At 34.1% G+C, this 131,811-nt stretch overlaps 2 protein-coding genes across 3 annotated transcripts in view; one reads left to right on the top strand and one right to left on the bottom strand.

The window, feature by feature from the left end:
- Positions 1 to 29,853: 29,853 nt before the first annotated feature.
- LOC133325651 (TBC1 domain family member 1) lies at positions 29,854 to 108,697 on the top strand. Its single transcript, XM_061534373.1, has 11 exons — positions 29,854 to 29,973; positions 67,491 to 67,961; positions 96,882 to 97,166; positions 98,330 to 98,752; positions 98,870 to 98,949; positions 101,336 to 102,244; positions 102,311 to 102,459; positions 104,619 to 105,211; positions 105,280 to 105,702; positions 107,363 to 107,509; positions 107,582 to 108,697. Exons 1-11 carry the CDS (start codon positions 29,854 to 29,856, stop codon positions 108,695 to 108,697), a joined length of 4,716 nt encoding a protein of 1,571 aa, XP_061390357.1.
- A 20,136-nt stretch (positions 108,698 to 128,833) lies between these two features.
- The window catches only part of LOC133325652 (transmembrane and coiled-coil domains protein 2), a 9,435-nt gene continuing 6,457 nt past the window's right edge, over positions 128,834 to 131,811 (bottom strand). For both annotated transcript variants that reach the window (XM_061534374.1, XM_061534375.1), the window contains 6 exons: positions 131,571 to 131,772; positions 131,388 to 131,508; positions 131,225 to 131,329; positions 131,036 to 131,149; positions 130,794 to 130,969; positions 128,834 to 128,975 (listed from right to left, as the gene is read on the bottom strand). In XM_061534374.1, coding sequence (XP_061390358.1) covers positions 128,849 to 128,975; positions 130,794 to 130,969; positions 131,036 to 131,149; positions 131,225 to 131,329; positions 131,388 to 131,508; positions 131,571 to 131,772 — 845 coding nt within the window. In that variant the 3' untranslated portion in view covers positions 128,834 to 128,848. The remainder of the gene's footprint in view (positions 128,976 to 130,793; positions 130,970 to 131,035; positions 131,150 to 131,224; positions 131,330 to 131,387; positions 131,509 to 131,570; positions 131,773 to 131,811) is intronic.

The following is a 131,811-nucleotide window of genomic DNA, read 5'->3' as shown; positions in this document are numbered from 1 at the left end:
AATTCGGCGATACTGTTAAATGGGAGCTATACAAAAATATAGTCCGATATAACCCATTTCTTGCATATTTTCACACAAAAGTACATTGATCACAAGTTGTAATGGATAACTGATGAACCGTACACACATACTTGGATCGATTCAGCTAGTTGAGATAAGGTGATCGCTATATTTAGAGGTGAGTAGATCAAATAATAATATTTCTAAGTGTTACATACTCTTGGGGTCACTAAAATTTTAATACAATCACAACATAGTTGTGTTGGACGTAAAATCTGTGGAAGGCATCCTAAGCCCTGCTATGGGCTATAAAATATTTCTACTCGCCACATAAGTTTTTCGAATGTTTTTAGTAGGCCTTTGAAGACCCTTCTTGCACTATTGATTTCTGCGGGAATTTCTCTTAAGCACAGACGTCCGCAAAAGTCACCCAATGGAGTCAGGAGGTCTCCAAGGTTTTTTTTTTCGAACATTCATAGTTTCTTATGATATTCGCCACAAAAATCCTCTGAAGGTTTTCTTTTGGATATCATTCCCCTCTGAAGGCTATTGCAAATCTTCTTTTGATTTACAAGCGCTCTTTGGAAGTCTTTTATCTTTTATTGGCCGAGAGGGATTCCGAAGTTTATATATTTACTATGAAAGACCTCTGAACGTTTTCGATTGCTTTTAGATAACCTCCAAATCTTTGTTATTGTCTGTAGATAATCTCTGGGCTATTTTATTAATTTAAGATCTTTTTTTATCATCGGAGTCCTGTAAAGGTTTTCTAGTAACTGTAGAATACTTCTGACCATCAGAATCTTGTAGAGGTCTTCTAGTAACAGTTTAATTATGTTTCCTATATTGGATATAGAAGACTTCTTGAGGCCCTCTTCTATTGAGCTAAAAGACCTCCGAAGGTTTGCTTTCTACTTTTGAAGGTCTTCTTATAAGCTCTGAGGTTATTCTAATGGCTGGAGACCTTTTTTATTGGCCTATTAAGGTTTTTTAATAGTTGTAGAAGCCATCTGAAGGACCTCTATTAATTGTAAAAAAATTGTATTCTATATACTATATGAGGACTTGGGAAGGCTTCTATTTTTGTTAGAAACCTCTTAAGGTCTAGAAGAAAAACTTTTTAAAATCGATTGAAGATATCACATATGATATTCTGCTGACTATAGAAGACCCTTTGCGATCTTCTATCTACTTTCTTCTGGAGGTTCTCTATTGATTATAGAAGACCTTAGAAGGTTTTCTATTGAACATAACAGACATCTGAAGGACTTGCATTGATCATAAAAGACCTCTATAGATATTATATTAATTATCGAAGGCATCGGAAGACGCTCTATATCCGTATATATACGATTAAGGGGATCTATATACGATTAAAGGTCTCTGAAAAAGGTCTTCTATTTTTTACAGAACTATTTAAAGCTGTTCTGTGAAAAATGGAAGACCTTCGTTATTTAAACAGAGATGAGGGCATAGAGGGTATTCAGAGAGCCAACGTTTGACTAAATAAAATTTTGAGTGGCTTTTCGTTCTTATAGTCTTCTATAAGTGGGGCTTATTTTTTCTTTAGATAACCTGTTGGCCATTTAATAGAAGTCCTTATTACTGAATTTCTTATAAAAGTCCACGAAGTCTCCTCTAAAAAAGCTTCTTATTCGGATCCCAATACCTAATGAACCTCACAGTCATCTGTGAAGCTGATCTTTACCCATACTGACCTTAATAGAACACATTCGAACCTCTATAGGGGTGCTCCTTACCCATACAGAGCTCAATGGAGTTCCTACCAAAATATATGTATCTACGTACCTACGTACCCCTATAGAGCTCCTTCTAACCGCGATGAAGCGTTTTCCCACATATTCGGATCTCAATAGAGCTCTTCATTACCTAATGGACCTTTAAACAGCTCCTCCGCACCCATACAAACTCAAATATTCTAGCTTCAATTGAGCTCTTCTTAAACCATACGGACCTCAATAGAACTCTCCTTGCCAAAACAGAGCTTCTGCTTACGATCATATTCTTATGTGAATCTCTGCCTACCCTTGTAGACATCTATGAAGCTTATCTTTACCCATACAGACCTCAATAGAGCTCCTACTAACATCGGTCCTCTATAGAGGTCGTTCTTACCCCTCGTACCTCTATAGAGCACCTTCTTACCTCAATACAGTTTCTTGTCACATATTCAGATCTCAGTAGTGCTCTTCGGTCCTCTATATGGATCGTTCTTACCCCTCGTACCTCTATAAAGCTTCTTCTTACCTCTATACAGCTTTTTCCCACATATTTGGACCTCAATAGAGCTCTTCATTTCCTAATGGACCTCTAAAGAGCCTCTCTGCATCCATACGAACCACAATAGTGCTCTTTCTCACATAACATACCTCTACTGAGCTCCTTATAAAATATTTCGACTCCAATAGAGCTCCTCCTCAAACATACGGTCCTCTATAGGTCACCTCCTCACCCAATACGGACCTCTACAGAGCTCTTCCTTGTCCATTCGGACCTCTGCAGAGCTCCTTATTACCTCTATAAAGCTTCTTCTCACATATTCGGATCTCAATAGAGCTCTTCATTACATAACCGACCTCTAAAGAGCCTCTCTGCATCCATACGAACCTCTATAGAGCGTCTTCTCACACATACATACCTCTACTGAGCTCATTAAAAAATATTTCGACTCCAATAGAGCTCCTCCTCAAACATACGGACCTCTATAGATCACCTCCTTACCAATACGGACCTCTTCAGAGCTCTTCCTTCTCGTCTTCTCCTATAATATTTTGGTCTTATATAAGAATACCTTCTGTTTTTACCTATAAGAACATTCTTATCTTCTATTGGATGAACTTCTGGTCTTCTAGAAGAATTCCTTGTGCTGTTCTATAAAACGGTTTTTCTTAAATTTTATGAGAATATCCTTCAGGTTCCCTGGTCGCCTACACAAAGCCCGTCTAGGTTTTCGGTTATCTGGTTTTGGCAAAAATATTTTCTGGTCGCTTGGGAGAAGATCTGCTCTCCAATGAGAAGTTCTTCTGGGGTCTCAAAAAGAAAAAATACCTTCAGGTTCGCAGAAACCGTTCTGGCCATCTATAGGAGGACCCTTCCCTACGAACGTTCTTCAAATCCATTAAAAGACTATACTCGTAAAGGTCTTCTATAAGAATACACTTCTGGCCGTTTATTTGAATACCTTAATGGTCTTCTACGAGGGCAGTTCGAAAAGTTCTTAGCCTAGTACAAAAAGCGCGGTATAAACAGAAAAAAGTTAAGTGTTTTGGAAACTTTCATCATTTTGTTTCGACCTGGCAACTCCTTCATAAAGAAACAGGTGTTCAAAAAAGACGAATCCGCAACTTTTAACAATGAAAGCGTATAAGAAAAATCTCTGAATATTCTTTATGTTCTATTTTAAGCCTCTATAAAAATTAGGAATCTTTTTTTTGATCTTTTAAAAGAAGGGATTCTAATCTTCAACAGAAAGCCATTTCTGAATATCACTTAAATGATCCTGCTATTCTACTCGAAGAAGAACACACTCAGCAGATCCTTCTGAGGCTCTAGGAAGACTCTTATGGTCATCTATAAAAATTCATTTCTGACTCTCTATTTGAAGATTCTTTTGGTCTTTGATAATAAGCCTTTCATATCTAGTACAGTAAGTCCTTCTAAAATTCTATTGGAAGACCTAATAATAGCCTCTCCCACAGCAAAAAATTCTTCTTCTCTTCCATGAGAACAAAAATACTAAACATTCTACAAAAACAATAATTCCTCAATAAGTTTCCCATAATATCTCAGCAAAGAGAAAAAAGAAAGGCACCTGCAATAACAGGATATTCGACATTGTTCGAATTTTTTCACACAAAAATTCCTTTTTGGAGTAGCAAAACAAAAAAAAAAATATGTCATCCGTATTTTTTCTGCTTTGGAATGTAGCTGATAATTGTTGGTCGTCCTCCTTTTTTTGATACAACGAGAAAAAATCCACCCTGAGTGCAGTGACGGTACTGCAACAGCTCAAGTGTAACGGTATTGAATTATGCCTCCTTCTACACCCCTCAATAATGCTTCTACTTTAACAGCAACAACAAACAAAAGTGCTCCTGTTACAAGCGGAACACGTCGAGACAAGAATAAATCCTTGTCACAACAAAAGCAAAAAACAGACAACAACAACTTGGCTACTCATATTCATAATTCCCCCTTGTATGAGTTTTAGTAAACGTGCAACAGGCCGGAGTAGCTCTCGACGCACACACACACACCACTACCACCATGCACCATTGAAAGTGAAAACTATTTTTACCACAACTTTGCCATTTGCCTGCCGCGCAGAGTAGGAAATCAAAGTTCTTCGGCAGGGTGCACTTCCTTTGCGAACGAACGGTGATAAATATGAGACCTGCCGATGACAAACATGGCACAGCTTTTGCTACAATCGGAATTCGATTCCGCCACACATTGTCGTTGGCTGACATTTGTAACCGAACCGAACGAGTATGTTGAATGAATTATGTCAAAATGCAAAAACAAAATAGGGGGAACGGGATTTTTGACAGTGGAGGATCTTTGGAAGATGATCATTTTTTTTTTGTATGATAAATATTGTTCGGAAGAATAAATGTGGTTGATTGAGGGTGTAGGAGAGGTGAGGGAAGAGAAAGGGGCATGCATTGCTCCTAAAGTTGTCTGGCAGTACGACTTGGCAAATTTCCAATATTTATTTATATTCAAAGGCAAGATGATTTGGAATTGCTAATGGCTGCAAGGAGATTTGGTGCACAGTGTTTTAAAACTGATTAGTGAATGAAATGCTCTCTGATTCTTTATTCGAAAACCTTCTGGTCTTCTGGTTTTGATGATAAGTTATTCTAATCTTGCATAAAAATTATTCCTGGTCTTCGAAGAAAATACCTTCCGTTCTCCTATAAGAAGCCATACTGGCTTCCTTTAAAAATACCTCTCTAATATTGTACAAGAAACCCCTTCCGGTCTTCAAAAAACAGATCCATTTGGTATTTTAAATGAAAAAAGCCTCTGATGTTCTATAAGGATCCCCAATAAGAAGAAACATCGAATGTTCTATAAAAAAAAAAAAAAAACTGAATAGGGCAAACCTTATGGTCCTCCATCAGAAGACCTTTGTAATTTGCTACAAGGAGACCCCACGAACTTCTACTCTTCTATAAAAAGACTCTCCTGTACTTTTATAAGTAGTGAAAACTTCTATAAGAAGTACAGGAGGACTAGTTGGTCGCCAATACGAAGTCCGTCTAGTTCTCTAGGATTTCGCTTATCTGGTTTTGGCAAAAATATTTTTTGGTCCCTTTGGTGGAATTCTTCTGCTCTTCCCTGAGAAGTCCTTCTGGTCTCTCTCAAAAAAAAAAAATCCTTTCGGTTTTCTAATAAGAATTTATTCCGGTTTTTTGTAAGTAGTGATACTCCTATTTATAGCCTCCTATAAAAATCAGATCCTTTTAGTCTTCTAATAGAAAGTATGTATTATTCTATATTGGCCCCAGTAAGAAGACACCTCTGATCTTCTATAAAAATGTCGATAATAAGACTCATCTATTCTTGCAAAAGACAAACCGCCATAAAAAGCCCTCTTTAATCTTCTCAAGAAAAAAATAACTTATGCTCTTCTTTAAGAATAATCTTCTGTACTTCTATAAGAAAATCTTTCAGGCTCTCTGGCCGCCTACACAAAGTCCGTCTAGTTCTCTAGGATTTCGGTTATCTGGTTTTGGCAAAAATATTTTCTGGTCCCTTAAGAGAAGTTCTTCCGCTCTTCCATGAAAAGTACTTCTGGTCTTCCAAGAAAAATACCTTCCGGTTTTCTAAAAAAATTCATACTAATCTCCTATAAGAATTTATTGCGGTTTTCTATAAGAAGCGATACTAGTGTCCTATAAAAATCAGATCCTTTTAGTCTTCTAATAGAAAAAAAACTATGGTTCTATAAGAGGCCCTAATAAGAAGACACCTCTGATCTTCTATAAAAAAAAAACCTTTAATGTTCGATAATATGTCTCCTCTATTCTTGGATAAGACAAACCACCATAAAAAGGCCCCTTTAATCTACTACAAGAAAACCTCTCGATAAAAATCACTTCTGCTCTTCGATAAGAATACTTTCCTGCACATCTATAAGATAATTCTTCAGGCTCTCTGGTCGCCTACACAAAGTCCGTCTAGTTCTCTAGGTTTTCGGGTATCTGGTTTGGAAAAAATATTTGGGAGAAGTTCTTCTGCTCTTCCATGTGAAGACCTTCTGGTCTCCCAAGAAAGATTCCGTCCGGCTTTCTCTAAGAAGTCATACTAATCTATAAGCATTTATTCCGGTTTTCTATAAGAAGCGATAGTAGGCTCCTATAAAAATCAGATCCTTTTAGTCGTCTAAAAGAAAAAAAATCTATGGTTCTATCTTCTAAATCCCTTTAGTGTTCGATAATAAGACTCCTCTATTCTTGGATAAGACAAACCACCATATAAAAAGCCCCCTTTAATCTTCTACAAGAAAACCTCTCCTGTACATCTATAAGAAAATCCTTCAGGCTCTCTTGCCAACTACACAAAGTCCGTATAGTTCTCTATGTTTTCGGTTATCTTCTTCTGCGACAAAGATCTGGTCCCTTGGGAGAAGGGGTCTTTCTGGCATCTCAAAAAAATACCTTTCTGGTTTATATAAGAAGTCATACTGACCTCCTATAAGAATTTATTCTGATTTTCTATAAGAAGTCATACTAATCTCCTATAAGCATTTATCCTAGTTTCCTATTACAAGCGATACTAGTCTCCTATAAAAATACCCTTCTAGTCTTCAATAAGAAGATCTTTTTTGTCTTTCCAAAGGAAAATCCTTTGATTTTCTTTATGAATATCCTTCTGAACTTTAATTAGAATACACCTCTGATATTTTATATGAAGGTCCTTTAGCCTTCGATAAGACAAACCTTATGGTCCTCCATATGAAGACCCTTTCATCTTCTATAACTCTTCGATAAGAAGAAGTTTGGGTCTTCTATAAAAATAATATCTTTCTGGTCTGTCATAAGAAGATCCTATAAGAAGATCATTCAGGTATTCTGAAAGAAGATGATTCTGGTCTTATACCAAGTTCTTAATCAAGACAATCTATTCTTTTATAAGAAGATCCTACCGGCCATTTATAAGAAGGCGTATTTGATCCTCTATAAACAAGTACCTTCTTATAAATAAAAATAGTGATATAAAAGAAATATCTTCTGATCTTAGAGAAGAAGACCTGCCTGATCTTTTTGGACTTCTTAAAAAGTCCATTCTGATCTTTCCAGTCTTCTGAAAGAAGGGTCTTTTGGTATTTTATAATAAAAATCATCTGCTCGGATCCTTCAGGTCCTCTGTGGTGGGTCATCTGTTTTGGTTTCCTATAAGAAGATCTTCTATAAGAACACCCTTCTAGCCTTGTTTAAAATATCCTTCAGGAATTCTATATGGGGACCTTTTTGGCCTTACATACGAATATCCTGCAGGCATTTTATAAGAACAGCTGTAGACCTCCTAGTCTTCTATAACAAGACCCTTCCAGTCTTTTACAAAAAGGTCCTCCTAGTTTGTTTAGGAGACCCTACTGACCTTCTAGTCTTCCATAAAAAGAATCTTTTGTATCCTATGTAAGGATATCCTTCTTGTTTCCTATAAGCAAATCCTTCTATTCTCCTTTAAAAGGCCCTTCTAGCCTTCTTTAAAATATCCTTTAAGAATTCTGCATGGGGACCTTTTTGGCCTTGCAGAAAAATAACCTTCAGATATTTTATAAGAACGGCTATTTGACCCTTCTGCTTTTCCCGAAGAAAAACCTTCTGGTCGTTGGTATGAAGACCCTTCTTGTTTTCAATATTAAGGCACTTCAGTTCCTATTTAAGTAGACCCTCCTAGTCTTCTATAAGAAGACCCTTTCGTCATTTAGAGGAATACCTTCTGACCTTCTTTAGGAATACTGATATTTTATAAAGAACACCCTACTCATCATAAAAAGGAAATATATTCTAGTCATACAGAGGAAAACCAGTCAGATATTTTTGAGGGAATCCTCCAGGTTTGCTTAGGAAGACCCTTCTGACCTTCTTTGGGAAGAAGGCTCTATAAGAAGGCTCCTCTGTTTTTTTTTTAAATAAAAATTATATGCTCCACTATAAGAATGGTCTTCAGGTCCTCTGCAAGATTAATCTGTAAGAAGTCTCTTCTAATGTTCTAAAAAATACCCCTCTGGCCTTCTTTAAAATATACTATATATAATACCCTGCGCGTCTTTTATAAGAACAGCATTTTGGCCCTTTTGGTTTTTCCAGAAGAATAACCCTCTAGTCGTCGATATGAAGACCCTTCTTGCCTTCTATATTAAAGCACTTCATGTCCTGTTTAAGTATGTTCTCCTAGTCTTCCATAAGAAGACCCTTCTGGTCATTTAGAAGAAGACCAATTTGGTCCTTCTGATATTCTATAAAGAATACCCTTCTCATCATATAAACGAAATATCTTCTGGTCCTACAGAAAAAGACTCGTCTGATCTTTAAGGGAATACTCCTGGTATGTTTAAGATGACCCTTCTGACCTTCTTTAGGAAGACCCTTCCAGTCTTCTATTAGAAGGCTCTTTTAGTATTTCAGAATAAAAATTCTCCCTTCTGGTGATCTAAAGGATCTTTATGGTCCTCTGTAAGGAGACCCTTGTGGCTTCCCATAAGAATGTTTTATTAAAAAGTCCCTTCTGACCTTCTCTAAATAGCATTCAGGAATATGATGACATATTTAGCCTTACAGAAAAATGCCCTGCAGTTTTTTTAAAAGAAACCCAATTCGGCCCATTTGTTTTCCAGATGAATAGCTTTTAGCCATCGAAATTAAGACTTTTCGGGCCTACTATACGAAGGCGCTTCAGGTCATCTTTATGTAGACCCTCCTAATCATCGATAAGAAGACTTGGTTCTATAAGAAGGACCTTTCAATGTTGTGTAAAAAAAGTCTTGTTGTGTATTTTCTAGAAAAAGAACCTATAGCATGGTCCTACATAATATAGGTTTCTGGCTCTACAGAAGGAGATTTTCGGGTCTTAACGCAGAAGACATTCTGATATTCTATGAGAGCACATGTTGGTATTTTATAAGAAAATCAATTAGGCCCTTCTGGTTTAGCAGAAGAATAGCTTTTAATCGTCGAAATTAAGATATTTCGTCCCTTCTATATGAATGTGCTTCAGATCCTCTTTAAGTAGATCATCCTAGTCTTCGAAAGAAAGCCTGGTTTTCTTTAAGAATATTGGTTTGAGGTTCCATAAGATGAATCATCAATTTTTTGTCAAAAAACTTCATGTATATTTTTTAGAACAATAACCTATGGCATGGTCCTCTATAATATAATTGCTGGCCCTAAAGAAGGAGATTTTCGGGTCTTAACGCAGAAGACCTTCTGATATTCAATGACCGGATATTTTGGTATTTTTTGAGAATTTCTTATGAGTTAGCTATACATTTTTCTGATTTTCAGGTACTCTTTAGGAAGACTTATCTTCTATAAGAAGTACCTCCGGCCTTCTATTGGTACCATTTGCTATTCGTATAGGAGAGAACCATTTGTTCTTCTAATAGAAGACTTTCTGGTCTCTGGCAGAGGCTTTCTGGGGAAGATTTTCTAGGATAAGACCTGAGGGTCTATCTTCTCCTATTGTGTCATAAAAGTTTGCTCCTTTGTAAAAATATGTTCTGGTCTTTTTTTGTTCGTTAGGACGTTTTTGTCCCTTAGGAAAACGAAGTCTCCTCTGGAGAAAAACGGGCCTTCCACAAAATGTTATTGTGGTCTTTTTGCTGGATCTATTAAAAGTACCCCGTGGCCTTTTTCGCGATTTTATTGAACAACATTTTTTTCTCTTTGATTAGAATGAAGATTTTCAGGACTTGTAAAATATCGCAGATGGTCGGATATTAATAACTGAAACCCTTTCAGAATCCATTTCTTTCTCTTAAAGTTTTTTTTCGGTACGGAAAAAATCCATGCAGTCACTTTGACATTTATTTGCAAGCTATATGGTTATGTACGTCTCACCATCCATCTCCTCCTCCTCTCCTATCCACACAAAAAAAAAAACTTCTCTATAATTATGAATTTAAAAATTTATATTTTTTTGTCGATATGCATCCTGATTTGGTTATGTTGACGTTTTCTGTTTCATTTGCAATGCATGGCACATTTGCCAATGGCACTGAGGTACCGGGGACCGGTACAGGCGTACACACAGGGCGACTCAAGACGTCAACATCCAATAACAAAAAAAAAAAATAAAACTCATGCCGACACACGTCTTGCCAACCATCCATCCATCCGTCCTGCTCCATAGTGCAATTCGAGTGGGCATCAATGATTTCAAAATGGGAGAGTTCAGTGTACGGCATACGGCCATAGCCATAGTCAAAGCCATCTCCGCAATCATGGCCATACTGGGGAACTCCATACACCTTCATAGCCATAATCAACGAAAAATGCTGGCGATGACGACGTCAACAGTTTTTGGAGTTCGGATTGTCTGTTTTGTGTTTTGTCTTGCTTTAAATGTCAACGGCGAGTTTTAGAGGTGCTGTGCGGAGGGGTAGGGGGAAGTGCAGTCTTAAAATGCATTTCGAAAAAAAAAATGATTAAAGAAAACGAAAAACCTAAATCTGGTTTGATCGGTTTCCAACCACGCATTTCGGAATGCCAGTTTTTGGTTTCGTTTTCTTTGTTTTGAGTTTTTTTGATTGTTTTCTATTTTCGGAGGGACAGACAATTGTGGTGAAAAAATTCATACCAAGAAACGGGTTATAATTACCAGACATAGCGATACAAATCAATATCATAACAGCAAGAGGTTATATCAGACAACTAGGGGATAGAAATTTTTCTATTGAAAACGTATTCAGCCAGGCTGAATTGTAAATTTTCTAAAGGAGTCCTAATTCAGCCAGGCTGGATTGAAGATTTCCTAAAGGAAAACTAATTGAAGATTTCCTAAAGGAAACCTAATTCAGCCAGGCTGAATTGAAGATTTCCTAAAGGAAACCTAATTCAGCCAGGCTGAATTGAAGATTTCCTAAAGGAAACCTAATTCAGCCAGGCTGAATTGAAGATTTCCTAAAGTAAACCTAATTCAGCCAGGCTGAATTGAAGATTTCCTAAAGGAAACCTAATTCAGCCAGGCTGAATTGAAGATTTCCTAAAGGAAACCTAATTCAGCCAGGCTGAATTGAAGATTTCCTAAAGGAAACCTAATTCAGCCAGGCTGAATTGAAGATTTCCTAAAGGAAACCTAATTCAGCCAGGCTGAATTGAAGATTTCCTAAAGGAAACCTAATTCAGCCAGGCTGAATTGAAGATTTCCTAAAGGAAACCTAATTCAGCCATGCTGAATTGAAGATTTCCTAAAGGAAACCTAATTCAGCCAGGCTGAATTGAAAATTTCTTAAAGGAAACCGAATTCAGCCAGGCTGAATTGAAGATTTCTTAAAGGAAACTTAATTCAGCCAGACTGAATTGAAGATTTCCTCAAGAAACCCAATTCAGATTTGAACAAAATCACAGTTTATTCTTCTTTATATGACCCTTCTCATCTTGAAGAAGTGTTCCTTATGGCCTTCTATAGGAAAAACTTTTTGCCTTGTATACGAAAACTTCTGGTCTTTCACAAGAATTCCTTCAACCCATCTTTAGGTAGACCATCTGAAGATCCTCATCATATGCATGTTATTTTCAAACAATACCTGAACGGAAATCTCTTTTCCTCTCTATTTAATTACTTTCCCCAATCTATCACATCGAACAAATCCCCCATCTTTGACCACCTCTGCCACAGACAAATTACTGCGGTCAGTGTCAGCTACTAATTAAGTTACAATGATAAATTGAGGAAGCAACCGAACAGGGAATATACTAAAAGAATTGGTGGGGAGCCTAATCATCAAAAGTGTAGTGGCGGCAGCAACAACAACAAGAATAACAAACTGACCTTGATTCTGTTAACACACCCATCAAAAGCAACAACAACAAACAAATCCAACCACGAAAAAATTCACGATCAAAGTCAATGCAAAACCGAATGATTTGTTTTTAGTCTAGTCTAGAGTTCATTAAATTTGTTTGATTAGAAGGGCAAAGAGAAAGAAACAGAGATAGAGAGAGTACATTTATGAGGGAGAGAGTGGGCAATACAATTTCAATTGTTTACCTCTGATTGAGTGAAAAGAAACGGTATTACAGGTAGCAGCATAATTTGTTGTGTGTATGTTCTCTATTAGAATTTGATTGATCAATTAATTAGTTCTCTCTCTCATTCTCTATCCATATCATTCTCTCTCAGTACCTAGCTTTGAATGGTAATGTGCCGTTGTTGTTGCTTGTGTGGGGTACATCGAATGGGGGAGCATTAGAATTTCTTTGTATTTAATGAGAGAATATACAGTGTTATTGTTTCTTTTAATTCTATTGAACATTTGTTGGCTGTGATGACGTCATAATGAGAAGGAGCCACATATTAATAAATTCTTACCTGTTTATGTGTGTTGTTGGTTTTGTGCTTGTTGTTGTTTCTGCCACTATTATTGTTTATGATTTCAACTTCATTGATAGTTGTGGTGGCGCTGTTTATGTCCAATTGTTCTTTATGCTAATTTATGTTGTTGTTTTGGGGGTGGGGGTGTTAGTTTTGGTTTGTTTGTTTCGATATTTCTATGGTCATAGGAAAGAGAATTTAAAATCGCCATAATTGCTAGCAGCACAAGCCGGTGTTAGGCAAAAACACTTTTATATCAGCAAAAAAATAAGCGACGATTATAGGCAATTATTAACGGTTCGGTAAGACTGACATAAAATGTGTGCTAAAGTATCTGAATTTGGTTGTTGGGTTGATTGAACACCAAAGTGTTGGTCATGTTGTAAGTGGGTCATAGGGGTAATTATTGTGACAATGAAAGGGTATAATATATAGAGAATAAAGAGATGGGAAGAAAGGCAAGCACCTAAAAGTCTGTGATGTAAAGAACTCTTCTAAGCAAAAACATATGAAAGAAAAAAAAAACGCATTCAAAAGGAGTTCTTATGCAGAATAATATTTAGTGAGACCTCCGACGAAATGCCTTCTGGCAGATAAGTATCGTAGTCCTTCTTTAGATATTCAAAAGGTTCTATTCACAGTCCCAGACTTTATGGAGACGTTCTATAGATTTTATTTTCCAGAGGGTTTCTATAGAAGAAGAGCCTCTAAGCATTTTATATAAACATAATCCTATCAGAGGATTCTTTTTTAATTATGTGACCCTCTGCTGGTATTTTTAGTCTTAGAAGATCTTTCTAAAAGGGGTTATAGAAAAAAATGTACTGCCTTTATATAAATATAAGACTTTCTCGAGGTTTTATGTCAGATGGCAAAAGTCTACCATATCATATAATTATCTTCAGAAATATTTTATACCCATATAATCAATAATTCGAAAATCTTCTAAAGATCTCTTTAGTCATTCTGCAGATTTGCTACAGTGGTTCCAAGACTGTCTAGAGAGCCTCTGTAAATTATAAAGGGTCATTAAATAATGGATTCCAGGGGACTAGTATAATTAGCACACCCTCTGGAGGCTTTCTATGTTTTATATAAATAAAAAAGCTATCCGTTTTTGGTATTTGGAAGGTCTTCTTCAGGTTAATTGAAATCTTCCCTAAAAATGATCGCCTCTAAAAGTCCTCTATAAATATAAGATATTTTAGAGGAACTACATAAAAAGACGAATATTTAGAGAATTTTTTAATGTAGGAAAGCATCCTGTGGTAGGAGAACATCCAAAGGTACACCAAAGGACTATCACACATAGAACTTTCTATATGAAATATCTTCTATAGTTTAAAGACCTTCTAAAGCAGTGTTGAACAGAACTAAATTAAGAGTAGGTGCGCGAGAGCGTAACTGAGAGATCATCAACAAAAATGACCGACGCAAAGAGAGACAAAGAGAAAACGTGTTTGGCAATCACCGCTATCGTACTATTTTGTGCATTAGTGTTCTAAAGTCTTCGGACAAAAGGTCATTCATGCAAGGGAGGAGACTTTCTTGGGATCTACTTTTAATATGAGATATTTTCGCAGGACCTGATGGACTTGTATATTTCGTAGAATAGTAGACATGGATCCTTCAGACGTTTCTGGTCTTCTATAATATTACATGTTTGCTTTTCTTTAAGAAGTGTTGTTTTCTATAAGGAACCTGTTGGCATTTTGGTCTATGTAGGATTTTTAAAATAGACCATATAGGTTATCTCTTAAAGACCATCGTGATCTTCTAGAGAAGACTTCAGGTCATATAGGAGAGTGCCTTCTGGTTTTCTGAAAGAAAATTTCCGATCTTTCACAAAAATTTGTTCAACGATTCAATAGTAATACCCTTTTGTTCCTAAGACAACATCTTTGTTCTTCAATAAAATGAACCTTTGGTCTTACACTATAAGAAGATCTGGTGATCTTCTACAAGACGAACCTCTGGTCTTAACCTATAAGAAGAAAAACCTCTCGATATTTCTTGAAGAAGGACATTTCGTCTTCAATAAAAGGAACAAACGAATTTCAATTAGAAGCTAATTATCGGTTCTTCTATGAGTATAATATTACATATTCAATATCACGAAGATCTTCTATTTATCTGCAGAATTATACCCTTCGGTCTTCAATATGAAGAATACACTCAGCTATTGTTATTCAGAACGTCTGTTGGTCTTCTAAAAAAGAAGACTCCTCGATCTTCTAAAAAAATAAGTCCTTCCGGTCTTCTATTACGAAGGAGAACATGTAGTATCCTAGAAAAAGATTTCAGGTCTTCTATAAGAAGGCAGTTTGGTATAGAAGGTGACAATTTGAATTTTCTACATCAACATGAATACCTGTCTGATTTTCTGAAAGATGACCCTTTGGGTTTCTATAAAAACAGAACTTGCGTTTCTATCAGAAAAGCCTCTAGTATAAGATCCTTCGATCTTCTATTAGAAACTCCTCCAGAATAATAAGATTTGGCATGCTTAAGGAGGAATAACTTTTGGTCTATGTCCTCTCTAAGAAACCCCTTTGATCTTCAGAAAGAAATTCTTTTGTTATTCTACAAAACAAACCCTCTGAAGTGAAGACTGCCTGGTCATTTATAAGAATAACTTCTGTGCTTCTATAAGTAGAACTTGTTCCGGTCTTCTATAACAAGACCATTTTATTCTCTATAATTAATCTCTTTGGTTATGACCAAAAGATCCATCAGAAGAATAACCATTGGCGACCAATAAAAAAAAACTCCAGGTAAGAGGCACTGATCGTCAGTTAATAAATCACTCTAGGGTCTTCTTCAAACTGAAGACCATATTGCCTTATGTATAGAGGAGAACCTCTTATCTTCTGTATGATGGACTTTGGCATTTTTAAGACGATATCCGGTCTTAAAAATTAAAAAGTTTTTCCTTAAAACAAGACCTTCGGATCATTAATGTTTGAGAATCTTTTAATCAGGGTGCGGAGAATAATTAAAATACACTCTTTCTCACTAATGCTCACGGCGAGAATTCGAATGTTTTTAAATTTATCGCGAATGATAAAGTTACAATGAATGAACAAACATATGCATTCTCTCGCGAATGTTCGAAAAATTCACGAACGATAAAACTTCGCTGCAAGCGTCGTCGATTCATTCATTCGCGAGCATTTCTTTTGAAGAAGTCAAAAAAACAAATATTCGCGAATGTTCGCGAGCACTGTTAAAAACAACCACAAATAAACATATCATGAAAAAAGTAAACACACACAACGAATGAATGTGTGTGTAGCAGAAAGTGTGTGTGTGTTCTGAGCATTCGCGAGAATTCGGGAATGTTTGTTTTCATTCGTGAATGTCAGAAAGAATTTCAACCACCAAACGAAGCGAACGAACGTTGTTGTGTGCTCTCACTCGTTTGTTATGTGTGTGTGTGAACATTCTTTGGCGAATGCTCGTTTGCTAAAGAATTTATCACCATAAATTCATTCGAAAAATGAGCACAAAACGAAAATAATGTATTTTAATTCATTCGCGAGCGAATTTTTGCGCACCCTGCTTTTAATCCTTTATATGAAGAAGACTTCTTCTAAAAGTCTCTTTAAGCATTCCATAACAAAATCCATCTGATAGTCCATAATGCTTTCTATAAGAAAATCGCTGGACTTCCACAAGAACTTATTCAATTCTACTGTAGGAGACCTTCTTTTTCCGACGAAAATATAATTGTTGATACATGACAACCGCTGGTTGTCAATAAAAATAATCATTCTAGGGTCTTGTACAAACGGGATACCTTCTTGCCTTCCAGGTGATGACTTTTAAACAACAGAAGAAGAAAATACTGACTTCTATTACTTTGAAAGAAGTAGATTTTCTGATTTTAATAAGAAGAAGGTCTTCGGATCTTTTCAAAATTTGCCAACTGTCATTCGAGTCTAATATTAGTAGAGGACCTGATTGTCCATTACAAATCCTTCTGATCTTTCATAAGAAGGGATGTAGTCTAGGTACACCCACTTCCCTTGTCATCTAGGTCGCTTTCGGCTCTTCCCTTGCAAAATATTTTAGTCTTCCATTAGAAGCCAGGCCTCCCACAGTGCCATGTAGTGGCATCCATCTCCACATCATGTCACACAACAACACATTAGATCATTCGTATGTTGTTGTTGTTGTTCTTACTGCTGTACATTTGGGTTATTTGAAATTCTTGACCCTATTAATTATAGTTGATATTTTTTTCTTCAAATGTTGTTGTGATATTGTTGTTACTTCTTCGTGTGCCATGAAACAAAGTTTGAAAAATTCATTCTAAACTAAAATTTATGTTTGTCATAATTTCAAAAAAAAAAAAAAAAAACAAACATAAATTAATGTTGACTGAGTGGTCAAATAATCAACTAAATGAAAGTAGATGAAGCATTACAACAATTAATTATTATAAGCGACAATTTTTTTGGATGTAATTTTTTATTTAATGTAAAAGATTGAGGTTGAAATTGAAGAATTTATTAGTTAAAAAATAAAAAAAATTGACATTTTCTATTAAGTTCCTTCAAGTGATCACAGGGGTCAGTTACTGCCATACCCCTTTCAGGCCCTCAATTGCATGTTAACTTTCCTCTCAATTGCATAATTCAATTAACAAAAACAACAACAACTACAAGAAATTCATAATCATCATCGCCATCAACTTCGTCATCATTAATTATTAACGACGAACATAATTGCCTTTAATGTTGTTGTCGATGTCGTTTTAAAAAAAGGGGGGTTGGGGAGTGGGACAGCTTCGAAACTTAAGCTTAATATGTTATTCTACAAATGTTCAAATTAATAATTCATTGGCTATCTTAATGAAAAAAAAACAGAAAAGAACATGCCACAAAATTACATGGGGTTCAGCAGGGTCAATGCATTAAAAAAGAAAAAAAAAACATAATGTCATTGGGTTTTCTTCTCTTTATATAATTTATAACCTCACTTATTAAAAGTGGTATTTAAAATCAATTAAGAAAACCCAAATGAAGAGAGGAAAATTCAAATGAAAATCATGGCAATGATGGAAATCTTTTTCTACCATTTGAAATTTATGGGGAGGGGGTGTAATGTAGGAAGTCTTAATTACCTAGAAGGCAGATTTTCTGGAAGCCCACCAGCTATGCGGCCTTCTATATACCAAATGACCCCTGACGAGTCCTTCAGTAGGTCTCTAGATGATTACCAGAAATCTAAAATAATTTGGTGACTATCAATTTCAGAGTTGAACAGAACTAAATTAAGAGTAAGTGTGTGAGAGCGTAACTGAGAGATCATCAACAAAAATGACTGACGCAAAGAGAGACAAAGAGAAAACGTGTTTGGCAATCACCGCTATCGTACTATTTTGTGCATTAGTGATCAATTTGTTTGCTTATAAAAATTCTCTCAAAGGTTTTCATACTCTAAAAGATCGCCCGGCTCTAGAAGACCTTAACAAATCATTATAATCTTCCCCTCATATGCAGTGGTGAGTGAGAATTACCACCATGGTTTATAATAATAACGAAACACCCTGTAGTTGAAATACACACAGCGAAGACAAAAACAATATCAAAGGCATATACCATAGACAACAATCACATTATCATTCACAATAGGTATGCTATGAAAAAATGCTTGGTACGGAAAAAAAATTTATGTTTATTAAAAAATCTGATTTTTTTCTTTTTACAAAATTTTTTTTCTATATAAAAATTTTTTTTCTCTGAAAAAAAAAGATAATAATTCCGAATTTTTTTCTATGCGAAAAAAAATATTACCGAATTTTTTTCTATGCGAAAAAAATTGCAACCGAATGTTTTTCTATGCGAAAAAAATTGCAACCGAATTTTTTTCTATGCGGAAAAAAATTGCAACCGATTTTTTTTCTATGCGAAAAAAATTGCAACCGATTTTTTTTCTATGCGAAAAAAATTGCAACCGATTTTTATTCTATGCGAAAAAAATTGCAACCGAATTTTTTTCTATGCGAAAAAAATTGCAACCGAATTTTTTTCTATGCGAAAAAAATTGCAACCGAATTTTTTTCTATGCGAAAAAAATTGCAACCGAATTTTTTTCTATGCGAAAAAAATTGCAACCGAATTTTTTTCTATGCGAAAAATATTACAACCGAATTTTTTTCTATGCGAAAAAAATTGCTACCGAATTTTTTTCTATGCGAAAAAAATTGCTACCGAATTTTTTTCTATGCGAAAAAAATTGCTACCGAATTTTTTTCTATGCGAAAAAAATTGCTACCGAATTTTTTTCTATGCGAAAAAAATTGCAACCGAATTTTTTTCTATGCGACAAAAAGCCACGAAATTTTTTTATGCGAAAAAAACTACCAGATTTTTTTGCTAGGCGATAAAAAATAGCTAACAATTTTTTTTCTATGCGAACAACAATTGATGCTTTATCCTGTGCCAAAAAATTTTTTCCCGATTTTTTACATACTTACTTAGCTGGCTTGTGACAGAACTTTCGTTACATAAGCCGAACTTAGAAAAGATTTCTAGGCGCGTCGGTCTTTTGCGAAGTGTTTCCTATTTGAAAGACCATTTTCGGCGATGTTGTCTTCGACTTGATCTTTCCAACGTATTCTTGACCTTCCCTTCTGCGTGAACCATCAGCTGGTTCGCTTTTATATGCCTTCTGGGCTGGGGCATCTTCATCCATTCTCACAATATGACCTAGCTAACGTAGTCGCTGCAGCTCAATACGTCTACAATGTCGACGTCCCAGAATAGCTGGTACAACTCATGGTTCATTCGACGGCGATATTCAACGTCAACGCAGATCGGCCCAATAGATCTTTCGGAGGATTTTTCTCTCAAACACTCCAAGAGCTGCCTCATCTGCTTGCGTAAGTACCCATGCTTCAGATCCCTATAACAGCACGGGTAATACTAGCGTATTGTAGAGTGTGAGTTTGGTCTGGCGGGGGTGGCCTTGCTTTTGAGTTGTTTGCTCAGACCATAGTAGCATCGGTTGACCATCACTATCCCTCTCCGAATTTCAAAACTGATGCCATTCGTTTTATTTATGGGGGTACCAAGGTATATCAAATCTTTAACTACCTCGAAGCTGTAGTTCTCAAGTTCCACAATTGGTCCGAGTCTACTGGACGTCTTGCGGGTTGATACCAATGATGTTGGTCTTCTCGCCGTTTACTGCCAGACCCACTTTGGCAGACTCCTTCTCAATTTATTCAAAGGTGGCTGTTACTGCTCTCAATGTTCGACCCATTTTGTCGATGTCATCGGCGTAGGCGAGTAACTGGTGTTGTTTGGTGTACAGAGTGTCATTTCTGTTCACTTTTGCCTCTCGTATGACCTGTTCCAGCAGGATGTTAAAAAAGTCACACGACAAACTATCACCTTGTCTGAATCCTCGTTCGGTATTAAAGGGCTCCGAGAGGTCCTTTCCGACTTTATCTTCTGATCTTGTGCCTGTTAAAGTTATCCTGCATAGCCGAATTAATTTTGCACGAATGCCAAACGCAGACATGGCTTTATACACCTCTTAACGGATAGGGCTGTCGAATGCGGTTTTATAGTCGACGAATAGGTGGAATGTGTCGATGTGTTTTTCATGGGGTTTTTTTTCAGGATTTGGCGCAGATTGAAAATCTGGTCAATGGTGGATATGCCAGGTCTGAAGCCACATTGGTATGGTCCAATAATGTCATTGACCATTGGCTTCAGTCGTTCACACAGTACGCTGGATAGCACTTTATATGCGATGGGAAGGAGACTTATTCCTTTATAGTTTGCGCACATATCAGCTTGTGTCCTTGTTTTTGCACGGGACACAGGATGCTGAGATTCCAATCATTGGGCATGCATTCCTCTAGCCAAATTGCATTAATCTGGCTGGTGCATGCTCCTTACCAGCATCTGACCACCAGTCTTGAATAGTTCGGCTTGTAAGCCATCGGCTCCGATTAATTACTTTTATGCCGATTAATTGCTTTTATGACCTCATCTTGGCCAGGTGGTATACATTCTATACCGTCATCTATTATTGGTTCTGGGGTATCCTCTTCGCCGATACTATTTGATATCAGAAGTTCTTCGAAATGCTCCTTCCAGATCCTCAACACGCTGTCTGTATCTGTCACCAGGTTTCCTTCTTCATCTCTACAGGAGGATGTGCCTGCACCAAAGCCTTCGGATTGGTGTTTTACCCGTTGGTAAAATTTCCGGACTTCATCCTGTACATCTCGTTTGGCTGACGCTCACGTTTTTCTTGTTCTTTCTTCTGTTTTTTCTGAAAATACGTTTTTCCTCTCTCCTTTTCTCCCGATAGTTCTCCATCACATTACGTGTTGCCATGTCCGCAGGGTTGCCCTATACGCTGCTTTTTTCATATCAGTAGCATTACTACACTCGTGATCGTACCACCGATTTCTTGATGGTGGCCTTTGGTACCCAAGTGATGCTTTTGCTGCAGTTTGTAGGGAGTGGGCAGTTCTCTGCCATTGTGCTTCTATATTATTATCGGGACAAGGGGTGATTTCGTCAAGCAGTTGGGTAAGTTGAGCGGAGTAGGCTTCTGCTATCTGTTGTGTTTGCAGCTTTTCGACATCAAATTTCCGTGTTACATTAGATTGCATCTTTGCTGCTACATTAAGACGGTGCGTACCTTGGGTGCCACTAGGTAATGGTCCGAATTGATATTCGCTCCCCGGTCTAAAACACTGGATGAATTCCTTCCGTGTATCGCAACATAATCAATTTGATTTCTCGTGTTTCGATCGGGAGAAATCCGGGTGGCCTTGTGTATATCGAGATGCTTGAGTTTGGTACTGCTAACTACCAAGCCTTATGTAGTACATGAAAAATATTAGTTAAAAAATCCACGCGCAATGTAGTACTTGAAAAACATATTTTTAACACACGTCCATTATGATTTATTTTTTTTAAATCCTCACCCTTTGTGATTGAAAAATATTTCCACGTCTTCTGTGCTACATAAAAATATTCTTTTAAAAAATCCACGCCATGGTAAAAAAAATTATTTAAATTTTAAATATTTTATATTCAAAATTCACACTTATAAATTGCTATAAGACACACCTAATATACCACTGTAACGTTGATGATTGTAAATCTCTGGGGATATGGAACGATTGGAAATGAAACAGTAACATAAAATAATATTCAAGGCAAGTTTTATTAAACAATTCCAACAACATTAATTTATATCGTTTTAATTTTTTTTTTAACAATTTAAACAAATTTAAATCATTCAAGCTATCACATTCAGTGAATGACTGCTGTTGCTGCTGCTTCTTCTTCTTATTTTTGAATTATGTGCTCCCCTTTCATTTGTTTTGTTGTTGAGTATGCGCGCAACTTCTCCCACATAACAGTGGTGTTGTTGTTGTTGTTAGTGCAAGTGTGACAAGTGACAAGTGCTCCCCGCAACAAAAAGGAAAATATACAAATTTATTAAAGAAATTAAAGGAAAATAACAAAAAAATTTATAAAAAGTGTTCGAAAAATAATAATTAAATATTAATTTATAGAAAAATCATTAATTTGTTGTAACAAAAGTCCGGTTTTTGCAAACCTTTGCAAAACTAAATTGTCTGCCGAATGCATTTGCCGTCTGTGTGTCTATGTGAGAGTGTATGTGTCGGTTTGTTATTGCTTTGCTTTCCCCACACATTGTGTTGAGTAGGGGGAGCATCAATATTGTGAGAGAGAGAGAGAGAAAGAGTGAAGTTATTTTTTGTGGAGAGAGAGCGAGAGCCCCCACACTCCAAAGAGCAAGAGAATCCTTATTAAAGCAATGTGAGTTGAACAAACAAGCTTTGTTTTGTATCCTTTCTGTGGTGTTGTTATTGTTGTTGCTGCTGCTGCCACGGCTGAGTTTTGCAGCCTATCAGAGTATTTAAAATTCCAATGAAAGTTTAGTGTTTTTGCAATATTCTCCGGAGGCGGTCGTCGTCTGTTAGAACAGAAGAATTAAAGTGTTCGTTTTTTGGTCATGGCAAAGAAATAGAAAAATCAAAAAAGTAACTACTGTGAATTAATGAGACAAAATTAAGAAAAAAATAAATAAAATGGAATAAATAAAAAGAGTATTAAATAAAATTTAAGAAAACGTGAAGTGAGTTGCAAAGAAGAAGAAAAATAAATTTAAAAAGAAAACCAAGAAGAAAATTAAAATTGAAAGTTATTTTCATTGCAAAGTCTATTACATAGTCCATTTTTATGAGCTTTGATGAAAAAAAAAACTTTTTTTTTGTTGAAATTCCTTTAATCGGCAAAGAGGGTTTGAGTTCCCCAGTGTGTATGTGTGTGTGTACATGTGTGAGTGAGTGTTGCCAACAAGAGTGGTAGAAGAATTTTGTTGGCCCTTTTGTTGAAAACATAAAAAGAAATTAGGGGTTGTTTTTTGTCGATTGTGAATTGTTGGAAAACGGAAAGCTGTGTTGTCAACTATAAAGAAATAGAAAAACGCGCTAATATTTAAATTAAAAAACGCTAAATAGGAAAAAATAAAATAAAAAAAAATTGTTAACAAAAAAATAAATAAAAAAAAATTAATTTTAATACGTTATATTATAATACCCAAATGCTTCTGGAAATTTTTAGTGTACATGAGGGTGAGAAATTCATATCAAAATATTTATAGAAAAATTACCAAGGATTTCGAAAACAATGTTAATTTAGAGATCGACTGATAAGATTATTAGTATTTTTTATTATACGACAAAAATTGTTCCAAAGTGTTCCAAATTTCTTCTGTGCGAAATGGGTTTCACAAAAAGTGTTCTATAGAAAATATCTGAATTAGTTTGGTACAGACAAAAATGTTTTTCAAAAAATTGATTTAATTTTTTTGTATAGAAAAAATCGGAATTAATTTTTTTTGCATAGAACAAAAATAGGATTTAATTTTGTTTTCGTATAGAATAAAATTTGAAATGCTTTTTTCCTATAGAAAAAATCGGAATTATTATATTTCGTATAAAAAAACAAAATTGGAATTATTTTTTTTATCGCAATTAATGTCTTTCGTATATATAATTTGTATAAAATTCTGACTTGTTCGAATATGAAAAAATTCTAAAGACTCTTTGATTAATTTTTTCTATAGAAAAACAATTGTTGAGACCCTTGGGTCGACGTTTTCTATAGAAAAAAATTGTTGAGACCCTTAGAAAAAGTTATTGAGACCCTTGGGACTGAAAAAAAAAAAATGTTGAGAACCTTGAGTCCATTTTTTCTATAGAAAAAAAATTGTTATGACAATTGGGTGGATTTTTTTTCTATAGAAAAAAAAATTGATGAGACCTCAGGGTCGACAAAAATTGTTGAGATTTTTTTCAATAGCAAAACTTTAGCTGAGACCTTTGGGTCGATTTTTTTCTATAGAAAAAAATTGTTGAGACCCTTGGGTCAATTTTGTATAGGAAAAAATTCTAAAATTTTTTCGTTTAAAAAATCGGAATTGGTTTATTTTTGGTATATAAATAAAATTCAGAAATATTTTTATTCGTATTGAAAAATATTCGGAATTAATTTTTTTAGTGTAGAAAAAAATTCGGAAATATTTTTTTTCGGATTCGGAATTAGCTTTTTTCGTATAGAAAAAAATTCGGAATTATTTTTTTCGTGTAGAAAAAATTCGGAATTAATTTTTTTCGTGTAGAAAAAATTCGGAATTTATTTTTTTTTCGTATTGAAAAAAATTCGGAATTCATTTTTTTTCGCATAGAAAAAAATTCGGAATTAATTTTTTTTCGTATAGAAACAAATTCGGAATTAATTTTTTTCGTATAGAAACAAATTCGGAATTATTTTTTTTCGTATAGAAAAAAATTCGGATTTAATTTTTTTCGTATAGAAACAAATTCGGAATTAATTTTTTTCGTATTCGGAATTAATTTTTTTTCGTATAGAAAAAAATTCGGATTTAATTTTTTTCGTATTCGGAATTAATTTTTTTTCGTATAGAAAAAAATTCGGAATTAATTTTTTTCATATAGGAAAAAAATTCGGAATTAATTTTTTTCATATAGGAAACAAATTCGGGATTAATTTTTTTCATATAGGAAAAAAATCGGAATTAATTTTTTTCGTATAGGAAAAAAATTCGGAAATAATTTTTTTCGTATAGGAAAAAAATTCGGAAATAATTTTTTTCGTATAGGAAAAAATTCGGAATTAATTTTTCTCGTATAGGAAAAAATATTCGGAATTAATTTTTTCGTATAGAACCAATATTCGGAAATAATTTTTGTCGTATAGAAAAAAACTTGAAACTAATTTTTTTCGTATAGAAAAAAATTCGGAATTAATTTTTTTCGTATAGAAAAAAAATCGGAATTAATTTTTTTCGTAAAAAACGCCACATTGGCATCACTGTTCTTTTGTGTGTTTGTGTGATGTAATGTGTCTTGCGCTCTAAATTTTTGCCATGGAACGTTTCACCTCACTCGTCGTCACGTCTGGTGTCATTAATTCGTCCTGTGGACTATGTTGTTGCCGACTCTGTTGTTGTTAGGAGAAAATTTAATAGATTTTTTGAAAAAAACCAACAACAAAAACCTGAAAATGTTATTAACTCCCAAATAAGAAAATAAATAAAAGCGAAAATTGCAAAGAAAGAAATAAAAAACGCGCTCCTTTACATACCAAAACAGAACTGCCAGAATGTGTCAGCAAGTCAGCTAGCCACCCACCCAGCCAACACCACCCACCACCATTCCTTCATTGGCAATTTCCCTCTCTCTTTTTCTCTGGCGGAATTTTCTAACTAGCCTCCCTTCCACACTAAGTGTGGAAGAAAATCAATACATTTTTATCCGACTTTGGATAAAAATAGCTTAAAGCAATCAAATCAACAACAACAACAAACGTCACTTTGTAAAGCAACAACAGCAACAAAAAACTGAACTTTGTTCGAAAAATAAAATGAAATCACAGTTGTTGTAAATGAAGAACAATCTAAACACGAAAACCATCCCGCCCCTCCCTGCTGAACTAGTAAGAAATTATGACATATTCTAATGCCCCCTTCTCATCCGCCGGCCCCCATATTGCAAACCTTATTTATACGAAAAAGGGGGCTGGTGGCATATCCTTTGCGTGCCAAACCAATGTCGCCAAAACTGAAATTTTATAGAAATGATGAATGAAATGAAAAACGAGTGACCTAACCACGACGTCAATGAAGTTGGGGGGTGTGGGAGGAGGAAGAAAATGAAATTCAAATTTATATTTGGTGCCAACATTAATTAATAATTCATTCATTAAAATAATTGGCTACAAAATACACAGTTGACGTTATAAAGGGACCGCAGGACAAAATTTGTAGGTAAATTTCGATTTCTATAAAAAAAGAGGTGGGTCAATTTTTCTATAGTAACAATTTGGTGAGAACTTTTTGATACCCTTTGGTCGATTTTTGACTATAGAAAAAAAATTGTTGAGACCCTTGGGTAAATTTTTCTTATGAAAACAAATTGTTGATATCCTTTTTTCTATAGAAAAAATGGGCCCTTGGGTAAATTTTTTGTATATAGAAAAAATTTGTTGAGACTCTTGGATTGATTTTTCTGTAGAAAAAAATTTTTGAGACCCTTAGAAAAAGTTGTTGAGACCCTTGAGTCCATTTTTTCTATAGAAAAAATAATTGTTGAGACCCTTGGGTCGATATTTTCTATAGAAAAAAATTTGATGAGACCTCAGGGTCGACAAAAATTCTTGAGACCATTGTGTGGATTTTTTTTTCTATAGCAAAACTTTAGCTGAGGCCCTTGGGTCGATTTTTCTATAGAAAAAATTTATTATATCCTTGGGTCGATTTTTTTTATAGAAAACAAATTGTTGAGACCCTTGGGTCGATTTTTTTTTGTAGAAAAAAATTGTTGAGACCCTTGGCTCCATGTTTTCTGTAGAAAAAAATTGTTGAGACCCTTAGAAAACGTTGTTGAGACCCTTGGGCCGAAAAAAATTCTTGAGACCCTTGGGTCGATTTTTTTCTATAGATAAAAATTTGATGAGACCTCAGTGTCGATTTTTTTTCTATAGCAAAACTTTAGCTGAGACCCTTGGCTCGATTTGTTCTATAGAAAATAATGCTTATATCCTTGGGTCGATTTTTTCTATAGAAAAATATTGTTGAGACCCAGTTTTGGGTAAATTTTTTTTCAATAGAAAATAAAATTCGCTGAGACCCAGTTTTGGGTCAATTTTTTTTTAATAGAAAAAAAATTCGCTGGAGCCCAGTTTTGGGTCAATCTTATTTTTCAATAGAAAAAAATTCGCTGAGACCCAGTTTTGGGTCGATTTTTTCTATAGAAAAAAAGTCGCTGAGACCCAGTTTTGGGTCGATTTTTTTCTATAGAAAAAAAGTCGATGAGACCCAGTTTTGGGTCGATTTTTTTCTATAGAAAAAAAGTCGATGAGACCCAGTTTTGGGTCGATTTTTTTCTATAGAAAAAAAGTCGATGAGACCCAGTTTTGGGTCGATTTTTTTCTATAGAAAAAAAGTCGCTGAGACCCAGTTTTGGGTCGATTTTTTTCTATAGAAAAAAAGTCGCTGAGACCCAGTTTTGGGTCGATTTTTTTCTATAGAAAAAAAGTCGCTGAGACCCAGTTTTGGGTCGATTTTTTTTATAGAAAAAAAGTCGCTGAGACCCAATTTTGGGTCGATTTTTTTCAATAGAAAAAATTCGATGAGACCCAGTTTTGGGTCGATTTTTTTTTCTATAGAAAAAAATTCGATGAGACCCAGTTTTTGGTCGATTTTTTTCTATAGAAAAAAATTCGATGAGACCCAGTTTTGTGTCGATTTTTTTCTATAGAAAAAAATTCGATGAGACCCAGTTTTGGGTCAATCTTATTTTTCAATAGAAAACAATTCGCTGAGACCCAGTTTTGGGTCGATTTTTTTCTATAGAAAAAAATTCGCTGAGACCAGTTTTGGGTCGATTTTTTTCTATAGAAAAAAATTCGCTGAGACCAGTTTTGGGTCGATTTTTTTTTTCTTAAAAAAAAAATCGATTTATGCATGTCCGTCTGTAGATGTTAAATTGAAAACAAAGTACAGGTCGCATTTATGATCCGATTTGGATGAAATTTGGCACAAGTCACTTATTTGGCCCAATGGCGAACTCTATTGAAATTGAAGAAAATCGATTAAGATTTAGATATAGCTGCCGTATATAGTTTCGTCCGGTTTGGGGCACCAAAGTCCCTATATATCTTTCAATTTCCACGAAATTTAGCATAGAATCGGCTCAGATTTAGATATAGCTCCCATATATAGTTTTGTCCGATTTAAGATAAACGGGTCACCAAAGCCCCTGTGTATCTTTCAATTTGCACGAAATTTGGCATAGGGTACTTACTTAGGTCCAGAATGATGTGTGCTAAGTTTCGTGAAAATCGGTTCAGATTTAGATATAGCTCCCATATATAGTTTTGTCCGATTTTATGTAAATGGTGCACCAAAGTCCCTATATATCTTCCGATTTGCACAAAATTTTGCATAGGGTACTTACATAGGTCCAGAATAATGTGTGCTAAGTTTCGAGAAAATCGGCTCAGATTTAGATGTAGCTCCCATATATAGTTTTGTCCGATTTTATGTAAATGGTACACCAAAGTCCCTATATATCTTCCGATTTGCACGAAATTTAGCATAGTGTACTGAATTGAATATAGAATGATGTGTGTCAAGTTTCGAGAAAATCGGCTCAGATTTAGATATAGCTCCCATATATATTTTCATCCGATTTAGGGTAAATGCTGCACCAAAGTCTCTATATATCTTTTGATTTGCACGAAATTTGGCATAGGGTACTTACTTAGGTCCAGAATAATGTGTGCTAAGTTTAGATATAGGTCCTATATATAGTTCTGTACGATTTTATGTAAATGGTGCACCAAAGTCCCTATATATCTTCCGATTTGCACGAAATTTTGCATAGTGTACTAAATTGTCTCCACAATGGCGTGTGCTAAGTTTCGTGAAAACCGGTTCAGATTTAGATATAGCTCCCATATATAATTTCATCCGATTTAGGGTAAATGGGCACCAAAGTCCCTATATATCTTCCGATTTGCACGAAATTTGGCATAGGATACTGCATTGAGTCTAGAATGATGTGTGTCAAGTTTCGGAGAAAATCGGCTCTGATTTAGGTACAGCTCCGATATATATTTTCATCCGATTTAGGGTAAATGGTGCACCGAAGTCCCTATATATATTTCGATTTGCACGAAATTTTGGCATAGGATACTGCATTGAGTCTATAGCCAAAGTGGTGAAGGGTATCATAGAGTCGGCCCAGTCCGACTTTACTGCTTTCCTTACTGGTTTAAATTTGAATTTGTTTTTTTTAGAGCCCCAGTTTTGGGTCGATTTTTATAGAAACATTTTTTGTTCCATTTTCCATTTTTTCGGTGTGACCCTTCAGGGTGGATGGATTTTTTTGTATAAAAAATTTGCTGAGACCCTTGGATGGATTTTTTTCTATTTAACAAAATTTGGTAGGACCCTTCAGGATCGACTTTTTTCGAAACCTATTTTTTCTGCAGAAAAACCTCGATGAGGTTCTGTTGGTTCGCTACAGAATGACCCTTGTTTTATTTAAGTATGACATGTCGATTATTAAATAAAACACACACTGCGTACTCTTCTCTCTAGCCCTCTCTTTGCCTAAAGGACCTTAAAAGCCAGCCATCCACAGCCGAACAATCTGATATAAATCTTTTTTTTTTTGTAATCCATGTGACGTCTGCTGTTGTGACGGTCGCATAGACGATGCCTGTTAATATCGATTTAAATATTAAAAACAACTTAACTCCTCAACGTTTATATGTTATCCCCTCTCTCTCTCTCTTTCTGCTTCTCCCTCCCTCACAGTGCCACAATGTTTAAGTGAATGAAAGTGTGTTCGTGTGTGTATCAATAAATTGAAAAAATTTTAAAAAAGTATGTCGTTGATGACGATAAACGAAAATCGAAATTAAAAGTGAAAACATCCTCCACTCCTTGTCTAACAAAAAAAGTTTGAAAAGGAAACAACAAATATTTTGAAATAAAAAATAAGTTCTCAAATTACACAAGGCAACCAAGAGCAGATCAAACATCAACTAAATGTTCTGATTGCATATTCAAATAACAGCAACAACAACAACAACATTGCAGATTTATCATTTTTTTGTGCTGGAACAAAAATTACAATAACAACAACAAAATTATCATCAAACAAATAACAACAACAGCAAAATGAAAACCCGTCTGGTTTCTCTAACATATCGCGGTTCGGCTTCGGTCGATCCGCGCTACTCAGCCGCAATGCTGCCGTGGACTATAAACGATATTCGCTCAACGGAAAGTTATTCGAAGGTAAGTGGGCCTGGTTTTTTTTTTTTTGCTTGCATATTTTCCAATTGAACTATTCGCAATTTTTATTTGAACTTTGGAAAAAAATCCAATTGGGAATTGAGAAGGGGCTATGAAATTGCATTTTGTAGAAGAATGTGTTTTTATTTATTTTATAAAAATATCTTTTACTAGCAAAGTACCCGCTACTTCGTATCCGGAAAGAGAATACAAAAATATATATTTCATATGGAAATCGTGAATACCGTATAATATTTTGTACTATTGTTCCGAATTCCATCTCTATTCCTACACCTAATATCAAGTTTATTACCACTTAGGATTCTTCATACACATAAGCAATATTTTCCGAAATCTCTCTCTTATTTCCATTACACAGATTAATACCAGTAAGGAAAGTAGTAAAATCGGACGGGGCCGACTATATGATACCCTTCACCACTAGGTATTCAATTGATGAATCCTAACAGACGTCGCATTTTTAAAGGACCAGTAAAATTAAATTGGATCAATAAACATGTCATTCTGCAACCGATACTAACTTTTTCATTTGGTCAGATATAGAAGCTATATCCAAATCTGAACCTCTTTTCAGAAAATTTAACACACATCATTCTACACCTAATTCATTACGCTGTGCCAAATTTCGTGCAAATCGATAGATATATACGGACTTTGGTGCACCATTTACCCTTAATCGGACGAAAATATATATGGGAGCTATATCTAAATCTGAATCGATTTTCACGAAACTGAACACACATAATTCTAGACCTAATTCATTACGCTGAGCCAAATTTCGTGCAAATCGATAGATATATACGAACTTTGGTGCACCATTTACATAAAATCGGACGAAAATATCTATGGGACCTATATCTAAATCTGAACCGATTTTCAGGAAACTTAACCCACATTATTCTAAACCTAATATAGAACGCTGTGCCAAATTTCGTGCAAATCGAGAGATATATAGGGACATTGGTGCACCATTTACATTAAATCGGACGAAAATATATATGGGAGCTATATCTAAATCCTAACCGATTTTGCCCAATTTCAGTAGGGTTCGTCCTTGGGCCAAATAATTGACCTATGCCAAATTTCATCCAAATCGGATCATAAATGCGACCTGTACTTTGTTCACAAAAATACATGGACGGACGGACACGCGTAAATCGACTCAGAAAGTGATTGTATGCATATTCTCAAAAGGAACCCTGTGTCTATCTCGTTTCCTTTTGCCTGTTACAAATAACAGTAATCTTAATTCCACCAATGTCCAAATTGTACCAAATTTAGTATTTTTTTTTACAAAGTTCGAAATATACCTCAATCCTGCTTTCAAATAGTAATCGTAAGTCCAAATGTAAGAATTGCAGCTCTGTCTGTTCACTAAATTGTACCAGATTTGGTACCATTCGGTACTTTTGCTACACTGCCCTAAGTAACCTAAGTTGCAACTTTCAGGATTCATCAAAGTCATAATTGTACTAAACATTGTGCTGTTCGTACCCTTAAGTACGAATTTCCAAAACTACCTCAGTCATGTACTCCAATAATAACCTTAAATTCACATTTAAAGATTCCAGCTCCATCTGTTCTCCAACATCCAAATCCAATTTCACACTGCAACAGTAATTCCAATCATATATTTCAGAATCCCAGCCCTATCTGTTCGCATAGATCCAAATCATATCATATTTAGTACTTTTCGTACTTATGAGTTCGAATTTCCAACACTGTCTCAATCCTGTGCATTTTCAAAATTATCTCCATGTCTCATCCTACATTCCAACCTTAGTTTTAATTCCAAATTTTAGAATTCCCGCTCACACAAAACGAATATGGTATATTTAGTACCATTTAGTACTTCTCGTATCTATAAGTATAAAAATTCCAATAATACCTAAATTCTGTAATTTTCATTCCAAATTTAAGTTTTCCATCTCTATACGTTCACTGAAATCTAAATTGTACCAAATTTTGTACCATTTAGTACACATAATGGCAAATTTTCAAAACAACCGACATATCTTAATCCTGCACTCCAAATTTCAGAATCTCAGCCCTATCCGTTCACGCAAAACCATTTTTGTAAACTATTTGGTACCATTTAGTACTTTTTGTTTCTATAATTAAGACGTTCCTAAACTATGTCAATCCTACACTCCAACATTAATTTTAATTCCAAAATTCTGGATTCCAGTTCTATCCGTTCAAACATAATCAAGTTGTACCAAATATAGTACCATTTAGTACACATAAATACTATGCTTCCATATCTCAATTCGATATTCCAACAGCAACGATTATTCCAAATTTTAGGTTTCCAGCTCTCTCCGTTCACCCAAATCAAAATTGTACGAAATCTAGTGCCGTTTAGTACTTTTTGTACACATAAATACGAATTGCCAAAGATGTCTCTATAGCTCAATCCTCAACAGTAATCTTTATTCCAAATTTCAAGTTTTCAGCTCTATCCATTCAAGCAAAATTCAAATTGTACTAAATTTAGTATCATTTTGTACTTTTCATACCAATAAGTACGAATTTCCTAAACTACCTCAATGCTACACTCCAACAGACATTTTAATTGCCAATTTCAAGGCTCCTGTTCTACCTGTTCCACTAAATCCAACTTGCAACAAATTTAGTACCATTTAGTACTTTTCGTACACATAAGTACGATATATATACAAAGCTACATCAATCCTGTACTCTAAATAGTAATCCTAATTGCTATTTTCTGGATTCCATCACTATACGCTCAACGCTAAATGCAAATAGTACCAAATTTAGTACAATTTTGTACTTTTTATACACTTAAGTACGAACTTCTTAAACCATTTCCATACATCAACATCCAATTCCCAGCCTAGCTCTATATATGTTCAAAAAATATACAATTAGAACTAAATTTAGTAAAGTTCAGTACTTTTCGTACACTTATGGGTCGAATTTCCGAAAAACCCATTTGTACATCTTTCGAACTTTCCGTCAGTGACCCATTATCAAAACAAATATTTTTTCGAAGAAATCACAATTCGTTGATTAAAAACAATATCGTCTTTTTTCTCTCTGGATCCTTCGATAACTATATCCCCTCCCACATTTCAAACTTATTATGTACTTCCCACCATCTCCATGCATACTCATAAGGTTTGCATGTGTGTTGGTGAAATGCAAAGCGAAAGAAAACCAGGGTGCGCAAAAATTCGCTCGCGAATAATTCAAATACATTCGAATAATTCAAAATACATTCTTTTCGTTGTGTGCTCATTTTACGAATGAATTTATGGCGATAAACCATCTTTACCAAACGCGCATTCGTCAAAGAATGTTCGCACACACAAATAACAAACGAGTGAGAGCACCCAACAACGATCGTTCGTTTCGTTTGGTGGTTGAAATTATTTCTGACATTCTCTCACGAATGAAAACAAACATTTCTGAATTCTCGCGAATGTTCAAAACACAGCAACAATAATAACCAGTAAGGAAAGCAGTAAAGTCGGACGGGGCCGACTATATGATACCCTTCACCACTTTGGGTATATTCAACAGATGAATCATAACAGACGTCGAATTTTTGAAGGACCATTAACATGAAAATGGATCCATAAACATGCCATTCTGTAACCTACACTAAAGTTTTCATTTGGTCAGATATAGGGTTGCTTCTTACAATGGGACAAAATTATATAAAGCAATGTAAAGGAAATGTATTATAGTAACTACAGTTCATTGTACCAATTGTGTGGAAATCAGACAAACTTTGGGTCTTTAGTGCACAATTTACACACACTCGGAAGAAAAAATATATAGGAGCTATATCTAAATCTGAACCGATTTTCACGAAACTTAACACACATAATTCTAGACCTTATTCATTACGCAATACCAAATTTCGTGCAAATCGAAATATATATAGGGACTTTGGTGCAACATTTACATTAAATCGGACAAAATTATATATGGGAGCTATATCAACATCTGGGCCGATTTTCAGTAAACTTAACACACATCATTCTAGACGTAATTCATTACGATATGCCAAATTTCGTGCAAATCGAAGGATATATAGGGACTTTGGCGCACCATTTACATAAAATCGGACGAAACTATATATGGGAGCTATATCTAAATCTGGACCGATTTTCTCAAAACTTGGCTGACATCACTCTAGGCTCAACTCAGTACGTTATGCCGAATTTCGTGCAAATCGAAATATATATAGGGATTTTGGTGCACCATTTACATGAAATCGGACGAAACTATATATGGGAGCTATATCTAAATCTGGACCGATTTTCACGAAACTTGGCAGACATCATTCTAGACCTAAATGATTAGGCTGTACCAAATTTCGTGCAAATCGAAAGATATATAGCGACTTTGGTGCACCATTTACATGAAATCGGACGAAACTATATATGGGAGCTATATCTAAATCTGGACCGATATTCTCGAAACTTGGCAGACACCACTCGAGGCTTAATTCAGTACGTTATGCAAAATTTCGTGCAAATCGAAAGATATATAGGGACTTTGGGGCACTATTTACATGAAATCGGACGAAACTATATATGGGAGCTATACTAAATCTTGACCGATTTTCACGAAACTTGGCAGACATCATTCTAGACCTAATTCATTATGCTGTACCAAATTTCGTGCAAATCGAAAGATATATAGGGACCGTTTACATTAAATCGGTTAAATATATATATGAGAGCTATATCTAAATCTGAACCGATTTTTCCCAATTTCAATAGGGTTCGTCCTTGGGCCAAACAAATGAGCTGTGCCAAATTTCATCCAATTCGGATCATAAATGCGACCTGTACTTTGCTCACAAAAATACATGGACAGACAGACAGACAGACGGACGGACATGCATAAATCGACTTAGAAAGTGATTCCATGTATATTCTCAAAAGGAACCATGTGTCTATCTCGTTTCCTTTTGCCTGTTACAAACATATGCACAAAGACATAATACCCTGTACCACAGTGTGGTGAAGGGTATAACAACAAATGTTCCTGAACTCAATAGCAGGGTGCAGAGAATGATTAAAATACCTTCTTTCTCACGAATGCTAACGGGAGAGAATTCGAATGTTTTCAATTTATCGCGAATGATAAAGTTACAATGAATGAACAAGCATTGGCAATCTCTCGCGAATGTTCGCATTGTACGAAAAATTCACGAACGATAAAATTTCGCTGCAAGCGTCGTCGATTCGTTCTTTTGTTGTTGTTTATAACAATGTAAGAATGTTCTTCAGCAACAAATGCTCGCGAAAGAATGATTCGACGACGCTTGCAGCGAGATTTTATCGTTCGGGAATTTTTCGTACAATGCGAACATTCGCGAGAGATTGCAAATGCTTGTGCATTCATTCTAACTTTATCATTCGCGATAAATTGAAAACATTCGAAATCACGCCCGTGAGCATTCATGAGAAAGAGCGTATTTTAATTATTCTCCGCACCCTGAAGAAAACTCAAAAAAAAAACAATTGCAGTTAAAACGTGTTTACTTTGTCCCCCATTTGCCTCCTTATCCGTTCTCCATGCCACACGACATATCCGCTGTATATAAATTCATGTTTAAGTCAGTGCAAATTATTTCCCAAGTAAATACCATCGGCGGATAGGATAAGGGTGGTGGGTGTTAAGAAGAAGAAGAACAAAAAAATCATAAGGAAAAAAAAAGAATTTCATTTTACGAGCATTTTGCCTCAAATCGAATAGGACTCTGGCTTTAAAGACACAGTGGCAGCTACCTCTAACTTATGTGGGGATGGGGATATTGTTGGCATTTTGAGTCATGTTGAATTTACGACGTCATGTCAAATCGTCGTAGGGGAGCAAGAGAACGAATTGGGGAAGAGAGCAAACATAAAAATCAATTTTTGTAGTGGCTGCTTTTGTTTTTTTTTCAGTCGTGTTGAAACTTTTATGAGGATGTAATCCTTCGTTCAGTTCTTCTGTTCGAACATAAATACGAATTCATGCAAGTTTCAGTTTGTTTTAGTATTGCTGTTGCTGTCGTTGTTGTTGTAGCTGATCCACTAATATGACATTCCATTGACCCAGAAAAAGTTCAGTTCATAGCAAGTCAATATTGATTTTGATATTAAGTGGTGGGGCGTCTAGTTGTAGGATGACAGGAATTTCCCATAATGAAAAAAAATAAATTAAATTATTTCCGGATTTCAAAGAGAAGAACATTTTGAAACTTGAGAACTACAGATTCGAGGTAGTTAAAGATTTTATATACCTTGTTACCGCCACAAATAAAACGAATGACATCAGTTTTGAAATTCGGAGAAGGATAGTGATGGCCAACCGATGCTACTATGGTCTGAGCAAACAACTCAAAAGCAAGGCCACATCCCGCCAGACCAAAGTCACACTCTACAAGACCCTGATACTACCCGTGCTGTTATATGGATCTGAAGCATGGGTACTTACGCAAGCAGATGAGGCAGCTCTTGGAGTGTTTGAGAGAAAAATTTCTCCGAAAGATTTATGGGCCGATCTGCGTTGACGGTGAATATCGCCGTCGAATGAACCATGAGTTGTACCAGCTATTCTCGGACATGTATGAAGATGCCCCAGCCCAGAAGGCATATAAAAGCGAACTAGCTGATGGTTCACGCAGAAGGGATGGCCAAGAATACGATGTAAAAATCAAGTCGAAGACAACATTGCCGAAATAGTCTTTTAAAATGGAAAAACTGCGCAAAAGACCGACGCGCCTGGAAATCTTTTCTAAGCTCGGCTTATGGAGCGAAAGTTCTGTCACAAGCCAGCTAAGTATGTAAGTCATTCTATGAAAATAAGATTTAAAAAAATATATTTTTTAAATCAACATTGCGTGGATTTTTAATTTTTTTTTGAAGAATTAGCAGGGCGTGGATTATAAAAATATTTTTTTTTGAAAAGTCAACTAGGCCAGCTTCAATGTTTTTTCTATAGGAAAAATGCGAAGAGACACTTCAGTGTCGATTTTTTTCTATAGAAACCAGTAAGGAAAGTAGTAAAGTCGGACGGGGCCGACTATATGATACCCTTCACCACTTTGGGTATATTTAACAGAGGTCGCATTTTTAAAGGACCAGTAAAATGAAATTAGATCCGTAAACATGTCATTCGGCAACCGATACTAAATTTTTCATTTGGTCAGATATAGAAGCTATATCTAAATCTGAAACGATTTCAGGAAACCTAACACACATCATTCTAGCCAACTTTCGAGCAAATCGAAAGATATATATGGACTTTGGTGCACCATATACATTAAATCGGACGATAATATATATGGGAGCTATATCTAAATCTGAATCGATTTTCAGGAAACTTAACACATATCATTGTAGACTTAATTTAGTACGCTGTGCCAAATTTCTTGCAAATCGAAAGATATATAGGGACTTTGGTGCACCATTTACCTTAAATCGGGCAAAATGATATATGGGAGCTATGTCTAAATCTCGACCGATTTTCAGGAAACTTCACACACATCATTCTAGACCTAATTCATTACGCTGTGCCAAATTTCGTGCAAATCGATTGATATATAGGGACTTTGGTGCAGTATTTACATTAAATCGGACGAAAATATATATGGGAGCTATATCTAAATTTGAACCGATTTTCAGGAAACTTAACACACATCATTCTAGACCCAATTCATTACGCTCTGCCAAATTTCGTGCAAATCGAAGGTTATATAGGGACTTTGGTGCACTATTTATCTAAAATCGGACGAAAATATATATGGGAGCTATATCTAAATCTGAACCGATTTTCACGAAACTTAACAAACAACTCTCCAGACTTAATTTAGTACGCTATGGCAAATTTAGTGCAAATCAAAGGATATATAGGGACTTTGGTACACCATTTACATTAAATCGGACAAAAATATATATGGGACCGATATCTAAATCTCGACCGATTTTCAGGAAACTTAACACACATCATTCTAGACCCAATTCATTACGCTCTGCCAAATTTCGTGCAAATCGAAAGATATATAGGGACTTTGGTACACCATTTACCTAAAATCGGATGAAAATATATATGGGAGCTATATATAAATCTGAACCGATTTTCACGAAATTTAACACATTTCAGTCTAAACCTTATTTAGTACGCTGTGCCAAATTTCGTGCAAATCGAAAGAAAAATAGGTACTTTGGTACATAATTTACCTAAAATCGGATGAAAATATATATGGAAGCTATATATAAATCTGAACCGATTTTCACGAAACTTAACACACATCACTATAGACTTAACTTAGTACGCTATGCCAAATTTCGTGCAAATCGAAAGATATATAGGTACTTTGGTGCACCATTTATAATAAATCGGACGAAAATTTTTTTGAAATTTATTTATAAAAAATATTTTATAAATATATAAAGCGTGGATTTTATACAAAATATTTTTTGAAGAATTTATAAGGCGTGGATTTTATAAAAAAATATTTTTATAAAGTGTGGATTTTTTAAAAAAAAAATATGTTTATAAGGTGTGGATTTTTTAGAAAAAATATAAATTTTTTCGATTTTATAAAAATTTCATAAAAATATTTTTTTTGATTTTCATAAAAACATTTTTCTCGATTTTCATGAAAATATTTTTTTTTTTCAATTTTATTTCGATTTTTAATCGAGGCTTGTATTTTTATTTTTTTCTTGAATTTAAAAAGTTTCTTTGGAAGTTATGTCCGTTTAGCCTCTTATGGGAATAGACGAACCCTGATAATGAGTCTCTTACTTCTCGAGACAAAAAAAGCTATTATGAATTATCCCATCATTTTTATATATATGAGTCACATCTTTGGGAGGACATGACGCCTTATTTTGTGGGACATTTACTTTTTGAAATATATTGGCAGCTAATACCCCCTTTCAAAAATATTTCAAATCTATTAAGGCTAGTATTTTATAACTTCTTAACAAATTTCATCCCCAGCACCGCAAAAGCAATAAATTTATCACACTTAAAGTAATTACTTCATAAAAGAGAGATTTTTTGATGGTCCTCCTTTCAAGGATATTTTGTGGTGATACAAATATCGATTTATTTATTTATTTTCCCCGCATAAAAATTCAACATCTTATTTGTTGGCCCGGCTACGTGCTTCGACCACCAATCACAAATGACGTCAGCAACAAAGGATATTTCTTTGTATTGTCCACTTTGTGTTTCTGTTTTCTTCTTCTTGTGTCCGGTCTTTTTTCTTTTCATGTTTTATTTCTTATTCGTTTCATTCTTGAATGGGCTTCATTATTTCTTCTTTGGCTTATTGTCATCTGATGGTCAACAAAGAAAAGGCTCATAAATTCCACTGCATAATGTCAGGGGCTATATTTCCGCATATTCTAAACAACGGAAATACGGAAAATACAATACAAATTTCAAATCTCTAGAAACAATTTCGAACCACAGGACTCGTTAAAAAATCAAATTTTCTGTGAAAAACTTTTTAAATCAGACGTGGAATATTTTTATATGTCTTTGTGCATATGTTTGTAAAAGGCAAAAGGAATCGAGATAAGCCCATGGTCTCTTTTGAGAATATGCATTGAAGCACTGCCTGAGTCGATTTACGCATGTCTGTCTGTCCGTCCAAGTTTTTGTGTACAAAGTACAGGTCGCATTTATGATCCGATTTGAATGAAATTCGGCACAGTTCACTTATTTGGCCCAAGGAGGGAACCTATTGAAATTGAGAAAAAATCGGTTCAGATTTAGATATAGCTCCCATATATATTTTCGTCCGATGGTGCACCAAAGTCTCTATATATCTCTCGATTTGCACGAAATTTGGCACAGCGTAATGAATTAGATCTAGAATGATGTGTGTTAAGTTTCTTGAAAATTGGTTCAGATTTAGATATAGCTCCCATAGATATTTTCGTCCGATTTTTTGTAAATGGTGCACCAAAGACCCTATATATAATTCGATTTGCACGAAATTTGGCAAAACGAACTGAATTGAGCCTAGAGTGATGTCTGCCAAGTTTCGTGAAAATCGGTTCAGCTTTAGATATAGCTCCCGTATATATTTTCGTCCGATTTAAGGTAAATGGGGCACTAAAGTCCCTATATATCTTTCGATTTGCATAAAATTTGGCATAGAGTTCGGATTTAGGTCCAGAATGGTGTGTGCTAAGTTTCGCGAAAATCGGTTCAGATTTAGATATAGCTCCCATAGATATTTTCGTCCGATTTAATGTAAATGGTGCACCAAAGTTCCTATATATCTTTCAGTTTGCACGAAATTTGGCACAGCATAATGAATTAGGTCTACAATGATGTGTGTAAAGTTTCCTTAAAATCGGTTCAGATTTAGATATAGCTCCCATATATATTTTCGTTCGATTTAATGTAAATGGTGTACCAAAGTCCCTATATATCTTTCGATTTGCACGAAATTTGCCATAGCGTACTGAATTGAGTGTAGAATAATGTGTGCTGAGTTTCGTGAAAATCAGTTCAGATTTAGGTATAGCTCCCATAAATATTTTCGTCCGATGTAAGCTAAATGGTGTACTAAAGTCTCTTAATAACTATCAATTTGCACGAAATTTGGCACAGCGTAATGAATTAGGTCTAGAATGATGTGTGTTGAGTTTCGCGAAAATCGGTTCAGATTTCGATATAACTCCCAAATATATTTTCGTCCGATTTTATGTAAATGGTGCAGCAAAGTCTCTATATATCTTTCGATTTGCACGAAATTTTGCACAGTGTTATAAATTAGGTCTAGAATGATGTGTGTTAAGTTTCCTGAAAATCAGTTCAGATTTAGATATAGTTCCCATATATATTTTCGTCCGATTTAAGGTAAATGATACACCAAACTCCCAATATTTGTCCGATTGGGACAAAATTTTTATGTCTACGAAGTTTTGTTAAAATCGCTTCAGATTTATGTATAGCTCCCATATATAGTTTCGTCCGATTTTTGGTGAATGATACACCAAACTCCCAATATTTGTCACAAAGTACTGAATTAGGTCCAGACGGATGTTTGCAAAGTTTTGTTAAAATCGGTTCAGATTTAGATATAGCTCCCATATATAGATTTGTCCGATTTTTGGTGAATGATACACCAATCTCCCAATATTTGTTCGATTGGCACAAAATTCTGCACAGAGTTCTGAATTAGATCCAGAAAGATGTCAGCGATTTTCTTTTTTAATCGGTTCAGATTTAGATGTAGGTCCCATATATACTTTCGCCCGATTTTTTGTAAATGATACCCCAAACTCCCAATATTTGTCCGATTGGCACAAAACTTTGCCCAGAGTACTGAATCAGGTCCATACTTATGTGTTCGGAGTTTTGTTGAAATCGGTTCAGATTTAGATATAGCTCCCATGTATAGTTTCGTCCGAGCGACCAGAAAAAACGAGAAAAATTAAGTATTAGGTACATTTCATCCCCAAAACATCAATCGATCATTACCAAATACAATAGGGGTCTTTATTGGGGAGAACCCATTCTACATGCAAAACATGTTAAGATTGGTCCATAACTATGGCCTGAATCGTGTTTATAAATTATAATGGACAGTCGGACGGACGGTCACACATGTCTAGATCGACTTAGCTAGTCGAGATATGACGATCGGTATACTTAAAGGTTGGTGTAAGATATTTCGCATTACAAACTCTTGGGGCTGCACATAGTCTGACAGGGCCGACCATACGATACCCTACACAACTACCACGGGTCTATGTCCTTCAGGAGTAAATATATATGCTATAGAATACAAATTTTGTCGTTTCTCACACAAAAGTCAGGGTCCATTTGACCCGCTAAATATTGACCGATCTTTATCAAAACTAACATGCTATTCTTTGGCCCGATCCACTTCTCCATGCAAAAATTCGCGATGTTTGGGTCATAATTGTGGCCTCTGGAACGACCAGAAAAACCGACAAAAATTAAGTATTTGGTCCATATCATCCCCTAAATATTAACAGATCTTTACCAAATACAATAGGGGTCTTCATTGGCCAGAACCCTTCCTACATGCAAAATTTCGTGAAGATTGGCCCATAACTGTGGCCTGTATCGTGTCTACAAATTATAATAGACAGACGGACGGACACACATTTCTTAATCGACTCAGCTAGTCGAGATATGCCGATCGGTATACTTAAAGGTTGGTCTAGGATATTTCGCGGCGTTACAAACTCTTGAGTCTGCACAAAGCTATAATACCCTGACAACATAGTTGTGTAGGGTATAAAAGCCATGCCTCGTTTTATGGATCAAATATATACCCTACACAACTATGTTGTCAGGGTATTATAGCTTTGTGCAGCCCCAAGAGTTTGTAACGCCGCGTTTTGATAAAGATCGGTCAATATTTAGCGGGTCAAATGGACACTGACTTATGTGTGAAAAATGACAAAATTTGTATTCTATAGCGTATATATTAACTCCTGAAGGACATAGGTCCGAAAAGTTGATAGTATATCCAAGAGGAGTGGTTGACCTTTAAATTGATACCAATTATATGGTCGTATGTACTCAGATATGGGAGTAACACTTAAATATTTACAGCTGACCACGTATTCATAGAGACCAGAAAAATAGCGCGGATCGGGTTGAAATGTTCCATGAGGTTCTAGTTATGGTCAAGGACAACGCATATAATTTTCGGTGATGATCAGATAATAATTTTGGGATGAAGTGGACCGAAAATTTAATTTTTGTGTATTTTTTGAGTCCATTTTTTAGGCCACAATTATAAGCCGAACATTACCATACCACCCACAGTGAAGGGAATCGGGACAAGTAATTAGAAGGGTTGTACTGAATATTAGTAATATTCGGAAAATATGTCAATGTAAGGAAGAGGTGCTGTTGACCTCTAATCAGGCAAGAGGGAGCAAATGCCTGCCAAGGCTCGGAGTAAACATCCGCAGAAAGTTAGAACTCCTTGGTATTTGTGTAGGGCATCGTATGGTCGGCCCCGTCCGACCCTGCACCCTTCACCACACTGTGGTACAGGGTATTATGTCTTTGTGCATATTTTTCTTAATGCACATCCCCATTTATTCATTTAAAAAAAGTTTTTTTAAGAAATTCACGCCGTCTTTATAATTGAAAAAATATTTTTTTTTTATAAATCCAATTAACATTTTGTTATTAAAAAAAATGTCTTTTAAAAATCCACAGGGACTTAATGTCCCTTGAAAAAAATATTTTATTAAAAAATCCATGCCTCGGTTGTTTATTGAAAATTATATTCTTCAAAAACACCCTGCAATATTGCCTATCTCTTTTCACCCATTAATTATCCCCCCCCCCATTGAAGTCATTAATTGTCTTCCCCCCGGGTCACAGCAGGTCATCGTCTAATTACAAATCACATAACCTAGTCAATAGCTCACATCGAAACTGAAATTAGATACATTGTAATGGGAAGACGTAAATCAAAGACCGTTGGCAGTTGGAAAGAGGGTTGGCTTCTCAGATATATTTGAAAAATATATAAAACGTGAGCAAATTTCTAAAATAATTACATCGAAATAGATAATTTGAATAGATATACTAATTAATTTATTAAAAAGATAGTATTTGGTATTGTTTAGCGAATAATAAGTCTATGAAACGTAACTTTACTAATAAAACTGAATATATGAAATAAAAAACGAACCGTACGCATAAAGGCCATCGTACAAGAAAAAATCAAAATATGTATACCTTTGAAACTCACCACCTCGATTTATGCAGCCCCATTGCCTTCATAGCTCCTTCCCTCCCTCCCTATCTCCCACAAACGAATTGGTGCTCCACTTTTGTAATTTGACCACAGAAACCACAAATTTCAAAATGAACTGTCAAATAAACATGAATTGATTGCTCTCGCCAGGCCAGGCTCACCATGTTATTATGGCGAACAACAACAACAACAACAACAATGTTCAACAAATTCCAAACAACAATTACAGCAACAACAACACCAACATCATGACATGTCAAAAAGTGTTATTAGGATTGTTTGCTGTGCGATGGGATGGAGGGGGAGGAATCTCAACATCCATTCAAATGGATAACCCTTTAATCTTCTGGGCTGTTGAAAAAAATGATTGGAGCCAAGAAGACGGAATTTTTTAAAACATATTTTTCAACGAACAAGCAAGGCATATATGTGAAAAATATGTGTTTTTCGAGGACTAAGTGAAGTGTGGATTTAAAAAAAAATATTATTTTTTTCAACTATAAATAAGGCGTCGATTTGTTAAAAAATAATTTTTCAAGGAGTGCATTCTTTGAAGGACCAAATAAGGCGTAGATTTGTATACCCTTCACAACACTTTGGTACAGGGTATTATGTCTTTGTGCATATGTTTGTAACAGGCAAATGGAAACGAGATGGACACATGTGTCCTTTTGAGAATATCTTTCTGAGTCGAATCACTTTCAAATCGATTTATGTCTGTCCGTCTGTCGTCAGTCCACCCGTCCGTCTGTTGATGTTAAGTTGTAAACAAAGTACAGGTCGCATTGATGATCCGATTTGGATGAAATTTGGCACTGCTCATTTATTTGGCCCAAGGACGAACTCTACTGAAATTGGGAAAAATCGGTTCAGATTTAGATATAGCTCCCATATATATTTTCGTCCGATTTTAGGTAAATGGTGTACTAAAGTCCCTATATATCTTTCGAGTTACACGAAATTTGGCATAGCGTAATGAATTAGGTCTAGAATGAGGTGTGTCAAGTTTCCTGAAAATCGGTTCAGATTTGGATGTAGCTCCCATACATATATCTTCGTCCGATTTAAGGTAAATGGTGCACCAAAGTCCCAAAAAAACGTTCGATTTGCACAAAATTTGGCATAGCGTACTGAATTGAGTCTAAAACGATGTGTGTTAAATTTAGTGAAAATCGGTTCAGATTTAGATATAGCTCCCATATATCTTTTCGTCCGATTTAAGGTAAATGGTGCACCAAAGTCCCTATTTATCTTTCGATTTGCACGAAATTTGGCATAGCGTACTGAATTAAGACTAGAATGATGTGTGCTAAGTTTCGTGAAAATCGGTTCAGATTTAGATATAGCTCCCATATATATTTTCGTCCGATTTAAGGTAAATGGTGCGTTTAAGTCGCTATATATATTTCGATTTGCACGAAATTTGGCATAGTGTACTGAATTAAGTCTGGAACGATGTGTGTTAAGTTCCTTGGAAATCGGTTCAGATTTAGATATAGCTCCCATATATATTTTCGTCCGATTTTAGGTAAATAGTGCACCAAAGTCCCTATATATCCTACAATTTGCATACTAAATTAAGTCTGGAGTGATGTGTGTTAAGTTTCGTGAAAATCGGTTCAGATTTAGATATAGCTCCCATATATATTTTCGTCCGATTTAAGGTAAATGGTGTAACAAAGTCCCTATATACCTTTCGATTTGCACGAAATTTGCCATAGCGTACTATATTAAGTCTGGAGAGATGTGTGTTAAGTTTCGTGAAAATTGGTTCAGATTTAGATATGGCTCCCATATATATTTTCGTCCGATTTTAGGTAAATGGTGCACCAAAGTACTTATTTTTCTTTCGATTTGCACGAAATTTAGCGTAGCGTACTGAAGTAGGCTTAGAATGACGTACGTAAAGTTTCGTGAAAATCGGTTCAGATTTAGATATAGCTCTCATATATATTTTCGTCCGATTTAAGGTAAATGGTGCACCAAAGTCCCTATTTATCTTTCGATTTGCACGAAATTTGGCATAGCGTACTGAATTAAGACTAGAATGATGTGTGCTAAGTTTCGTGAAAATCGGTTCAGATTTAGATATAGCTCCCATATATTTTTTCGGCCGATTTAAGGTAAATGGTGTGCCAATTCCCTAAATATCTTTCGATTTGCACGGAATTTGGCATAGAGTTCTGAATTAGGTTCAGGACGATGTATGTTAAGTTTCCTGAAAATCGGTCCAGATTTCGATATAGCTCCCATATATATTTTCGTCCGATTTTAGGCAAATAGTGCGCCAAAAGTCCCTATATATATTTCGATTTGCACGAAATTTAGCGTAGCGTACTGAAGTAGGCCTAGAATGACGTACGTAAAGTTTCGTGAAAAGCGGTTCAGATTTCGATATAACTCCCATATGTATTTTCGCCCGATTTTAGGAAAATGGTGCACAATTTATATAAAATCGGAAGAAAAATTATATAGGAGCACACATCATTCTAGACTTTATTCAGCCAAATTTCATGCAAATAAAGTGTTATATAGGGATTTTGGTACACCGTTTACCTTAAATCGGATGAAAATATATATGGGAGCTATATCTAAATCTGGACCGATTATGACCAAATAAAAAATTTAGTATAGGTTGTAGAATGACATGTTTATGAATTCAATTTCCTTTTACTGGTCTTTCAAAAATGAGATGTCTTTTAGGACGCATCTGTTGAATATACCCAAAGTGGTGAAGGGTATCATATAGTCGGACCCGTCCAACTTTACTACTTTCCTTACTGGTTTTAGTGTATTTTAAGAACTAAATAAGGTGTAGGCCTTTTTAAATTCAAGCACTTAGCAGGGCGTGGATTTTTTAAAATATTTTTTTTAATATAGATGAGTTGTGGATTTTTCTGTAGAAAAATTTCTCCTCAGGAACTGAGGATGAGAATTTTCTATAGAAATTTTTTTCTCAGGAACTGAAGATGTTACAGAGTATCGGAATTTACAGACAGAGGATGGGGTTTTTCGATAAAATTTTTTCTATGGAATAATGTCTCCTGCGGAGCTGAGGATGGGATTTTTCTATAGAAAAGTGTATCCTCAGTAAATGAGGATGAGGATTTTTCTATCGAAAATTTTCAAAGTGAATTTTTTTTAAATAGATGAATAAATATTTTTCTAGTGACTAAATATGGCGTGTTTTTTATTTTATTTTTTTTTTTTTGAAAATATTGTTTTAATTTTTTTAGAACAAAATAATCGCCTTTGCAGATTTATTTCACTTGTCCCACAGCAACACTTGCAATTTCCCTTCGTCATCAACAACAAATGACACCCCCGAGGATGGATGGACAGCAAGTGTCAGTCACCTTTACTTTACTTTGCCTTACAAGATAAACAATAAAAAAAATCCGCAGTCAGTTTGGTGGTTAAATCGCGTGCCATAGTTCACTTTGCACATCGTCCTAACTATGGACGGGAAACAGCAAGTGCACCCAGAGGACAGGAGATTGTAAAGTGCAGCTACAATCATATATTGCGACGAAAAAGGACGAAAGAAGTGATTGTATGTGGTCAGTTTGATATAAGTGGGTCACTCTGGGTTACTTGCTGAGCGAACAACAACAACTCCTTTAAAGTGAAAAAACATGTTTTTGGGAAAAATTTCACTCTGCCAAATTTTAAAGTTTTGAAAATTTAAGATTTAAAAAGAAAATCCCCTCCTTCTGTTGAATACCTGTGCTAATAACCCTTGCTTTGTGGCTACCGACAACAGACTACGTCACGACAATGACAGTCATTGTTTAAAACAAATTATTATTTCATTTGAATAATAAAAAAAAATCCAACAACAGCAACAACCCTTCGAAGAATAGAAATAAATAAATAACTACCACATAGCTGTGGTACGAGTAATTACAGTTCATTTCATATTCCAAGCTAATGGCATGTTGGTGGCCCCCAGTAGAACATTTCAAAGAGGGGAAAAAATCATCCGCAAATCAAAATAGCATAGCAAAGTCAGGATAAGTGGATACTATAGAAAAATTTCTCCTCAATAACTGAGGATGGGATTTTTCTATAGAAAAATTTCTCCTCAGGAACTGAGGATGGGATTTTTCTATAGAAAAATTTCTCCTCAGGAACCTGAGGATGGGATTTTTCTATAGAAAAATTTCTCCTCAGGAACCTGAGGATGGGATTTTTCTATAGAAAAATTTCTCTCCTCAGGAACCTGAGGATGGGATTTTTCTATAGAAAAATTTCTCTCCTCAGGAACCTGAGGATGGGATTTTTCTATAGAAAAATTTCTCTCCTCAGGAACCTGAGGATGGGATTTTTCTATAGAAAAATTTCTCTCCTCAGGAACCTGAGGATGGGATTTTTCTATAGAAAAATTTCTCCTCAGGAACCTGAGGATGGGATTTTCCTATAGAAAAATTTCTCCTCAGGAACCTGAGGATGGGATTTTTCTATAGAAAAAGTTCTCCTCAGGAACCTGAGGATGGGATTTTTCTATAAAAAAATTTCTCCTCAGGAACCTGAGGATGGGATTTTTCTATAAAAAAATTTCTCCTCAGGAACCTGAGGATGGGATTTTTCTATAGAAAAATTTCTCTCCTCAGGAACCTGAGGATGGGATTTTTCTATAGAAAAATTTCTCTCCTCAGGAACCTGAGGATGGGATTTTTCTATAGAAAAATTTCTCTCCTCAGGAACCTGAGGATGGGATTTTTCTATAGAAAAATTTCTCTCCTCAGGAACCTGAGGATGGGATTTTTCTATAGAAAAATTTCTCTCCTCAGGAACCTGAGGATGGGATTTTTCTATAGAAAAATTTCTCTCCTCAGGAACCTGAGGATGGGATTTTTCTATAGAAAAAATTCTCTCCTCAGGAACTGAGGATGGGATTTTTCTATAGAAAAATTTCTCTCCTCAGGAACTGAGGATGGGATTTTTCTATAGAAAAATTTCTCTCCTCAGGAACTGAGGATGGGATTTTTCTATAGAAAAATTTCTCTCCTCAGGAACTGAGGATGGGATTTTTCTATAGAAAAATTTTCACATTGGTGAAACACATTTTTCTATAGAAAAATTTTCACATTGGTGAAACACATTTTTCTATAGAAAAATTTTGTCCTCAGGAACCTGAGGATGGGATTTTTCTATAGAAAAATGTTGTCCTCAGGTACTGAGGATGGGATTTTTCGATAGAAAAATAATTAAACAATAAACTATCCTCTTACTTACTTACTTAGTTGGCTTGTTACAGAACGCTTGTTCCATAAACCGAGCTTAAAAAAGATTTCCAAGCGCGTCGGTCTTGTGCGCAAGTCCACCAATATGGAAGACCACGTCCCAAGATATTATTTTCTACTTGGTCTTTCCATCTAATTCGTGGCCTTCCCCTTCTACTGGAACCATCAGTACGCTCGCTTTTATATGCCTTTTGGGGAGCTGGGACATTCTCATTCATTCGCACAACATGGCCTAGCCACCGTAGTCGCTGCAGCTCAATACGACTGACTATGTCGATGTCCGCGTATAAATTGTAAAGCTCGTGGTTCATTCGACGCCGATATTCACTGTCGACGCAGATCGGCCCGTAGATCTTTCGGAGGAGAATTTTTCTTTTAAACACCCCAAGAGCTGCCTCATCTGCTTGCGCAAGTACCCATGCTTCGGATCCATATAAGAGCACGGATAGTATCCGCGTCTTGTAAAGTGTGAGTCTGGCGTGAGGTGGCCTTGTTTCTAAACTGCTTACTAAAACCACAGTAGCATCTGTTGGCCCTCACAATCCTTCTACGAATTTCAAAACTGATGTCGTTCGTTTTATTTATGGCGGTACCAAGGTATATAAAATATTTAACTACCTCGAAGCTGTAGTTCTCAAGTTCCACAGTTGGTCCGAGTCTACTGGACGTCTTGCGCGCTGCTACCATCAGTTTGGTCCTCACGCCGTTTACTGCCAGACCCACATTGGCAGACTCCTTTTCAATTTATTCAAAGGTGCTCGGTTACCGCTCTCAATGTTCGACCCATTATATCGATGTCATCGGCGTAGGCGAGTAACATGTGTTGTTTGGTGTACAGAGTGCCATTTCTGTTCATCTTTGCCTCTCGTATGACCTTTTCCAGCAGGATGTTAAAAAGGTCACACGACAAACTATCACCTTGTCTTAATCCTCGTTCGATATTAAAGGGCTCCGAGAGGTCCTTTCCTACTTTAACTGCTGACCTTGTGCCACTTAAAGTTATCCTGCATAGCCGTATTAACGGACTCTGAACGGATGGGGCTGTCGAATGCGGCTTCATAGTCGAACAAGTGAAAAAGCGTTAAGTTCGGCCGGGCCGAACTTTGGATACCCTCCACCGACAGGTATACCGACAGGTATTTGAAATGAAAAACTGGATCAATATTTATAATTTTTAATAGAGATATTTGGTACGCAATAAGAACCCAATGTACCAAATTTCAGCGAATTTGGTTGAAAATTGCGCTCAAGAACCTCAAAATACCGAAAATTGGGCGTGCCCTTAAATGGGGGCTACCAGAAAAAGTCGGCCGATATTTATAATTTTTAGTAGAGATATTTGGTACCCAATATGAACCCAATGTACCAAATTGCAGCGAATTCGGTTGAAAAGCGCGCTCAAGAACCCCAAAATACCGAAAATTGGGCAGTAACCTTATAGGGAGGATATCGGAAAAAATTGACCTATATTTATAATTTTTTGTGGAGAGATTTGGTACCTACTAAGATCTCAAAATACTAAATTACAGCCAATTCGGTGGAAAAATACGATAAAAAAAACCCCAAAATACTGAAAATTAGGAGGTACCGTTATATGGGGGCAACAAGAAAAAGTGGACCTATATTTATAATTTTTTGTGGATACATTTACCACCCAATAAGAACCCAATGTACCAAATTTCAGCGTATTCGGTTGTATGGAGCTATACCTGAACGTGGACCAATATACCATCTTCGAACTTGACCTGCCTGCAAACAAAAGACAAACCTATGCAATATTTCAGCACCCTATCTCAATTCCTTCAAAAGATAGCGTGATTACAACAGACGGTCGGGCGGACATGCCTAGATTGTCTTAGAATTTTATCCTGATCAAGAATATATATACTTTATAGGGTCGGAAATGAATATTTCGATGAGTTACAAACGGAATGACAAAATTAATACCCTCCATACTATGGTGGAGTGTATAAAAATAGGTGGTATGTGTCGATGTGTTTTTCGTGGGTCTTTGCCAGGATATGACGCAGAGTGAAAATCTGGCCAATGGTGGATTTGCCAGGTCTGAAGCCGCATTGTTATGGTCCACTGATGTCATTGACCATTGGTTTCAGTCATTCACACAGCACAGTGGATAGCACTTTATATGCGATGGGAAGGAGACTTATTCCTCTATAGTTGGCGCACATATCGTCTTGTCTCCTTTTTTGTGCACGGGACACAGGATGCTGAGGTTCCACGCATTGGGCATGCATTCCTCTAGCCAAATTGTACTAATCTGGCTGGTGAATGCTCCTTACCAGCATCAGACCACCAGTCTTGAATAGCTCGGCCGGTAACCCATCGGCTCCTGCTGCTTTATTGTTCTTGAGCCGATTAATTGTTTTTATGACCTCATCTTGGCTAGGTGGTATACACTCTATACCATCATCTCTTATTGGTTCTAGGGTATCTTCTTCAACGCCACTATTTGATGCCAGAAGCTTTTTAAACTGCTCCTTCCAGATCCTCAACACGCTGTCTGTATCTGTCACCAGGTTTCCTTCTTCATCTCTACTGGAGGATATGCCTGCACCTTCGATGTGCCTGCACCTTCGGCCTTCGGTTTGGCATTTTACTCGTTGGTAAAATTTTAGAGCCGTTGCTTGGTATCCTCAGCAGCTCCTGCTGCTTTATTGTTCTTGAGCCGATTAATTGCTTTTATGACCTCATCTTGGCTAGGTTGGTATACACTCTAAACCATCATCTCATATTGGTTCTAGGGTATCCTCTTCGCCGTTACTATTTGATACCAGAAGTTTTTTAAAAAGCTCCTTCCAGATCCTCAACACGCTGTCTGTATCTGTCACTAGGTTTCCTCCTTCACCTCTACGGAAGGTGAAGCCTGCACCAAAGCCTTCGGTTTGGTATTTTTCTCTTTGGTAAAATTTCGAGCCGTTGCTTGGTATCCTCAGCTCCAACAAATATCATCGATGCCTTTGTCTTTAACCGTCAAATATCCTTTGATGCAATTAAGTCTCCTTTGTTGTTAGTTTATTACAAGAGCTCTACCGCGTCCTGTTTTTGTTTTGGTATTTAGAAATTTAGACGTTTTTCTGTACTCTCAGTTTTCCTTCACTTTTGTTTAGTTAATTAATTCACAAAAGCCAAAAAAATCGGCGGATAGCCCAATTAGTTTAATCCTTTCAACTCCCACTCACCTTGTTAAAAGGTGGCCAATCGGGCGCCACAGCATCGATGATGGGTTAGTCATTGATGTTAAGCGGTTTGTTTTGCTTTCGTTTTCCACTAAACGAAACACATTAACCGAAAAACAACAACAACAGCTTCAGTGGCAGCAAATTAATCGTCCAAGGACCAAGTGAAAACAACTACAACGCATCAGCGCCATCATCATGGCCAGAAAACAGAGTATCCAACGGCCGCCAATGGTTGAGACCGGTGTTTTCGTTACTTCTCTCTCTTTCCCTCTCTCTCTCTCGCACTTCAACAATCTCTTACTCTTTTTTCTCTCCCTGCATTGCTATAATGCAACATTTGTCCTCATCGAGTGGACAGCAAAAGCCAAATCCCCAAAGGACCACAAGGACAAAATGAAACAAAAACACAACACAGATTTTTTATCCTACCAAGCTATCTGACTGCATCCTTTATAGGTACGGACCAAAAAAAAAAAATTGTCAGCAGAGCAAAAACTTTCGACTGCACCAAAGCAATATAACACAATTAAGCTCAATGCAATTATCCTTACAATGCCATAGCAGAATGACATTCCCTACACCTGCCGTTTTGTGTCTCCTCCATTGCTCTGGTCTCCTCCTTCTTCTGGTCTTCACTTCTTCTGGCTGTCGGGGGGTTAATCAAGCCACCATTCATTCATTCGCAGCGCTTTTGAAAAAGTGTGAATGAAACAAACGATAATGAATTAAATAAACTTTCATAAATTGACCACAAAAGAAAGCCAAAACCACATCGGTCTCCTTCCAAAGGGATGATACCCAACGGAAGATAGGAACAAAACATAAATCCTTTTTTCCAAACAAACTTCTTGTGAATGGATCAATTATGCACTTTTAGTTATGGTCAATTAGGATTAAGAGGGTGGCTATACAATAACAAGGTGGAGAGAACAACGGTTGATGATGAAGAAAAAAAGGATTATCAGTGAATCTTATGGCTGTGAAAAGGATATAAAAGTGTTTTTAGTAGAAGACATTGATTGCTAAAGATAATTTGGACTCTATATATATAGAAATTATCATCAAGTCTATAAGTCCTGTGGATATTTTTATATAGAAAAAATCCACTATTCAGTAGAAAAAATCATCCTCAAGGAATGAGGGAATTTTTCTAGAGATAAATATGTGTCCTTTGATCCTGAAGATGTTTTTTTTTATATATAAAAAATATTCTCTAGGTCCTTACAGAGGAAATTTTATAGAGATCCAAGGATAATTTATATCTACAGAAAGAAGGCGCCAACTTTTTAGGTCTTGAGGATTTTTTTCCTTTTAAAATTTTTTATTTAGGTTCTGCGGGTATTCTTTTTATAGGTCCTGAGGACAATTTTTATTAACAAAAGTTATCCTCATATTAAAAGAATATTTTTTTACAAAAATAAAAAAACCTGAGGTCTTGCGAAAATTCCCATCCTCAGTTCCTGGGTAGAAATTTTTCTATAGGAAAAATCCCATCCTCAGTTCCTTACGAAAAAAATTTTCTTTTGAAAATGCCCATCCTCTGTTCCTGAGGAAAAACCTTTCTAAAGAAAATTTCTATCCTCAGTTACTGAGGAGAAATTTTTCTATAGATAAATCCCATACTCAGTTCCTTAGGAAATTTTTTTCTATAGAAAAATCCCATCCTCAGTTCCTGAGAAAATAATTTTCTATTGAAAATTTCTATCCTCAGTTCCTGAGGAACGAATTTTCTATTGAACATTTCTATCCTCAGTTCCTGAGGAAAGAATTTTCTATAGAAATATTTTTCCTCAGGAACTGAGAAAAGAATTTTCTATAGAAAATTTCCATCCTCAGTTTCTGAGGAAATAATTTTCTATTGAAAATTCCCATCCCCATTTCCTGAGGAAATAATTTTTTATAGAAAATTCCCATCCTCAGGTGATGAGGAAAAAATTTCTATAGGAAATTTCCATTCTCAGATGATGAAGAAAAATTTTTCTATAGAAAATTTTCATCCTCAGGACCTGAGGAAAAAATTTTCTGTAGAAAATTTCCATACTCAGTTCCTGAGGAAATAATTTTCTGTAGAAAATTGCCATCCTCAGCTCCTGAGGAAATAATTTTCTATAGAAAATTGCCATCCTCAGTTCTGGAGGAAAAGAATTTTCTATAGAAAATTCCCATCCTCAGTTGATGAAGAAAAAAAAAATCTATAGAAAATTCCCATCCTCAGATGATGGAGAAAAAAATTTCTATAGAAAATTTTCATCTTCAGGACTTGAAAACATTTTCCTCATTATCTGAGGATGGGAATTTTCTTTCCTAACAAAATGAGGAGGGGTATTTTCTATAGAAAATTATTTCCTCAGGAATTTAAAGGAATAACTTTGTTCGAATTTTAAACCGATAATATGAAGGTGTATATTATACATACCGATTTCTTGTATTCTGTGACTTATATTGAAATTTAGTGGATAATATTTTTCCCATGACACCAAGTCTCTAAAATGGTGTAAAGCGGTACATATTTACCCCCAATCGAAATGAGACGATTTTGAGGTAATAAACCATTTTTTGTGTATAAACCAAATTTCAATCGATATTGTTGGGTTATATATTATATATACCGATTTCTTGTGTTCGGCAACAAATAATGGATTTTAGTGGAGAATATTTTTTCCATTGACACCAAGACCCTAAAGTGGTGTATACAGGGACATATTTGCCCTGGCTCGAATGGAGATGAATTTAAGAAAATAATAATTTTTTCCTATATCGTATAATCTAAATTGTTGAGGTATATATTATAGATATCGATTTCTGGTGTGTGGGTGACTCATAGTGGGATTTTGTGGAGATTATTTTTTCCATTGACACCATGTCTCTAAATTTGTGTAAAGGGGGAAATACTTGTCCCCACTCGAACGAAGTGGGCATATTATAATCCGGAAAATATGCCTGTCTCGAATGAACATTAATTTAAGAAAAAATTCCATTTTTGGTATATATACGCTGTTCACGTAGCGAACATGGTTTTTTAATAATAAAGATAGTGAAGGTCTTGCTGAGGGTTTCTTGTGTAGAAGAGAGAATATTTAGTTAAACAGGGATCTACTTTGGTATACTGTCCACTTGAGATAAGAGATTATTTTGGTTGAATATTTGTACACAATAATAAGATAGGAGTTTTCTATTGCCACATGTGGTATGTTTGGGTGAGATTATGGGGAGTAATCTTCACTACAGACTGATAAGCATGTGTAGCGTGCTTGCCACATGGGAGATAAATAAATATGTGTGTCCACTCCATAGGTTATGGCAGATGCACTCTCTCTTTTACACATTAGTCTAAGATAGGTTAAGTCATATTGGACAACTTAGTTCTTAAGGATTACTTTCTATATTAATAAATTAGTGTGTAAATGCACAGCAAATAAGAAACATACGTGTTATCACTCCGCGGACAGTATCCGCGTAAGATCCCTAGTTTTTCATACTCCAAATTTGGACTCGAGGAATATATAATAGACACCGATTTCTTACGTTCGGTGACTCATAATAGAATTCACACGAAGTCCCTAAATTAGTGCATAGAGGTACATATTTGCTCCTTACTCGAAAGAAGATAAATTTATGAAAATAATTTTTTTTCCAAAACTGGACTGATGTTGTAGATGTATGTTTTATAGATACCGATTTGTTATTTTCGGTGACTCATAGTAGAATTCTATGGAGTATAGTTTTTCCATTGGCCCTTAGAGTCTAAAGATATGTATTATGAAATTTTTTTGTCCTGAACATTTTTTTTGTATATAAAAATAAATGTAGTCTTCATGGAGATATTTTTTCTATAGAAATAAAAATCAAACTCAGCTCATGAGGATATATATTTATAGAAATAAAACGATTCCCGAGGTTCTTTTTAATAGGATATTTTTTATAGAAAAAAAAATGTTCCTTAAGTCCTGAGCATATTGTTTATCGAGCATATTGTCTCCTAATATCCAGAGGATAAAACTCCTCTAGTCCTGAGAACATTTTTTTATATACAAATAAAATTATTCCCCATGGATATATTTTTCTATAGAAATAAAAATAAATCACAGAGGATATTCTTTTATAAAAATAAAATAATTTCCCAGGTTTTTCGAATATTTTTCCTATAGAAATAAAATTGACCTGAGGATAATTTTTTTAATGGTGGAATAACATTTCTTGTTATATCCTGAGAATAATTTGTTTACTCTAGTCTTAAATATATTTTTTTAAAGACAAAAATGTCCTTACGTCCGGAGTATAATTTTATATAAAGAAAAAAATATCTCCTCTGGTCCTGTGTATTTTTTTAATCCAAAAAAAAATCTTCTCAGGTCCTTGAAATATTTCTCTCTAAAAAATATACTTGTTCTCAGTTCCGAATTATATAATTGTTTATACATATTTTTTAGGGTTTTATCCTTACATTTATTTATTTTCCCCCTATCAGCTTAAATCAATCTCAATAGCATCATGATCATCACCATTTTCGTTACATTCGCCGTCCATTGAGTCCACATCATCATCGTCATCCCCTTCGACATCTGTTTCAAAATTTATCTCATTATCATCACTACAGTCTGTAGCGTCTCCATGTTCATCATCAGGTCCACAGCATTTGGAAATCGCCCACACAATGACTACAATTGAGACCATAACAGTGGCTCCCAGGCAATAAATATATGCCATAATTAATTCCATAGGTGTCACCATCAGCACATCAACAGTTTTACACCTTCCAAGGGCTTCACGGCTTTCATCTTCTCCTCCGTATCATTATGATAATTACAACCATTTGTGCTGCAATATAAACATTCTGACGGACATGTCCAATCTGCGGGGGCGCAATAGCGAACAATTCTCTCCACTTTATCAGCTGCTATAAAAAAATTGGAGGATTTTTCAATAATTATTTTTTTTTCAATAATTATTTTTTTTTCAATAATTATTTTTTTTTTTTCAATAATAACGGTAAACATCTTACCTCTATCAATTTGTATAACACACTTGCTGTTGGAATACGCAGGACATTCCATTAGAAATGTTGGATCCTCCGCTATCGGTATCGTTGAGCATTCTTCAAATTGGGTATTTGTACAATCGTGACATTTTAAGGACCACGCTGAGGAAAATTGAAGAATACTTAGGATATATGTTTTTTTCGGATTTACTTAATATGTTACTGTGTCTGTACCTTGTATTACACCCTGTAACAGTATCAAGACAATTATCAATATCAACTGTAGATCCATAATAAAATAGTGTTTCAAACGACAGCGATCTTCTTCATTGGCATTGAGAAAATTCTTGAATGACCGTTGAGATTAAATTTAGAAATATTTTTTTTCAGAAAACCACAAGTCTATGTAAATGGTCGGAGTGTCACTTGTTGTTGTGATTTTATATTTTTAATTTTTTAAAAATATGATACGCCATTTTATGTTGTACAGAATATGAGCAATGGATAATTTCTATTAAAATAATTAATAATAGAAATAAATATAATTATAAATATTTCAAGAGGATGGCAAATATGCCCCTCTTTGCGTAACTTTACATGCTTGATATCAATGAAAAGCAAAATATTCTCCACTTTGTATATGTTTTCGACCAGAAGAAATCGGAATATATAATATCTATCTTGACAATATCGGTTCCAAAAAATTCCATATATATATTCCAAAAATGTATTATTTTCTTTAATTCATATTTTTCAATTTAGAACTATATTAGTTAAGTTTATTGCCTTGATGTTAAGGGTAAAAATATTCTCCACAAAATTCCACTATAGGTCTTCGACTAAAAGAATTCGGTATATATAATATATATCACGATAATATCGATCAAAAAACCAATATATGCATCAAAAAATCATTTCTTTGAGCAAATTCGCATTTTTTCGATATTGTGGGATAATAGACACTAAGTGTTAATGGAACAAATATTCTCCATGGAATTTTTACTCGCCGAATACAAGAAAAATCATTATATATAATATATGAGCGCTCCAATACTTATGAAATATTAAAAACGATAGATTTTTTTTTTCGCAAATTTATAGCTTTTCGAACAGGTATAAACATGTCCTCCTTTAGCCCACTTTAGGGACTTGATGTCAATGGAAAAAATATTCTCCTCTAAATTTCACTATGAGTCTCTGAACCCAAAAAATCTGTGTCTACAACTAATACCACCAACAATGGCATCGACCCAAAATTCCGATATACATATAAGTAGAAATCTATTAAATTGCTCAAAATGTGTCATATTTTGTGTCGAGGCAAATATTTACTTTAATGCTTCACTTTAGGGACATGATGTCAATGGAAAAAATATTCTCCACTAAATTCCGTTATGGGTCACCGACCACAAAAAATCGGTATATTTAATATATAGCATGGCAATAGCGATGCAAAATTTGTATTTATGATCAAAAGGTGATTTTCTTGATCCAAATATGTCTTTTTTGAGTCGAGGCAAATATTTGGCCCTTTCCTTCACTTTAGAGACAGAGTGTAAAGGGAAAAAATATTCTCCACTAAATTCCACTGTGGGTCGGCAACCACAAGAAATCGGTATATATAATAAATACTATGACGATTTCGGTTCAAAGGTTAGATATTTAAATAAAGTTATTTCTCTGATTTAATTCCTCTTTTTTCAATTCAGGACAATTATGTCCTGCGTTACTTTACGTTAGGGACTCGGTGTCAATGGAAAAAATATTCTCCAGAAAATTTCATTATAGGTTACAGTCGGCAATAAATCGGCATATTTAATATATATCATAGCAATATCGGTTTAATGTTCGTATTTATGAATAAAATGTTATTTATACAAATTTAGAGCAATTTATATTTTTTTTTTGAGTTGCGGCAATTATGTCCCCCTTTACTACACTTTAGAGACAGGGTGTCAAGGGAAAAAATATTCTCCATTAAATTCAATTATGGGTCGACGACCACAAGAAATTGGTATATATACCATATATCATAATAATATCTTCAAAAGTTGGACACATTAGTGGTTTCTTTGCATAAATTTGACTTTTTTCGATTAAGGGCAATTATGAATCCTTCTAATTCACTATATAGACTTGGTGTCAATGGAAAAAATATTCTCCACTAAATTTCACTATAAGTCATTTGCAACAAGAAATCGTTATATATAATACATACCTTTAGAATATCGGTTCTAAAGATAGATTTATAAATAAACGATTTAATTACTCTTATAATTATACTCTTTTTTTCAGGACAATTATACTTCACGTTAGGGACTCGGTGTCAGTGGAAAAAATATTCTCCATAAAATTTCACTATAAGTCGCCGACAAAAAGAAATCGTTACCTATAATAGATATCATGACAATATAGGTTCAAAAGTTGGATTTTGAAAATAATTGGTTTCATTACTCAGGTTCGACTTTAATCGATTCATGACAATTATGTAACCCTCAAATTCATTTTGGAGACTTGGTGTCAGTGGAAAAAATATTCTCCATAAAAATTCACTTTAGGTCACAGATCAAAAGAAATCGTTATATATAATATATAATATAACAATATCGGACCAAAAATTGTATTTATGAATAAAATGTTATTTTCTTCCTCCAAATTTGTCGTTTTTCAAGTCGGGGCAAATATCTCCCCATCAACTTCAGTTCAGGGGCTTGATGTAAATGGAAAATATTTGCTCCACAAAATTTCACTATAAGTCATCGACAAAAATAATTCGCTAGCTGCAATAGATACCATAACAATATCGGGCTCAATTTATTCGATATATTAAATTAGTATTTTTCTCTGCATAAATACCTCTTTTTTTGCATTCAGGGCAATTATGCCCCCTCATACTTCACTTTAGGGACTAGGTGTCAATGAAAAAAATATTCTACACTAAATTGCACTATATGTCACCGACCACAAGAAATCGGTATGTATAATATTTATCATGACAATTTCGGTTCAAAAGTGGGACATATCAAATATGTGGTATCTTTTGTTTGAATTCGATTTTTTTCGATTCCGGGCAATTATGTACCTCTCTAATACACTTTAGAGACTTGATGTCAATGAAAAAAATGTTCTCCACTAAATTCCACTATGGGTCCCCGAATACAAGAAATCGGTATATAGTATATATAACATGATAATATCGGGCCAAACTTTGTATATATATATACAAAAATCTTGTTTTTTTGTTCAAATTTTGGCTTTTCCGATTTGAGGCAAATATCTCACCCCATACTTCACTTTAGGGACTGGGTGTCAATGGAAAAAATAGTCTCCACTAAATTCCATCATGGGTCCCCAAACACAAAAAATCGGTATATAGTATATATAACATGAGAATATGGTCCGAAACTTTGTATATTTACAAAAAACATATTTCTTTGCACAAAGTTTGGCTTTTCCGATTTTAGGCAAATATCTCATCCCATACTTCACTTCAGTGACTTGATGTCAATGGAAAAAATATTCTGCACAAAATTTCACTATAAGTCAACGACCACAAGAAATCGGTATATATAATATTTAACATGAATATATTAGTTCTAAATTTGGATATTATATTATTTAAATACATTACGAACTTTTATGACTTGACAAGTATTTCCCCCGTTACCTCATCCTATGATTAGATTTTTTAGCTTATCTCTCCTCCGACCTCTTCAGAATTAAACTACTCATTGTATTACAATATATATTATCACTTAATTATTTTTACAACTAGACTGAATCATTTCGTATAACTTTTTTGTGGTTTTGCATTGCAATCTCATAAATTCTTTATTTTTAATTCCATAGACCACAAAAGACATGATCAGTTTGGTCATACAACAATCTTGTCAGTTTTATTAGATACTTCAGTTGTTGTAGAACGATTATATTTGTGAAAAAAAAAAAAAATTCAAAAAATGGAATACCACTCAAATATTTTAATAATTACTTTTGCGCTGTTGCTACAGGGTCCATTGCAAGGTATCGAACTATTCAAAATACAAATTTTGGGACCTCCTTAAAAATAATTTGAAAATATTTATTTAGCCTGGTCTATCAAATGTCATGTGTGTAAAAATACCGTCGATGTCCGATGTTATATCAGCGATAAAGTAAAAACTGGAATATTTCTAAGGGAATGTGCGGCCGGTTCGACAATGTGTGTTACGGAAAAGACAACGGGTGAGTGTGAGAAATAGAGGAAAATGAGTGTGGGATGTGATTTAATCTGATTTCATGTTTCCTCTTCATCATTCGCCTCAGGTGAAGCTGCGAAAATTGAACGTAAATGTGCCACCAGTGATTGGACCTGCAATAAGGCATGCTTCAATTGTACCTCAGATGGTTGTAACGATCACAACGAGGTCCGTCTGTACACCGAAACAATGCACACGATTAGCGTAACACCCATGGAAATTTTAATGGGTAATATTTTTGAAATCGGAGCCATCGCCTGTGTTTGTATTCTGCTGATAATTTGGTGTATTTCGAAGCGGTGTACCAAAAACGACGATGATGATGATGACGACGATGATGGTGAAGACTATGATGAAGATTGTGTTGATGGTGTGGATTATGATTGCGAGCATGACGACGAGGAGGAGGATGACTGTGATGACTATGATGAAGATTCCATAGAAGAAGAATATAAGGAATATGATAAAGAAGCCGAAGCGGAATATGAAAATATTAAAAAAATACAAGTTGTGGTTAAGTGACCAACAACAAAAAAAAAATATTTTTTTGTTATTATGTTTTATATTTAGCATTACTATTGTTTAGGTATTTTTTTAAGGAATGAAATAGAAATAAAAAATAAATAAATAAATAAATTTACATGAATGTTTTTTTTAAGAAAAGAAGTAAAAATAAAATAAATTAAAAAAAAAAAATAAAAAAAATTACATGAATTCGCCCTAAAAGGCATAAAAAATTCAAGAAATTTTTAATTTTGGAAATTAAAGGCCATATTTAAATAATATATAAAGGCCATATTTAAATGATTTGTGTAATATATAAGGGGGTACTCTTACTCGGTGACTTGAGGTAAAATTTTATGGAGAATATTTTTCCCATAAACACCAAACTCCTAAAATTAAGTTAAGAGGAACATGCAACCCACTCAATCAAGAATATTAAACATTTTTGTTTTACTGAAGTATATACCAAAATTGCAGGTGATATATTATTGTTATTTATTATATATAGCGATTTCTTGTGTTCGGCAACTTATAGTGAAATTTGGTGGCGAACATTTTTTCCATTGACACCAAGACCCTAACGAGGTCTAAAAGGGGTCTATATGCCTCGACTCGGAAAAATGGGGCCTTTGAGCACAGAAACAATTTTTTGTTTGTCTATCACCATTTTGAAACGATATTATACTTTATGTTTTATATACCGATTTCTTGTGGTCGGTGACTTATATCGAAATTAAGTGAGGAATATTTTTTCCATTGGCACCAAGGTCCTAATGTGAAGCAAAGGGATACATATTTGCCCCGACTCGAAAAAAGACAAATTTGAGCATAGAAACTATTTTTTGTTTATATATCTAAATTCGTAACGATTTTGTAATATTGTGTATTATATATACCGTCTTCTTGTGGCCGGTGACTTATGGTAAAATTTTGTGGAGAATATTTTTTCCATTGACAAGAAGTACCTAAAATGAAGAGGAGGGGAAAAATCTGCCCCAAATCAAAAAATGTCGAAATGGAGCAAAGAAATAATTTTGTACTTATTTATTCAATTATGGACCGATATTTATTTTAGGTATTATATATATCGAATTTTTGTGACCGGTGACTTATAGTAAAATTTTGTGGAGAATATTTTTTCCGTTGACACCAAGGTCCTCAAGTGAACCTCAATGGGTCACATCGATGCCGTCTCGAAAAAAGTAAGAATTTTGAAATAAAAGAATGGGTTTTTTCATCCTATATTATCCGATCGATATTTATTTTAGGTGTTATTATTTATATCGACATCTTGTGGTCGGTAACTCATAATGAAATTTCGTGGAGAATATTTTTTTCCATTGCCACCAAGGTCCTCAAGTGAACCTCAAAGGGTCATGTCGGTGTCGTCTCAAAAAAAGTAAGGATTTTAAAACAAAATAAAGGATTTTTTCATCCAATATTATTATCCGATTTTGCCAAGGTTTATATTATATACTGACTTCTTGTGGTCGATGACTTATAGTAAAATTTTGTGAAGAATATTTTTTCTATTGACAACAAGTTCCTAAAATGTAGCTGAGGGGTACAATTTGTCCCGAATCGAAAAATTTCGAAGTGGTAAGAAATAATTTTGTATTGATTTATCCAACTTAGGGCCGATATTTATTTAAGGTATTATTATATATATCGATTTCTTGTGGTCGGTAACTCATAATAAAATTTGGTGGAGAATATTTTTTCCATTGATACCAATGTCCTCAAGTGAACCTCAAAGGGTCACATCGGTACCGTCCTGAAAAAAGTAAGAATTTTAAAATAAAAGAACGGGTTCTTTTCATCCTATATTATTATCCGATTTTACCAAGCTATATATTATATATACCGATTTCTTGTGGTCGGTGACTTATAGTCAAATTTTGTGGAGAATATCTTTTCTATTGACAACAAGTTCCTAAAATGAAGCTGAGGGGCAGAATTTGCCCCAAATCGAAAAATTTCGATGTGGTGCTAAATATAATTTTGTACTTATTTATTCAACTAAGGGCCGATATTTATTTTATGTATTATATATACCGATTTCTTGTGGTCGGTGACTTATAGTAAAATTTGGTGGAGAATATTTTTTCCATTGACACCAAGGTCCTCAAGTGAACCTCAAAGGATCATATCGGTGCCGTCTCGAAAAAAGTAAGGATTTTAAAACAAAGTAAAGGGTTTTTTCATTCTATATTATTATCCGATTTTTTCCAAGGTTTATATTATATACTGACTTCTTGGGGTCGGTGACTTATAGTAAAATTTGGTGGAGAATATTTTTTCCATTGACAACAAGATCCTAAAATGAAGCTGAGGGGCACAATTTGCGCCAAATCGAAAAATGTCCAAGTGGTGCTAAGAAATAATTTTGTACTTATTTATTCAACTATGGACCGATATTTATTTTAGGTATTATATATATATATATATATCGACTTCTTGTGGTCGGTAACTCATAATAAAATTTGGTGGAGAATATTTTTTCCATTGACACCAAGGTCCTCAAGTGAACCTCCAAGGGTTATATGGGTGCCGTCTCGAAAAAAGGAAGAATTTTGAAACAAAAGAAAGGGGTTTTTCATCCTATATTATTATCCGATTTTACCAAGGTATATATTATATATACCGACTTCTTGCGTTCGGTGATTTATAGTAAAATTTGGTGGAGAATAATTTTTCCATTGGCAACAAGATCCTAAAGTGAAACAAAATGGGTCATATTTGCCTCGACTCGATATAAGCGAACTTTGAGCAAGAAATAATTTTGCTGTTCTTATATTCTCGTTTGTGTCTACATTTTTGGTGTTTATGTTTTATATACCGACTTCTTGTGGTCGGTGACTTTTAGTAAAATTCGGTGGAGAATATTTTTTTCATTGACAACAAGATCCTAAAGTGAAGCGAAGTGGGTCATATTTGCCTCCACTCGAAAAAAGCGAACTTTGAGCAAAGAAATAACTTTTTATTCATATATCCATTTTTGGACCGATATTGTTGAGATTTTTATTGCATATACCAATTTCTTGTGGTCGGTGACTCATAGCGGATTTTGATGGAGAATATTTTTCCCATTGAGGCAAAGTCCCTAAAGTAAAGTAAAATGGTCGATATTTGTCCCGATTTGGAAAAGGCGAATTTGAGCAATGAGAAATAAATTTTGTTCATATATCCAAATTTAGAACGATATTTTAGAGGTTTATACTATATATACCGATTTCGTGTGTTCGGCAACCCATAGCGGATTTTGGTGGAGAATATTTTTTCTGTTTTTCAACCCACTAAAGTGAAGCAAATTTGAACATATATACCCTGAATGAAAAAAGGCGTATTTAAGCTTAGCAACTATTTTTTGTTTATATATCAATTTTATCAAGATATACATTATATATAGGTTTCTTGTGGTCGGTGACTCCTAACGGATTTTGATGGGGAATATTTTTTCCATTAAGACCAAGTCCCTAAAGTAAAGTAAAATGGGTCATATTTGCCCTGATATGAAAAAGGCGAATTTGACAATGAGAAATACATTTTGTTCATATATCCAAATTTAGAACGATATTTTTGAGGTTTATATTATTAATACCAATTTCTTGTGTTCGGCAACCCATAGCAGATTTTGATGGGAAATATTTTTTCCATTGACATCAAGTCACTAACGTGAATAAAATTGGACTATATTAGCCCTGAATCAAAAAAGGCGAATTTAAGCATAGTAACTATTTTTTTTATATAAATTCTTATATCAACTTTTGTAACGATGTTTTCAAGGTATACCATATATATAACGATTTCTTGTATTCGGAGTCTTATATTGAAATTCCAAGGAGAATATTTTCCCATTGATACGAACTCCCTAAAATGAAGTAATAGTGCGCAAATTTGTCTCGACTCGAAAAAAGACGAATTTTTAGCAAAGATGTACTTTTTTTTGTATATATACAAGTTTGAAACGATATTTTTTGTGGTATGTATCAAATATACCGATTTCGTGTGCTCGGTGGCTCATAGTGAAATTTGATGGAGAATATTTGACGCATTGACACCAAGGTCCTCAAGTGAACCAAAAGGGGTCATATCGGTCCCGTCTCAAAAAAAAACTAATTTTAAAATGGAAAAAGTTGTTTTTTTTTTATTAACCTATATTGTTAACCGATTTTGTCAAGGTATATATTAAAATTACGGATTTCTTGTGGTCAGTGACTTATAGTGAAATTTAGTGGAGAATATTTTTCCCATTGACATCGTATCCCTAAAATTAAGGAAAGAGGGACATATTTGGTCCCATTAGAAAAAAAGACGTATTTTGAGCAAAAAATGAAATTTTGTTTATAGATCCACATTTGGACCGATTTTGTTGAGGTGTATGTTTATATACCGATTTCTTGTTGTCGGAGACGTATAGTGAAATTTAGTGAAGAATATATTTTCCATTGACAGAAAGGTCCTCAGGTGAGCCAGAAGAGGTCATATCGACCCCGTCTCGAAAAAAACTAATTTAAAAAAGTTGTTTTTTTTTCTCAGCCCATATTGTTTACCTATTTTATCAAGGTATATATTATATATACCGATTTCTTGTTATCGGCGACTCATAGTGAAATTTGATGGAGAATATTTTTTCCATTGATACCAAGTCACTGAAGTGAAGCAAAAGAGGTCAAATTTCCACCGATTCGGAAAAGGACGAGTTGCGAGCAAAGAAACTACTTTTTGTTTATATATCTACTTTTGAACCGATATTGTTGAGGATTATGTTATATATACCGATTTCTTGTGGTCGGTGACTTATAGTGAAATTTAGTGGAGAATATTTTTTCCATTGATACCAAGTCACCAAAATGAAGCTAAAGAGGACATATTTGTCTTGACTCGAAAAAAGACAAATGTTGAGCTCATAAACAATTTTTTGTTCATAAATACACTTTTGGAGCGATATTGTTGAGGTTGATGTTATATATACCGATTTCTTGTGGTCGATGACATATATTGAAATTTAGAGCAGAACATTTTTTCCGTTGACATCAAGGTACTAAAATGAAGTAAAGCGGGGCATAATAGACACAATCCGATAAGAGATAAATTTGATTTTTTTTTGTATTTGTATCCAACTTATGGACCGATATTGTGAAGCCATATATTATATATACCGATTTCTTGTGGCTGGTGAATTCTAGTAAAATTAAGTATAGAATATATTTTCCATTAATACCCAGTATAGTAAAATGGCGTTATAGGGCTCATAATTGACCCTACTCTTGACCATAAAAACATGAATGCTTATGGAATTCCCCACTCTGAGATACCTTTGAAAAATATATTTTGTTAAATCTCTGAGAGTACTTTGAACAAAATATTCCCTAGGATCTCCACACCCTGATAGTCCTTGGGAAAAAAAGAATTCTTAAGAAGTCCACACTCTTATAGCTTGCTTGAACAAAAATATTCTTATCTAAAAACAAAATTACCTTTCTTTGCCACTCAATTTTATGTTCCCCCACTCCTTTCCTGTCAACTTAAGATTACTTCTTTTTTAACTTTCTTCTTTATTCTCTTCGCTTCTCTTTACAGCTTTCCGTTGGCATTGAAAATGGCAATCTCGAATCGTACAATTCTGACTTTGAACTGCAATTCAGTCATCCACTCAAACACATTGTCGGAATGTGTCGCATTGTCCACAAACAGGGTGGCAAGCAGGTGGGCAATGGCTTCATGCAAATCAAAACGCCACAACAACAACATCAACAAACAAATGGCATTGTCGGCGGCAATGGTCTGCCCTCGTCATCGTCCACAAGTAATGGTTTCAAGTCATCCCTAAAAACTTCCACTTCGTATGGGTCGTTGTCATCAAGTGCGGCCGCCTCATACCAACAACAACAACAACAGCAACAACAGCAAGCCAACGATGCCGCTGACAATGGAGTACCGAATAATTTTATGGAATTTACCGGACCCATAACGGGTTTAGTCTATCTGATGAAGGAGCCGAAGGATCCCTTGCTGCACATTTATCTTTTTGAATGTGATGCGGTCGAGGAGGTAAGTACTCTCTCCACACACTCTCTCTCTCGTTTGCCATTTTTTGTTCTCTTTTGTTTTTTCGCTTGGCTGAACAAACGATGGAGGCTAGATTTATGAAAGTTATAAAGGAAACGGAAATTGCCTGTCCCTGAACACGTATGAAATTGTTCGTAAACTTTAAATTGCGGCTGTCGCCGGCCATGATGGCACGGCATTGTCGACAATTTTTCGAAATATGTTAAAGGTCAGACAGAATGAAAACAAAAAGAAAAAAATGTTTTGAAAATTTTAATAGAGAATTTATCGATAGCGATAATAAATTTATAGGCAATTTCTTTATAGAACATTTATCGAAAGCGATAATTTTCTTTAAATAAAATTTATCGATAGCGATAACTTTCTTTACAGAAAATTTATCGATAGCGATAAATTTCTTTATAAAAAATTTATCGAAAGCGATAAATTTCTTTATAAAAAATTTATCGATAGCGATCAATTTCTTTATAAAAAAATTATCGATAGCGATAAAGTTCTTTATAGAAAAATTAACGATAGCGATAAATTTCTTTATAGAAACGTTATCGATAGCGATAAATTTCTTTATAGAAAATTTATCGATAGCGATAAATTTCTTTATAGAAAATTTATCGATAGCGATAATTTTTCTTCATAGAAAATTTATCGATAGTGATCATTTCTTTTATAGAAAATTTATGGATAGCGATAAATTTCTTTGTACTATATTTTTCGATATCGATAATTTCTTTATAGAATATTTATCGATAGCAATAATTTTCTTTATAGAAAATTTATCGATAGCAATAATTTGCTTTATAGAAAATTTATCAATAGCGATAATCTTCTTTATAGATAATTTATTGATAGCGGTAAATTTCTATATAGAAAATTTATCGATAGCGTTAATTTTCTTTATAGAAAATTTTTCGATAGCGATAATTTTTCTTATAGAAAATTTATCGATAATTTTTCTTATAGAAAATTTATCGATAATTTTTCTTATAGAAAATTTATCGATAATTTTTCTTATAGAAAATTTATTGACAGCGATAATTTTTCTTATAGAAAATTTATCGATATGGATTATTTTTTTCTTATTGATAATTTATCGATAGCAAATTTTCGTGTAGGAAATTATTTTAATTTTTATTAAAATTTTAAAACTTTAAATATTTTAAAACATATTTATTTTTGCAAATAAATATTCCTGCATATCAAAGTGTATAAAATGAACAATAGTCTACAGCATTTTCCCCCCGAAAGCTTTGTTACATCTCCCACTCCTCTGCCAACATAGCTTTGAAACATTTACAAAGGAAACACAAACGGAAACCGGATATGAGACAGACTCCTCTCACATATGGATGTTCCATCAACTAAATATGACAGATGGATGGATGGATGAGATGATGTTTGAGTAGTTACATACACCCACACACACAGATACATTCAACCATTGTTTACCAGATAGTGTGTCAGTACTAATATTTGTTTATCTATGCGTGTGTGTGTGCGTGTGAATGTTTTAGGGGAAAAGGATATCAGAAAATGTGTTGCTAAGTGTTGTCAGTTGTAATGACTTCTCTCAAAAGCAACAGAAAAGAAAATGGACCATTTGGAAGGGAGAAACAAAACAAAATAGAGCATTAATGCTTTTAAATGCCTCAAAGGGAAAATGTGTTTAGATGGTGTAGATATGTAAATATGTATATACATGTATATAACTTTAATTTTATATTATTGAATACAATATACAAATTCCTATAGGACATTTACTATCCCATAGGAAATTTAATGTCTTTATCGGGTAAAAATGTCTATAGAAAATGTCAAAAGAATTTTCTCTAGAAGCTGAATTCGCCGCAAAATTTATACAAATTACCAATACATGCAAATCCATTCAAACAGCTGAAATTTTGCTTGCATACCTCTCTCCAACATCAACGCTGAGACACATTGTTGCAATGAGAGAAAGAGAAACGCAATGGCTGGCATACCGTTACTATATTTTGTTAGGAGATCGATCGGTGGTCAGTTGTTAACCGGCAGTCGATATTAACGGTCGTTTTGAGAATTGTTAACAAAAGACATACCCTGCATATCTTGGAGAATATTTCGTTATTTTAAATTGAAAAAAATATATATTAAAAAATCGTAAAAGCAACAGAAAATCCGCAGAGAGAAAACAAAAAATAAAATGTTGATGAAAAAAACATTTCAACAAAACGTGAATACAATTTTTTAAGTAGGTGGTGTGCGAAAACAAAATTGGCAACAACAAGTGAACACATGTCACGTCAACTCCCTCCCACTCCCCCCAATTCAATTGTCCAGCTAAAAAAGAAGGTCGTGCGTGTCTGCTTCGAAACAAAAACAAACAAACGGCGCATTTCTTTACAAATAGGTCCGAAATTTATGTGAAAATTACGCGACTCCGCATGACTAGATAATGCATCTTAATTGTGCGGGATTGTTCCGTTCAGTGGTGTAGGGATTGCATTTTTAAGCGCTCATTATTATGAGTGATGTAATGGAATGGAGTTGGAAGTGGACGGACAAACACTTTTTAATATGACACAAGTAATCGAAATTATCGAAGGATATTTTTTACCAATAATTATCAAAATAAACAAAATTTATCGATAGCGATCATTTTTCTTATAGTGTATTTATCGATGGCGATCATTTTTCTTATAGAAAATTTTTCGATAGCGATAATTTTTCTTATAGAAAATTTATCGATAGCGATAATTTTTCTTATAGAAAATTTATCGATAGCGATAATTTTTCTTATAGAAAATTTATCGATAGCGATAATTTTTCTTATAGAAAATTTATCGATAGCGATAATTTTTCTTATCGAAAATTTATCGATAGCGATAATTTTTCTTATCGAAAATTTATCGTTAGCGATAATTTTTCTTATACAAAATTTATCGATAACGATAATATAGAACAGTTATCGATAACGATAATTTTTCTTATAGAACATTTATCGATAGCGATAATTTTTCTTATAGAAAATTTATCGATAGCGATAATTTTTCTTATAGAAAATTTATCGATAGCTATAATTGTTCTTATAAAAAAATTATCGATATCGATAATTTTTTATATAAAAAATTTTTCGATAGCGGTAATATGGCTTATAGAAAATCTATCAATATCGATCCTTATAGAAAATTTAGTAAATTTCTATAGGAATTTTTTATCGATAGTAAATTTATATAGGAAATTTTTATCGATAGTAAATTTCTATAGGAAATTTTTATCGATGTCGATAGTAAATTTCTATAGGAAATTTTTGTCGATGCCGATAGTAAATTTTTATCGATATCGATAGTAAATTTTCTTTAAGAAATTTTTATCGATATCGACGGTAAATTTAGTTTAGGAAATTTTTATCGATATCGATAGTATCGATACCCTCGGCGGACAATGCCATACATTCCCCACTAATAAATAGTTGTTTTTTATAAAAACAACAAACTGGGATTAAGCCTGACTATTTTACAAAAACAAGATAGTAATTATATAGCAAAAATGTAATCGATAATTTTCATTATAGAAAATTTATCGATAAACGATGATTTTCCTTAGAGAAAATTTCCTTATGAAATCTTTTTCTTTACAACTTTTTTTATCGATAGTAAATTTTCTTTGGAATTTTTTTATCGATATTAAATTTTTTATGAGATTTTTTATTGATGTCTATAGTAAATTTTCTTTGAGAAATTTGTTATCGATAATAAGTTGTCTTTAGGAAATTCGAATTTTTTTTATCGATATACCCCAATATATGGTTCCTGGAATCAAAACAGGTGTCATTCGGTTTTCTGGTGTCAAAATGCATTATTAGCTGGTATTTCATATTTGCCTGTTAAAATTAGCAAACAGCGGATCGCATCGAATAAACAAAAACACGAACAAGCAGAGCCATTGATTGTTTTGCTGACGTACGTCCTAAAATGTTCACATTACGTTTTCGCAAAACTAAAATAACCTCCATAGAAGATCTCCACATCCGTTATATTTTGATTGTCCAGAGAGGGGTGTGCGCCTAGGAAAATACCTACCTACCCACCTTCATATTTTCGTCAATTGAATGGACGTTGCGCATATTTTTATTGGACATTGACATTACAATTGATTGAAGATCATAGACCTAATCGATCGCCAATATTATAACAACAACCGCAACAACAATTACAACAATTTTGGATCACGTGTTTTCTATTTGTATAGCGGGAGTCAGGGTTAAACAGACCTCTGTTACTGCAGCAACCTGTTTGGCATAGCTCGAAAAACTTGTAGTCTCCCGAAAACCTCAACAGCGAAAATTGTGATTTCAAAACAATCGCCTCGCTGTCGAACGATTGGCGACCGAGTCGCCTACTGCATTCTCCGCAAATCGATGACAATTAAAGCTAAAACGCAATGAGACAAACTAAAGAAAGAAAAAAACACGTTATGCCACAAATCAATTGACAAAAGTTGCAGAAAAGTAAGACAACAATTATAACGACATCGAACATGATGGGAGACATTAGGGTGGGTTTCGGTAAGAAAATGCCCATAAAAATTTCCCTATAAAAAATGCACGATAACAATTCAGTTTTTAAATTCATTATCGATAACAAATTTCCTGTGAAAATTTAATATCGATATCAAATTTTTTATGAAAATTTATTATCGATAACAAATTTTTTATGAAAATTTATTATCGATAACATATTTTCTATAAAAACTTATTATCGATAACACATTTTCTATAAAAATTTTTATCGATAACAAATTTTCTATACAAATTTATGATCGATATCAAATTTTCTATAAAAATTTATTATCGATAACAAATTTTCTATAAAAATGTATTATCGATAACAAATTTTCTATAAAAATTTATCATCGATAACAAACTTTCTCTAAAAATTTATTATCGATAACAAATTTTCTATAAAAATTTATTATCGATAACAAATTTTTCTATAAAAATTTATTATCGATAAAACATTTTTCTATAAAAATTTATTATCGATAACAAATTTTCTACAAAAATTTATTTTCGATAACAAATTTTCTATTAAAATTTATTATCGATAACAAATTTTCTATAAAAATTTATTATCGATAACATATTTTCTATAAAAACTTATTATCGATAACACATTTTCTATAAAAATTTTTATCGATAACAAATTTTCTATACAAATTTATGATCGATATCAAATTTTCTATAAAAATTTATTATCGATAAAAAATTTTCTATAAAAATTTATTATCGATAACAAATTTTCTATAAAAATTTATTATCGATAACAAATTTTCTAAAGAAATTTACTATCGATAAAAATTTCCTATAGAATATTTTTATCGATAACAAATTTCCTATAGAAATTTACTATCGATATCGATTACAAATATCCTATAGAAAATGTACTATCGATAACAAATTTCCTATAGAAAATGTACTATCCATATCGATAACAAATTTCTATAGGAAATTTGCTAAAATTTCCTAAAGAAATTTACTATCGATAAAAAATTTCCTTTAGAAATTTACTATCGATAAAAAAATTCCTATAGAAATTTACTATCGATAAAAAATTTCCTATAGAAATTTACTATCGATATCGATAAAAAATTTCCTATAGAAATTTACTATCGATATCGATAAAAAATTTCCTATAGAAATTTACTATCGATATCGATAAAAAATTTCCTATAGAAATTTACTATCGATAAAAAATTTCCTATAGAAATTTACTATCGATATCGATAACAAAATTTCCTATAGAAATTTGCTATCGATATCGATAAAAATTTTCTATAGAAATTTACTGTCGATATCGATAAAAAAATTTCCTATAGAAATTTACTATCGATAAAAATTTCCTATAGAAATTTACTATCGATATCGATAAAAAATTTCCTATAGAAATTTACTATCGATATCGATAAAATAATTTCTATCTATATCGATCAAAAAATGTCTATCGTTATAAATTAAATTTCTATACAAAATTATCGATATCGAAAAAATTTCCTATCGTTTATCGATGTCTGCTCTTTTTCTGTCCCTCTCTGTAATTTAGTTCATTTGTTTATATCTCTCTCTGTTTATTATCGATACCAAATTTCATGGTATTGGTGAGCACTTGTTGTTCGTGTTTGCTATTGCCCAGCTGATCATCGAAAACTCATCGAAATAAATTACAGAAAACTGAAAATCTCACTTTGAATTTCACTTGCAAAGCGGAATAGAAACACAAGAAACACAAAAAAATCGGAAACCTGCAGCGGTAGCAGCAGCAAAAAATTCGCACGAAATCTCGCCAACTGCATTCAGTTTCGAATGTTCTAATTAATAGTTAACATGAAACGGTGAATATTCAACACAACAATAAGCAACAAAAATAACGCAACAAAAAAATAATTTAAATTTGTTCGTGTGAGAAAAAGAAATTAAAAATTCCCCAAAAAAAGTGTTGAATAAAATTTTGTGATAAATTACCAAAAAAAAAATTAATATGTTTTAAAAAAGAATCAAAAAATCCAAGAAAAAAGTTCCCATTGTGCAAATTTTAATTCTTAAAACAAAGTAAATATTTTTTATTAAAAAATATATTTTTTAAATAATAACAAATTGCTTTAAAGAGCCTATAATAGATAACCACAAAAATATCTGTGGTTTTCGGGTATTAAAACCAAAATCGTATTTTGTTTTGTGTGTAACCAGGTGATGGTCAAGTGTTTTGAAGATTTTGTTATGTTTTTTTTATTTCAATAATCTTATCGCCGCATTGTGAAATTAATTAAGAAAATACAAAATAAAATATTTTTTTTCATTTGTAAAGATAAAATAGTGATAAAGAAAAAAACAAAGAGATTTCCAATAAACCAAAGTGTTGTGGATTTATTAAAAAATTCAAAATTAAATTTTTTCTACGTTTTATAACATTTAAAAGTCAACTGTCACCTCAGCCGCTACAATTATGTTCACCATACCCTTTTATCGGGAAAATGTCCTGACGGCATCGCTCAGCGATGCCTCAGCATTGGCAAAGAATCGGGCCGTATGTATTTGAAGAAAAAAGTGTTTCTTTTGTTTGTGGCTTGCAGTTTTCTTGGATGGCGGTGGATGATGTCCTTCCACAGCTCTAATATGGCATGATGAGTTTTGATTTTTAAGTACTAAATTCTTAAAAAAAAATATATATTAATTAACAATGCATGGCATTTTTTAACTTAATAATATAATCGATTACAATATTTTGTCATTAAACAATAAACAAATAATAAAAAACACTTAAATAAACTTCAAAATAGTATAATAAGTATAAAGAGATTTTAAAAACAACTGTGTTAAAAAAAATATTTTTTGATTTTTTTTATTTTGTTTTTGCAAAATAGTCAGGCTTAATCCCAGTTTGTTGTTTTTATAAAAAAACAACTATTTATTAGTGGGGAATGTATGGCATTGTCCGCCGAGGGGTAAGGCAGGGAAGACTATAGTTTCGGATCTCGCCACTGATCCTCATCAGTTCCCTTAGTTTTTTTGTTGGGATATTCTCCCCAGAAGCTATTAATAGCTTCTTTACAAAAAGCCTTTCAAACCCAAATGTCTCTTGTGACAATTCGAAGTTCTTACTAAGGAAACTAAGGGAACTGATGAGGATCAGTGGCGAGATCCGAAACTATAGTCTTCCCTGCCTTACCCCTCGGCGGACAATGCCATACATTCCCCACTAATAAATAGTTGTTTTTTTATAAAAACAACAAACTGGGATTAAGCCTGACTATTTTGCAAAAACAAAATACAAATGGTATCCCAAATAACCCGCCAAACACTACTGAAATTTTTTTTATTTCTTATTGAATTTTCCTAAAATCAAACAAAAAAAGATTTTTTAAAAAAAATATATTTTTTAAAAAAAAAAGTATAAACTTATTTCTTCGAAAAAGTATCGTCAATAATAATTCCAATTTTTTAATTTGTTCGAATTTTTTAATTTAAAAATTTTTTAAATTTAAAATAATGGTAGTCTTCAAATTTTATCCAATTATTCTATAGAAAATGTTTAAAAAAACCCTTGTTCCTAAAAAATGTGCAATTCTTTTTTAGAAAATGAATTGTATTCTCAAGTCCTGATGAAAATTTTCTATAAAAAAATATATCCCTGGGCAAGAAGATTTGTTTCAAACAAATTATAAATAAAATACCTTTATTTAGTTAGTTCCAGAAGAATTGAGTTTTTTCCCATAACAATTATCTTTTGATCATGATTTATATTTTCTTAAAAAATGTCCTCAAGTCCTGGACATTTTTTAAATAAAAAACCAGTAAGGAAAGTAGTAAAGTCGGACGGGGCCGACTATATGATACCCTTCACCACTATGGATATATTAAACAGGACTATTAACATGAAATTGGATGAAATAAAATATGTGATATTTATCTAAATGTGAATCTACCTATATATCCATAAGTTATATAAATCGACTTCAATCAAATATAAATAGGTTATCTGTTGGGCTATGTCTGTACTTCTAGAAAACGCAACTACGTAATTCTATGCTCAATTTTGTACGTTGTGCAAAATTTGATGTCAACCTGACTAGCATGAAGAGTTTGATGTCCAATTTACTTAAAATCGGGCGAAAATATATATGGAAGCTCTATCGAAATATATCGAAGGATATATAGGGACCTTGGTGCACCATTTACATGAAATCGGACGAAACTATATCTGAATCTGGGCCGATTTTCTCGAAACTGGGCAGACATCATTCTAGGCTCAATTCAGTACGTTATGCCAAATTTCCTGCAAATCGAAAGATATATAGGGACTTTGGGGTACCATTAACATGAAATCGGACGAAACTATATATGGGAGCTATATCTAAATCTGGACCGATTTTCGCGAAACTGGGCAGACATCATTCTAGCCTCAATTCAGTACGTTATGCCAAATTTCATGCAAATCGAAAGATATATAAGGACTTTGGTACACCATTTACCTTAAATCGGAGGAAGATATATACGGGAGCTATATCTAAATCTGAACCGATTTTCACGAAACTTTGCACACATCATTCTAGACTTAATTCAGTGCGCTATGCCAAATTTCGTGCAAATCGAAAGATATATAGGGTCTTTGGTACGCCATTTACCAAAAATCGGCCGAAACTATATATGGGAGCTATATCTAAATCTGAACCGATTTTCACGAAACTTGGCACACATCTTTCGTGGCTCAATTCAGTACGCTATGCCAAATTTCGTGCAAATCGAAAGATTTTCAGGGTCTAAAGTCCGTAAATCGGGCGAAACTATATATGGGAGCTATATATAAATCTGAACCGATTTTCACGAAACTTGGCACACATCTTTCGTGGCTCAATTCAGTACGCTATGCCAAATTTCGTGCAAATCGAAAGATTTTCAGGGTCTAAAGTCCGTAAATCGGGCAAAAATATATATGGGAGCTATATCTAAATCTGAACCGATTTTTCCCAATTTCAATAGGGTTCGTCCTTGGGCCAAACAAATGAGCTGTGCCAAATTTCATCCAAATCGGATCATAAATGCGACCTGTACTTTGTTTACAATTTAACATGGACAGACGGACAGACGGACGGACGGACGGACGGACGGACATGCATAAATCGATTCAGAAAGTGATTCAATGCATATTCTCAAAAGGAACCATGGGTCTATCTCGATTATTTTTGCCTGTTACAAACATATGCACAAAGACATAATACCCTGTACCACAGTGTGGTGAAGGGTATAATCAGTAAGTGGAGTAGTATAGTGGGACGGGACTGACCACAACTAAAATTGATTCCTTAGTGTTGACATTCGTTTTCTCCTAGAAAAAATTGTCCCAGGATTATGAGTTTTTTTTTTCTAATTAAAAATTTCCTTAGATCCACGGGATTTTTTTACTCAGTATTTTAAAATTTTCTATTGAAATACAATTATTATTTTCATTCATTTTCATGTCGCAAAGAATATTTTCTTTGCAAACATATTATTTAAATCCTACAGTTTTTTTCTATAGTAAATGTGTAATCTGTTTCTGAGGACCTTAGAAAAATTTTCCTGATCCTTTTTTCTATAAAAAACTGATTTGGTTCGAAAATGTTTGATATCAAATAATTGTTCTCAGAAGATAGAGATTATTATTATCGTGGAGAAAACCGCAGGAGTTCTTTCCTCTGATCCTTCAGATTTTTACCAATAAAAAAATTATTCTAAGGTCTTAAAGAATTGTTCCCATATTATATTTATTTATTAATTTTTTGAAATGTAAATTTTTCTGTAAAAATATTCGTAAGTCCTGAAAATGTTTAACAAAAAAATATTCTCAAGTGTTTATGATTTTTAGTAAGAAAATATATTTTCAGGATCTGGATGTTTGTCTATTGTAAAAAATATTCTAAGGTCCTTAAGAATTCTTCCCATAAAATGTTTTCGAAACGAATACTCCACAGGTCCTGGGGAAAAATATTCGTAGGTCCTGGAAATTTTTAAACAAACAATTACCATTAACATTGTTGAAATATTATAATAAAAAATATATTCTCAGGATCTGAATATATTTTTATGATTCCGAAGACTTTTCAATGAAAATATGTAGAATATGTATAGACTATATAGACTTTAGTAAGAAATATATATTTTCAGTATCTGAATAATGTTTCCTATAAAATGGCCTGGAAATTTTAAGCAAACAATTATCCTCAAGTCTGTAGGATTATTTTAATAAAAAAATGTATTCTCATGATCTTAATATATTTTTTAGGATTCAGAAGTCCTTTCAATGAAAAAATGTATCCTACGGTTCTGGACATTTTTCATTATACACATCCACAGGATTATTGTTATAAAAAATTATCTTTCTCCTCATCGTCGGGGTCGAACTTGTTATGGACGTTATTGTACATTTTCAATAAAATTAGTACCTCAAGTCCTGAGGATCCTAAGGCTATAGAAAAAAGCCTTAGGATCCTGTTTTGAGATGAACTTTTTTATACACTCCCCACAATGATTGGGAATTCAAAATACATAAAATCGTTTGGGAGCAATATAGGGCTGGAGAAAAAAAAACCTTATTGACATCTGATGGTCAATAAGGTTTTTGTTCTCTTGGGAAACGGCATACAAAATTACAGAAATACAGGTTGGAAAATACACTTAAAAAATCAAAATGCCTAAAATGGGATGAACATATTTTCTAACCTCCTAGGATGACAAGTTTCAGTCACATAGGTTAGGGTAAATCATAATAGGGCCACAAAAATATATAAAATTTAAGGACTAGGTCAAAACATAGGAAAGATGTTGCAGCCACTTCTATTCGAATTCGATTTAATGGATTCTATGCCAAGATAATCGCAATAATATAGACAATTGGCCCATGAAAATACCTATAATGGAACCCTTATATGAGGTGAGAATTTTGTGCAAAGATCCATTACACTCTATAAGGACCCAGAATGATAAATTGCAACCTCTTCGATATTAAATTGCGTTTCAAATCTTTAAAACATCGAAAATTGGTACTATGTGAGACCCTTAATCAATATTGATAATTTTTGCGACAAAGTTTTTTATCCATTGAGAGCACATAATCTTAAATTCTAGACACTTTTGTTGGAAAAATCGGCTAGTGGGGCTAGTTCCAAACATATAGATATTGAAACAAGTTCCCACAGTTTCTAAGTACTTTTTACAAAGGAGAAAATGTGTAGACAATTTCTTGAGGCCGCTGGAGTATATCTAGGTATTATTTTCACACCAGGAATCAGTTCCATTGCTTATAAATATAGTTTCCACAAATTCCAAGGGTTTAAAAAATGATCGGAGAACGCCTAAAGTTAACAAATATATGTAGGTCTCCTTTCCATAGATTTTTTTTTTAATTTTTTTCATATATTTTTCCATCTATGTCTATGTATTATATTCATGGACAATTTATAGATCTTCTATGAATGTACGAAAACAGGACTTCTTTTCAGAATTTGTTCCTTATCTAAGTCTTCTTGCTATAAAATACCTGCCTATAGAAGACCTTTTGACCTTCCTATAAAATACCTTAAGTTCTTTGTCCTGTAGAAGGTATCTAGGTAATCTTCCTATAGAAGACCTCCAATTTAATTTCCTATAGAATGCCGCTCTGGGTTCTTCATATATATATATAGTACCTCTAGGTCCGCTTCCTATAAGTATTATTTCTATAGAAGACCTTTAGGTATTTTTCCTACTGAAGACCTCTAGTTTTTCTCCTTTTTCCTATTGAATATAGAAGATTTCAAGGTCATCTAGAGAAAGATTGCCTAAAATAAAACAAGTTGTGGAAGATTTCTAACCATTTTTTATTTTAAATTTACAACAAAATATTTAAAAATTCCATATCCGAAAAACATAAGTTTGTTTGTAGGATAAATATGGAACTACGTTAAACAATCGTTAAAATAGTTCTGATATTTGCCACTAAATGGCGCAATTCATATTTTGGAGTAGTGTTGACACGAACCTAGAAGTCCTCAACATATTCTTTCAATTGAACATCACAGGGATTGAAATTCATAATAGACCTAGATAGAAACTTAATTATTTTCCCTAGAAGACCTCGAAGTGTTTTTTCATAATTCTTTAGAACCCTTTTAGGTATTTTTTCCTATTGAAGACCTCTAGTTTTTCTCATTTTTCCTAGAAGATTTCTAGGTCTTGTAGAGAAAGAATACCTAGAATAAACCAAGCTGTGAAAGAATTGTAACTATTTTTTTTTTCATATTTACAACATAATATTTAAAAATACAATTTTCCAAACCAATGGTTTGGTAGTAGGATAAATATGAAAATTTGAAAACAGATTAAATAGATTTAAAGCCCATATTTATTATTTATAGCTACATGATCCCATAAGCCATAGTTGACCCGTTATATGATTTATTTTTTTATAGATGTGTGGTTATTTATTTTGTTTGTTGTTGTAAGTTATTTAATTCTCGATCCGAGTATGAGAACAAATTAATTGCTAGTTTTCATTACTTCCACAGTTGTTATTGTTTTTATTGGTGTTGTTGTTGATGTGATGATGTTGTTGTTGTTATTTTGCCAATATACGAACTGACAAATGTTAATTGTTTTATTAAGGTTTTTGTTTTTTTTCAAATCGATTTGAAAAGTGAAAAAAACATTGAGTATGCAAAACTGGCTCGTGGGTTTGATTTATGAGAAAAAATACAAGGGGATTTTTTTGATTGTATAATGGAGTTTTTTTTTAAATACGGATGTTTTATAATTTTTAAAGAGTATTTTATCAAGGACTTTCCAGGACTATAATTTTAAATAATAGTTTTATAAAGAATATTTTTTTAGAAAATAAAATAAGGTGTGTTCTTTTTAGTGAATATTTTTTCTGGAATTAAAAAAAAATGTGTATTTTTGTTATCGAACATATTTTTAAAGAAAAATATTTTTTTCATATGCTAAATATATTTTGTATTAATTTCTCTTTCGAGATGATCGAAGTTGCAATGAAAAGGAAAGCCAGAGAGATACAACATTCCCACCATTATGCGACGAGTTTCGCCGTTGGTTAAGCGGCTCATCAGGCATATTGGGCAATGTGGCTTACAAATGTCTTTACTTAATAAGTTGTATTTATGTCGAAATTGTTGCGAAATTGCATCTATGAATTAAATTCAACTGTGTCATGGTTCGTACATTTGGCATCACACCAGAACATTCCTTTTCAGAGCAGATTTTTCTTGTAGTGATGGACTTTTTTTCCATACAGACTAAAATATTTTTCTTCAATGGTATGCAACTGCATATTGTGCAAACATAGGAAGATAAGAAGGTGGCTTTAAACGCAAAAGCGCCGGAGAACAATCAACAGATGCCATGGGAACCCGGGTTCAAATCCCAGCCGGGCTCAAGCTGAATTTTTGAGTTTTGTGCCTTTTTCGGGAGAAGGATCATTCATGTAAATGTTTATTTTTATTTATATGGGATTTATGAGACCATCTTTCAATATTTGTACCAAGTCTATAGAAATCCTATAATAAGCCCTTAGGGGTTCTTCAGTTCTCCTCTAAAAGACCTCTTCTAAAAAAATAATGAAATAAAAATATTTGTTTCATTTAAAGCAATAAAACTACAAAAAAAAAACCAAACAAACAACAGACCGTCTAAAAGTAGATCTTGTTTACCAATAACAACGCGAAGTCGCCTCTCTGTTGTTTTAGTTTTTCATTTTGTCTGTCTGCATTTTATTATTGTTATTTTTTTTTCGTTCCATTTTGAAACGCGAACGTGTTTTTATTTCTATATTGTTTTCGAATATTTATTATTTACCGAGCAAAAACATGTAAATAAAATAGGAAAATATGTGAAGCTGCAGCAGCGCCAGTGACAGTCGATATTCAAATATTTACTTTTATGCCAAGTTTTTTTTTTGTGTCTCCTCTCAATGGTATGACAGTAGAAATATGTCAGTCAGTTATGGACTTGCTTTCTTATTTATACGTTTTGGGGGTATTTAAATTGTAATCATCTTATTTACAGATTTGGAGCTCAATCAGAATATTTAAAAAAAAAAAATAAAAATCCGATTACATTTTATTACAATTGCATGGAAAATAACCACAAAAAAAGATTACAAACAATTTTCCATTTTCGGTTAAAATAACTAAAAGGAATGATGCGATCAAACCGATTAAAAATAATAATAAAATATAAATCTCTTCTGGAAATATTTGTATGTAAAACGTTCAGAGTGGCAAAAAAATGATTTATGCTTAGGTGCCTCTTTAGAAGTACACAGGAGAATTTCTATATCTGTATAAAAATTTTTGTTAGAAAAAATCAGTGAACAAATATTTGTTAATAAAATCCACGACCTTCTAGTCTGCAAATTTATTCAAAAAAAAAATTGGTTCATTAAAATAATCTCATTCAAAATATTCTTCCAAACAATCCACGTCCTTAATATTCTCCGAAATTAATCTTTGAAAATTCCAATCCACGTCTTAGTCTCTAAATACAGTCGCAAAACAATATTCTCTTAAAAAACGACATCTACGCATTGAAAATATCCTAAAAAATGCACGCCTCTTTCCATTAGATTTCTAGGTCAGCTTTCCACAGGATATTTCTAAGCCAATTTTCTATATGAGACCTCCATGTCTTCTTCTTATAGAGGGTCTCCAGAAGACATATTGGTATTCTTCCAATAACAGACCTCTAGGTCTATTCCTATAGAAAACCTTGAGAACTCTAGGTTGTATTCCCAAATTAGACAAACAATCCGCGGCCTTTATAGCCTCAGAAAATTATTCTTTCAAATGTCCACTCCTTCTTAGTCTCTTTAAACAATTTTAATAAAATTTCCACGCCTTCTTGTATCTAAATAAAATTTCTTTACAAAAAATACGCCTTTTTAAAAAAATATTTTTTTTTTAAAAAATAGAATTAAAATGTTAAAAAATATCATTTAAAAAATCCAGATCTTTTATAGTTGCAAAAAAAAAAAAAATATTCTCTTTAAAAACGACATCAACGCATTGAAAATTTTCTTAAAAGAATCCACGCCTCTACTCATTAGACTTCTAGACCTGCTTTTACCTATAGAAGACATATTGGTTTTCTTCCAATACAATATCTCTAGGTCTCTACCTACAGAAAACCTCAAGTTTTATTTACAAAGTAGACCTCTGGGTATTTTTTCCTAAAATAGTTATCTATGTCTTCCTATAAAAGACCTACTCAAAGAAGTCATCTACTTGTTTTTCCTATAGAAAATCTTTAGGTCATCTTCCTACCCAAGTCAATTTTCTATTGAATGCCGCTAAGGATTCTTCTTATATATTACCTCTAGGTCAGCTGCTTCTAAGTATTATTTCTATATAACCCTTTTAGGAATTTGTCCTACTTAAGTCCTCTAGTTCTTCTCTTTTTTCCTATTGAATATAGAAACGATTTCTAGAATACCTAGCATAAACCATGCTTTGGAAGATTTCTTATAATTTTTTAAATTTAGTTTATTACAACAATTAAAAATGCTATTTTCCAAAGCATAGATTTGTTAGTAGAGTAAATATAGAAGTACTTTAAACAATCTTTAAATTAGTTCTGACATTTGCCACTAAATGGCGCTATTAAGTTTTTTTATAGTAGTGTAGATACGAAACTACAGTGGTAAAATTTGATTCACCCCTTTCTGATCACTAGTAGATGTATATGTTTCTTCTTATAGATCATTTCTAGGTCAGCTTCATATACACTATATCTATGAGTCCTATAGAAGACTACTAGGAGTTCTTTCAATAAGAAGAAGATTTCTTACCACTTCTAAAATTTATTTTCTTACAAGAAAATATTTAAAAATGCTATTTTCCAAAGTATAGATTTGTTAGTAGGGTAAATATGGAAGTACACTAAAAAATGTTAAATTAGTTCTGATATTTGACACTAAATGGCGCCATTCATGTTTTGTAGTAGTGTAGACACGAACCTACAGTGGTAAAATTGAGTTGTTACCCCTTTGTGATCACTAGCAGCATTTAAAATCTTTAGATATTTAAATGGACCTGAATTAATTAAACAACTTTATAAGACATTCTAACTACTGAAATCATCTAAAAAGATAGGATATTTTTAGATGATCTTTAAAGGTCAATCTATATTTATTTCAGAAATATAATTATTGTTTACACAAAATAAAAAAAAATTATAATATAAAACAAAATTACATATGTTTGTTACCCAGTGTAATTGTTGTTAACACTAACTATCAACTCTACCGCATTTGAATGAATGACTGCTGACTTAGACCTCTGTTATGTGTGGATAAAACACGTTTATTGAATATTTGTTTTGAGTGTTACTATGTATTTCTCTTCGAAGACATGTTCATTCAAGTCACATGATACATTTTCAAAAAACAAAAATGCAACAAATTTATTAAATATTCGGAAAATTAATAAACCCCTCTTTATTGTGATTCACATTTCCAGCCACATTTTCCAAATTCCGGAGAAGGAACACCAAGTGAAGAATTTACCAATGGAATCAAATGTTTATCAAAGAAGTAGAAAGTGCCTTGAAACATTTTTATTTTTAAAATCAGATGTTTTTTTTTTTTTTTGAAAACAGTACTAATAGTTCAGTGGATAAAAGGACACATCATTTTCCCAACATTTCCATATTGTTTCTATTTTTCATTAATAATATTATTTATTTGTTTATATCCGCAACAATAATTTTATTAATAACCTCTTATAAACTTGTATCTTACTCTTCATTAATTTGCTGACTCTCTCTCTCTCTCTTTCACGCGAAGTACGTAATTCATTACCTGACCCGACAATTAAATTCGATTTATTTTTTGGTTTGGCAAATAATTTGCAAGTTCACCTTCATTAGGGAACATTAGTGAATGAAATTGATAGCACCCCGCCCCTCTATTTGATGACTTTCTGCTACATGCAACTGCAATTTTCAATATTTGAAATTAATCGTATCGAACTGACGAGACATTTTATTTAATGATGTCATGACATTTTGTTGTAATTTATTATTGTGTAATTGATTAATTGTGTGGAGTTGTGGATAATAACAAATCATAATCTTATTGATTTATAATCAATATTATATGAACAGATAAATATTAATTAAAAACCAGTGAGCGGAGCAGAATAGTCGGACGGGCTCGACCATATGAAAACCTACACAACTTCCACGAAAACATAACTTTTTGTGGTTCAATATTCTGAGCTTATAGCAATATTTAGCGATATTTGCAGCCTCTTGACCGTCTAGAATTCAACAAATACTAATTATATTCAGTATAGCCGTTCTAATTACTTGTCCTGATTCCATTCATCATCAAAAATATCCCCATGGATAATTTCAAAGCGATCAGCGCTATATTTTCGCCATCTAGTGTGGTAATGGGTTATTAAATAATAATTTGAGTTGTTTGCTCAGACCATAGTAGCATCGGTTGGCCATCACTATCCTTCTTCGAATTTCAAAACTGATGTCATTCGTTTTGTTTATGGCGGTGCCAAGGTATATAAAATCTTTGACTTCCTCGAAGCTGTAGTTCTCAAGTTCCACAGTTGGTCCGAGTCTACTGGACGTCTTGCGCGTTGATACCATCAGCTTTGTCTTCTCGCCGTTTACTGCCAGACCCACTTTGGCAGAGTCCTTCTTAATTTGTTCAAAGGTGGCTGTTACCGCTCTCAGTGTTCGACCCATTATGTCGATGTCATCGGCGTAGGCGAGTAACATGTGTTGTTTGGTGTACAGAGTGCCATTTCTGTTCACTTTTGCCTCTCGTATGACCTTTTCCAGCAGGATGTTAAAAAAGTCATACGACAAACTATCACCTTGTCTGAATCATCGTTCGGTATTAAAGGGCTGCGAGAGGTCCTTTCCGACTTTTACTGCTGATCTTGTGCAAGTTAAAGTTATCCTGCATAGCCGAATTAATTTTGCAGGAATGCCAAAAGCAGATGTTTTTAAACACCTCTGAGCAAATAGGTCTTTCGAATGCTGCTTTGTAGTCGACAAATAGATGGAATGTGACGATGTGTTTTTCGTGGTTGTTTTCCAGAATTTGGCGCAGAGTGAAAATCTGGTCAATGGTGGATTTGCCAGGTCTGAAGCCGCATTGGTATGGTCCAATAATGTCATTGACCATTGGCTTTAGTCGTTCACACAGTACGCTGGATAGCACTTTATATGCGATGGGAAGGAGACTTATTCCTCTATAGTTGGCACATATCGTCTTGTCTCCCTTTTTGTGCACGGGACACAGGATGCTGAGATTCCAATCATGGGTATGCATTCTTCTAGCCAACTTGTGCTAATCAGCTGGTACATGCTCCTTACCAGCATCTGAACACCAGTTTTGAATAGTTCGGCTTGTAAGCCATCGGTACCTGCTGCTTTATTATTCTTCAGCCGATTAATTGCTATTCTGACTTCATCTTGGCTAGGTGGTACACGTGTTAAAAGTGCATTCTTTTTGGTGTATGTGTTCCTACACTGTGGTAATATGAACAACGCCATCTACACTTCGATAGTAATTCTATCTTAAACACATTCACGGGGTTGTGGCTTTACTAGTGATTGGTAACTTCATTTTGTCACTCTTGATTTGTGTCTACACTACTGCAAAACATGAAAAGCGGCACGTAGCGGCAAATATAAGAACTATTTTAAATATTTGTTTTAACGTAGTTCCATGTTTAACCTACTGCTTAGAAAATTACTCTTTCATCCCACCCCACTACGGATAGGTAAGTCGACTTTCGACTAATTGACTATTTTTAAACCGTCAACAGATTTAAACCGGGACTTCCAGCTTCAAATGGAATTTTATTGAAAAAAAATCTGCCAAAAGGTAATTTATTTTTCTAAGGCCAACTTGTAGCAATATCACTTGGAAAATGCGCTCCTAAGACCTTTATAGCCCCTCAAATTGGCCGGTACTAAAAAAGGCGGTTGGACATACACACATACAAAATGTACAAACTAGAAGTTATGACTATCTGAATGTGTGTTCTTTTTCTGAGCATACATGGCAGGAGGATGGACATTTTCTATATATAAAAAAAAAATTTTTTTTAACAAAGGATCTATTTTATACGAAAGGGCGCCTTTCTACACAAAGTCAAGCCTTTCTGAAAATGGGTGATTTCCTATTAGAGAATTGAATACTTTTGCTGATATTTGTTCCTCAGTCTCCGAATTAAATAAAACTAAATTTCCTTTTCTCTTTTCAATAGTCTGAGAAAATCATTATCTCGTTACTCCGCCAACCATACCTCGTATCTTGATATAATTGCAAAGAATTTTTTTATTTCGATTAACAAAATCGATTGCCAAAATGGCAATGCGACCTTTTTTCAATGTCCTCAAGAGTACGCTACCCTTTGTGTGCAAAAAAAAATGATAAAAATAAGCTATACCCCTCTGTAATACCCCACAACTCCCCTTCTTGAAACATTCGAAAGCAATTTTCAAAATCAAATGGCCAAATTGTCCCATTAGCCCAGAACGCATTTGCATGTTGAACGAATTGGTGGTCGGTTGGTTGACGGGCTGGCTGGCTGACTAGGCGTTAGGTTAGCTGACAGACTAGCTGCCTTAGACAGAGAAGCGTCGCCATTGAATGCATTCGGTATTTTTGTTGTTATCTTTGTATGGCCTTGTTGGGATGCCCCCTTGCGATACACATTTTCGACAATTTTGTTTCCTTTTAGTCAGAATATTTAAATAAAAAATTGTTCTGATGGTGAGCGGGAGAGAGTAATTTTCTGAGAAACCCCAAAGAGCAAACGAAATCTAAACATTTATGATATCACGTATTCGCCTGCTGATATTTCCTTTGCAAGCATTTTCTTCATCATCTATTGGGAGAATGATAGCGGGATGTTACACCAAAACGACTAAGAAGAAAAAAAATACAAAAAACGAGGAAGAACCATTTAAAAAAACTATTTAAAATAAATTGTGGTGTGTCATGTCCTACGCGAATGATGTCCCCTTCACCTCCCATCGCACATAGCTGCGGAGATGGACATTCACGTTGGCGTGTGTAAGAATTCAAATTTATCTTTACGGTGAACAATTTGTGGCTCTTCTTCTTCTTTTACAAACGTGACATATTTCAATTTTAAAAATATCTTGATTTCCCCGCCACCATTCTTGAACACTCCTCCCTCTCCAAGGAACCTATAATATTTGATCATTCATGACGTAGTACGAACAATTTGTGATCATAGTTCTGACTGTGTGTTTGTTTTCTTGTGGGTCTTCATTTGCTTCTTTTATGCCTTGTCGGTAATTTTCCGACAATTGTAAATTGTTGTAAAAAGGCAGGAAAAGGGGTAAGCGTGGGGCAGAGCATCTCCATTTATTGTACAATTTAATATTTCAATTTACATTTTATTGAACACGTGGCCGTAGAATGATTCGCGGTTATTTTTTCACTGTGGTTTTTCGCTTTGCTTTCTATTTTCTCTTCTGGTCTTCAATAATTTCTTTAAATAGCCAATGACAGTTATCGTCAATTTCTTTGTCATTACAAGAGGATATACTGAGGTTTGAATTGTGATAAAAAGCTGATCAATCAAGAGATTCGGGGGTAAATGAAAATTTGGCATTGGTATTTGACAAATATATACAATTTCGAAATAAATGAGATTTTCCCCTAAATTCAAACAATTAAATGGGGATATTAGAACAGACATATATTTAAAAAAGGACCCTTACAGAAAAACATCCAATTATTATTAGAAAGAACCCTTTCATTACAGAACAGCACCTTTTCTCCATAGGAATTGTCTTCTATATAAAGAAAGGTATCCTTTATCTATAGGAAGGTAACATTTTACCAGAACACGACTCTCCCAGAAAGCCTTAATAAGAGTCTTTTAAATCAGTTTCCCATAGAAATGGGGTTTAATAACTTTCTTCTTATACAAGGTTTTGTCAGGTCACGGTTATGTATAGAGTAGATACCTCGACTCTTCCAAAAAGCCTTACTCCTAAAAACAACCTTCTGAGTACAAGGAAGATTCTTGAAAATCACCTGTCCATAGAAATGGTATTTTAAACCATTTCTCTAAAATCTTGAGGACACGATTTTTTATAGGAAATGAGATTTCTCAGTTCTATATTTGTAAGGTTCCGCTTCAATAAGGCAGTATATATATTTTTATACAATTTTTATATAAAAAGGACTTTCAATTTTTTTAATTTCTTTAAATGGCGATTCCAATTGCACGTGTCAAAAGTGCACTCTTTTTGGTGTATGTGTTCCTTACACTTGGTAATATGGCCTTGTTCATATTACAGCACTTCGTTAGTAATTCTATCATAATCACATTCAGGGCTTTACTAGTGATCACTTTATTACTCTTGATTTGTGTCTAGACTACGGCATAGCATGAAAGGCGCCATGTAGCGGCAAATATCAGAACTATTTTAAAGATTTTTGTTAACCTAGTTCCATATTCACCCTATTGCACCGAAAATCAACCTTTAACTCTTTCAGAAAACCTTACCCCTAAAAACAACCTTCAAAGTACAAGGAAGATTCTTATAAATTAGCTATCCATAGAAGTGGTATTTTAAACCATTCCTCTAAAATCTTCAGGACATGATTTTTTAAAGGAAATGAGATTTATCAGGTTCCGTTCTAAGGTTTCTAAGGTTCCCTTTCAATAAGACAGGATATATATTTGTATACTCTGATTTCAATTCAGAAGATGTAATAATTTACACATGCCAATAGTGCACATCTTTGGTGTATGTGTGCCTGCACTATGCTAATATGAACAACGCCATCTACACTTCTATAGTAATTCTATCATATTCACATTCAGGGTTGTGGTGTGGGATTGGTAACCCCATTTTATCACTCTGGATTTGTGTCTAGACTACTGAAAAAAATGAAAGACGCCATGTAGTGACAAATATCAGTACTATTTTAAAAACTTTTAACGTAGTTCCATATTTAACCTACTGTGTCGAAAATCATCATTATCCCACCCCACTAGGGATAGGAAAATCCACTTTCCACTAATCGATTTTTTGTATTGAAGCTCACTATCTATTATGGAGAAAATCGCAAAGTCGGCTTTTTATGATCCATTCTTTTTATTTTATATATTTTATACAATTTTTTATAAAAAGGAGGCCATTAGAAAATGTATTCATTTTCATAATGGATAATTACAATTCTGAAGAGGTAGTAATTTTCATGTATTAAACGTACATTTTTTGTTTGGTGCGTATCTACACTACTGAAAAATACAAACAAAGCCATCTACACATCGAGAATAATATTAACATGATCACATTTATGAGTTGTGTCCTTACTAGTGATCATAGATTGGTAACTCCATTTTATTACTCTTGGTTCGTGTATATACTACTGCAAAAACAAGAAACACGAAACGCGTCATGTAGTGGCAAATATAATAACTATTTTAAAGATTTTTGAACGTTGTTCCACATTTACCCTACTGTATAGAAAGTTACTTTTTCACCCCATCTTACCATGGAGGTTTGGTGACTTCGTATCCCTACACCTCACTCAAATCTCTGTTTCTTCCCATACAACGTCTCCACGAAAAATGTTCCTTGTAATTAAGACAAGAACATTTTCCAAAATATAATAAATCACTAAAGTCGCTTCAAATTATCCTTAATTTATGCCTAAATGCCAGAGAACATCATTCATTTGTTCGTTGCTTTATTTGGGGGGAATTTTATGGCAGCACACATGAATGAATACCCCCATACACCCACTCACACAGTTGTATATCTGTGCTGGGGATTCAAATGCTGTAAATCTGTAGGGCCGATGTTTTTGGCAGCGAACTTTCATACGTATAACGTATGCATTTATGTGCCACCAACGAATCGCGGAAAATCCAGACAAATAATTTCCGCCAAAAACCTCATCATCCTCCATGCACCCACCCCATCCCCAAATGGCAGCCTAACAGTCGAAAATTACGGCACATGGGATCCATAATAATTACTTTAACTGTGTGTAATGGCAGCTGAGCTCCAACAACAAGGATCCAGGCATACTGTTGATGTTGTTGTTGTGGGTAGAAAATAAACACTTTAACAATCGCTCCAGGGAAGGTTTTCGAATTTACACATGGCCAGGTAAAACTTTGCCTGTGGTTCGTCCTGTTCATTATCCTCCAATGGACTTGTTGCTTCTCAAAAGTTGGTTTTAATTTTTCCACCGCCAACAACATCATTTGTGAGGACATTACTGTAGGCGGGTCTTTAATGCCCTTGAACAGCAGCAGCAGCAACATGAAAATCTGTTTGAAATATATTTTTATCCATGGTTGTATGAATACGAATTCATTATAAGATATTTTTTTTTGTGCCCGACGCTACAACATATGGTCCTCCATTCAAATGTAAATGATGCAAAGGCGTATCCCAGTGGATATCATCAAAAGGATATTTTTTCTTCGCAAAAAATAATAATGACCTTTAGTTGTAGGCGGTTGGCCGGATCAACATTGGAATCAACTTACTTTGTTCGCAATGTGGGGATGGAGAAGAGCAATGGCATAATTTGAAATAAATGTATAATTTATTTAATCAACTGGATACATCTGGATAATATAACGATACGATACTTTTTAGGGATCATAATTTGATTAATAAAATAAGGCTGTCATCAGAGCACGTCTCTCCCTGAGAAGTCTTACTGCGAAAAACGAACTTCAGGGTATCACTTCCATAACTAATGGGTCCTATGTGGGATAATACTTCCATAAGTATGAATTATTCAAAACAACATTATTATACATAGGGTTCTTATGAAGTTGAATTTATTTATGTTAGGAATCTTCAGAACAATGAAAAAGCTTTGTACATTAAAGAAGAGTCTTTTTGCCCTACACAACCAAGTTGTCAGGGTATTATAGCTTTGTGCAGCCACAAATTGATACCATTTATATTGTCGTATGTACTCGGATGTGGGAGTTACACTTAAATATTTACAGGTACTTACGTACTGAGATATTATTTAGTAACCCATTACCACACTAGAGGGCTGAAATATAGCTCTGATCGCTTTGAAATTTTTCATGAGGTTCAAGTTATGGTCTAGGACAACGACTATAATTTGCAGTGATTATCAGATCATAATTTTAGGATGAAGCGAACCGAAATCTTAAGTTTTTGTGTTTTTTCGAGTCGAACTATAGTTCGACAAAATATACCGAACATCACAACACAACCCACGGTGAAGGGAATCTGGACAATTAATTAGAAGAGCTGTACCGAATATTGGAATATTCGGAAAATATGTCCGTGTAAGGAAGAGGTGTTGTTGACCTCTAATCGGGCAGGAGGTTGCAACTATCATGAAATATTGTCCAGGCTCGGAATAAACATCCGTAGAAAGTTAGAGTTCCGTGGTAGTTGTGTAGGGTATCGTATGGTCGGCCCCATCCAACTATAATGCTCCGCTCACTGATTTAAATTAGATTTCCACAGAAATTGGTTTAAACCATTCCTTTAAAACAAAGTTTCTTCAGGTTACGGTTTTGTATAGCAAAGTCACTCCTCAGCTAGTATCAAATCGATAAAATAGGAACATTTTTTATGTAAATATTATCCTTTCTTATAGAAAACATACATTGAGACTGTAGTAATTTTGTCTAGAAATGATAATTTCAATCCTAAAGATGTCATATATTTTAATAACCTAAAAAGAAACAAGCGTAGGTTGAATATGAGGCTGCCTCAAAAATTGAATAAATTACAATACACAACCTTTGGTGTGTGTCTACACTACTGTACTTTGACTAACGCCATCTACACTTCGATAATAATGTTATCAGCATCACATTTATGGTTTGTGACTTTACTAATGATCATAGAGTGGGAACTCCATTTTATCACTGTTGGTTCGTGCCTATACCACTGCAAAACGCGAACCACGCCATGTAGTGGCAAATATCAGAACTATTTTAAATATTTTTTCCCCATAGTTTCATATTTACCCTACTACTAAAACATTTTTCTAGGAAAATCACAATTTTTAAAATTTTCTGCAAAAAAATTTATTAAAAAAGGCTACGAAATCCTTTGTCGGCTACGAAATCTAATTTGTGATATCTACAAAACATAAAACCTATATTAATATATGTTGCTATGAGGTATTCCTGTAAAGGGGTATCAAAAACTCTACTCTTTTCTTAATTAAACGTTACACAGAGCACAGAATGGTATCTGAACCTCACTATCATAGAAATATTGATCAAAATACAGTTTCTCCGTAGGAATCTCCATACTTTCTATATAAAATCCTTTGGAATATTGGTGGGACTGGAGAGAACACAAACATTTTATGTGGAGACACAAATGTCACATGACAAAAAATTTTAATGCTTAACAAAAAGGAAATGAGCCGCCTGAGAGGTATTCTCACAGGACATAACAGCGTACAGGCATTTTTCACAGGATTAGGTGCGAGGGAAGCAGTTGGTGTAGAGCGTGAGTGGAAGACAGCGAAACATTGAACATTTCCAATGCCACTGCCCAGCTCTTTACAGCATTGGAATCCAATTCTTGGGAATTGACACTATTCACGAAATAACCGACCTGAGGGAGTGTGAAGGGAAAAGACTGAAGGACTTTACAAAGAACTCAGAATTCCTAGATGTTTAGGGAAACCAAATAAAAATATGATTTCTTATTTTTCTAGAGTCCACAACAGGTTTCACTGACCGTACGTCTTTCCTATTTTGAGCCTAACTTAAGGTCTATACTTCGTAATGAAATAGTCTTTTGGTTAGATTATCTTTTTCAAATTGATCGAATTTTTACCCCCTTTAATTTCAGCAATGTTCTTCAAAAGTAGGTCTTCTATTTGCTCTTACTTACTTTTAGAAATTATTCCCTTCATCTAGCAATTCATTGCAGGTTCTTTCAAAAGAGGTATTATAATTAAAGAAATCATTAAAGTTGATCAATCTCGTCCGTGAAGAGATTCTATTTTTTCACTTCACTCTGCAAAGGTAACTATATCATTCATTCAGTTCCTCTTAGTTCAATCGTTTAATGTTACACGTCAGTTAAGTCGGTCAATGAACGGGAAGATCTACTTAAACGATTGGATCAAAAGGGAGTAGGCGAACGAGAGCTAAAATACGACAAGAACCGGACCTAGTTCCATCCGCTCCTTTTGAGGAATAATTCCTTTGTATGATTTCTTTCCAGAACGACTCAAGGGATATATTTAAAATAAGAGTATTTTTTTATTAATTTCTTTTTCGAGATGAGCTACAAGATCAGAGTTGCAATGAAAAGGAAAGCCAGGGAGATACTACATTCCCACCATTATGCAACGCGTTTCGCCGTTGGTTAAGCGGCTCATCAGGCATATTGGCTTACAAATGTCTTTACTTGATAAGTTCTATTTATGTCGACTATTGTTGCGAAATTGCATCTACGAATTAAATTCAACCGTGTCAAGGTTCGGACATTTGGCATCACACCAAAACATTCCTTTTCAGAGCAGATTTTTCTTGTAGTGCCGGACTTTTTTTCCATGCAGACTAAAATATTTTTCTTCAATGGTATGCAACTGCATATTGTGCAACCTTAGGAAGATAAGAAGTTGACTTTGATCGCTAAGGCGCCGGACAACAATCAGCGGATGCCATGAGAACCAGGGTTCAAATCCCAGCCGGGCTCAAGCTGAATTTTTTAGTTTTTGTTCCTTTTTAGGGCGAAGATCAGCTATTTTTGTTTGACTCTCTAACTTTATCTTAATTTTTCTTCTCTTCAGGACAATTTCTAGCCGGTAAAAGTTGACAGGTGTCTATATCTTATAAATTACACACATATATATATATATATATATAGTTCACCCAACTGCTATTAATTGGTCATTAATTATGTCTGGTTGTCATAGCAACGGCCTCAATTTGTCCATCGCAGCAGCATCAATTAGAAACCCAAAGATTTCCGCCAAACATTTTAGGAAACATTTATCTTTACAGGCAAATTACACTTGTTTACATATAAGCCATGCATACAGACACACACACACACATATATATTTGATATATACCCGAGAATGTGTGTGCAAACGATGTAGCTGTCAGTTGAGGGCAAACTAACAAAATTACATTCCTATGAAAATTCCCGCAGCTCAACTATTTACCACCCATTGGTTAATGAGGCGGAAATAATTCACATTGTATATTACATTCGCTGCCATTAATACATACATACGTATGTACTTATGACTGCTCGGCTCGGCTGTCCGGTAACGAGTATGTATGTAACTGTGGGATATCCTTTTGTGTAAATGCCATTGGATTTTTTTTTTGTTCTTCCTCTTTGATTTTGCAAAAATATTAATATTCTGCATTCGAGCAGAAGAGGTCGGAATGTGTGTAAATATTTACATTCGATATGCGGTATGTTTGTATATGAATTTTTACATACATATATACAGTGGTGGGTAAATGTTGTCGGATTACATTTTTGGGTACATTAATAATAGAAAATGTAATATTCAGAGATTTTAATAGGGTGAATATGGGGATAGGTAATAAATCAGATTAATTTGGCAAGTTATCACCCTGTGATTGATAGCAACAGGGTGGTATCTTGCAATTCATCATATTGGGTGTGTGCCTACACTACTGTAATTATTGTTATGGCCATCTGTACTTCATTAGTAATGTTATCAACATAGCATTCATGGATTGTGTCTTTACTTGCGATCACAGAGTGATAACTCCAGTTCACAACTGCCGGTTTGTGTCTGCACTACGACGAAGCTCAGTGAACATCGCCATCTATCATTAAATGTCTTAACTATTTTTATTGTTTGTTCCGCTTTTTAACGTTGCCCATATTTAACCTACTAAAACCCCACCACTTCTATTAGGAATTTTAATGTTAAAAAGAGAACTTTAAAATTTTTCAAAATCCAATAGAACATTTTTAATTCAAACCAATAGAATTACATTTCGTTGAAAAATTTTCCAAAATGATAATTTTTTATATGTCCATTCTTTAAAAAAAATTGACCTCTTATTTGAATTTTGAAAAATTTTATTAAGCCGATTTTATTTCTTTCTTGAAAAAAGAATTCATTGTAAGCAACCATTCAAAATTTCTTTAACAAATTAGCTCTTCACTTTTCTACATGATATTGAAACTCGAATATGTTACTGAATTAATGTATCCTGGTTCTAAATAACCTGATTATAACCTCTGATAACAAGATGTGTTCGTTTGTTTTATTAATTTTTGTTGCATACTAAAATCCGAATAATCGCCCTTTAAAAATCAAATTCTCAAAATCACCTTTCTATTTCCAGATGGCCGAGTTAATGCATCAAATGCGTGATCCTGCCCATACCCTAGGCGGTTCCGTTGGCAGTATACCACAAACATTGGTGGCCAATAGCGCAGCTGGTGGTGAATTGACAATGCAAAAACTGCTGGCAGGCAATGGCATACACACAACACCGGCCACCAATCTTAAAATGTCCGAAGCTATGCGTCAGGCTCAACATGAAGCTAGTCCCACGTTGGCCGCCGCCTCGTCAAAAATGAAATCATCAAAATCCTATACACATGGTCTCAGTAATTCCGCAGGAACGGTGAGTAAAATGGAAGGGATCAATTTATTATTTCTTTCAGAATGAATTAGGTTTCCGATTATTGAATCGGTTTTCCAATAAAAGAACTTCAATTCAGCTTGGCTGAATTTGATTATTAATAGGAAATCTTGAACTCAGTTTGGCTTACTTAGGTTTTCAATAGGAAAACTTTAATTCAGCCAGGCTGAATAAGGTTTCCAATAGGAAAACTTCAATTCAGCCAGGCTGAATAAGGTTTCCAATAGGAAAACTTTAATTCAACCATGCTGAATAAGGTTTCCAATAGGAAAACATCAATTCAGCCATGCTGAATAAGGTTTCCAATAGGAAAACTTCAATTCAGCCAGGCTGAATAAGGTTTCCAATAGGAAAACTTCAATTCAGCCAGGCTGAATAAGGTTTCCAATAGGAAAACTTCAATTCAGCAAGGCTGAAAAAGGTTTCTAATAGGAAAACTTCAATTCAGCCAGGCTGAATAAGGTTTCCAATAGGAAAACTTCAATTCAGCCAGGCTGAATAAGGTTTCCAATAGGAAAACTTCAATTCAGCCAGGCTGAATAAGGTTTCCAATAGGAAAACTTCAATTCAGCCTGGCTGAATTAGGTTTCCTATAAGAAATCATCAATTCAGCCTGGCTGAATTAGGTTTCCTGTAGGAAATATTCAATTATGCTGGGCTGAATTAGGTTTCCTTTAGAAAATCTTCAATTCAGCCTGGATGAATTAGGTTTCTAATAGGAAATCTTCAATTCAACCGGGCTGAATAAAGTTTCCAATAAGAAATTTTCAGTTAATACTGGCCGAATTATGTTTCCAATAGGAAATTTTCAATTCAACCTGGTTGAATTAGGGTTCCAATTTGAAATCTCAATTCAGCTTGGCTGAATTTGGTTTCCATTAAAATCTTCAGTGTTGCCTATAGAAAAATACAATGTAGCCCAACTGAATTTCGTTTTTCTTTAGTAATTCTTCAATTTAGCCCAGCTGAATTACATTTCCTATAGGAAATCTTCAATTCAGCCCTGGTCAATAGGATCAATTTTGTCCAATTTTTCAATTTTCTGTAAGAAATCTTCAATTCAGCACAGCTGAATTTTGTTTTCAATAGGAATTTTTACATAAAATTATGTCTTCCTCATTCTAATGCTCTCTCTTTCCTTTCAGGTAAACATTCCAACATCTACCTCAGCACAAAGTAATCTCTCGCTACTCGCCGACATCTCACCAAATCACACCCACTTCTTTGAGGTTATGTATGTGGGTAAGATACGTGTATCACACAAGCGGGTACCCTATTCGTTCATCGATGACGCCTTGCCCAAATTCAAGGCTTACGATGCTCAGCGGCAGCGTCTAATGCAATTGTCTTCGAATCGTAAAATGTCCATGACAAGCGAGGGTGCGTTTGTAGGCGCCGGAACATTAGATTTGAAAAATTGTTCTCTTAAAGATCATGATGTGAAAGAAGAAGACGAAGAGGAGGCTGAACGTGAAGATGCTAAGCGTCTGGAAAAGCAACAAAAGGCAGCTGCCGAAAATAAAAAATCCGAGGACGAAGAGAAAGACGAGGGAGAACAATTGGAAAAGGTGAATGTTTTCGTTAAGGCAGCTACTCCAATTCGTGGCGGTGATACGGAGGCCAACACTGCTGATTCTACAGATGCTGATCTCAGTGACTCGAGTGATAATAAGAAAATGGAGGAGTATAATAAGGAGAATAATTTGCCCGTGGGAAATCGTTTAATGCGTGGCATTAGTCAACTGGATATACCATTGAAAAAAGAGTAAGTATGGGGGGAAAGAAATTTCTCTTCAAAGGGGAATTCTATGGAGGGTTTTTTGTTCTATGTTAAATGTAAAATATCATGTCCAATGTAATTGTAAAGTCAGCGGGACCGATGGTATTTAAGGTGTACGAAAGAAGGATTAAGAGAACTGGAAACAAGGAGATCATAGAAGCGATCTCAAGGCAAAATATATCTAAAAACTTATAAAAAAATCCCAAATGTCCCCTCCGTCAACAATTTCCGATAAAAAATTAATTTCAATTATTCCCATTTTCCTTGGGACAAATTCGATTTCAGTGAATCTCAAAATCATATCGATGAAAATGAGCCCTTACCCAATAATGTTATAATCAATCAAAAACACCCATCGCCACCAAGGCATGATCAGGAATCTGCCGAACAGGTGGCCATATCCATGGCTGCCCAGTCACAGAATCAACCGGACCAAGAGTCGCAGGAAAACAATTCGGCGCCGCAACAACGGCAACATTTACATGCCAATCATGGAGCGGATAAGTGAGTAAAGAGTGACCTGTACCAATAGTGAAGTTTGTTGTATCCCGATTGTTACCCACACCCTCTCCCACACTGTTCCCAGATTTTTTTATTGCACCGTTTCGTTTTGTCTTTATGATTTGGATCCAGATGATGGTCTTGTGTTAATTTTTAGTTTCTTTTTATATTGTCCTGCATGCCTACTACCCTGAGAACTTTTTTAGTTTGGACTATTTTTTATTAGAGTGAATAGTTTACAGTAGAACCTAATTTACTTAAGAGTTAAAATGAAATTTTCTATTGAAAACCCTATTCAGCTGAGCTGAATTGAACATTTCCTATTGGAAACCTTATTCAGCTAAGCTGAATTGAAGATTTCCTATTGGAAACCTTATTCAGCTGAGCTGAATTGAAGATTTCCTATTGGAAACCTTATTCAGCCAAGCTGATTTGAAGATTTCCTATTGGAAACCTTATTTAGCTGTGCTGATTGGCAGGGTTAGAAACTTCCTATAGGATAATGTATTCAGCCTGGCTGATTGACAGATTTTTAATATAAAAATTTATTCAGCCGTGTTGAATTGCAGATTTCTTATGGGAAACCTAATTCAGCTGAGATGAATTGAAGTTTTCGTACTGAAACTCTTATTCAGCCTGGCAGAACATGAGAGTTCGTATTAGAAACCTAATTCAGCCTGACCTAATTGCAGTTTTTCTATTGTAAACCATATTCAGCCCGGCTGAATTGAAGTTTTCGAACTGAAACCCTTATTTACCCTTATTTTGTATTAAAAACCTTATTCAGCCTGGCTGAATTGAAGTTTTCCTATTGGAAGCCTTATTTAGCCTGGCTGAATTGAAGTGTTCCTATTGGAAACCTTATTCAGCCTGGCTGAATTGAAATTTTTTCAATTGGAAACCTTATTATAAGTTTTCCTATTGGAAACCTTATTCAGCCTAGCTGAATTGAAGTTTTCCTATTGTAAACCTTATTCAGCCTAGCTGAATTGAAGTTTTCTTATCGGAAACCTTATTCAACCTGGCTGAATTGAACTTTTCCTATTGGAAACCATATTCAGCCTGGCTGAATTAGAGTTTTCCTATTGGATACCTTATACAGCCTGGCTGAATTAAAGTTTTCCTATAGGAAACCTTAATCAGCTTGGCTGAATTGAAGTTTTTTAATTTGAAACCTTATTCAGCCGGGCTGAATTGAAGTTTTCCTATTGGAAACCTTATTCAGCTTGGCTGAATTAAAGTTTGCCTATAGGAAATCTTAATCAGCTTGGCTGAATTGAAGCTTTCCTATAGGAAACCTCATTTAGCCTGGTAGAATTGAAGTTTTACTATTGTAAAACTTTTTCACCCTGGCTGAATTGAAGTTTTCCTATTGCAAAACTTATTCAGCCTGGTTGAATTGAAGTTTTCCTATTGTAAAACATATTCAGCCTGGCTGAATTGAAGTTTTCCTATTATAAACCTTATTCAGCCTGGAATTGAAGTATTCCTATTGAAGACCTTATTCAGCATGGCTGAATTGATAATATTCTATTAGAAACCTTATTCAGCCTAACTGAATTGCAGTTTTCCTATTGGAAATCTTATTCAGCCTTTCGGAATCGAAGGTTTCTTTAAGAAAACCTAATTCAAATGGGCTGAATTGAAGATTTTATATTGGTATCATAATTCAGCCAAGCTGAATTAAAGATTTTTGATTCGTAACCTAATTCAGCTAAGCTGAAGTAAAATTTCCTATTGCAATCTTAATAAAAACCTCTATTTTTACTGAAAATTCGGATTTTCCGCAACACACTCTAATTACGTTGTGTTTAAACTTGCAAATACATAATTATCTCTTTTTCTCTCCCCCATCCCGCCTCCTCTTTAGCTTACCCAAGCAACGTGATCGCTCCGCATCATATGGCTGCATACCACCCTATGTTGAACAGAATCGCACCATGGTATTTTTGGTTGGTCGTTCCGATCTACGATTGATCTCACCCGATCGCAAACAGGTATTGCTCTACAAAGATTTCAAAGATGTGGCCAGCTGTGCTCAGGGTCAAAAGAATGCCGATCATTTTGGCATCATATGCCGCGAAGCCCACAATGACGGTTATATTGGTTACGTTTTCAAATGTCAATCCGATCATGTTTGTGATGATATTGTGGCAGCCATCTCCCAGGCCTTTGTCACATGTGCCGAACAAAAGAAAAAAGAAGCCACCCAAATATTCTCTTGTGATCATTGCCCGATGTTGTGGTATCACAAGCTCTGCACCGATGTGGAAGGTCTAAGTGAAAAGAAAACACAAGCTATGATATTTAGACGTATTGAAACCCTAACCGATGATGAACAGGATACTATATGGGCGAAATTTTATGGTTCGGAAAAGATGACAGCACCATTGCAGGAACAAAATCAATTTTTAATGATGTTACTGCGCGCTCACTGTGAGTCGCGACAGCAGCGTCATGTCCATGATACAGCTGAAAATCGTTCGGAATTTTTAAATCAATATTTGGGTGGCAGTACGATCTTCATGAAAGCTAAACGTTCCCTAACCAATTCCTTTGATCATTTGTTGAAGAGAAAAGCCTCCAAGGATGACATCGGGGCGAATACTTTACAGGTTAAGGAACATAAAATACGTGAAAGTTCCGCCGAGCCGAAATTGGAAGGTGCCGGAGGCAATGATTCTCCACCGGAGGGCTTTAGATCAAGATCAAATACAATTGGTGGTACTAGCCCCAGTAAACCGCAGGCGGAACAACTGAAATCACCAATGATGGATATGTGAGTGTTGACTAATTGGATTCTGGTTTTATATATTTTTTAATATTCAATTTATGTCTATTTCAGATTCATGAAGGTGGGCAACAGCCCTAAGGTTGAGGAAACTCATCAAGGCTCTTGGCGCCAGGCCATACTCAATAGTGTGGTAACACCCTCGAAGGGCATGGATGGCACTGATGGCCAATCGGAATATTTGTCACCCATGAGAATAACACGTAAGTGTGTGAACAACATGATTTATTAGGTAGTAAGAATCTATGGATAACCTATTATATTTAGGATGTTTGACAATTTTTAAGGATACCAATAAAGGGAAGATGGTCTTCCAGCATTCAGAGGTATTTAGACGAAGACAGAATTGAAGACTTCTAAGAAGTTTTCTGTCCACAAAGAATGCCTCCATAAGGACTTTGCCCGTAGAATCATCAGTATTTGGTCTATAGATGGCCTTCCAATTATTGAAGTCCACTTGAATGTATTTTGTACGTACAAGACCTCCAGACTGTTAATAGATATCTGTAGAAGGTCGTCTGTCAGTGAAAGACCTATTACAGAAAGATATTTTGTCTATAGAATCCTCTAGAAGGTCTGAAGACCTCTCTGGTATTCTGTGCTTAGAAGGTGGAAGATTATCTGACTTTAAGGCCCCATAGAGGATATTCTTCTAAAAGGTCTTCTTTCTATGAAAGTTCATTTGAATGTCTACTGTCCGTAGAAGACCTTTAGACTGTCATCAGTTCATAGATGTCTTTGGAAGCTATTTTGTCTGTGGAAGACCTACTACAGAAAGGTCTACTATCTACAGAACACTATATAAGGTATAGAAGAACTCCTTAAAGCCTTTGGAAGCTCTTCTGTCTTTAAAAGTTTTTGGGGAATATTTTCTGTCTGTTTATAGATGACCTATTGAAGCTATTTTTTTATTCTATAGAAGTCCTCTTGAAGGTATTATGTCTTAAGAAGTCCTGTGGAAGATTTTCTGCCTTTAGAAGAGCTCTAGAAGATCTTCCTTCTAAAAAAATCCATTCTATAGAAGACCACTTGAAGGCATTCTTTGTCTATAGAACACCTATAGGGGGTCTAGAAGATTACCACAAATTATTTTTCGCTTTACAAAGTCCTGTGGAGGGAAGGTCTTTCGATAACTCGTGGAAATTTTTTTCCGTTTAGAAGTCCTTTAGAATATCTGCCTTTGGAAGACATCCACAAAATTTCCTATCTATAGAAAATCTTCTGTCTATGAAACCTCCACAAGATTTCCTATCTATAGAACGTCCCTTATTATTCTGTCTATAGAAGTCATCAAAAGGTCTTTTTGCTATAGAAGAGGGTGTAGAAGCTCTTCTGTTTCTAAAAATCCCGTGGAAGTTCTTCATCTATAGAAGATATTCAGGATATTCTGTGGAAGAATTCTAGAACTCCTTGCGTTCATAGAAGAAGAAGGTTTTATGTCTATAAAATACATCTGGAAGTTTGTCGGTCCATGTAGACCTGTAATAGATTATCTGTCCGTTGAAGATCTCCAGAAAGTTTTCCGTGTATAGAGAACTTCATATGGCTTTAGAAAGTCTTCCATTTATAGAGGTCCTATAGAGTTACTTCATTCAAATGAAAATCTCTTAAAGATCTCCATTATAAATTAAAGCTCTATCCGACCTCTAGAAGATTTTTCTCAGATGGTCTTCAGCCTACAGAATTTATATGATTTTCCACAAGGTTGTCCGTTTATAGAGGTCCTCTATAAGATCCACTGATAATAGAAGAACTCAATATGTTGTTTGTCCCGTGAATATCCCATCGTCGGTATTTAGTCAATAGAAGATTTATTCGGTGTCTAGAGGACCTCTAGAAGGCATTTTAAATATTCTTTGGAGATACTCGGTCTCAGGATTCTATTAAAGGTTTTCGTATATATAAGAAACTTCTAGAATATGTTTTGTCTATAAAAGTACTCTGGATATGTAGAAGGCTTTCAAGTTTTAAGACTTTCACGTCTCTAAGAAGTCTCTTTTTATAGAAGTTCCCTAAAAGATCGTCTGTGATCTCAAATATGGTTACTGTGTATAATGTGCCGGTCGGTCTTCTGTCTATAGAATACCTATAAAAGATATTTTGTATATAGAATATTTCTTTGGTCCATAGAGGTCTATAGAACGAACTTAATATATTTTTCAGTGCATTTATTACCTTAAATATGGTTACTGTTTATAAAGTTCCACTAAAAGTTCTTCTGTGATGTCGCTTGAGATCCCTTCATACCTTCAAATGTGCTACCTAAAAACTATCCTCTTTCAGATGACTTATATATTGAATATCCTGATTAATTAGAAGTGGCCTTAAACTGTATTAACATATATTTTTCCTCTCCCTACAGAACCCAAAATTGGCAAACGTACCCGTGAGGAGCTACGAGAACTCTGGAAAACGGCAATCCGCCAAACAATCCTTCTCAATCGCATGGAAACGGAAAATGCCATGTTACAGGCTCGCCAGAATGAAAATGAATTAAAACGGATGAAATTGGATTATGAAGAGATTGTGCCGTGTGATAAGCAACTTATCGAGCGATGGGATGCATTCATTGAACGGGATTCTATGAAAATTGGCAACAAACGAGATCCCATTGTATTGGCACAGGCCATAAAAACCGGAGTACCACGTTCGAAACGTGGTGAGGTATGGTCATTTTTGGCTGAACAACATTCCATGTACACGGCACCGGTGGACACCAAGAAATTTCCCAATTTCAATACACCCTATCATGCTCTGCTGAAAAATCTTACCGAACATCAACATGCGATTTTTATTGATTTGGGTAGGACATTCCCCAATCATAAATTCTACAAAGATCCATTGGGATTGGGTCAGTTGTCATTGTTTAATCTGCTCAAGGCCTATTCAATATTGGATCCAGAGCTGGGTTATTGTCAGGGCTTGGGTTTCATATGTGGCATCCTACTGTTGCATGTGAGTATTTATTTAAATTTGGAAATAAAATAATATATCAATAATTAATTTTATTTTGTTTTCTACAGTGCGAAGAAGCCGAGGCCTTCCAGCTCTTGAAACACCTGATGTTCCATCGTCAAATGCGCACCAAATACTTGCCCGATATGAAAAAGTTCCAATTGCAATTGTATCAATTGTCTCGCTTGGTTAAAGATCATCTGCCGGATTTATATGTTTGGCTCGATCAAAATGATGTCTCACCTACCCTGTATGCAGCACCATGGATTTTAACCGTTTTCAGTTCACAATTTCCATTGGGTTTTGTTGCCCGTGTCTTTGATTTAATGTTTTTGGAATCCTCGGAGGTAATATTTAAATTTGCCATTGCATTGTTGACGGTCCATGAATCCGAGTTGCTGGCCCGTGATAATTTCGAAGAGATTATGGATTATTTGAAAACCGTCGTACCGAAAATCGATGCTAAAACTATGGAGAAAGTTTTGAAAATGGTAAGTTAAACAAAGGGTAATTTTTTTTTATTAATGTGAGATAAAGTATGATAGACCGTTCAGCGAAACTTCTAAATGTAGAAGATCTTCCATAGGACTTCTGAAGGCAGAAAAGTTCTAGGCATCTTTTAGGCCCTCTAGAGGGCTCATAGGCAATCAATTTGTTTTTAAAGGAAAAACATTTTAAAGAACTTCTATGGACAGAATACCACCGTTAAATAAATCAAAAACAAATCAAGAGCTTTTCTATAGTAAATCGGCCTATAGAAGACATGGAGATTTTTAGATTTTTTTAGAAATTCTCTAAAATTGCATTTGTCTATGGAAGATGATATTTCAAAGGAAGACAAAAACTTTTTATGGTCCACAGGACTCTTACAGAGAGATAAACTTCTAGAGATATCTATATCGGTCTATATAGGATCACTAGGGTTAAATTTGCCTATAGAAGACATGATTATCTCTAGAAATTCTGTAGAATAGCACCTGTAGTCTTCCATCTATTGAATCTCCTAAAGACCCTTTTGTGTATGTTCTCTGTATATAGAAGACCCCAAGAAGATCTAAAAATCTCCAAAAATGATTTAGCTTAAAAGTCCTCTGGAAGGTCTGCCGTTTCTTTTGACTAGAAAATACCTCCAGAAGAAGACCTGTGAAAGATTTTCTTGTTCCGAAGACCTTTAGAAGATCTTCTGTATATAGAAGACCTCCACAATATTTCCTGCCTATAGAAGGCTTACTGAAAGTATTTTGTCTATAGAAGTCCCTGAAGGACTTTTTACAATAGGAGACTTCCAGAAAAGCTTTTCTGTATATAAAATACTTCCACAATATTTTCTGTTTATAGAAGATCTCTTGATAGTATTCTATGTGTAGACGTCCTTTGAAGGTCATCTTGCTTAAATACCTCTAAATGTTCTTAGAAGACCTCTCGAAGATATACTGTCTTCAGAAGACAATTCAGAAGTCAGTTCTTCCGTCTATTAAATAAACTGTAAAAAGGGGATATATCTATCAAAGATCTTCGGAAGCCAGTTACCGCCAGCTACCCATGAGAAAACATCCAGCTCTTATATATATTAGAAGTCTCTGCATTTGTTCCAGTATCAAAAGAAGAAATGGTTACAGGCTTTCATCCTGCTTGGGAACTCATCAACAGATAAAGCCATCAGCGAATTATCTTTACTGAGGATATCAGCAGTCTCCAACTTCCCCCAGTTTATTACCTTGGTCCAAACTACAGCCATTGATGGTTAACCTCGAATGACTCGAATAATCGCCCGTCGGTATCAGATGGCTAATATTTGTTCTTTTACGATCATCCGCATTTTCGCCGACTATCGTCTGTCCAATGGTAGCCTTCACACTTCTCTTAGACACTACTGCTGTTTCTCTGTTGATCTCATCCTCTTCATAGGAAATGGTTTTGATAAGAATTCGGTTTCTTCCGGAAAAGTTCCAACTGAAGTCATGGTGGTTGTTGTGAGCAATTCAGTGAGAATTCAGTCGACTAGGAGTTTCCTAGTGGCCTAGAGGCCCGTTCTAACATTAGTTGGTCCCCAATCCGAAGGAATAATTTCGATATCGATATACCTTATTTATATATTTTCAACCTTGAATTTATGAACTCTAACTACTTTCTCCTTGCCCTTTTTTACAGGTCTTCACATTGGACATCAATAAACAGCTGATGGAATACAATGTAGAATATAATGTGCTGCAGGAGGAAATCACCTCAACAAATCATCATTTGGAAATATTAAATCAAGAGAAGTCTAGGAATCAACATTTGGAACAACAATTACAGGTAAAGTACTACCCATCATCAACAACTGAAATCCATCTATACTAATGAAATTTCCTTCCGTACTATTCACAGTTTGCCCAATCATCAATCGTGCAATTGGAGAAGACACGCTCCTCACAGCAATCACAAATAACCAATCTACAATCACAGGTTCAATCATTGGAATTGACAATTCAGACATTGGGTCGTTATGTTAGTCATTTAGCCGAACGTAATATCGATTTGGAAATACCACAGGAGGTGCGAAGAGTTCTACAACAACTCGACGACTTGGAAAAACAAAGACGACGTCCTCTATTCACCGAACGTAAAATTGGTAAGTCTGTCTCGGTCAACAGTCACTTGGGGTTTCCACTCAAAGTCCTCGAAGAGTTGAACGAAAAAGAAGAACATGGTTCGCCCCAAAAAACCAAGAAGACACCCTATTTTGAGAACACCTACGAACAGTTGAGGCAACAGAAACGTGGTGCAGCATTGGGTGGCAGTGCAACACCAACAGATTCCACCATATCCCCAACACGACAGATCTCAGCACCTGCTATGCAGCAACAACCACAATCTCCAGAATTGACCCAACCACAGAGACAGCAGTCGGTGCAGCAACAACAAAGACCCAATCGTTTGTACAGCGATAAGGGACCCAATCTGCAAGAGATGCAATCCCGTTTGGATGAATTAAAATTACCCGAACATGTTGATCGTTATATGGCCCAAATTAAAAGTCCACTCGAAGTGGATAGTGGTGTTGGCACTCCACTCAGTCCACCCAGTACCAGCAGCAACAGTAGTCAAAGTAGTTCCTTAAGTACGGGCAGTATTTTCAGTCGTATGGGCTACAAGAATACTCCGGCGGTATTTTCACCAAACGCTAGTCGACAACTATTCGGTGTGGCCACTCCCACCATGGAATCGGGTAATACATCACCCGCCAAAGCTGCAGCTGTGCCACCAGCTGAAGAAGCTCAGTTACCGGAGGTAAATAAAACCGAAGCAATGCATCCGTTGAGTATGGTTGGTGAGGTAAATGTACGATTTAATGGTACAACACAATTGAAATCAATACGTCCAGTTCACCACCTAAAGAGTCCGGTAACGCCGCCTAAACCAGCTGCCCAAAAACAAACCGAACAAACAACGGCAGCAGCAGCAGCAGTGGCTCAAAATGTTAGCGGGGCTGGTACAAGCTAACGGTTTTGATTTATAACAAAATTATTGCGTAGCTTCTATTGAATGGAACAAAGAATGATTGTTCTGCGTATATAGGAAATTACACACAGATATATAGAGGCATATTTTAGTAATATAAAACCAAAATGTTAAGTCCTTCAGCTAAAACAAAACAAACAGATTTTGAGAAAATACCAAAAAAAAAACTACAAACCAAAAAAATGTTACAGAGCGTGTCTAACCTGAGCTTAATGTTAAAGCATATTATCCCTTATAGCAGAATAGCTTGATTTGATATAACAAACTCTTAAAAAAGAAGAGAATGAAGATAAGATTTCCCATGAAAATAAGATTTCCTCCCATGGAAGAAGTGTAAGGATTGTAAGAAGTTTTGGAGATTTTAATATGCTCATTTGGAGTTTGATTATATTTGTGATTGAAGCAGCAAATCTTAATCCGATATGGAGAAGCCTTCATTTAAGAACATTATTTTTTTATTGCTCTTCGATTTTTTTAACTCCTTTTTTTGAAAAGTTCTGCAATTTGAATAGTTTTTTTTATAAACCTCCGATGACACATTGTACAAATTATCCTAGTTGCAATAAGCGGTGATCCCTGCATTTGACCTAATATGAATATGACTTCTACAAGAGGTAAATTTGTTGTTCTTCATTGGGTAAACATTTTGTTTTGTCTCTAGACTAGATTAATTATTGATTAAATAGGAAGGATCCCGACCATCGCGCTTTCCAAGTTAAAAAAATGTTTACAATGAATCTTCATAATTTTTGGTATTGAAATAGAAACCAGCGATGATCAAATCAATAGACCATTTGGAAAGAAGATTCTGGAAAGGTTTAATTTCTCAGGGTGTAGTGCTTTTGCAGAACCTTTAAACTACAAATTAAAATTTTGAAAATATCGATAATCAGATCAAAATATCTCAGAAGGTCTATGCAAAAATTTTGTTTGTAGAGAATTAATTTCTTAGAGTGTAGAGATGACCGCAACCACAACTCCGCAATCAAATGTGTTTCACGAGCAGAAGAAAAAATAAGATAAGATTTGGCATATGACGTTGGGTACTTATCGAGGTATCTCAACTGAAGATATTCAAGAATTTAAAGCAGTCCTTAAATATATTGTTGATGCCATAGATTTTGAAACAAGATAGTGAAAGTAAGGTCCAATGATATAAGAATATTATAGCGATGCTAGCCGATATATAAAAGCGACAAGTCCAATGCCCTATGATTGGAACCTCAACATCTTGTGTCGCGTACACAAAAAAAGGAGACAAGACGATATTTGCCAACTATAGAGGAATAAATCTCCTTACCATCGTATATAAAGTGCTATCCAGCGTACTGTGTGAATGACTAAAGCCTATGGTCAATGACATTACCAATACCAATGCGGCTTCAGGCTTGGCAAATCCATCACTCTGCGCCAAATCTTGGAAAACAAGCACGAAAAACACATAGGCACATACCACCTATTCGTCGACCACCAAACCGCAGTCAACAGCCCTATCCCATCAGAGGTGTTTAAAGCCATGCATTCGGCATTTCTGCAAAATTATTACGGCTATGCAAGATAACTTTAACTGACACACAGTCAGCAGTTAAAGTCGGAAAGGACCTCTCGGATCCCTTTAATACCAAACGAGGATTCAGACAAGGTGACAGTTTATCGTGTGATTTTTTTAATATCCTGCTTCAGAAGGTCATACAATGAACAGAAATGGTCATAAAAATGAACGGAAATGGCACTCTGTACACCAAACAATACATGGTACTCGCCTACATCGACATAATGGGTCCAACATTGCAAGCGGTAACACATTTGAACAAATTGAGAAGGAGTCTGCGAAAGTGGGTCTGGCAGTAAATGTCGAAAAGACCAAGCTGATGGTATCAACGTGCAAAACGTCCAGTAGACTCAACATGAAATACTTCTGGGGACTTCTATAGATTGAAGCCCTTCCTGAGGTTGTCAATAAATAGAAAAAATTTCTTGAGGAATATTTTAAGAAGTATTCGAGAAGTTATATTAGAATAGTTTTTAGAAGGGCAGTTTTTAACCTTATGGGGCTTATCTACCTCTAGATAAAATGCATAAGAAGTCTACTGACATTCTAATAATCAACATTATCAACACATGAGGATAGCACAAAATAAAAATGGTAATAAGTTCAAGGTGATTTTTGAATATTTGTAAAATCAGGCTTACGATTAAATGCATTCGAAGCATCCTGACATTCTAATAATTAACACATGAGGATAATACAAAATAGCAAATGCGTGGATAACACAAACTTCCGGAAAGACGTGGCGCCACCCAGAGAAAAATTGCAAAATTAAATAAGCAAGGATCCCAACTTGGGTACAAAAATTCAGGGAGGCGTTGTTTCTAGCCAACGATAGATGGCAGCGCCATAACCTAGGACATATAACGACAATGCCTTTGAGGAATCTCCCAAGAAGAGTAACAAAATTAAATGAGGCTTATAAACCTCTAGATAAAAAGCATCAGAAGTCTACTGCCATTCTAATAATCACCACATGAGGATAACACAAATTAAAAATGGTAATTAGTTCAAGGTAACTTTTGAATACTTGTAAAATTAGGTTTACGATTAAATGCATCCTGATTTTCTAATAAACAACACATGAGGATAACACAAAATAGGAAAGGCGTGGATAACACAAACATCCGGAAAGACACGGCGCCACCCAGAGAATAATGACAAAATTAAATAAGCAAGGACCCCAACCAGTGTAAAAAATACAGGGAGGCGTTGTTTCTAGGCAACTATAGATGGCAGCACTATCACATTGGACATGTGACGATACTTTTGTGGAATCTCCCAAGAAGAGTAACAGGAGAAACAAAAAATAAAATGAAACACAATTCTAATTATATTTCCATAATTAAATGAGGCATATGTACCTCCAGATAAAATGCATCAGAAGCCTATTGACATCCAAAAGATAGTAAAGGTAGCATAGCGCCACACGGAGGAAAATTACAAAAAAATAGAAAGCAAGTACACAAACCAATGCATAAAATTCAAGGAAACGTTGTTTCTAGTCAGCGATAGATGGTAGCGCCATAACCTAGGTCATATGACGACAATGCCTTTGTGGAATCCCCCAAGAAGAGTAACGGGAGAAACAAATATAAAATTAAAAATTATTCTATGGATATTCTCAAAAATGAATGAGGCTTATCTATCTCCAGATAAAATGCAACAGAAATTGCCAACATCAACACATGAAGTTAAAAGAAAATAGCGCGCGCCTCCCAGAGAAAAAAATAAATTAAAATGCAAGGACACCAATCAATGTTCAAAATTCAAGCAAATGTTGTTTCTAGCCAACCATAGATGGCAGCCCATCTCCACTATGCTTTTGAGGAATCTCCCAAGAAGAGTATTGATATTCCCAAAATTTTCAGCAAAAGCTAAAAATATGTTTCGAATACTTTCAGTTGCTCTATTTAAAAAAAAATAGTTTTTGTTCAAGCCTGCTGTGGCAAAATATTATTTTGAAAGATGGAAATATTTTTTTTCTCCAGATGTTTCAATTGATAGAAGGCTTTTTTGCTAGAGGTCTCATAAGTGTTTTATACCAAGGAATTTCATATATAAGCCTTTTTTATATATTGATATGGGTTTTCTGACTGTTTTTTTTTTTCGATGGAGGAGAAGTCTTCAATTTAAACGAGTCATTGACTGTGCGCCATATTGATTTTTTTTCTTGATACCGGAACTTTTTATGATTTTCTATGTAGTAGACATGTTTGCAATATTTTTTTAGTTAAAATTTTTTGTAAAAAAAATATCCAAATTTATCCTCTTCTTACGCTCCTTACACTACGCCCCCATAATTCTGCCGAGACAAAAAATAATAACAAATCGCACAAAAAATATCAAGCGTTTAAATGTTTGTTGCCATATATATAAAAATACTACTACAAAAATGCTTATATCAACAAATAACCCCAAAAACTGTACATTTATTTATTTTATATAAAAAATATGTCTTAAAAATAAATTATAAATACAAACATAAAAACCAATGACAAAAACTACTAGTAAAATTGAAGCAAGCCCTTCTTATTTAATCAACTTGAATGTTGTAAACGTGTAAACAAAAAAATATATATATTTATAAAAGAAATGGGATTTATATAAATAAAAATATAATACAATAATTCAAATAATATAAAAAACATTTATTTAAAATAATTACAGAAATCATATAAATAATAATAAAAATAAAAAAAAGTATTTAAGATAATAATAATTAATAAATTGTATTTATATAAAAATATAATGAAATTCAATACAGTCGAAACTCTCTATAGAAAAAAATCTTTATTGAAATTATTTTATTGAAAATGTCCACTTATATTGTATACAAAATCTTTATAGGCAAATATTCATTATTTGGAGGTTCGACGGTATATAAAAAAATTATAATAATATATATAAAAAAGTAAATAAAAATAGTTTAAAAAATATATATACAAAAAATTATAAAAAAAATTTATATAAAAATAATGAAATTTTTTTTATTTTTATATAACATTTTTTTTTATAATTTTTTGCATTTATTATTAAATATTTTGTTTATTTATTAAAAAGAATATATACAAAAAATTATATTTTATATAAAAATTTTTTATTATATTTTTTTTTTAATTTTTTGCATATATAAAATATATATATATATATATATTTTTTATATATATAAAAATAATATATAAAAAAATATTATAATAAAAATTATGTAATTAATATTTTTTAATAATTAATTTAAATCATAATAATTAAAATGAAACAATAAAAAATAATATAAAAATAATTAAAATTAAATTAATATAAAAATATATAATATATAATATATTATTTGTATATTTTTATTATATTATAATTTTTAATATTTTTTACATTGTTATAATTTGTATTATTATTTTAATTTTAATTCAATATAATATTATTAATATAAATAATTAAAACAATTAAAATTTTGCAAGCAAAAATCTTAGCTTAGAAATGAAATTTGTGTAAAAAAAAACTAACAATAATTATTAATAATAATAAACATATAAGAGTATTCTCATACTATAAGAAGTATTGATGTTGTCCAAGTAGTGTAAAATATAAATGAAAAAAAAAAAAATACAAAAAAAAATTATTTATAAAAAGTAATAAAAATATAAATATATATATATATATATATACATATATAAAATATATATTAAAAACAATGCTCTATATATAAAAAAACTAAATATTCATAAATGAAAAAAATAACACAAATCTTTGTAATGAATATTTAGTCTCAAAACAAAAATGCAAACAGTCTTCAATGCTATACAAATAGAAAATTGATTTAGTCACAATTATTATAATTATTTTTTAAAATTAATAAAATTATTATAATTACCATTATATCAATATTATTAATTATTCTTAATATAATTTGTATTAGTTTAATTAATCAAAAAAAAAAATGTCTCTTTTTAACACATATGCTGTACTACACACACACACAACCATACCTATAAAAATTCAACCCAAAATTATATACACACACACCCGCCCTCTTCTCTCCTTGCTCTTTCTGCTAATATTATAATTATTGTATATCTATCTTCTATATATAATAAAAAATAGCCCACATATAATGTCTAATGATTAATTAATTTTTAATTTAATAACAAATTAATAAATTAAATATTTAAGTAAAACACAAATCTTTATTGTACTTATATTAAATATTTCTATTTAATTTGTAATTAGTTTTAATGTTTTGTTTTTAGTTTTAGTAATTGTTGTTATTAGTTTTTAATTAAATATATTTTCAATTTTCTGTTTTGTTGTATAATTTTTTAGGTTATATATTTTATGTATATAAAACGATGATTATTATTATTGCCAAGTAAAATGTTGTAATTTTTATTTCAAAGAAAATTAATATTTTTTTTTGGTTTTTTTTTTATATGAAAGGAGCCAACTAAATTTTATAAAGCATATTTCACTAAGTCGAATGGCCACTTCCAGCTGTCTTTGTATCCTGATGAATTCAGGACAGAGAGTTTTGGAATTGGAAAACTGAGGGGACAAGTCAACTGGACTCCGACTGAATTTTTCTTTCCTTGGGGAATTATTGGAATATTTAAAGGCATTTTATTCCCGCAGCCTTATGGTTAATCAGGGTATATACATTTTGTTACGACAAAAGATGTGCCTCATCGAAATATTGCATTTAGACCCTTTGTTTCTCTGGACGAAAGCCGTTTCAGCCAAATTTGGAGTCGATATACAAATATCCTTACTTCTGTCCCCCATGTTTCTTTGGATCAAATCGGTTTCAGACAATTTGGAATCGATTTACAAATATCCGTCCATCTATCTGGCCGGCTGATGCATACGATACCTGTCGAAAGGAGTAACCGGTTTCATTGATAGTAAGGTTCGAAAATGGGCAATATCGGTCCATACCATCTGGTATTGTGGTGGTTTCCCACCAAATGGTGAAAATGTAGTTGAAAATTAATTTTATAATATCATGCGAACGGACTATTTGATTTTAGCATGGCATAATATTTGTACCAAGCCTGTATAAAGTTGGAAAATTGGACTTATAGGTCCACTCCTTCTAGTACCTTCCCCACAAAGGGTCAAAATCTCGAAAATGTTTTATTCCAACACCAAAGAAAAGGAATTTCCGATTCGATCCAAACTTTGCCCATCATAATAGTTTAATCTTATCTATACGAGGTCCGAAGATGGGACCCATTGGTCCCATCCTAGTACCTCCCTTACAAAGTGTCAAAATTTTGAAAATGTATTAATTCAATACCGAACGAACGGAATGCCTGATTTGATTCAAACTTTACAAATCGTAATACATTTATCGAAACCAGATCTAGACCGAAGATGAGACCCATCGGTTCACACCTTCTGATACCTCCCCCCATAAAGTGTTAACATTTTTAATATATATATTTTTTTTCGATACCACGCGAAGGCAATGTATGATTTGACTCAAACTTTACAAATCGTAATATTTTTACCAATTTTAGATCTAGACCGATCTAGACCGGTCCACTTCTTTTGGTACCTCCCCTACAAAGGATCGAAAATATAAAAAAAAAATTGTTAATCCAATATCAATCGCATGGAATGTCTGATTTGATCCCAACTTTGCACATCATAATATTTTCATCTTACCTATATGAGGTCCGAAGAAGGGTCTCATCGGTCCACTCCTTCTGGTACCTCCCCGCCAAAGTGTCAAAATTTTGAAAATATGTTAATTCAATATAAAACTTATGGAATGTCCGATTTGATCAAAATTTTGCAAATCGTAATACATTTACCAAATCCTGATCTAGACCGAAGATGGGACCCGTCGGTCCACTTTTTTTTGGTCCCTCCCCTACAAAGGATCGAAAATTTTAAAAAAAATGTTACTCCAATATCAATCGCATGGAATGTCTGATTTGATCCCAACTTTGCACATCATAATATTTTCATCTTACCTATATGAGGTCCGAAGAAGGGTCTCATCGGTCCACTCCTTCTGGTACCTCCCCGCCAAAGTGTCAAAATTTTGAAAATATTTTAATTCAATATAAAACTTATGGAATGTCCGATTTGATCAAAATTTTGCAAATCGTAATACATTTACCAAATCCTGATCTAGACCGAAGATGGGACCCATCGGTTCATTCCTTCCGGTACCACCCCTACAAAGGATGGACATCTTAAAAAATTTTTAATCCAATACCGAACGAATGGAATGTCTGATTTGATCCAAACTTTGCACATCATAGTATTTTTAACTTGGCTGGATCAAGTCCGAAGATGGGACGCGTCGGTCCACTCCTTCTGGTACCTCCCCCAAAAAGTGTCAAAATTTTGAAAATTTATTAATTCAATACCGCACAAATGGAATGCCCGATTTGATCCAAACTTTGCAAATCGTAGTGCATTTACCAAATCCAGATCTAGACCGACACATTGATTCACTCCTTCTTGGACCCTACGGTTCACTCCTTCTTGTACCCATCCTACAAAGGGTCGATATCTTAAAAATTGATTAATTCAATACCGAACGAATGGAATGTCCGATCTGATCAAACCTCGCACATCACAATATTTTCAATTTGGCTAGATCAAGTCCGAAGATGGGACCCGTCGGTCCACTCCTTCTGGTACCTCCCCTAAAAAGTGTCAACATTTTGAAATTTTTGGAATACAATAACGAACGAATGGAATTTTTGATTTGATGCAAATTTGCCAAATCATAATACATTTACCAAACCCAGATTTTGACCGAAGATATGACCTATCGGTTCACTCCTTCTGGTACCTCTCTCCCTACAAAGGGTACAAATCATAAAAATATGTTAATCCAAAATCAAGAGAAAAGAAATGTCCCATTTAATCCCAACATTGTACATCATAACATTTTCATCTTACCTATATGAGATCCGAAAAGGGAACTAATTGGTCCACTCCTTCTAGTACCGCCCACAGAAGGTCTCGATTTTTTTCGATTTGATCAATTTGAAATATCAAACCCAATGGAATAATGTTCGATTTGATCCATACTTCTGAAATCGTCCCCCACAAAGTGTAGAAATGTTGGACAATTTTTTAATTCAATACCGAACGAATGTACGTATTATTTTTACAAAACCTAGATGGGACAGAAGATGCGACCCATCGATCCTCCAATAATAAATCCAGTGTGCAATTCCGTTGACTTCGCAAACCATAGGCTGGGGGAATACAACTGTTGATAACACCAGCTGACACTTTTTCAATTGTTATACCCTTCACCACACTGTAGTACAGGGTATTATGTCTTTGTGCATATGTTTGTAACAGGCAAAAATAATCGAGATAGACCCATGGTTCCTTTTGAGAATATGCATAGAATCACTTTCTAAGTCGATTTAGGCATGTCCGTCCGTCCGTCCGTCCGTCTGTCCGTCTGTCCATGTTAAATTGTAAACAAAGTACAGGTCGCATTTATAATCCGAACTGGATGAAATTTGGCACAGCTCATTTGTTTGGCCCAAGGACGAACCCTATTGAAATTGGGAAAATCGGTTCAGATTTAGATATAGCTCCCATATATATTTTCGTCCGATTTAAGGTAAATGAGGTACCAAAGTCCCTAAATATCTTTCGATTTGCACGAAATTTGGTACAGCCTACTGAACTAGGTCTAGGATAATGTGTGCCAAGTTTCGTGAAAATTGGTTCAGATTTAGATATAGCTCCCATATATAGTTTCGCCCGATTTTAGGTAACTGTAGTACCAAAGTCCCTTAATAACGTTCGATTCGCACAAAATTTTGTACAGCCTACTGAACTAGGTCTAGAATGATGTGTGCCAAGTTTCGTGAAAATCGGTTCAGATTTAGATATAGCTCCCATATATAGTTTCACCCGATATAAGGTAAATGGTGTACCAAAGTCCCTATATATCATTCGATTTGCACGAAATTTGGTACAGCCTATTGAACTAGGTCTAGAATGATGTATGCCAAGTTTCGTGAAAATCGGTTCAGATTTAGATATAGCTCCCATATATATTTTCGTCCGATATAAGGTAATGAGGTACCAAAGTCCCTAAATATCTTTTGATTTGCACGAAATTTGGTACAGCCTACTGAACTAGGTCTAGAATGATGTGCGCCAAGTTTCGTGAAAATCGGTTCATAGTTAGATATAGCTCCCATATATATTTTCGTCCGATTTTATGTAAATGGTGTGACAAAGTCCCTATATATCTTTCGATTTGCACGAATTTTGGTATTGCCTACTCAATAAGGTCTAGAATGATGTATGCCAAGTTTCGTGAAAATCGGTTCAGATTTAGATATAGCTCCCATATATATTTTCGTCCGATATAAGGTAATGAGGTACCAAAGTTCCTAAATATCTTTCGATTTGCACGAAATTTGGTACAGCCTACTGAACTAGGTCTAGAATGATGTGTGCCAAGTTTCGTGAAAATCGGTTCATAGTTAGATATAGCTCCCATATATATTTTCGTCCGATTTTATGTAAATGGTTTGACAAAGTCCCTATATATCCTTCAATGTGTACGAAATTTGGCATAGCGTACTAAATGAAGTCTAGAAAGATGTGTGTTAAATTTCGTGAAAATTGGTTCAGATTTAGATATAGCTCCCAGACATATTTTCGACCGATTTTATGTAAATGGTGCACCAAAGTCCCTGTATACCCTCCGATTTGCACGAAATTTGGCACAGCGTACTGAATTGAGTCTAGAAGGATATGTGTTAAATTTCGTGAAAATCGGTTCAGATTTAGATGTAGTTCCAATATATATTTTCGTCCAATTTTATGTAAATGGTGCACCAATGTCTTTATATATCCTTCGATTTGCACGAAGTTTGGGTTTGTTAAGTAAATGAAGAACTCAAAATAGAGCCGAATGCTCAAATATACTGATATAAGTGTAACCTAACAAGTTTCGATGAAATCGGTTTAGATTTCGATTTTAAGAAGCAACTCTATATCTGTCCAAAATTTAGTATATGTTGCAGAATGACATGTTTGGTTTCATGTTAATGGTCCTTCAAAAATACGACGTCCGTTAGGATTCCATCTGTTGAATATTCCCAAAGTGGTGAAGTGTATAATATAGTCGGCCCCGTCCGACTTTACTACTTTCCTTACTGGTTTTTTTTTCCTTTTTTTTTTTGAAACGACAGAGGAGTTTAGATAAATTTTGAATTTCCGTTAACACCACTGGGAATATTTTTCTTCCAAGCAAACGAACTATTTACTAACAAATTGGTAAAAACATTGAGGCTGCATTGAATTACATATTGTATTACATTTTTTTTTTTTAATTTATTTAATTTTTTCCTTTGTTTTTGTTGTTTTTAAATATTTTCCTATTAAAAAAAAATTCCAAAAAAAATCTGCAAATCATCCATAATAAAAATTTATTACTATTTTTTTTTTGCTTCGTTTTTGTTGTCTTCAAATTTTTCCCCATTAAAATATTAAAACAAAAAATCTGTAAATCGTCTATAACAAAAAATTTAATAAAAAAAAAATATATAAAAAACAACAACTTAAGAGCAACAAAAAATATTTATTGCATTTAAAGTATTGTCTTTTCTCTATGTAAAGAAGAAATCTCCCGAAAACAAATCCCATATTCTCCCACTCAATACTCAATACAAAAAAAAAAAAAAAAAACAAGAAAAAAAGGAAATTAAATATAATACACTTTCAAGTAATTGAAAAAATTGCCATTACAAAAAACAAAATGTGTTTATTAAGCAAATAAATATATATCTACACCACAAAAACAAAAAACAAATGCATATATATACACTTCGATATACAAAAAGAAAAAAATATTTATATATATTAGCCATTGCTTTATAGACAAAGAAAACAAAGAGGAAACAGTATTATAAAACTGTGGAAAAAATATATTACAAATGAAAAAATCCCGAACAAAAAAAAAATATATACAAAAACAGCTTAGTTTGATGTACAACGTTTAAAAAACGCATAATATAAAAACAAAACAAAAAAACAGAACAACAACAAAAAATTATATAACAAATGCAAAAAAAGAAAAACATTTTCTCAAAATAAAAAAAAAAACAAAAAGAAAAAAGATAATTTTTTTTTAATTAAACATTTTGATTTAAAGTAAGCAATCAATGAATTTTAGAGGGGGTTATAATTGTGTCTCAAATAAATGGAATGTCCAATTTGTTACAAAATACCGACATCGTAATATTTCTTTGAGGATTTAAAAAGATTTAATTTTTTTAAGATTTAAGGTATGTGGTTAACACATGTTCTCTATTTTCGCTTTTACACCCGCTCACATACACCCTCTCAATTTTGTTCTGTACACCAGTGATTTAAATCAAGTTCGAAGATGGCAGCCATCGGTCCATTTCTTTTAGTACTTCACTTCCCATACTATATATAAAAAACAAAACCTGGGGGCTACCAGAAAAAATTGACCAATATTTATAATTTAAACCCCCAAAATACCAAAAATTTTGGGGTACCGTTATATGGGTACTACCAGAAAAACTGGACCTATATTTATAATTTTTAGTGGAGTAATTTGGTACCCAATAAGAACCCAATGTACAAAATTTCAGCGAATTCAGTTATAAAACGAGCCCAAAAACCCGAAAATACCGAAAATTGGGGGTGCCCTTATATGGGGGCTTTCCGAAAAAATGGACCTTTATTTATAATGTTTGGTAGGGAGATTTGCTACCCAATAAGAACACAAAGTACCAAATTTCATTGAATTCGGTCGAAAAATGCGATCAAAACCCCCAAAATACCGAAAATTGGGGGTAATCTTATATGGGGGCTATCCGAAAAAATGGACCTTTATTTATAATTTTTGGTAGGGAGATTTGCTACCCAATAAGAACTCAATGTACAAAATTTCAGGGAATTCAGTTAAAAACCGCGCTCAAGAACCTCAAAATACCGAAAATTTGGGGGTACCCTTATATGGGGGCTATGCGAAAAAATGGACCGTTATTTATAATTTTTGGTAGGGAGATTTGCTACCCAATAAGAACACAAAGTACCAAATTTCAGCGAATTCGGTCGGAAAATGCGATCAAAACCCCCAAAATACCGAAAATTGGGGGTAATCTTATATGGGGGCTATCCGAAAAAATGGACCTTTATTTATAATTTTTGATAGAGAGATTTGCTACCCAATAAGAACTCAAAGTACCAAATTTCAGCGAATTCAGTTAAAAAACGCGCTCAAGAACCTCAAAATACCGAAAATTTTGGGGTACCCTTATATGGGAGCTATGCCTAAACGTGGACCGATTTTTGCAATTTCAATAGGGTTCGTCCTTGGGCCAATTAAGTGACCTGTGCCAAATTTCATCCAAATCGGATCATAAATGCGACCTGTACTTTGCTCACAAAAATACATGGACAGACAGACAGACGGACAGACGGACGGACGGACGGACGGACATGCATAAATCGACTTAGAAAGTGATTCTATGATTCTCAAAAGGAACCATGTGTCTATCTCGTTTCCTTTTGCCTGTTACAAAGATATGCACAAAGACATAATACCCTGTACCACAGTGTGGTGAAGGGTATAAACATCTATTTGTGTATTATTTGTGTTTGGGCTATAGCATAGGCTGCCCATATCGGCTATACAACGGTTTTGTTTACATTTAACAAAAAATTCAACTTTTAAATATCTTTTAGAACTTGCACATAATGCTAATTTTTCTCTTATATAAAATTAATTTATAAATGCATTGCCAATATGGAATAAATCTGTAAAATTCCCTCTAACCATTTTTGCAAAAATTATGAAAATCGGTTAAGTAGTCGCTGAGCTATTTGCATTTGAATTGTAGGATGTTACGAAATATACTCACTGTTCGGTGCTGGGCGCCTATTAACCGAAAATGAAAAATCACACAAAAATCGATCTTTTAAAAATGGCAATTTTTCCTTTCATGGTGGCTGCAGGTTTATTTGTAAATAAAACCGTAGCATACTTTTAGGCTCAAATAAAGTTTGCGTGTTGTTCGATTTAAAAATTGCTAGAATTGCCTGTAACTTTTGAACAAATTGCCCTATTAACACAAATAAGGTGTCATATTAAAGGGTAAAATATGGACTTTATTATAGTATCGATAAATTTTATTATAAAAATTTATTTAAGCTGGTAAATTTTAATGCTATATTTTAAAACAAATTTTCTTATATAACATTTCATATTTATAAATTTATGAGCAAATATCGAAATATCTAAAGTCCATACCTTTCATATGATACCAATTTTATTACCATACTCCAAGTATTTCAAAAGTTATTGAACATTGAAGAAACCCCTAAATTTGTCGTGCTCACCATTTCGATATACTGCATCAATAGATAGATGGTGGTGTCCCTTACGCAAAAAATTGCAGGACATAAGGGAAAAAATCAAAGTATTGGTAAAAATTCAAATAACTTCATAACGGGTTGAAATATTTCGAAAAATCCAAAGATTATTTAAAACTCCAAGAGTTCTCTTTCGTTATGAAAATTGTTTGTCTCAGAAAATTCCATAGAAAGCTTTTTAATTATTCTTAACATTATTTTATTGGCAATCTATACCTAATTATGATCGGAATTTTAAATATAGTTTACCACACAGACAATCAGTGAGCTCTAAGCTATCTAAAACCGTTTAAATCTTCCAAAAATCACAATTCTTTAAAAAATTTTTTCAATTTTTAAGAATGCCTGGATTTGCCATAACGACCTGACAACGCCATCTATTGATGTAGATTGAAATGGTGAAAGAAAAAAATTGAAAATTTTGACCTCTATGTGGGGGAGGTAGCCAAAGTAGAGGACCGATTGGTCCCACCTATGGACTTAATCTAGGCAAGATTAAAACAGTATGATGTGCAAAGTTGAAATCAAATCAGACATTCCATATGTTAATTGGATTAACACATTTTCAAAATTTAGACCCTTTGTTAGAGAGATATACAAGAAGGAGTAGGCCGATAAATTTCATCTTCGGACTTGAACTAGGTAAGACAAAAATATAATTATGTGTAAAGTTTGAAACAAATTGTACAATTCAATCGCTTGATATTGGATTGATATATTTTCAAAATATTGAGCCTTTGTGAGGGAGGTACTAGATGAAATATACCGATGGGTCCCATCTGACAATATCTTCAAAATAATTAACCATTGTGAAGGAGGTACTAAATGGAATATACCGATGGGTCCCATCTTCCAACATTATACAGGCATGCTTAAAATATGAGGTTGTGTAAAGTTTAGCGCAAATCGGATAATCCGTTTGCATGGTATTATAAAATTAATTTTGTGGGTACCAGAAGGAGTGAACCGACTGGTCCCTCATTTGAACTTAATATATTATTGTCGCATATTTTGAAAATTCAGTAGTGTTGGCGGGTTATTTGGGATACCATTTGTATTTTGTTTTTGCAAAATAGTCAGGCTTAATCCCAGTTTGTTGTTTTTATAAAAAACAACTATTTAATATATTATTGTAGCATATTTTGAAAATACGTATAGAACCTTCAAAATACCGAAAATTTTGCGGTACTGTTATAACGGAGGCTATACCAAAACGTAAGGGTGTTTATAGACAATCTGAAGGGCCAGGAAGTTTTTATAGGTAAGCTTAAGACTGGGTACCCAATTTATAGACGAGCTGATGGGCCTGAAATGTTTCTTAAGCTAGCTGAAAGACCTGAATGTATTTAGAGAAGATCTGAAGGCCTTAGAACCGTTTGGAGGCGTCCTGATGGCCTAAGAGTTATTATGGAGCTAAAGGGAGTCCCTTTAGGCTCTTTGAAGGTCGTGGTGACTTTGTAGACAAGTAAAAGGTTTAGCGGAAAACAAAGTTCGTGGGGACTTTTTAAAAGAAGCCCACGAAATCTTTAGTCTTTAGAGAGCTTAAGGATACGGTACCAAAAGGAGTGGACCGACGGGTCCCACATTTGAAATTAATATAGCCAAGGTAAAAATATTATGAGTTGGAATCAAATGGAACATTCCATTAACTTCAAATTAAATGATCAAATTTTCAAAATGTTGACCTTTTGTGAGGGAGGTACTATAAGAAGTGGACCGATGGATCTCATCTTCCGACTTGATATAGGTTTGGTAAAGGTATTACGACTTGCAAAGTTTGGATCAAATCGGACATTCAATTCACTTGATGTTAAATAAAAAAAATTTCAAACTTTTGACTCTTTATTGGAGAGGTACTCGAAAAAGTGGACCCAAGGGTCCCATCTTACAACGTTATACAGAAAATAGTAGGTTCTTTGGTTCAAATCCGGTAGTCCGTTCGCATGATCTTATAAAATTAATTTTCATCAAAAATGTAGACCATTTTGTGTGGGAGGTACCAGAAGGAGTGAACCGATATTCCCCATCACCGAACTTGATTTAAAATTGTAAGAAATATTACCATGTGCAAAGTTGAGCCATTCCAGCTAAGGTTCGATTTTATATTTGAAAGACCATATTCGGCAATGTTGTCTTCCACTTGGTCTTCCCATCTTATTCGTGGTTTTCCCCTTCTCCGTGAGCCATCTGCTGGTTCGCTTTTATATGCCTTTTGGGCTATGGCATCCATTCTCACAACATGACCTAGCTAATGTAGTCGCTGCAGCACAATACGTCTAACAATGTCGATGTCCGAGAATAGCTGGTATAAAAATTACAAATTTTAATGTTTGGGTTATACATTTTAGGTTATGTATGGTAAGTATGTATGGTAAGCCAAAATTTTAGAACCAAATATAACATTTTGAAGACTTCATAATATGTTTAAGACTGGATATTACAGTCAGCATCGCAATATTTTTTATTATTTCTTGCATTTATGATTTCCCCCACCCAAAAAATTGTAATAAAACACAATCTTGTATTACCATCTGTAATTATTTTCATTTCAAATTTTGATAAACAAAATTTGTGTTTTTTTATTTTGAATGTTTTCTTCATTTTTTATCTTTGTAATTTATTTTGTGTTGTTGTCATTTGTTTTTAATATTATTTATTTATTACAAACTATATATTTATTTGCAAACTAATAATATATATTTATTTATTAATTTATTTAATATGAAATACAGCAGTCCACACATTCGTCAGAGAAATTCTAATAGGAATTTTGTTTTTGTTTTTAGAAATAAAAATAATTGTTTTGTTAAATTTGTTTGATTTTTTTAAAAAAAAGGTCATTTCCGTTTTATTTTTTAATTAATTAAAAAATAATTATTACAAATATAATGTTTTGTTTTATTTTTACTTTACTAAAACAAAAAATTGACCCAACTACTACATTTAAAAATAAATATGTGACATATTTACACAATTTAATAATATTTGTATAAAATGTAAATGATTAATTTACTACCTGTGTATACGGAAAATGGGGAGAAGAGGTGAGATTTTTTTTATTTTCGAATAAATAGGAAAGAAAAGTCGAGGGTCTCAATTTGCAATCCAAAACTATTGTGGTATGGATATTAGAAATGGGCAATATATTTCGTAATAATTTAAAAAAATATGACAGATTTTTTTAAAGAATATTTTAATTTTTTCATTTGACCTTATTTTTTTAATAATATGTGAAGAGGATCAAGCTATATATATTTTTGTGCAGTAGCAGTCAGGAAGGATATTGGCAAGTCTTCACTGGAGCCATGGTCCGTTCCAAAGGCGGCTTTACTTACTTACTTAGCTCGCTTGTGACAGAACTTACGTTCCACAAGCTGAGCTTAAAAAAGATTTCCAGGCGCGTCGGTCTTTTGCGCAGTTTTTCCAATTTGAAAGACCATTTTCGACGATATTGTCTTCGACTTGATCTTTCCAACGTATTCATGGCCTTCCCTTTCTGCGCGAACCTTCAGTTGGTTCACTTTTATATGCCTTCTGGGCTGGGGCATCTTCATCCATTCTCACAACATGACCTAGCCAACGTAGTCGCTGCAGCTCAATACGTCTAACAATGTCGATAACCGAGAATAGCTGGTACAACTCATGGTTCATTCGACGGCGATATTCACGGTCAACGCAGATCGGTCCATAGATCTTTCGGAGAATTTTTCTCTCAAACACTCCAAGAGCTGCCTCATCTGCTTACGTAAATACCCATGCTTCAGATCCTTATAACAGCAGCACGGGTAGTATCGGCGTCTTGTAGAGTGTGAGTTTGATCTGGCGGGAGATGGCCTTGTTTTTGAGTTGTTTACTCAGACCATAGTAGCATCGGTTGGCCATTACTATCCTTCTCCGCATTTCAAAAGGCGGCTTTAGTAACGGAAAAAAATATGGTACCAGATGACCAAGCTGATCCCTGATGGTAGAAACTGTGAAAGTCATTGGTTTTTAATCTACCATCATCTGAAGATCATCATAGTAACGCGCGGGTTTGATCATGATCGGTTCCAGTTTAGTGGAGTTACCCAATACAAAGGGGCCATAAAATGCGGTAATAGAAATTCGGACGACTACCTTATTAAGGCCTGTAACTCATTTGGTAGTGTGGAATACTCGTAGCTGTTTCCGTGAATGAGATCTAGATCAGATGTAAAGGAAATGTTTTGAAACAGAACGTCGGTTCATATGTGTTGTTGTTGTTGTAGCAACAAATTACATGTTATGGGTTATGTATTGTCCGGTTCTGGTTCCTCTATCTCCAAATTCAAAAATGTTGTCTTGGAAACTGGGTTGTGTATTTTTGTAGCAGCAAAATAAGTGTTATGGCAGTTATAAATATGTCGTGTGGTTCCTTATCTTCACATGCAAAATGTGTTAAGTATGTGCCCACAACTTTTGGCCAAAAGGACAATTAAGAGGTTGCACCTGTGTCATGTTGTGCTAAATGTTTGTCAGGGCAGCTGCTTCTCCTCTGCTGCGATATATGGGGGTTGGTCTTCGATTATGGTATTCACACTATATTGCTCTATTAACTGAGCGACTGCGTCTGTGTGAATACCATTCAGACCTGTTTGATAGGCTTCTTGATCTAGATGTTCACGTCTTTGGACTTCTCTGTCTAGAACATGAAGTGGGGGAGTTCTGTCCATAAGACTATGACAGGGGTGTTCCCAAAAATAACAGTCAGGCAAGTGCCACATCAATAACATATAATTGTGTCGATGGACGGGAAAACTCTTCGTCTCCTCATGAAGATGGACCACTGGAGTATTGAGAAGATACCAATTGCAGTTCTCAGGGCAGCATTCTGGTAGTCCTGGATATTTTTCCACTTCTATCACTTTCATTCGCAAACCACACTGGAGATTTCCACTGACCGGCCTATGACTTTATAAGAGGCCAACAACGTTTCATTGCCAGCGCCGGCTGGCGACTTGAGGACTTTGTTCCTAGTTTATCGCATAAAGCAGTGGCTTGCGCAGACGACTTGATAAGGCTGTCAAACGTTATTCCCAGTATCTTGGGGTAATTTGTGGATTTTCAACAGTCCATGTGGTGAATAGTGTGGCGAATATTTTCATATTCCTCAGATGGAAGAAATATCAGCTATGTAAAAATTTAACCTCTATGTTCTATGTACCGGTTTGACTTGAAGAAGGACTAAGACCAGAGGATTACAGGTTAATATATGTAGTTGACGCAAACTAAACACCTTTAAGAAGAACGGCGCTCTGGTGGTCAAATACGCCACGGACAAGGCGGTAATGGAGTTTTAAGGAGTAAAGTCATTTGTCTTTGAATTGGACTGAAGGTGGAAAAAGGAAAAAACTGCCATTACCGAATTAGAAATCAAAATTTATTTAAATATGAAGAACACATTTTATGAGGCCCATTCTAAAGTGACATACATTTAAAAATTTTTTAGTTTTTATAAAGACCAAAAATGAGACAAATTGTTCATGTTGATTTTCTGTCAAATAATGGACATTTATATTTGTTTTAGAGACCCTGGACTTTTCAGTCCATTTATAAATAATAGACTTATAATAGCTAATATTAAAATAAAAAAAAATCGTTTACAACTACAAAACTTAAATACTAATTTGGATTTTGGTATGATAAATTTCTAAAGTTGATGTTTTCAAAAATGTTTTGCTCACATTATATTCCATAATTAGGTTTCTTGTATTTTTATTTCTCTGGTAGTTTAGTTAAATTTGTTGTTATATTGAATGGGATGATGGTGGTGGGGAGATGGATGGATATAAGGCCTAAAAATGTTGTGGTATTTGGTTTTTATTACAAATATAGTTTGTTCTTTTTTCTTGGATTGAATTTTAGAGTTTGTTTTGGATTCTATTTTTATATAAATATAAATAGTGTTTTTTAAGCTACAAATTACATTTAGATCGATTTCTTTTCCTAATGCATTATACAAAGTTTAAAAATAAATTTATTACACACTTTTTTGTTAGATTTAATAATAATTATAATTAAATAATAATAGTTATAGTTGTAATTGTTGTTTTTTGTTTTAATTATAATAGTTAAGAATTGGTATCGGGGGTTTTTTGTTTGTTTCTATATATATTTACATATACAAATATAAATTTAGTTAGGTATGTAGGTATATAAATATATATCTATTTAACAACCAAAGACTGTTTTAAATGACGCAGTAAACCGGCGCCAATGTCCTGAACATCAGGCCATTGACGTATCACACAAATTATAATGAATATCGATAAGAATGTTGTCAGTACACGGACTCTGAAAAATGACAGAAGAGAAAGAAAGGGGTATTAGTTAAGGGGATAAAGAATATTGACTCATAAAAATTTATTCAGCTAAGAAATTATTTATAATATTCCCATAAAGAAATTTGTATTTAGCCAGCCGGAAAGCAGGGAATGTTTTATTCAGCCGGTTTCCATAGTAAATTTTCGATTCAGCCCTATCTGATTAAGGTTTTTCACAGGAAATATTCGATTCATGCCGGGTGAATAGGTTTTACTACAGAAAATCTGCAATTAAGCCCGGCTGAATAGGTTTCCAATAGGAAATCTTCTATTCAGCACTGCTGAATACAGTTTCCATTAAGAAGTCTGCATTTCATCCCAACTTAATAAGGTTTCCAATTGCAATACAGTTCAACCCGCCTGAGTAAGTTTTCTATAGGAAATCTACAATTCAGCTGGTCTTAATAAATTTTCCGATAGGAAATTTACAATTCTTTGTGGATTCCAATAGGTAATAGCAATTCTGTATAGCTCAATAAGGTTTCCTATAGGAAATCTTCAATTTAGCCCGGCTGAATAAGGTTTCCTATAGGAAATCTTCAATTTAGCCCGGCTGAATAAGGTTTCCGATAAGAAATCTGCAATTCAGCCCGTCTGAATAAGATTTCGAATAAAAAAATCCGATTTCGTATGGTTGAATAAGATTTCCTATAGAAAATCTTCGATTCAGCCCGGCTGTATAAGGTTTCCTATAGAAAATCTTTGATTCAGCTCGGCTGAATAAGGTTTCCCATAGGAAATCTTCGATTCAGCCCTGCTGAATAAGGTTTCCTATAGGAAATCTTCGATTCAGTCCGTCTGAATTAAGTTTCTAATAGGAAATCTTCAAATCAGCCCTGCTGAATAGGGTTTCCTATAGGAAATCTTCGATTCAACTCAGCTGAATTAATTTTCCAATAGGAAATCTTTAGTTCAGCCCGGCTGAATTATGTTTCCAATAGTAAAACTTCAATTCATCCCGGCTGAATTAAGTTTCCAATAGGAAATCTCCAATTCAGTCCAATTAAATTAGGTTTCCAAGAGTAAAAATTAAATTCTGTCTAACTGAATTAGGTTTTCGTTAGTAAAGCTATAAGTTTCCACTAGGAAATAAAGTTTACTATATGAAATCTACAACTCAGGCGGGCTGAATTAAGTTTCCCCAAGAAATCTTCAATTCATCCCGGCTGAATTAAGTTTCCAATAGGAAATCTCCAATTCAGCACGATTAAATTAGGTTCCCAATAGGAAATCTTCAATTCAGCACAGCTGAATAAATTTTCCAATAGGAAATCTTTAATTCAGCTCGGCTGAATTAGGTTCCAATATAAACTCTTCACTTTAGCCCGATTAAATTAGGTTTCCGAGAGTAAAACTACAAGTATGTCTAACTGAAATAGGTTTCCGTTAGTAAAGCTTCAATTCAACCAGGCTGAATTAGCTTTCTATTGTGAAAATGTCAATTTAGGTTTGCTGAATTAGATTTCTAATAAGAAAACTTTATTCTGATCCGACTGAATTATGTTTCTGATAGAAAATCTTCTATACAGCACATTATAATAAGGTTTTTGAATAGAAAATTTTTCATTCAGCATAGCTGAATTTAGTTTACATTAAGAAATCTTTAATACAACCCAGCTGAATTTAGTTTTCTAAAGGGAACACTTTAATTCAGCCTTACTGCATTTGGTTTCCCTTAAGAAATATTCGATTCAGCCCTTCTGACTAAGTCTTTTTTAGGAAATTTTTAATTCCTCCTAGCTGAATGGCATGTTTTTTTTTTACATATCCAATTCGGCTTTTCTCTTACCTTGTCTTCAAAAACGGCATTATAATACCGGCCGCTGTGGCAACCAGCAGCAGTACAACTTGCAGTATGGTCAGTACAACATTAATTAATTTCACAACTAAAGCACGGGCATTCGAATTATCGATACCTTCAACAGTTACGTATTGTTGTTGGGATAAATGTTCCATTTTGGAAATCTAAAAAAGCGAAACAAAAACAAATATACTTTCCATTTAACAAATTTAAAAATCTGATAAACCTACTCTAGTTTGACAATTTTCTAAAACTTCATTAACATCCTGCAGACGTTCATCGCTTTGATATTGAACCTTCTCCTCCATATCGGCAATGGTTTGTTTTAGATTCTCAATTTCGTTCTAGAAGAGAGAAAGGAAAAGAAAAAGGAAATTATTAGCAATGAAGGGACTTGCAGGAAAAGGCTATAATCGTACCTGATGTAATTCCGTCAGATCATTAATTTGTTCCTCCAGACTTTCAGCACGATATCGTTCACCTTCCAGTGTTGCAGTTAAGTTATTAAATTCCTTTTGAGCATTCTAGAAAAATAAAATACATTATAAATTTTAAAATATGGGAGGAAAATAGACTACCCACCTCTAAACGTTCAACACGTTCGGTTAGTTTTTCTATTTCAGCCTTACGTTCGGCCAATTCGGTTAAAAGAGATTTTAATACAATGTGATATTGGCTGGCACCCGATTGACTTTTTCCAGAGCTGTAAATTTAAAACTACATTAGAAAATGTATAATTTATAAATATCACCTAAGGAAACCTACCCCGCTGGTATGCTCTCACTGGTGACGCTGCTACATTCACTGCCATTTTCACTATTAAATTTACCGCTACCAGCACCACCGGCATTAAGCATACCGCCACCACCACCAGATCCCGTGGATGCATTTGGTATGGCAGTGTTGGGCGTTGAACTACCAAACATTTCTTGATTCGCAGGCATATTTAGGTTATTCAATTCAGATTCTAGAAGGCGAACAAAATAGGAGTCTTAATCACTATATC

This window comes from Musca vetustissima, unplaced genomic scaffold (genome assembly GCF_032173495.1).
Source record: "Musca vetustissima isolate MV318-11 ecotype Yass unplaced genomic scaffold, APGP_CSIRO_Mvet_v1 utg9499, whole genome shotgun sequence".
Classification (NCBI taxonomy): domain Eukaryota; kingdom Metazoa; phylum Arthropoda; class Insecta; order Diptera; family Muscidae; genus Musca; species Musca vetustissima.
This window is presented reverse-complemented; position numbering and strand designations above follow the sequence as displayed.

Bases quoted from the DNA above. Each gene is read 5' to 3' on its own strand.
- LOC133325651 (XM_061534373.1), top strand. From the start codon at position 29,854: ATGAAAACCCGTCTGGTTTCTCTAACATATCGCGGTTCGGCTTCGGTC. The intron at 98,753-98,869 runs GTGAATGTTTTC...AAAATGGAGGAG, and splicing joins AGGGAGAACAATTGGAAAAG to TATAATAAGGAGAATAATTT. The intron at 102,460-104,618 runs GTAAGTGTGTGA...CTCTCCCTACAG, and splicing joins GTCACCCATGAGAATAACAC to AACCCAAAATTGGCAAACGT.